At 45.7% G+C, this 144,179-nt stretch overlaps 1 long non-coding RNA gene across 1 annotated transcript; it reads right to left on the bottom strand.

Annotated features, from left to right (window-relative positions):
• Nucleotides 1-60,443: 60,443 nt before the first annotated feature.
• LOC146338400 (uncharacterized) lies at nucleotides 60,444-130,702 on the bottom strand. The gene is made up of 4 exons (XR_014784748.1): nucleotides 130,648-130,702; nucleotides 72,760-72,900; nucleotides 68,935-69,055; nucleotides 60,444-61,493 (listed from the first exon to the last, which is right to left on the bottom strand). It is a non-coding gene; the product is annotated as an uncharacterized LOC146338400 (long non-coding RNA).
• Nucleotides 130,703-144,179: the final 13,477 nt, after the last annotated feature.

Below are 144,179 nucleotides of genomic sequence, written 5' to 3'. Positions count from 1 at the left end.
GCAGCCGGTCTTTCGACCGGCTGCCGCCCCCGCCATTGCAATGAAAGAAAAAAAAAAAACCATCCCCTGATAGGCTACGTGACGATTCACGTAGCCTATCACGGCAAGATTTGCAAAGTCAGCTGTGATAGGCTACATGAATCGTCACGTAGCCTATCACGGGTGACTTTAAAAAAAAAAAAAAAAAGCGCGTACGCGAATGGCGGCCCCCATAGGGAGCCACCATTCGGTGTACGGATAATGGCGGCCCCCATAGGGAGCCGCCATTCCCCTTCCTTATTTGGTCGCTGTAGTCTACGTCAATGTTTACATAGACTACGGCGAAAGTAAGGGCAATGCTATTTGCGTTGCCCTTATTTTCGCCGTAGTCTACGTAAACATTGACGTAGACTACAGCAACTAAATAAGGAACGCGAATGGCGGCTCCCTATGGGGGCCGCCATTCGCGTACGCGCTTTTTTTTTTTTTTTAAGTCACCCGTGATAGGCTACGTGACGATTCACGTAGCCTATCACGGCTGACTTTCCAGATCTAGCCGTGATAGGCTACGTGAATCGTCACGTAGCCTATCAGGGGACGTTTTTTTTTTTACTTTCGTGTTCGCGGCCGGGCGAGGCGGGAAGCCACCTCCCCGGCCTGAATTTCGGCCGGGCGAGGCGGGAAGCCTCCCCCCCCGGCCTGAATTTCGGCCGGGCGAGGCGGGAAGCCTCCCCCCCCCGGCCTGAACTTTGCGGGGGGAGCAGCGAAGCGGTCCCCCCCACCGCGAAAAAGCTGCAAGAAAAGGTAAGTGACTTTCGTTCACCCCTAGGAAAAACTCCTGCCTGAAACCCTGGCAAGCCACTGCCAGTCAGTGTCGACAATAATGGGCTTAGATGGGCTATTGCTCTGATTCAGTATACAGCAGCTTCCTATGTTCTATGTAGCATTCTAGGGGAAGGGAAAATGGTGGGCAGAACTCTGAACCAGTCAATAGCTGGGTTCACGTGATCGCCAAGAGGGAAACAAGTTGTGGTGGCATATTTCCCCTCCCTGTGTGTGTCAGTCCCATGCTGGGAGGATTTGCATAATTACCCCCCCCCCCCGTAGTGCAGCTTTTCATGTTGTGTGTGAACCCAGCAAGGGTGGCTTGATGCAATGGGGAAATGCTGCTCAGAACCCATGGACTGTTATAGGGGTGGCTTGTTACCATTCCAAGTCATGCAAGATGACAAACACTGCTGGAGATAATTATGTGATTTCCTCCAGCACATGACGGAACATGCAGGGTGGTTAACAAGCCACCATGGCTTATTTCTCCTCCGTCATCACTCAAATCTGGCCAATGTAGCCTTGCAGATGACTTTTGAACACTGTGTGTGTGTGTGTGTGTGTGTGTGTGTGTGTGTGTAGGTTTGAGGCCTACAGAGGCAAGGAAAAAGGTCAGGCCTAGGCACCCAGAGGTTTTTGTTGGGAAGGGGCATCCCTGAGAGGAGTTTCATTTCCAAAGTTAAGTTTTATTTCTTCAGGTTTGAAGCAGCACTTTTGGTTTTGGGGGAGTAGGGTACAAAAAGAGAGTGTCAGAAAGATCACAGCTGTAAGTGCATAGTTGGAAAGACAAGAGCCTGAAGAGGGAGCAGGAAGAAGCAGCCTGGAGAAATCTAAGTACAGCTAGGGTAAAGAAACGTGCATTTTGCAACTTTTATTTTATATTAATGCCTTTTGTATCACTCAGCTCTATTGTATAAATATCTTTAGTTGTGATTTGCTTGCTTTCATGTATGTACCAGTAAACTGTTGTGGTTAACACCCAAGTGTCTGAAGTACCAATCACCCCACTTCTTCAGCCTAGAGTCTGAAATGACAGTCACCCCACATCTACATCGCTGGGAAGGGGGACATTAAAAGAATGAAGGTGGGACTCTTAAGGAGGCAAGAAATCTTTAAGGCATTGCTCAGGGGTCCAGGCCATAAGAGGAACCCTGGTGTCAAGGGCTCCTTGGAGGCCTCTCTTAGTCTAATCCAGTAGCCAAGTCCAGACACAGACAAAGGGATTCTTTTCAAAGCTTTATTCCTCTTTTACAACTTAACAACTCTACTGTTAGCAACTAGATATGAGCAGCAGAGTACCTATGCCCTAAGTTGGAACAGTTGGTCCCCGTTTGAAGGAGAATCACTGGCAGACCCTGAACTTATGGGATAGGGAGAGTCCCTCCCCTTTTCCCTTGGATCCTCTGGGCGCAACCATTGTTTGCGCGCCAACCAGGCACTACACCTCCTTTCCGTGCCCTCCATTTGGCGCCGCTCCCTGTGTCAGCGTCGCGCGTCCAGCAAGTCTGCTTCCTGCGCTCTCTCACTCCCGGGACTGCTATCTATGCCAGGAATGCCGGTGGGAGGAATCTCTGTCAGCTGTTGGCCCTGGGAAGGATGAGCGCATTCATCTCCCAGGAGCGGATCCTCTTCCTCAGAATCAGAACTACTCTGGGATTCTATGGGCTCAGTGTCCACCCTGACACTCGGTGTGTGTGTGGGGGAGGGCGACTTTGCTTCTGCTTCCACAATAAGATATCCCCATTATTCCCACATCACAGAATCATTCAGGGATGAAGAGTGGGCAGCATGGCCTCCCCCAGCCCCAAATCACCACCTAACAATTGAGCGGCAAATTGTGTGTATGTGTCTGGAGGTGGGGGCATTCAATCTCAGCCTTAATTGAAATTGTTGATGTTCTTGTAAAGGTCTCATTTACTCTGCACATATTTGTCTCAGTGAAAGATCAAATTATGGCTGCTCATATGTAGCTGTAGAGTGGGGGTGAGGAGGGACCAGTTTCTTACTTTTATGGGTGGTTTCCATTTCTAGCCTGTCATTACTGATCCAATTGTGTGTATTTGAGCCAAGCAGAAAGACTGCATTTGTGTGGGCACTCAGCAGTGTATAGCTTTTTAAAAGCTCTGTTCATATTTTCGTATTTGTCTCTATCTCCCAGTTCCTCACAATCAAATTATTAGGGAATCAATTTGAAATCATGTTTAAATGTTTTTTATTAGATGTACAGAAAGAGAAGGAAAAAGAAATGAAAGAACGTTCTGCTCAGGCAGAACCCTCATAAGAAAAACATGTCATGTTATCTCCATTGACAGAGAAATACTTTTTAAACACCATTAAAAATAGAAGTTTGATGTTTATTTAGGAGAGAGCAGCTACTTCACCATTGGTATTTCTAACCTGTCATGCACTTTATATGGGAATCACGTCAGCCATTACTACAGCGTTGATGGATCCTGCAGTAAACAGGTGATTTGTATATTAGCTATTGTGCTGGTGGGTACTGTGTTTTTATGCTGGATCTTAGGGTCTTCAAAAATATGTACAGGTTGGATTTTTATTCTATTATGCTTTGTTTGATCTTATAATATGTATGATACCGAGACAATCAGTTTTATACAGCAGCGAATAAATCTAAATCATACACAGACACATAAAGTGTGAGTGTGCCAGGAGTTTTCAGGACCAACTGGCACCACAAGGGGTGAGCTACTGAAACTAGAGGCTGCAGAATTCCCCTGGGCATTAATGGGTTTGGGGATACTCAAGTGACTCTGCCCATCCAGGTTAGTAATTGGCTGTCTTCTCAGGAAGGGATATAAAGGCAGGGATGGCAGAGAATTTCTCCACGAATTTTCGGGAGGCCGAGTGCCGACGCATTCGGCCCCCCGAAATTGGTGGGGAAATTCTCCGCTGGCCCCCCACCCCCCCGGGATGGGACTTACCTTCAGCGAATGTCCCTCTCGGCGGCGGGTCCTGGCGGCGTTTCGGCAGCATTTCGGCGGGGGTGGGGGTGGCGGCCGGTCTCCTGACTGGCTGCCACCACTGCCATTACAAGAAAAAAAGTACAGTAAAAAAAACAACAACACACACCCGTGATAGGCTACGTGACAATTTACGTAGCCTATCACGGCTAGATTTCCGAAGTCAGCCATGATAGGCTACGTAAATCGTCACGTAGCCTATCGCGGGTGACTTTGAAAAGAAAAAAAAAAGCACGTACGCAAATGGCGGCGCAAATGGGCTATTTGCGTTGCTCTTATTTTCGCCGTAGTCTACGTAAATCTTTACATAGACTACCCCTGTCCAAATAAGGAATGCAAATTGCGGCGCACATGGGGCGCTGCCATTTGCATACGCGCTTTTTTTTTTCAAAGTCACCCGTGATAGGCTACGTGACGATTTACGTAGCCTACCACAGCTGACTTTGGAAATCTAGCCATGATAGGCTACGTAAATCGTCACGTAGCCTATCACGGGTGTTTTTTTTATTGTACTTTTTTTTTCGCGGCCGGGGAGACGGAGCGCTCCTCCCCGGCCTGAATTTCGCCAGCGAGGGATGGGGCGCCTCCCCCCCCAGCCTGAATTTCGGCTGGGTGAGGCGGGGCGCCTCCCCCCCTCGCCTGAACTTCGGGGGGAGAACCGAAGCACCTCCCCCCCACCGCGAAGCAAGCTGCGGGACAAGGTAAGTCCCTTTCATCCATCCCTATAAAGGAAGTGCAAATGCATTCATCACAGGGGAATAAGCACATCCTTCTTCTTCTCCTTCTTCTTTTGAAGCCTTCAAAAGTGTAAAGGCTGCTCTTGCACAAAATTCCTCCCACTTATTGATCTAAAACTTGGCGGGCTTGATCCCCCAGAAGAGGTAATGATCTCTGCGAATTTCATCCAATTCTGCCAATAAAAAATAAATGCTAGCAGCAGTTCCTATATCTCTCTCCCCGCTCTCTGTGTTTCTGAAATTTGGCTGAAATTTGTAATCATTTCTGAAGGGGCTACCAGGCCTGAGAATTTCAACAACTTCTGAAATACATTGAACATGTTATAGGCTTGATGGCCATTGTTTCATTTCCCACGATAGTCAAGGGGAAGCATGGAGCTTTGGATTTCAGAATCTTGACTCGGGTTTGGTAGATCAGTCAGAGTGGACAGTCTCTGAATCAGTCCAAGCAGAATTGGGCCATTTTGTGAAGCATCTAATCGGGCTCTGTGTTGAATCTTGTGTTCAGTGCACACCCCTATCCATTACACTGTCCCTTGATAGATTGCTTTAATTTATCAAGATCTGAGGCAAGAAAAAGACCAGGAGAAAGAAAAATGCACCATGCTATCAATGTGTGGAAAACAAGGATTTGGAAAGATAAAATAAATAGCCCTGGGGAGGAAGATTTGACTATTAAAAATGGTTTCTACTATTACAAAGATAAAATTAGCAAAGCTCTGTGTAGAGGCTTCTGGTATAACATTTCTACTGATGGGCTTTTTATTTTATTTTATTTTATTTTATTTATTTTTAATTTAGAAGAAGGAATGGGGGGATGTAATTATTTTTGTGCATGATAATGCAAACCAGTTACATAAACATATATGCATTGCTCTATCATGATCTGTGTATTTATTTTCAGGGATGAACTGATCCCCCCACCCCATTCCACTCTTTTCTTGTAGCATGAATCCATTCTTCCCTGCATCCCATCCCTCCTGAATGCCAGTTGATGCATCCCACAGTTTGTTCACATTATTTGTATACCCCCCCATTCCTGATTTCCCCATTTGCAGCCCCAAATATGAGTGCATTTCCCCCTCCCCAAAGCTTGCACATTTCTGAACTTGCAATTGTATTCAAAAATGCATATCTGTTTTGAAAAATGTACACTTTAAAATGCACATTTTTCAAAACACGACACATTTTCACACATTAGTCAACAGGGGGAAAGTGTGTGCTTCTGAAAAATGTGCATGGAATCACGCAATTTTCCCATTTGAAATGTGTACTTTTCCCATTTGAACTGAACAAAAACACAGATCACAAATGAGAGCAGGAGCAAGGTGACCCAAGCTTTGAAGTGGAGTTTGGAGAATCTCTGTAAGCTCCAGTATCCCTGGTTCTCTCATCATTTTGCAGAAACTAAAACCCCAAACCAAACATAAAACAATATCAATGTGAGTGTCCCTATGATGGCATCAAGTTGTGCGTGCGCGTGTGTGATGTTTTACTTTTGTGCAGAAGGACACATAGAAATCGGCAAAGCATCACACACAGAGAAAGCTGGTTCAATCAAAAAAATACAATTGGATCAGGATGAGTTTGTTGTTGTTACTATTGTTGAGGGATGTACAAAAATCACTTACCTTTCGGGGATTACGCTGATGGTGGGGGGGGAGGCGTTCCGTCCCTCCCCCCGGAATCCTCGCCAGGGGGGAGGTGCTCCGTTCCTCCCCCCCCGGAATAGTGGCCGGCCGGCTGTGCTCCGCAGCAATTCTGCGGAGCTGCTAGACGGCTCCACCAGCAGCCAGACATCCGGCCGCTTGCTAGCAGGGACACAAATGGCAGTGGCCGTAGCTGCCGCCATTTGCATCCCTGCAGTCAGCCGTGACAGGCTACGTAAATGTTTACGTAACCTATCATTGCTGATTTAAAACAAAAAACAAAAAACGTGCAAAAAACAAAGAACGTGCCGCCGCCATTTGTGTTCCTTATTTTGGCATGTCTTAGTCTATGTAAACATTTACGTAGACTAAGACGTCGAAAATAAGGGGAACGGAAATAGCATAGCATCTACGCTATTTGCGTTCCCCTTATTTCTGCTGTCGTAGTCTATGTAAATGTTTACATAGACTAAGACATGCCGAAATAAGGAACAGCCGCCGCCATTTGCGTACGCGCGTTTTGTTTTTGTTTTTAATCAGCCGTGATAGGCTACGTAAAGATTTACATAGCCTATCACAGTGTTTTTTAAAAATCTAGCCGTGATAGGCTACGTAAATCTTTACGTAGCCTATCACTTTTTTTGTTTTTGTTTTTGTTTTAACCTGGAAATGGCGGCGGCGGCAGCCAGTCGGAAGACCGGCCGCCGCAGCCGAACCGGAGCCGCCGCCAGAGCCGCCACTGCCAGGAAGATCCGCCTAAGGTAAGTCCCGTCCCGGGGTGGCGGGGGGTGGCGGGGGGGCCGTTCTGCCACCGATTTCGGGGGCCGAATGCACTGGCATTCGGCCTCCCTGAGATCCGTGGCAGAACTTTCGTACATCCCTACTATTGTTGCAGTGTTTTGTTAGGAGGCAGTATCCAGCAGGACTGCTCCACCTCCATTGGTACTATTGCACTTGTGGGAGTGACTGCTTGTACAACAGGTCTTTTGAACTTCTAAAAAAAATAGCCCTGGAAATGAGTGGAAAGGCTTGTTTCTGGATTGTGAAGGGTCAGACAGGTTCTGTTCAGTGAGCTCCGCTGACCTGCCCAGTTCCAGAAAGGAGTGTTTCCATTTGTTTCAGTTATTTTTAGAAGCGCAAAGGCACTGTTGCACACGCAGTCACATAGGATACTACCCAATGTGTGCACTTTCACTGGTAAGTAATGGGAGGGGAGGAGGGGTCATGGAAATTAACTGAATGAGTTGAATGCTGCAGCAAACCACTCACAGTAAATTCCTGCATAATTTGAAGAATAAGAAAAAAAAAAGAACAAGAGATTTTCCTAATGTCACAGTGACAATTTGCAATCAAAACCAGGTAATTTGCAACTGCACAATCTGGGAAGAAATTGATGAGGGCCACCAATTTGGATGGCTTTAAAGGGGGGTTGGACATATTCCTGGAGGACAAGGCTGTCAGTGGCTACTAGTCTTGATGGCTATTTGCTACTTCAAGAACCAGAGGCAGTGAGCCTAAGTACACCAGTTGCTGGGGAACATGGGTGGAGGGTGCTGATGTGCTCATGATCTGCTTGGCTCGCAGATTTCCTCTAGGTGGCTGGTTGGCCACTGTGTGAACAGAATGCTGGACTACGTGACCCTTGGTCTGAACCAGCAGGGCTGTTCTTATGACCGATGAGTTGGGGGTGGGAAAGGCAATGAAATGGAGTATCCTGGAAAAGGCCACGGCTGCCTGGAACCTTGAACAGGAACACACACCACTACAAATTTCATTGTAGTTCCCACTTCTTCTTCCTAGTGCTGAGCTAACAATGTCTCTTCCTCTTTGAGGCCCCATCCACGGACAATTAAAGTGGGGTTCATTTTGGCTTTCTTTTTTCTTTTCAGGGGAAGCAGGATACATTCTAATGGGGGGGGGAAGGGCAGACGGAACTTTCTGAGAAATGCCGCAGTGGCTACAGCTCCCTCCATCTGTGTTCCTTTTCGGTATGTAGATTTGCTGCCACAAGAAGCAGTGGTGATGCTCAGTGGTTATTGCTCCTCTTGGGCAATAAATAAATAAATCCAATTTAATTATCTACTTTTTTAAAGGGGAAGAGGATTTATTTATGCATTTATTTCATCCATTTATACACTGCTTGCCAAATCTAAAGTATATATCACTGTGTGGTTTACAAAATAATAATAATTAAAAAAAATGAACTACACCAGAATAAATTCAATAAAAACAAAAGCTCATCAGTGGGCAAGGCAATCTTATGATCCACAGAGAGCATCCCAGGACCCATATACTGTATCTTTTGGATTCCCCTCTTGAAGCCACAGATGCTGCTATGGAAGCTGTAGACCCTGCTATGGGAGATCCTATCCCTCCCCACATAAATGTGACACCTGTTTGCTGAGGTTGCAAAAGCAGCATAGGATGACCTCATAGAAGTCAAAGGGTGGGTGTGTTCCAGTGGGAGGGAAGGGGAGAGGAGAAGCCTGGATATGTACATCCTGTGGTGTGGTCCCTCCAATCCTGGCCCCATCCCTGGCTGCACAACTCCTCTAGGCAGGCTCAGAGGTCCATACAGGGAGGGGGGGGGATAAAATAAGGAGGATGAAGACAAGGAAATTGCCTCTATCACTCCTCCTGCCCTGGTAGCAGTAGCATAGCACTGCACAGGAATCTTGGAATCCTCTGAGATGGGAACTTTCTAGTGGGGATCAGCAGAGTAAGGTTGTGTCCTTAAATGCTTAAAGTATTGACACCCCCCCCCAAATCAATAAATACTAGTTTTTCAACCAATCTACATTTTTTTTAAAGGGAAGACAGGTTTGTGAGGGAGCAGCTGCCATCATGTTTCCCAGTAAGACCTCCCCCCCACCAAATGTATTATATTTTCTCCTGTCTCAAAAATGATGCAAGGGGACTGTTCTATTCACCCTTCACCAAGGTCTGGCCTGCTATTTTCACTGGAAAAGTTCATGCCAAACTTTCAGCTCAGTGCTTTGAAACTTTGCAATTCCATTGCCAAGGAAAAGCTTAGCAGTGGCATGATTCCTCTAAATTTTTCCATTTATGCAAAACAGCACTCACATGAAAGGCAAAACGAAGAAACATTTCAACTTATGCAGTTGGTTAGCATAAATATTAAATAGTAGGTAACAGACAGATGGGCTTATCCAACTCTGAAAAGCAGCCAAGTTGTTCAAATATTCAAATTTTAATTAAGCAAACCTTTTCTAATGCTTATCTTTCATTCTGTTTACATTTTAGTTCTGATTAAAATGGAAAAGGTCTTTAAAGTATAAATAATCTGGTGGAATTGCCAGTCTCATTGCCTGAACAATACTACAACCTCTAGGTTGTAGGGATGTACGAAACACCTACCTGGCTCCGCACCGGGCAATCCATGGTGGGGGGGAAGTTCCTTCGTCCCTCCCCCCAGAATCCTCAACAGCGGGGGAGGCACTCCATCCCTCCCACCAGAATCCTGCCCGGCCGGCTCTGCTCCGCAATCAAGCCATTCGCAAGTCAGCACGGACGGCAGCAGGTAAGTGCTCCGTTTTACGCACCTTTCGTGGGTTGGGGGGGCGGGGGCTTCATTTCACCACGGATTTCGGGGGGCCGAATGCACTGCCATTCGGCCTCACCAAGATCCGTGGTGGAATTCTCTGACATCCCTATTACGGATGCAAATTTAGTAGTGGATGCCATTTGCATCCGCAGTCAATCCACCCATGGAACCAACCAATCCACCCGGGGAATCGCCACGGAGCAGATCTGGCTGAGTAGGATTCCAGGGGGGGGGAGAGGGATGGATCACCTCCCCCCATGCAGACACCACCCCTGGACCAGGAGGTAAGCCTTCTGTCCATCCCTAGGCTAGGTGCCAAAGAATCTGACCTCTAGAGTCTGCAGTGGAGTGGCTGCATTTACCTCCGTGTCTGGAGAAGTTCCTGCAGGGTAGCTCTCTGGCTCTAGGGATGGCGGAGAATTCTGCCATGGATTTCAGTGAGGCCAAATGCACTGGCAGTTGGCCCCCCAAAACCCATGGCAAAACGGCCTCCCACCCACTGCCATCCCATGGAATCCCCCCAGGACGAAGCTCACCTGGGGCGGAGGCGGCAGTGGCTCTGGCGGTGGCTGGTCTTTCAGCCAGCTGCTGCGGCTGCAAATGGTTGCCGTCATAGCAGCCACCATTTGCATCCTTCCAGGCTACTGTGATAGGCTATGTAAGTATTTACGTATCCTATCACAGCAAAGAGCAGGGGCTCAAATGGCGGCCGCTACACCATTTGCGTCCCTGCCCTTTGCTGTAATAGGCTACGTAAATACTTACATAGCCTATCATGGCAGCCTGGAAGGACACAAATGGCGCCCACCTCGACGGCCGTCATTTGTGGCTGCAGCAGCCCAGCCACGGCCAGAACTCCGGCTGTGGCTGGCCCCGGCTGGAGGCTCTGCAGACCTGCCACGGAGCGGAGCCAACTGGGGAGGATTCCGGGGGGAGGGATGGAGTGCCTACCCCCCACCGCGGATGCCCCAGTGTGGAACCAGGTGAGTGTTTTGTACATCCCTATCCAGCTCCCTAAGATCAGTAAGATGTAATATGCTAATAGCAGCAGCCATTAGCTTATCGCAGGAAAGTTACAGCCATAAATGGCATATTTTACACCATTTGCAACGGTAAAGAACTTACATTGACTGAAATACAGCTGTAAATAGCTGCAATTTAGGTCAAAGTCAGTGCTTTGTTGCTGCAAATGGCATACGGCACACCATTTATGGCTGCATTTTTTCTGGCGATAGGCTAATGGCAGCCGCCATTAGCATACTGCATCTTATAGGGTGCTGGAGAGCCGCTCCACCAAATCCAGCAGACGCGGCTGGTCTCCAGAAGACTCTGCAGGGCCCTGAGTGACTTGAATTGCCCCTCCACAGACCCCTCTCCCTGGACTGGACAGTGGAGGGTTCAAACATCCCTACCTGGATCTCCAATCTGGATCTCCAATCTGGATCTCCAGGGTCCCCCCTTTGCAGACCACACCCCTTCTTGTGGCCACACCCACTCCCCATGGCCACACCCACTTTTCCCAACACTGGCTACTCTTCTCTCCTGCTGATGCTGCCTGTTCACTTGTCCCATTTCAGCAAGGAAGTGAGAGGATCAAGGGAAAGCAGAAGTAACCTCTGCTTACTTTGTCCCTTCAGAGATGGTGCCAGTTGGGGTGAAAAGGCTTTCCCCACTTTCATGCCCCCATTCTAAAAGGTTGAAATGCTTCTCCTAAGGCTTAGTTACGGGCAGTAAGAGCTTTATGCTAGTAGGTTTGTCTCTACCCCTTTCCCATTTCCTGTTTCAGTGCAGGCAAGGGCCTTGGGCAAGGCACAGATAGTCCCAGGAGCAGCAGCGAGAGAGCAACCAGTTCAGTCCAAGATCGTATGCAGGAGTTCCAAGGAGGTTTTGCAGGCACAGGCAGAGGTGAGGTCAAGGCCGTCCAGAGGTCAGTTCTCCAGTGTCTATTTTATCACACATCAAAGCCAGTCAAGAGGGGGGGCAAAAGTAGGGATGTACGAAACCCCTACCTGGCTCCCTTGAGGGGCATCTACATTGGGGGGGAGGCACTCCATCCCTCCGCCCAGAATCCTCGACGGGGGGGGGGAGGTGATCTATTCCTCTCCCCCGGAATCTTGCCTGGCCAGCTCTGCTCCACGGCCAGTCTGCGGAGCCACCGGCCAGACAGATCCGCAGCGGGGCCTCCAGCCACTGCCGGGCTGCTGCGGACACAAATGGCGTCCTGCGTAGGGGATGCCATTTGCGTCCCCACTTTAGCCATGATAGGCTACATAAATATTTATGTAGCCTATCACGAGCTAGAGTAGGGACACGAATGGCGGCCACTACGATGGCTGCCATTTGCGGCTGCAGCAGCCCGGCAGTGGCCGGAGCTGCCACCATCGCTTCAGCCACCGCTGCCGCCGCATCCACCACCAGGTAGGTCCGTCCTGGGGGGATTCCGTGGAGTGGCAGGGGGGGCCGTTCTGCCAAGGACTCCAGGGGGCCAGATTCCAAAGAATCCAGCCTCACTGGAGTCCGTGGTGGAATTCTCTGACATCCCTATCCAAAAGCATTGTCCAGATGGGTAGCTGAAGGCCTAAGAGCCTCTCAGATCTGGTACCTTGGAATGCAAAGCAGAGGTTAAGGCATTGTTGTTTGCAGCAGAGAGCTGGCATCAGTGGGACTGAACTTATAGCTGGTCGTTAATCAGCACAACTGGCTAATTAGGTCTCATCATGTTGCTTCTAAGGGAGGCCCCAGACGGTGACTTCCTTCTGTTCTTTTGCTGCTTGTGTCTGATTCTACACTGTTCAGAGGGATGGATCAACTCTGGTTCTGCTTCCAGTATTTAGGGAAATTCAGGAACTGCTCAAGAGGGGCCAGGTTGCTCCTGTAATGTTTCCAGGGGAGGGCTGTCAGCCATGGACTCCTGTTCCTCACCTAGCTCTGGCTGGGGCCCATTGTGCTGGCTCTCCCCCTCCTCTTCTTCCTCAGATGAATTGTCCTCCAGATAGAGCATGACACTCACACTGGAATGTGGCTCCTGTCAGCTTCTCTAAAACTTAATTTGGTCCTTGTGCTGAAAGGGATCCAACCCTTCCTTTACAGAATAGAAGAGGCTAGGTCCCTACCCTGAGGAACATTCAGTCTAAAATTCAGTGCTGGGCAGACAGCAGAAGAAGGGGAGAGAATAGGAGACAGGGGTGAACAGGGGACAGTATGTGATTATTTTAATGACATATATACCTAAGTTTAATTACAGGCTTAATTATAGTACGACATGCAAATGTAAGTGTTGTGTCAATGACTTGATGGAAAAGGTGGGCTGGGGAGGGATTTGAAGAGACAAAAGAAGTTGGCATCATGCAGGTGTTGCCAGGGGTTTTAAGAACACCACTTTCCTGATTCCCCAAGGGTGTTCTGCACATGGAAAAGAAGTGTCCGCACCCAGATCTTCTCCCTGATAAAGCCTTTTAGGTGAAAAACACCTAAGTTACAGTATCTGCACTTGGCATCTGGGAGCTCATATGCCTGCTGCAGAGAGTTGAGAATTTTCTAGCTGAAGTTATTTATTTATTTATTTATTTATTTAAATTTCTTAATTGCCCATCACACTCTGGGCGATGTACAATGGTACAATTTAAAACCATAAAATTATTCATAAAACATTATTTAAAAATACCCTAACCCACCCCAAATGAACCGCCCCCGCTCCCTCCTCTCTGAAGTCGCTTTTATGAGCTCAGGGTGGCAGCTTACACTGTTCTCTCCACACTGGCTTGGAGGGGTAGGTGGAAGGGGAGGGAAGCTCAGTCTCCTGGGTCCAAGGTTGGAGTGCCAGATGGAACTATGGTTTCCATTCAAGTGGTCAATTGCTCCCAGTGAGGAGGGAGCGGCCAGAATCTGATTCCATTTATAGGACCTGGTAGAAACCCCCCCCACACACACACACACACCCTTCAGTCACTTGACAGCTACTGAATTCAAAGTTGCAGTACAACACCCTGGCCAGCAGCAATAGAGGCACCAAAGCACAGCAGATATCTGACTACTCTTCATGACAATTTGTTCAAGAGTGCCTTATGCACAATAGCTGTGCCACTACAACAAAAGCTGGTTTGTTTTCTCTCTCTTTCTCTCTCTCTCTCTCTCTCTCCCCCCCTCTCTCTCTCTCTCACACACACACACACACACACACACACGCACACACAGAGAGAGAGCGCAGATGGGTTACCAAACCAAAGAGCATCAGAGATGCCTGCTACCACTGCTGAATTCCAAGCAGCTCACCCTATGACGAGCCTAGGGATCCTTGCAGAATTTGGTCTCTGTGAATTCTGATACAGTCAGATGCGATGCACAGTTCTCATGCTAAGGTGCGGATCAGAACTTAGCTGTCCACCAAATGCTGCACTTCTCTGAAAGATGGGATAGAGTTCTTGTCCATTTAAACAGATCAACATACACATTTAAATATGTACTTTAAGAGAAAACATACAATCAGATTATATCCAGATCTAGTCATACTTAAAGTGGACCCACGGAAATTCACGCAACACACATTAGTTAATTTGATTCCCATTGGTTGCAACAGGTCTACTCTACGAATGTCTAAATTTGGATCCAAGCCATTTAAATATATATCAAAGACCCTGATGCTGGAAAAGATTGAAGGCAAAAGGAGAAGAGGATGGCAGAGGATGAGATGGCTAGGTAGCATCACCAATGCAATGAATATGGACTTGTCTTGAGCACACTCTGGGAGAAAGCAGAGGACAGGAAGGCCTGGCGTGCTATGGTCCATGGGGTCACAAAGAGTTGGACACGACGTAATGACTGAATAACAACAACAAACAAATTACATTATTATCCCCCCCCCAAAAAATGAATAAACATAATGTTGGAAGGAAGGAAGGAAGGAAGGAAGGAAGGAAGGAAGGAAGGAAGGATTATCAGTTTAAAAATGAAAAAAAAATGGCAGACTCAAAATAGAGAGATTTGACTATCCCAAAATAAATAATTTGCTGGCAAAATGGATCACAGAATCCAGCCATGCTAAGACACAGGCAGCAAAGGTTAGAATGGCCCTTCTTGCATATAATAAAATTTAATGAAGCAAAGCATGGGTTGCTATAAGAACAATTATGCTAGGTTAATGGCATTCCACTACAAAAGCCAATTATTCCAGAGACAATTATGCCTGATTCTAATAGTTGTAAGTCAGGCTAGCACAATGGTTTCTTTCTCTTTGTAATTGCTATCCAAGGACTGGATGAGGGGGTAATAAGAAAACTGCTACAGATGAGAGTGGAGTTGATGCAACTGGTCAAGTGAGAGAATCATTGGTTTCAGTAGGCATATCATCAAAATTCCTGTCTTCTCAGAGTCAGCAAGGTTAGGCCTTTTCTAAAACCTCACCCCTCCTGTATGCTATTTTTTCCACTAATTGTTCTGAAAAAGTAGAACAATCCTTTATTTTCCCCGTTAGGTTTTTTTTTTTTTTTTCTTTTCTTTTCTGCTTTAGTTATGAGAAATTACTCTTTGTCAATGTGTTCCTTTGGTTTAAGCACAAGGGAACTGACTCAAAATGTCAAGTGTACTACTTGCACATGGACTGTCAACAAGTTGGAATTGCTGAAATCATGATTATTACTCGATATACGAAGATAATGTTTGCTGGATGGATGTACAGAAACAACAGTTCACAAATGAAACATTTTATAAGATCTGAACTATCTAGCAAAACAGGGGAATGCGTTTTTATTTTATTACACATCCTTGCCTCTCTATCTGGGAATACACTATCTGATGCCATATCAACCTATTTTTTCACGTATCCTACTGACTTTCCAGGGTTTCAGGCAGAGGTATTTCCCACCTCCTCCTCCCAGATACTTATAATTGCACATTAGGGATATGTAAGAATTTCATTTCAGTTATTTTCCTGTAAATTTGCAAAATTCTTCATATCCAGGTTGGATAGAATTTGCGGGGTTTTGTTTTGTTTTCAGTTGAAAGTGGGAGAAAGCAAAACTGACTTTTTAATGTATTTAATTCATTTCTATTCCGTCCAATAGCGGAAGCTCTCTGCGTGATTCACAATCCCCCCCCCAAAAAAACCCCAAGGTACAGCATAAAATAATACAAAATATGAAAGCACAAGCAGAACTAACAGCAATCCAGAGATTTAAAAGACAGATTTTAAACAGCAGAACAAAAAGACTAGAATGCTAAAATGGGGGGTGGGGAGAGTCTTCACCTGGCGCCAAAAGGAGTACAACCTAGGTGCCAAGCAAACCTCTCTAGGGTGCTCATTCCACAGCCAGGGTACCACAGCAGAAAAGGCCCTCTTCCTGTTCCTGGTAGCCACCCGCTTCACTTCCTTTGGCAGGGGCTCCTGTAGAATGACCCCTAAAGATGATCTTAGGGTCCAGGCAGACACATACAGGAGGAGGCGATCCTTCAGATAACCTGGCCCCGAGCTGTTTAGGGCTTTGAATGTTAATACCAGCATTTTGAATTGGGCCCAGGCCCAATTTCAAGCTGCACTGGCAGCCAGTGCAGCTTGAAAAGTACTGGCATAATGTGATCTTGTTAGCCTGTTAACAATCTTGCTGCCCTGTTTTGGACCAGCTGAAATTTCCAGACCATTTTCAAAGGCAGCCCCATGTATAACGCATTGCAGTAATCCAGAAGAGAGCTTATCAAAGCATGGGTAACTGTGTCTAGGCTATCTCTGTCCAGATAAGGCCATAGTTGGTATATCAGCCTAAGCTGACAGATTCACTGGAGAAGCCATGGATTAAACCTTGGTCCTTATGCAAACGTGTTCTTCTCTCCCACACTGAGCCCTAGACTCTTACTGTCCGATATCAACAATACTTAACCAATGGCAGTCAGAGATGCTTTGGGATCAGAGCAGAACAGCCAAAGGAAGGCTAAAACTTTATGTGGCTAGGGATGGCACGGGTGCCCAGTTGGCTCTGGGAGTCCAGCCGACTCCGCACTGCCTGCACCCCTGAGCCATGCCTGCTGAGCCCCTTCCCCCGCTCAACACCCCCCATGCTCACCAAGCTGCTGGCACTCACCCAGGATCCATCAAGTGCCACGATTGCCATTTTGCAAAAGAAAAAAGAAAAAAAGGCAATCACAAATATGCACACATAGTTGAACGCAAAATGGCACCGTGGATCGCCTATGTATGCAAGATTGAAGCCGTAAATGGCCCATGTATGCTCGTAATCTCGAGTATATAGGTGATTCACGGCACCATTTTGCATACAAGTAGGTGTGTCTATATTCGCAATCACCATGTTTTTGCAAAATGGAGATTGCAGAGCTCGAGGACAGGTCCCGGGTGAGTGTGGGTGGCTTGGCGAGCAGCAGGGAGCTTGAGTGCTGGCCTGAGAGCATGCAAGAGGGGGCAGGGGCTGGGCAGGTTCCCAGAGAACCTGGACAGGTGGGCACCCATCCATTCATATCTGTGATATGTGGACAACTCAGCCAATCAGTGCTGGAGGCTTAATCCTTTGATATCACTATTGCCCAGATCCGCTAGTGTATTGCAATATATAGATTGCCAAGGGTCACTTGTGTCATGTTTGCTAAAAGCTCACAACTTGGAAAGGTATCCCCCATTTTGCAGTCTATAATCCAGGGGTGCAGAACTTCCAGTCTGGGGTTTCAATTTGGACCTCAAGGATTCTCCAGATGACCACACCCCTTCCTCTGGCCCCACCCCCTTCTCCCCAACCACATAATGGTTTAAATTAGTGCTGTGCCAAAAAAGTCCCCCACAACACCCCCCCTTCAATTTGAAAGAAAATAAATAACTGTGGAAGAGATTGAAAGGAGGCAAAAAAAATTCAGACAACTTATCATTGTTTTGGTTCGATTTTCTTGTGCTTACCCTACTCAGGTGGCTGAGAACTGTGTGAGGGTCCTATCTTTCATTGCACAATCATCTCTCTGGCAGCTGGCAGCCTCCTCTGCTTCCTGTACTTCATTAAAGCCCAGGGGAAGACATCATGAGGTAATTCCTTCCATAATTTATTTATATATATATATATATATATATATATATATATCAATCAATCACGAAGCAGCCTGGGAGGCTTCAAAGCAATGGGGAGATGTGTAATAGAAAGAAAAAGGAAGGCAGGAAGGAAGGCAGGAAGGAAGGAAGGAAGGAAGGAAGGAAGGAAGGAAGGAAGACACAGCAGTCAGCAGCACCCTCAGTCACCACGCAGTGATCACAGATGAGTGCAAAAATACCACAAAAAAACACTTTATAAAACACCTTGAGAAAGATGCAGAGCAATGGAAGCCTCTCACAGTAGAAGAAAACTTTCAGGAAATTAGAAGACAGATGTTGGCACAACACTGGTTCCATCTCTTCCCTGGAGCAAGACAAAGCCCTGTCCCTCCCACACCTGCAGTTTGGCATAGCACGGGTGCCTGATTCCATCCGGGAATCCGGTGGAACCCCCCTGCCTGCGCCCCCGAGCCCTGATTGCTGAGCCCCTGCCCCTGCCCGCGCTCGCCCCTTGCCCATATACATCAATATGCACATTTCCATACATACACACATCTGCACATTTTTGCACATATGCAAATATGTGTATTTTGGTGCATATGCAGATTTTTGTGATCACCATTTTGCTTTTCCAAAAAAGGGTGACCGTGGAGCTCGATGAGGCCACCAGGGTGAATGTGGGCTGGTCACCAAGCACGGGAGGGTCTCAAGCACAGATCGGGGACCAGCAAGTGGGGGCAGGGGTTGGGCAGGCACCTGGAGAACCCAGATGGATTCACACATCCCTACCTGCAGTGCAGAGGATGCAAAAGGGGGACCACAGTTGGCAGTGCAAAAAGAAAAAGAAAGAAAGAAATCCCAATCCAAAAAAGAAGAAGCTGTACTATAACCCCTACAAATGGTGAGCCCTACCTGTGAGAAGCTGTTGGAGAATTTCTCTTCTCCCTTCAGAAATTTGGCAAAATTGTCCTCCCAGGTTCCCTGCCCACAAATAGGGTGGCAAATTTCAAGAAATACCATCTGCACAGCGCTCTAGTGGAGATGCCTCTCTCAAGGTTTAGTTACTGGCAGTAACTTTAGGCTTTATATGCTAGTATAAAGCTTTAGGCTAAAATATGCTAGTAGTTTTGACCCTGAGCCTTTTCTTTCCTCTCCTATCATGTGGCCAAGAACTTCTCTGAAATAGAATTCAGGCCTCGGGCTGAAAGCAGTGCAACGCTCCTGCTATAATCATATCAGCAGCCCTTGGATTATTCAGGCAAAGGAATTCATACACATCATTTTCTGACTCCCTGCAGTTTTTAGCCAAATGTGTAGTCTTCTAAAAGCAGAAGCTAAGGGTGCTGTCTGTCGCAAACAGTGAAGAAACTTGTCCCCTTCTCCCTGCTGTAATTCAAGCACTGATCATAAGAGAGCAAAGCATTTCAAGTACAGCTCTTGGAAATTCAAAGCTACTCTGTACCAGAGCTTCTGACTAGGTGGATTTTTGCAGAAGCAGCAGTTCTTTAAAAATAAATGAGCACCCCTTTTGCCAGAAAGCCCCCGACTCTTAATAAATACAATGCAAATATTAAATGCACAGAAATGTCATTAAATCAGGAAGAAAGCTAGAAGGAGACGGAAAGAAGTGCTCTGTAGTGTTATCACAGCTGCAGAAGCTTATCGGAAATTTTTCTTCTTTTTTTTACACAAACGTTATCACAACCATGCAAGGGTTGTGGGCGGGGGGCGGGGGAGGTGGCTTCATATTTTATAGCCAGCTAGGAGGCAAATATAACTGCAGAAGCAATGAGATCATAACACATGTATCAACCTGCAGTCTAACAAGTAAAGGTGATATTATGCTACACAATTACTCTACCAAACATCATTTATTAGTGACTCTGCAGGCATCAATTTAGAGTATGCATATAGATGAGAAGAATAATTTTTGTTTCTGTTTTTTTTTTTTTTCTTCCCTAAGCCTTTTGGCCACTAGCACTGAAGGGAACAAACCAAGAAGAAGAAAGTTCAAGTTGAATTCTGCCTCTACCCAGGGAAAGTTAGTTAACCATTGGCAACTTCCATAGTTGCTTTTCTTTTTGGTCAGCAATCTCTGCTCTGAGCATACTATAATGGGCCATGAAAGACAGTGTTCATAATCCTAGGTAACATCCATCCTGCAAAACGTACTGTTGTTTAAAATGGATGGGTACTGAAGCATCTACTCTTCACATTTTTCTAAAGCAGACACACACACACACACACACACTGTTTTCCAGTAATGCATTCAACCAAAATTTGATTACAAAACAAATCTATCTCAGCTCATGCAAAGGCCAGCTTACTGGTTACAAGTAAAAGAAGATACACTGCAAACCTCTGCAGGTCTGCCCTGAAGCCTCTACAGGTCTACCCAGAAGCAAGCTCTATCATGTTCAATGGGACTTGCTGCCAGGGAACTGTGTACAAGGTGACAGAGACTTAAAAACAAAAAGAAAAACAATGCATATTTAATTCTGAGACGTAGGATTGCTGGTTTGCAACCTGTCCTGAATGTACTTCCTGGGCCAGCCATGCCATGTATGAAAGGGAAGCAACCTGCTTCAGTCAGCACTGGGGGCAGGGGGGTAGAGGAAGGCCAGAATTGTTGTCTGAGTGGTGCAGTGGAGATTCTTAAATTGTTTTCTCAAGTAGGGGTGTGGCACCATTTTGGCTCCAGGCCCAGCCCAGGGAGCAAAATGTCTTGAGACAACACTGCCTTCTGGTGGTGTGACTAGCTAATTTTTGACCCAGGAATTAATGATCTTATGCCACGGGGCGGGGCGGAGCAGGGGGGGCCTTTTAGATGGCCAAGTTGTATCACTTGTGAAGCACACACCATTTGTTTCTTCACCTCCACCCTAGTAGAGCTGTCTTCACAGATCCTGCACATCGGCACTATATAAATGGAGGTGGTGGGGCCAGATGGGCTGAGTGACCAGCCAGATGGGCGATTAATAAATTTAATAATAAATAATAAATAAATCTCATCCTCACCCCATCCCTCATGCTGCTTCACTGGCCCCACTCCACAATGCCCATATGTTGATCAGTGAACACCTTATGTTGATGTGTGACAAAGGGGTCATGATTACGTGGAGCACCTACACACATGTAACGGTATGTGCCTAGGCCCTCTGTTTTGCACCTCCCAGTCAACAGGCAGACAATGAGGGGAGGGGCCAGCAAGGCCAGGCCCACCCACCCCATTTAGTGTAGACGTGGAACACACATCAAGTAGTCTTAGCTTTTAAACAAAATGGTCTTTGTTAAGAACTTTTAACAACAGTCGCTCTCTCTTCTACTGCCCGTGTTTATGTAAGGCCATCTGCTTCAGGCCTTGGGACTGGCTTCCTAAAACCTAAAAGGGAGGTCCGTTAAAGGCATAGTCACACATTCAACCAAAAAGCTTACTCTCATTTTAAAAACACTCAAGAAGCTTACCTTTTATGGAAGGACTTCATGCTTCTTTGGGTTTGTGTTTTTTACTTGTTTCTTTGTTTAACCAATGGATAGACTGTCTTCTGTTTAAAAATAATGCTTGCCCTAATCATATTGATCCAGTAATTTCAGTTCATTGTGATGATAATCATCTTATTTTCGTCTGCCATTGTGAAGTGTTGGAGTATGGTTCTATGCATCCTTTATCTGATATGTACAATCCACTCACTCTTTTGGAATCTGAGATAAACATCAAGTTATACGTTGTTGAAGACCAATTACCAACCCCAGAGAATTGTGTAATTAGCATGTACAATATCTTTGCTCAACCTACGGTATTAATTTATGAGACTTTTATAAGATCTTTCTTACTCTTATTCTTATTTATACATTTTCTTAAAGTTTGGGTTTTTGTTTTGTTGTGTGTTTTGAAAAGATTAGCTGTTGAGGTGAGGCATATATCACAAATAAATAGGGAAATCAGTACTTGAGTCTTCCATCCAAGTACTTCTGGTCAAAACAACTTAATTCCCATCGAGCCAGAATCAATAAATTACAGCTCTAGTGTCCTTGGTGTTACGAATCAAAGCAGCATGGCTTGCACAGCCCCTGGCTGCCTGGCATGAATCAGAACTCTCAGCAAAGAGGTTGACACCCCTTGGAGTCCTTCAGAATGTCTCTGTGTGAGCTGAACAGACTTAACCTTTGCTACTGTACCCACTCATTACGGCGGCAGGCTGGCCTCAGTTGGCGCCTGAGTAGAACAGAGGAAGTGGTAGTGTATGTTCCAGATGTAGCTGAATAATAATTCTGTTGCCCTATCCCAAGCGAAGACCATAAGGTGTTTACTTACCAAAGAGCAAACTGCCCTGATTTAACCTTGGGGGAGATGAGGAGGAGGAAGAGGAGGAGCACAGATTTCTCTAGCTCTGTTCGTTTAAACATATTTTTGTCTTTAAAAAAGCAAGAAAAAAGGAGTCATGCACATAAATACAGAAAATCCCTGGCTCTTTAACATACAAAGTCAGCCCAAGAGGACCAGAAGTGTGTGTGGGGTGGGGGTGGGGGGTGAAGTGGCTGATGGTTGGCAGTGGGAAGAGCCACACCTAACTGTTTAAATCCCCAGTAAGAATTATTATGATGATAATGCTGATAGGAGGGAGCATCCTTATGCCAAGTCTAGGCTAGTGTAGGTGAGGGTCCTGATCCCTGGGCTAATGGCAGGGCTACCTCTGTGTTGGGGCCTACCATAGGTGGCAAAACTGCCAGCAGCAGAGTACACCCGCAGAACTTTCACAGTTGAAATGGGAGCCCCCTTGGCAAATGGTTCCATGATGGCAGAAGGTTTTGCCCACCCGATCTTTCTTTCTTTCTTTCTTTCTTTCTTTCTTTCTTTCTTGGGCCATTTCAGTGACATAAAGATGTCACATCTTCCCTGAAATATCAAGAGCCACCATTTTATTTTTAGTAAGAGAAGCCCTTCTCCTCCCTGCAACCACCTGCTCCCAAATCCCTGTCATCTCATCAGGCTCTCTTCTCTTATACGAGCCCAGTTGCGGGAGAAGGATAAAAGAGTTGTGGCCAGCCACGGGCTGCAGAGAGGTAAACCCTCACCTGTGTGCCTCTTTTGCTCTTAAAGTTGCCCCACCACTCTATATTTACCAAAGGGGTTTGCTACCGTCATATGTAGTTTGAGCCTCTCAACTGAAATGATGCCCTTAAGAAGCTCTGAGAATTCACCAGTGCGCTCTCTATACCCTTATTTCCTTAAATCCATTAGTTACTGACCTATAGTAAATCAATTGGAGGCACTCTTAAAGCTACCAAAGCAGGTCTGTGTTGGGGTGCTGCTAGAAAATGATTTAAGTGAATCTGCTTGGAATCAATTGAGTAAGTCTTTGGGGAAATCATTTGCAGACAAGTTCTTAGTAGACCTCACGAAAGGGAGCGGGGATGGCACAGTTCGGCATACAATACCATTTGAAGATCAGTGTGGGAATTTTGAGTGTTACCAAGCACCCGCACCCCACCCCACCCCAACTGCCAGAGCAAATGGCTTCACATGAATATGGGGCGTGGGAGAAAGCAGCAGAACCAGCTTTGTAGGAAGCTGTCTTAGATTGTGTCAGATTGTTGGACCATCTAGCTTAGTATTGTGCCCTTCGTATGTTTTGGGCTGAAACTCCCAGTCTCCCTGACCATTGATTATGCCAGCTAGGGCTGATGGGTATTGAACCCCAAAACATTTTGAGGGCACCAGGTTGGGGGAAGCTGATCTACACACTGATTGGAAGCAGTTACTCAGGGACATGAGTATTGCACCTAGGACCTTCTGTGTGCAAAGCACGTGCTCCACCCAACACTGACTTATGAGACTTACTCCATTGCCTTCCTCCCACCCAAGCTTATACTCACAGCCTGAAGTTAGGGTGGCCGCTTACGCACAGACAAAAACAGAGCAAACACATCAACAAAAAGAGGACACTGATTTGCATAACATTTGCATACGCTGATTGGCATATATCAATGCATGTCAAGAATGATGGCCTGTTTTCCACCTTAAGACTAGGTCAGGCTGTCATGTCGGATGTAACCACCTGGGATTGTTTGTTATCTAGAGGCTCCTTGGCCCTTTGCTCAAGGCCAGGGGCAGTCCCTGAAAATTGGGAAGTGCTAACAGCTGGAGTTGGTGGGGAGTTCCAGCCTCTTGGAGGCCAGAGCAGTCCACCCAGGGGCTGAGCAATTGGCTGAAGGAAAATCTGCCCTGGATTTCCAGGGCTGGGCTTTAAAAGAGGGCTGAGGTAGAGGCATGGGGTCTCCCTTCATCCTGGTGGTTCTAGACCTGCAGATAGCTGGGTACTATCTGGGGAGATCCAAGCTTAGGTATGTAAAGTAGGTTTATTATTTTGACTTGGATGTGTGTTCATAAAGCTCTTGGTATATAGGTAAGTAATTTGGCTTTGTACTCTCTTGTGTAACTTGCTATTTCCATTCTTCCCTATCCCTCTATCCCTTTTTTTTTTTTATCTTAATGAACCTTTATCCAGCCTTTAGTTGGTGTGATTCTTCTGCATAATTTCAGTGCTAATTTCAGCGCATCTTGGTTTAGGAGGCTGGCTACTGGGTATTTCAGGGGACTGGAAGGCCAGGTTTGGTCATTCCTATTTTTGGAAGGACAGCTGTCACTGTTGTTGACAGAGCTTGTCATCAACAGTGCCCATCTTTAATAATTTTTTCATGATTCCTACTTCCATTGATAGTTCCTCAAACTGTAAATATTGATAATGAATTTCATTCTCTCTCTCCCTCTCTCTCAATCCATTCTATCCCTGTGGGATGAGATAAACTAGAAATGAGTTATGGAAACTGCCCCCCTACACACACACACACACACACACACTTTAAGTTTTCCTCTATATGTTTCAACTTGAAATATAACTTTGCACCGGCAAACAACTGTTAATTTAGACAGAGGGCTGTGGTGTAGAGGCCTAAGCAAAGTCATTACTTTTTCTGTGTCTCCTCACCCACCAATTACGGATCGCACTGACATCTCAAGCCTGGAGTTTCTTGTCGGGTACAAGGGAATAAGCGAGTTGTGAACTGGCCACTGGCTATTGTTCTCAAAAAAGACATATATAAGAAACTAATGAAGTTAGGAGAGGAAAGAAAGTCATTAAACTAACTTCCAAATATTACAATGAAAGCACAGTCTATTAATTATATCCATATTATACCTATGCCTCAAAAGTTATGATGATGGGGATGAATTTGAATTTTGGGGAGTTCGGAATACATTTTTAAAAGATTTCATTTGGTATTTATCCCCTGCTTTTTTAAGAGAAAAAAAAAAGCCTTCACAAAGTAGGTTATGCAATGCAACTAAAATGGCATAAATGCAGTCTGAAAACAAATGAAACAACAGTACATTAAAAAAGCGGCTGTGTGGGTGTGGGCACACACACAAAGTCCAGGAAAAACACAGAAATTAATTATAAAGAGCCTTCCAGATCAGGAAGATCTTTAGAGTAGAGCTGTGGAGGGACACCCCAATCTGACTCAGAAGCCACTTCATGGCTTCCAAGGAGGGCCCGATTCAGCTCGGGTGATTTGCAGTGGCCCCGACCCAACTCGGCCCTGACCCCTTCGTAGGATTGGGATGGCCGAATCCTGCTTTGCTCTGCCTGCCCCCCAACACCACTATGCAAACCCCCAGCTTCTTACCTGGGCAGCCGCCACCACCGTCTCTTCCTTCTCCAGTCGGCCACATTTTGTCAGAACTCTCTGCCATGACCTGTCCGTCTTGGGTGGCCCTGCACAGCATAGCTTATGGCTTTCCTGAGTTACGCAAGCCCCTTCGCCACAACAAGGCAGTGATCCATGAAGGGGGTTCATCAACTACAAAATATCAATTGAGCATGGCGATTTTTTTTGCCAGTCAAGGTTGTGTATGGCATGTCAAACAGTCTAACGTGCTATGGAAATAGGAGATGCTTGAGAATTTCATTTCAGTTCATTTTTTATAAGAATGCATTCTTCATATTTGGGAGAGAAAACTTGAGACAAAATATGAATGCGGGAGTAAGTGAAACTGGTAGATTTACCCAACCCTATTTACAAGGACAAGTATTATAAATATTCATTTTGGTACCTTTGTGAGGTTTTGCTGTTGTGTGTGTGTATGTGTATGTGTGTGTTGTGTGTGTGTGCTGCCCTCTTTTCCCACCTGACCCAGTATAAGACAGCTTCTTGTGTCCTTGGGACCCAGATCCCCTCTGCTCCCAAATCTCATGCCATATTACTAGGCCATACTGGTTCATCTATTTCTTTAGACAGCTGACTTAATCTCCTACCTGCTTTCTACTTGCCCTCAGTTCCAATATACAGCACCTGTGGGTGCAAATAGCAGTATGTGTGGGGCAGGGTCATGGTGTGATTTTTCAAGGGAACTGCTGCAGGAGTCCAATCTGGATCAAGAGAATTGGGGCCCCACAGCTGCTTTTTCTTCAAAATAGATGTGGCCTGATTACACACGTTTTCTTTTCTTAAGCATCAATAGTGCAACATGTAGCTTGGAACATAATAGCCACCAAAGAGGCTGCAGGAAAAGCTACGCAGACTGCTAGTACAGGGACGGCAGCTTGCCATGAGCTTGCAAATTTACTTATTGCCATTTTTATCTCTGTCTTGTTTCTTATTTTCAGGAAATCCTCTGGGTCACTGTGGCTCTTTGGTTCTTCATGTTGGGTTAAGCTATGCATTTAAACTGGAAAAGAAATGAGGACAGCTAATTTGTTTTAGCCCCTCTTTTAAATGATACAAGTTTATAAAAAGCAATTCCATACACCACATTATCTTTAATAAGAAGTGTGTTAAGAGAGATGGCTTCTCTATGCTTCACAACATTATCCTTCAGAAAAGGGTGATAGTCTGTCTGAATTTCCATGAATTACACTGTCTGTGAAGGATGTCTTGAGCGAGGGATGTAGATCTTAATAAATGAAACAAGGGCAGTCATTAACAGAATGTTTTTTTCCCCAATGTGAGAGAAATATGCAATGAGAGTATCTAACTAATGTGAAATTATTCAGCGGTTGGGGCGGGGGGGGGGGAAGCTTTAATGGGACCTTGTGCCTGTTAGCAAGAAATTACTGTTTCATGCATCACATTTTCCCTGTTAAAATTCTTCCATCTGATATGGAAATACTTCCTAATTGTCTATGGGTTTAACTTTAAGCTTTAATACCACTATTGTTCATTAAGTTGGACAAAAGTTTTACCAAATTATAATTGCCATAGAAATCCCCCCCTTCCCACCGCACCTCATCCCCCCACCCCAAATACAGTCCAAAAACGAGTCAAATATTTTGGTTCCATTGATTCTGAATCCAGATCCAACAAGATTGGTGACCATGTTCAGATTTGCTATACACAATTAGATTACCACCTCACAATAGCAATCGACAGCCCAGCCCAGGGGACACCTTTATTCAGCTTCCAAAGTAGTTTAAAGGAGCTATTTGACCTTGTGGTTTGTATGTGTTTCCCATGGCTGTTGCTTCTTTCAAAAGAAGGCATTAAATGAGTCCATGAAGGACTGGTTCAATAAGAGCTGTCAAGCCCCCCAACTTTCTGATTAATTATAATGAACAGCTAAACTGGTATTAAAGCTTTGTTATCACAGGGCATCACAGCATGACACCTCAAACTATGTAATGTTCCTTCCTGGTTCTTTAAAGACTCTGTGTTCCTGCAAGAACTCACTAAGATACAACATCTTTCACTAATCTCCCTACAGCATCTCAAGTCAATCATCTCTCTTGTTTGAACAACCAGATAGTTGCTGGTTAATTTATTATGCTTTAAAAAAACAAAACAACAACAACAAAAAAACATATGCAATAAGGGACGGTAGCGTTAAAAAGCCTCTCATGACTAGACAATATCCTGTCTGTTTAGGGAAGCCTAACTAATAGTTTGAATCTATATAATTTTCATAAAAGTCCAGGCACTTGTGGGCTGGTCTCTGGATAAACCCCTTCATGGATCACTGCCTTATTGTGGCAAAGGGCCTTGCGTAACTCAGTGAAGCCATAAGCTATGCCATGCAGGGACACCCAAGATGGACAGGTCATGGCAGAGAGTTCTGACAAAATGTGGTTCACTGGAGAAGGAAATTGCAACCCACTCCAGTATTCTTGCCAAGAAAACCCTATGGAACATATCACAAGGCTAAAAGATATGACGCTGGAAGATGAGTCACTCAGGTCAGAAGTAGGGGTGCACGAAAGTCACTTACCTGGTCTCGCAGCTTTTCGCGGTGGGGGGGAGGCACTTCGCTGCTCCCCCTGCGAAGTTCAGGCCAGGGGGGGGAGGCTTCCCGCCTCGCCTGGCCGAAATTCAGGCCGGGGAGGAGGCGCCTCGCCTGGCGCGAAATTAAAAGTAAAAAAAAAAAAAATGCCCCCGTGATAGGCTATGTGACGATTAACGTAGCCTATCACGGCTAGATTTGCAAAGTCAGCCGTGATAGGCTACGTAAATCGTTACGTAGCCTATCAAGGGTGACTTAAAAAAAAAAAAGCACATACGCAAATCTTTACGTAGTCTACGGCGAAAATAAGGGCAACGCAAATAGCGTTGCCCTTATTTTCGCCGTAGTCTATGTAACCTTTACGTAGACTACAGCGACCAAATAAGGAACGGGAATGGCGGCTCCCTATGGGGGCCGCAATTATCCGTATGCGCTTTTTTTTTTTAAGTCATCCGTGATAGGCTACGTGACGATTTATGTAACCTATCACGGCTGACTTTGCAAATCTAGCTGTGATAGGCTACGTTAATCATCACGTAGCCTATCACGGGTGACTTTGAAAAAAAAAAAAAGCACGTACACAAATGGCGGCCACCATAGGGTGCCGTCATTTGTGTTCCTTATTTGGTCCCTGTAGTCTACGTAAAGACTTACGTAGAATACGGCGAAAATAAGGGCAACGCTGACTTTGGAGATCTAGCCGTGATAGGCCACGTTAATCGTTACGTAGCCTATCACGTTTTTTTTTTTTTTTTTTACTTCACTTGCAATGGCGGCGGCAGCAGCCGGTCAAAAGACCGGCTGCCACCCCTGCCCCTGACGAAAACCCGCCAAACTGCCACCGGGACCCGCCGCCAGGACCCACCTCCGGGAGGGACATTCGTCAAAGGTAAGTCCCATCCCGGGGGGGGTGGGGGGGGCGGAGAATTTCACCGCCGATTTCGGGGGGCCGAGTGCGTTGGCACTCGGCCCCCCGAAGTTTCACGGAGAGATTCTCCCCTGTCCCTAATACAGTGGAGATGACGAATAGAGTTAAGGGATTAGACCTAATAGACAGAGTGCCTGAGGAACTATGGATGGAGGACTGTAACATTGTTCAGGAGGCAGCAACCCAATCCATCCCAAAGAAAAAGAAATGCAAGAAAGCCAAGTGGCTGTCTGATGAGGCTTTACAAGTAGCTGAGGAAAGAAGGGAAGCGAAAAGCAAGGGAGAAAGGGGGAGATATATCCAACTGAATGCAGAGTTCCAGAGAATAGCAAGGAGAGACAAGATGAGATTAAGAAGAGGTGGAAAGAGTACACAGAACTATACAGGAAAGATCTGAATGTCCCTGATAGCCGTGATAGTGCGGTCACTGAACTTGAGCCAGACATCCTTGAGAGTGAATTCAAGTGGGCCTTAAGAATCATTACTAACAACAAAGCTAGCGGAGATGACAGTAATCCAGCTGAGCTATTTAACATCCTAAAAGATGCTGCTGCTAAAGTGCTGCACTCAATATGCCAACAAATCTGGAACACTCAACAGTGGCCACAAGACTGGAAAAGGTCAATTTATATTCCAGTTCCAAAAAGTGTTCAAACGAGGGATGGCAGAGAATTTCTCCCCAAATCTCTGGGAGGCCGAATGCCAATGCATCCGGCCCCCCGAAATTGGTGGTGAAATTCTCCACCACCCCCCTGGGATGGGACTTACCTTTGGCGAATGTTCCTCCTGGCAGCAGGTCTCGGCGGCGCTTGGGCGGCATTTCGTCAGGGGCAGGGGTGGCAGCCAGTCTTCCAACCGGCTGCCCCCTCCGCCATTACAAAATCAAGTAAAAACAAAAAAAACAAACCTGTGATAGGCTACGTAACGATTAACGTAGCCTATCACGGCTAGATTTCCAAAGTCAGCCGTGATAGGCTATGTAAATCGTTACGTAGCCTGTCATGGCTGACTTTGAAAAAAAAAATGCGCGTACGCAAATGGCGGTGCCCCATGGGCACCGCCATTTGCGTTCCTTATTTGGTCCTGGTAGTCTACGTAAAGATTTAAATAGTAAATAGCATTGCCCTTATTTTTGCCGTAGTCTACATAAATCTTTACGTAGACTACCGGGACCAAATAAGGAACGCAAACTCCCCATGGGCGCCGCCATTTGCGTACACACTTTTTTTTTTTCAAAGTCACCCATGATCGGCTACGTAATGATTTACGTAGCCTATCATGGCTGACTTTGGAAATCTAGCCGTGATAGGCTGTGTAAATCGTAACGTAGCCTATCACGTTTTTTTTCCCACTTTTTCTTTCGTGGCCGGGCGAGGTGGGGCGCCTCCCCCCCTGGCCTAAATTTCGGCCGGGCGAGGCGGGGCGCCTCCCCCCCCAGCCTGAATTTTGGGGGGAGAAGCGAAGCACGTCCCCCCCACCGCGAAGCAAGCTGCAGGACAAGGTAAGTCCCTTTCGTACATCCCTAGTTCAAACTACCGTACAATTGCGCTCAGTTCTCATGCCAGCAAGGTGATGCTCAAAATCCTACAAGCTAGGCTTCAGCAGTATGTGAACCGAGAACTACCGGAAGTACAAGCTGGGTTTCGAAGAGGCAGAGGAACTAGAGATCAAATCGCCAGCATTCGCTGGATCATGGAGAATGCAAGAGAATTCCAGAAGAACGTCTATTTCTGCTTCATTGACTATGCTAAAGCCTTTGATTGTGTGGATCACAACAAACTGTGGCAAACATCCAGCCCCTGTTGTAGCCGCTGCCATTTGCATCCCTGTATTGAGCTGTGATAGGCTACGTAAATATTTACATAGCCTATCATGGCAGGGGGAAAATCCCCAGCATACGCCATTGGCGGTAGCCACTGCCATTTGAGTATGACATGATATTCTACATAAGTATTTACTTAGCCTATCATGGCCTCTGCAGGGATGCAAATGGCGTCCCTGCATTAGCCGTGATAGGCTACGTAAGTATTTACGTAGCCTATCATGACTATGAAGAGGAGGAAGTGAATGGCGGCCGCAGGATGGCCACCATTCACAAAGCGGCGCGGATGGCAGCAGGTAAGTGCTCCGTCTTGCATGCCTTTCGTGAGTTGGGGGGGGCTTCATTCCACGACAGATTTTGGGGGGTCGAATGCACTGGCATTCGGCTTCACCAAGATCCATCGCAGAATTCTCTGACATCCCTAGCAGATACATCACTTTGCCGACAAAGGTCCGTATAATCAAAGCTATGGTTTTCCCAGTAGTAATGTATGGCTGTGAGAGCTGAACTACAAGGAAGGCTGAGCGCTGAAGAATTGATGCTTTCGACCTGTGGTGCTGGAGAAGACTCTTACGAGTCCCCTGGACTGCAAGGAGGTCAAATCAGTCCATCCTAAAGGAAATCAACCCTGAGTGCTCATTGGAAGGACAGATACTGAAGCTGAAGCTGAAATTTTTTGGCCATCTAATGTGAAGAGAAGACACTGGAAAAGACTCTGATCCTGGGAAAGATTAAAGGCAAAAGGAGAAGGGGACGGCAGAGGATGAGATGGCTAGATAGCATCACGGATGCAATGAATATGAACTTGAGCTCACTCCAGGAGAGAGTGGAGGACAGGAAGGCCTGGCGTTCTATAGTCCATGGGGTCACGAAGAGTTGGACATGACTTAACGACTGAACAACAACAACTCTGGATAAAAAGTTATCAGAGGAACCTTAATTATATTTCCCTCACTAATTAAAGTCACTGTAGTGAAGTATACTGTACAATGTAAAAGCTGGTTCACCCAGATATCGGCACCCATACAGTGGGCTCTGGGATGCAGGACTGCTTGGAGGCTGCAATTGTATATGAACCACTGCCTCTCCATATAAAGGTAAAGGTGTCCCCAACCAGTCGTGTCCGACTCTAGGGTGCGGTGCTCATCCCCGTTTCTAAGCTGAAGAGCCAGCGCTGTCCAAAGATGCTTCCGTGGTCATTTGGCCGGCATGACTGAACACCGAGGTGCACGGAACGCTGTTACCTTTCCTGCCGAGGCGGTACCTATTTATCTGCTTGCAATTTCTTGCTTTCGAACTGCTAGGTTGGCAGAACCTGGGACTGAAGGTGGGAGCTCACTCCGTCACGCAGCACTCGGGTCTCGAACTGCTGACCTGCTGACCTTCCAGTCTGCAAATGACTGTAACAATTTGTATCGTCGTGCACCCTTTTTTGAACAGCAGCATTGCACAGCTCCTGTTATCTACAAGCTCTTTCCTGATTTGATACATTTGGTGCATCCCCATACTCGTAGTTAGGTTGTGAATCAGCTGGGTGATCTTCTGTCCTGGATGCCACTGCTACCCCAAGAGACAGTTGGAAACTTACATTAGCTCCAGTTAAATAAATGGGGAATGGAAGGGGGGGGGGGATTGCCTTCTTTCCTGATTGCTCTTCAGTGGAGAAAGGTAGGGGTGGATAAGAATTTCATTTTTGCTCACCCAACATGTCAGCATGCCCCATTCAAAGCACTGAACATGGTTATGTGTTCACAGAAAATATTTGGAAATGGTCGGACACGTGCTCACATTTATCTCGCTCCTGATTCTCCGTTCAATTTGTCCAAATTTTCTCAGTAGACTGAATCAGCCCTGCTTTAATCTATGGAGGAAATGTGTACAAATTAGGGAATTTGTGCACATTTTGGCAAGATTTGTACAAATGTGGGGAGATTCAAGATGAATGGTGAGAGAATCCTGGGAATCTTGAACAGCATTCGTTGCCCATCCTTAGAGAAAGGACATGAGAAGAGCATTCAAGTTTTGGAAGAACTCATTTGGGAGCTTCTACAGTAGGGGTGGGAAACTTGTAGTATTCTAGATGATTTGGCCTGCAACTTACATGATCCTTCACCATTGACTATACTGGCAAGAGCTGATGGAAGTTGTCAGCCAACACATCTGGAGGGCCACAAATTGCCCACCCCTGTTCTAAAATATAATGTTTTTAAGAACCTTTTTGCTGTCCTAACTAAATGTGATAATAACCACTTTATACACATCAGCTCCGGTGTCCCTGTCTTTCTCTGGCATGAGCACTCATCCATCTTTATATTAATTATTGTGGTATATTTGCATATTTTGACATATATTTAAACAAATAGACAATGGAAAAGGTTTCTGCAGTAATTGTAACATTGCCAAACTCAAGCAAATGCATGAGCAAAGTTCTAAATTCCTACTGGGTGACACACTGAAAACTGAGAGATCATTAATAAGATTGCTCCATCTGAAACAAACAGTCTGTCTTAATTAGCAACAGCCCATCTGTTTTGAGCACAACAGCCTTTAACATCACACACAAGGTCAGGAGATTTTGGAGAGCTCAATTCTGGGGAGCAGCAAACATCAAGCTTAACAAGATAATTACAGAGGTGGGCTCTTGCCAATGTAATTAATTAAGGTGTTACAGTCCCATTAGAATGAAATTCAGGTACAGTCCTTTATTACTGTTCACAATTTAACCGATTTTGATTTTGTTTTTAAGATGACACTAAAGGCTAGCATGACAGGGAGGAGAGAGGTTGTAGCCTAGTCAACTCCCTGACGTGTTCATGTTTTAATTGGAGAGCCAGGGAGAATCTGTATGCATGTATGCCTTCTGCAGATTTTCTGTACCTAATATTCCACTTCACCATATATCTATATTTATAAAATGTGTGAATTTATTTTGGCTTGTGCACACCTTATGACAGCTTTCTGTTCCTGCTATGTTTGCAGGACCCCCTCCCCCATCTGCGATGTGTATATATCCACACCTGCATTTCAAATCTCACCCCCCTCTCTCTGTGCATGTGCATGTGCGTGCGTGCATGTGTGTTTATATATTTCACTCATGCACACACACAGATCTTCTTCTTCTTCTTCAAAAACAAGAAGAAAAGAACTGAGAGGGAACAGGGCTCTTTAAGTAAACCACTGAAAGGAACTAGGATGTCCTGAAACTGATTAAAGATGAAATCCTATGTATACACGTACCTTGAAGGATCTCAGATGCAGCTGACCAACCTAAAACAGATGACTTTAGAGTTTCAGTGATGAGCGTGCACACACACACACACACACACGTCCCACCAGCTAGCCAAGAAGGAATGCACACAAGAACACTTTCATTATATAAATACACACTCAGCAAGAGTTCAGGAAAAATACCAACATACTTCTTAGATTTTCATACTGGCACCCTGGTGGGGGGCAATGCACCACCACCAAAGATTTGTTCTGCAGCCCTACCTTGGACTGACACTTGGTGATGATTCAGTGTCATTCTGGTGGAACTTATGGGAGGTGAAAAATGGCAGCTGACAGCCACCGAGAAGTGCCACCGCTGCCATCGGAAAGTATTCCAACTTTGCTCCCATTCCATAAATTGCTGAAGTCCCGCTCCCCTGCTTTGTTGTTTGTGAAAGGGGGTGTGAAAATGTGAAGGGGGGGAATCTTAGCTCAGCCTTAAACTTGACAGATAGATTCGCTAAGCCTGCAAGTTTAAAATGGGTTGTTTGCATGTGTGCATAAAACGAACAATATCATTTTAGTGCTTTGCACAAATGACCTCTTGAAATTCCCCACCCTATCTGTGGGCAGAGAAATTGTGGGTGGGTGGGTGGGGGGATTTTCCTGAATTTCTCCAGTGGGAGACGAAATTCTCCAGCAATTTCTCACAGGTAGTGCTCACCATTGGCAGGGGTTGTAACACAGCTTCTTTCTTTTATTTTTTTCCCCCTCAGGGGTTTGGTTTGTGTGTTTTGTTTTGTTTTTTGCTCTGCCACTGCAAGTAGGGACAGGGACGCAAATGGCGGACGCTGCAGCAAAAGGCAGGGGCGCAAGTGGTGTTGTTGTTGTTGTTCAGTCGTGTCCGACTCTTCGTGACCCCATGGACCATAGCACGCCAGGCCTTCCTGTCCTGCGCTCTCTCCCGGAGCGTGCTCAAGTTCATATTCATTGCATCCGTGATGCTATCTAGCCATCTCATCCTCTGCCGTCCCCTTCTCCTTTTGCCTTCAGTCTTTCCCAGCATCAGGGTCTTTTCCAGAGAATTTTCTCTTCGCATTAGGTGGCCAAAATATTGGAGCTTCAGTTTCAGTATCTGTCCTTCCAATGAGCAGTCAGGGTTGATTTCCTTTAGGATGGACTGATTTGACCTCCTTGCAGTCCATGGGACTCGTAAGAGTCTTCTCCAGCACCACAGTTCGAAAGCATCAATTCTTCGGCGCTCAGCCTTCCTTATAGTCCAGCTCTCACAGCCATACATTACTACTGGGAAAACCATAGCTTTGATTAGACGGACCTTTGTCGGCAAGGTGATGTCTCTGCTTCTTACTATGCTGTCTAGGTTGGCCATAGCTTTCCTCCCCAGGAGCAAGCGTCTTTTAATTTCATGGCTACAGTCACCGTCTGCGGTGATCTTGGAGCCCAAGAAAGTAAAATCTGTCACTGCTTCCATTTCTTCCCTTTCTATATGCCAGGAAGTGATGGGGCCAGATGCCATGATCTTAGTTTTTTTAATGTTGAGTTTCAAACCAGCTTTTGCACTCTCCTCTTTCACCCTCAACAAGAGGCTCTTGAGATCCTCTTCGCTTTCTGCCATTAGGGTGGTATCGTCTGCATATCGGAGGTTGTTGATAATTCTCCCGGCAATCTTAATTCCGATCTCTGATTCATCCAACCCGGCATTTCTCATGATGTACTCTGCATATAAGTTAAATAAGCAGGGTGACAATATGCAGCCTTGTCGTACTCCTTTCCCAATTTTGAACCAATCGGTTGTTCCATGTCTGGTTCTTACTGTTGCTTCTTGACCCTCGTACAGGTTTCTCAGGAGACAGGTAAGGTGGTCTGGTACTCCCATCACTTTAAGAATTTGCCAAAGTTTGTTGTGATCCACACAATCAAAGGCTTTAGCGTAGTCAATGAAGCAGAAATAGACGTTTTTCTGGAATTCTCTTGCTTTCTCCATGATGCAGCGAATATTGGCGATTTGATCTCTAGTTCCTCTGCCTCTTCGAAACCCAGCTTGTACTTCCGGTAGTTCTCGGTTCGCATACTGCTGAAGCCTAGCTTGTAGGATTTTGAGCATCACCTTGCTGGCATGTGAAATGAGCGCAATTGTGCGGTAGTTTGAACACTCTTTGGCGTTGCCCTTCTTTGGAATTGGAATGTAAACTGACCTTTTCCAGTCTTGTGGCCACTGTTGAGTGTTCCAGATTTGTCGGCATATTGAATGCAGCACTTTAACAGCATCATCTTTTAGGATTTTAAACAGCTCGGCTGGAATACTGTCATCTCCGCTAGCTTTGTTGTTACTAATGCTTCCTAAGGCCCACTTGACTTCACTCTCGAGGATGTCCGGCTCAAGTTCAGTGACCACACTATCATGGCTATCGGGGTCATTCAGATCTTCCCTGTATAGTTCTTCTGTGTATTCTTGCCACCTCTTCTTAATCTCATCTGCTTCTGTTAGGTCCCTGCCTTCTTTGTCCTTTATCATGCCCGTCTTTGCACAAAACGTTCCCTTGAGATCTCCAATTTTCTTGAAGAGATCTCAAGTCTTTCCCATTCTGTTGTTTTCCTCGATTTCTTTGCATTGTTCATTTAAGAAGGCCTTCTTGTCTCTCCTTGCTATTCTCTGGAACTCTGTGTTCAGTTGGGTATATCTTCCCCTTTCTCCCTTGCTTTTCGCTTCCCTTCTTTCCTCAGCTACTTGTAAAGCCTCATCAGACAGCCACTTAGCTTTCTTGCATTTCTTTTTCTTTGGGATGGATTTCGTTGCTGCCTCCTGAACAATGTTACAGATCTCCGTCCATAGTTCCTCAGGCACTCTATCAGGTCTAATCCCTGAAATCTATTCCTCACCTCCACTGTATATTCATAAGGGATATGATTTAGGTCATACCTGAACGGTTTAGTGGTTTTCCCGACGTTCTTCAATTTCAGCCGAAATTTTGCAAGAAGCAGCTCATGATCTGAGCCACAGTCAGCTCCAGGTCTTGTTTTTACTGACTGTATGGAGCTTCTCCATCTTTGGCTGCAAAGGACATAATCAATCTGATTTCGAAATTGACCATCTGGTGATGTCCATGTGTAGAGTCGCCTCTTGTGCTGTTGGAAAAGAGTGTTTGCTATGATCAGCATGTTCTCTTGGCAAAACTCTATTAGCTTTTGTCCTGCTTCATTTTGTACACCAAGGCCATGCTTGCCTGTTATCCCGGTGATTTCTTGACTTCCTACTTTAGCATTCCAATCCCCTATGATGAAGAGGACATCTTTTTTTGGTGTTAGTTCTAGAAGGTGTTGTAGGTCTTCATAGAACCGATCAACCTCAGCTTCTTCGGCCTCAGTGGTTGGGGCATAGACTTGAATTACTGTGATGTTGAATGGTTTGCCTTGGATTCGTACTGAGATCATTCTATCATTTTTAAGATTGTACCCCAGTACTGCTTTTCCCACCCTTTTGTTGACTATGAGTGCTACTCCATTTCTTCTAAGGGATTCTTGCCCACAATAGTAGATATGATGGTCACCTGAATTAAATTCGCCCATGCCTGTCCATTTTAGTTCGCTGATTCCCAAGATGTCGATGTTCAATCTTGCCATCTCATGTTTGACCACCTCCAGCTTACCTTGATTCATTGATCTGACATTCCAGGTTCCTAAACAATATTGTTCTTTACAGCATCGGATTTTCTTTTCACCACCAGACACATCCACAGCTGAGTGTCCTTTCGGGTTTGGCCCAGCCGCTTCACTCTTTCTGGCGCTACTTGGAAATACCCTCTGCTCTTCCCCAGTAGCATATTGGACACCTTCCGACCTGAGGGGCTCATCTTCCGGCGTCATCTCTTTTAGCCTTGTGATACGTTCCATGGGGTTTTCTTGGCAAGAATACTGGAGTGGGTTGCCATTTCCTTCTCCAGTGGACCACATTTTGTCAGAACTCTCTGCCATGACCTGTCCGTCTTGGGTGGCCCTGCATGGCATAGCTTATGGCTTCACTGAGTTACGCAAGCCCCTTCGCCACAACAAGGCAGTGATCCATGAAGGGGATCGCGGCTGCCATTTGTGCCCCTGCTCTTCGCTGTGATAGGCTACGCAAGTATTTACGTAGCCTATCACAGCCTAATGCAGGGACTGCAAGTGGCAACAGCAGCAACTGTGTTGGTAGCCTGGCCCCCATTTTGTATACTCCACAATACCCCATACTTAGCATTGTTCCTGGGCATTGTCACGGGGAAGACAAGGGAGGCAAACTGACCAAAACTGGGGAATAAAATTTGGGGAAATCCTGCAAAGTGGCTTTTTATTTCTACTGGGGTAAGAAAAAGAAACCCTCAGGACATTTCTGAGATAAATGCCATCTGAGAAATGTTGTCTCACCTCTAGTTGTCATTCTTTATGTTCAGCACCTTTCTTAGGATCTTCTAAATGTTAAATTTCTGAGGGATGATTGTGGATACATCTTGTCTCTAATGCAGGTGCAGAGAGATGATTGTACAATGAAGGACAGGACACTTGTACACACTCCTTGGCCACTTCATAAGTAAGCTAAGCACAAACCCCCCAAACCCAACCCATGATAATTCCTCTGAAATTTCTTCTCATTTGAATGTATTTTTGAAAGCATTTTATTTTCTATGAAATTGAATGAAAATGGTCAAAAACAATGCGGAATAAATTTTTGGCACAGTGTGCTACCTCATTTCTAGGGATGTATGGATCCCTTACCTGGTTCCGGTCCAAGGCTTTGGGGGTGGCGGAGAGGCAATTCAGTCCGCCATTTGCATCCTTGCATTAAGCCATGATAGGCTACGTAAGTATTTATGTAGCCTATCATGGCAAAAGGCAGGGATGCAAATGGCGGACGCTACAGCAAAAGGCAGGGGTGCCAATGGTGTAGCGGCTGCCATTTGTGCCCCTGCCCTTTGCCGTGATAGGCTACGTAAGTATTTACATAGCCTATCACAGCCTAATGCAGGCACACAAATGGTGGCCACTACGACGGCCGCCATTTGCGGCCGCAGCAGCCTGGCAGTGGCCAGAAGACGAGCTGGAGCTGCCGCATCCACCGCTGAATCCCCTGCCACCGCTGCCGCATCTGCCGCCACTGCAGCCGGCACCAGGTAAGTCCATTCCGGGGGGCATTTTGGGGGGTGGCGGGGGGAGGCTGTTCCGCCACGGACTCCAGGGGGGTGGATTCTAAAGAATCCAGCCTCACTGGAGTCCGTGGCAGAGTTCTTCAACATCCCTACTGATTTCCATGTTCTGATTTGAATGTGGAAGTATAGAAGAAGATAGACATAGCAGGCCATGCAGATAAATGCACAGATTCCAATTAGCATGTTCATAAACTCATGATGATATTGTTATTTTTGTTACTTAGATTTATAGTCATCCAATACATTATCAGAGCAGCTTTCAATAAAATTAGGACCGTGTGTGGACCCCCCCCCCATCTGCTTTGGATGCTGCTTAGGATCCTCAAAAGCAACCCCTATCTGCCTTGGATCAATTCAGACCCCCTTCACTTTGACTCGGATCCAAATTGCAATTGCCCCATTTTGGTGTTTTCCCATTGATTTGCATGGTAAAACATAAATGGTCCTAACTTTTTTTTAGTTTTTTAATGATACAGGCAACAACCTGGAGACCTCTCCACCCACGTGGAGAGGGGGCCACTTGCAAAATTTCTGACAGTTTGGCCAAGTGGTTTTTGTGCTAGACAGGGTTAAAATCTTATGTTTTCCATAGAAGCTCCCAAAGCAAGAGCCATAACTTCTCCCTGTTTCCATGGATGTGCATGACACATGGTACTCTCCCAGCCCCTCTCAAGGGCATCCCACCTGCCAAAGTCCAGACAGTTCGGCCCACTGGCTTGTGTGCTAGGCGCAGGTTGAATTTGATATCCCCAAAAACTCAGAGCAAACTCAGAAGGGAAAGTGTGTTGAAGCAGAGGTCACTATCCCTAATCTCTGCTGCAGGTTTCTTTGAAGTGCAAAACAACCCTTATTCAGAAGACTCACTGGATACACACATTACCTGGCAGACAGGCTGGAAGAGGTTAGTTTTTATCTGCTTTTGTTCATTTCTAGCACACACTAAATGAGTATTTTGAATGTACCTTGAATGAACATGGATAGTCCCTATCCCAGAAGGTTAACTGATTTTTGAATGCTGGAAATCTCCACTTGGTGGACCCATATTTCCCCTACCCCATCTCCTCTATGGTGGCCTGCCTAAGTCCCTTGTGGGTGAGAGATGGAGAGCTTGCAGGAGTTCCAGAGCCACTACCAGCCTTCTGCTTGCCCCTGCTGCTGGCCTGCTGGGATGTGGGGGCATCCCCCCCCCAAGTAAGACCGATTGGTGCTGCCTCCTTAAGAGCAGGAGCAGGCTGCTGGTGCTGTAGTGGCCTGGCTGTTTCTCCCTGCTCAGAGACGCCTTGCAGTGGCGGCACACGGCAGCACTGGGATCCACTCCCAACTCAAAGTGGCCCCACACAATGCTGCCCTGACATTTCAGGGAAGGAGGAGACACAGACTGCCTGCCTTGACCCTGGTGGGGGGCACCACACGAGTTGGGGGGAACAATGGAAGAGGGGTCGGGTCAACACAAGGATCAACACAAAGAAGACACAGATGGTTCACTTCAGCACAGGGACGGGGCGGGGGGGGACACCAAACCCTACATACATAGCCTGCTATAATATGCCTTTCTTTAAGAATTTAGAAAGGAAGAAAAAAACTAAATGCTTGAATGTGTCTTAAAAAGGCGGCGGGGGGGGGGGCATGCCCAGAAGTCAATGTTTGCTTTTAAATATCAAAATAAGACTGGGTTTTTAAAAATCTAAAAGAGTCAGAGTTGACTAACAAAAACGACAGGGAAACAGAATGGAGAAAACAGAAGTGAGTTTCAGCCTTAAACAACATACACAGCCCTTGCTGGAGTCCACAAACAACATAAACAAACAAACACAGGAATGGCAGGGAAGGGGGAGCATAGCAGCAACAAGTGAGGAAAAGCTATTTTTTTAAAGTGAGGAAAAGCTATTTTTTTTTCAAACTAACAAGTTAGTTTGAAAAAAAAATATAGAAAGGAGAGATGGATATATCTAATACAAATAACAAATGAGTTGGAGCTAGAAAGTAATAGGAAAAAGCAGCTGGAATGGGTGCTGCTAAGACACTGTCCCAAAGTGGACAGTTGAGCAAGGAGTGAGGGAATGATCCCACTACAACCAAGCTGTTTCCTTTTAATATAAATATTGAGGAAAGCCTAATGGCAATGAGGCAATCGGAAAAAAAAGGAATAGAAGGAAGAACTCCAAATAATGCACGCGCGCACACATGATCATCTACCCATACACGAGCCCTCTCCCAAAGACACAGCTAGTGCAATAACTGAATGCAGCCTTTTGCCGAAGTATATATACCCCCTTCCTCCACCACTCTCTCTGATTGGAGACTGCTGGCATCGGTTCTGGCCAAGAGTTCCTATTCACCAAAGCACACTCCCTCCTCTTCCTGCGCTCGCCTTCCTGCCTCCTGCTGCCTTCCCGCATCGACTCGCCTTTCCCCTCCCTCCTCCTAGCCCTCTGTGTGAGCTTTCAGAAGCTGATACATTTTGGAGACAGCCTGTCTGGACTGCTCAGGCATTAAGCAGAGCTCAAATATACGAGGCGGAGGAGGCGCTTCATTGGGGGGGGAGCTTCGTCCTGGATTGCCTCAGTATTGTTCTGACCCACTTCATATCATGAGGATTTTGCTCCGAATAAACACTCTTTGCCTCGTTATTCAGTCTTCATGACGAGGCAGTGCACAGCCCTAAATAAAATCTTAAGTATACTATAAACTCACACATAAATAAGCTAAACAACCAAACCAATAAACCACAGCAATTCTATATTTGCAACACCCAAACAAAACAGATCTATAAAACTTTAAAAGATAAAATGCATGGGATGCATCATCACCATCATCATCATCATCATCATCAGATTTAACCTGGCTCCAGAAAGCCATGAGAGTGGGTGCCATGTCACCCTTGGTTTCTGAAAACAGACTCAGATTATTTTTATGTGCTGCAGCCTGGAAAGTTACACAGTTGCATGAAAGTTACAAATTTGCATGAAATATCTCACAAATCCTGATGAGACAGAAGACAGACAAGAAAAGTCATATCTATGCCCAAAGTCAAAGCCTGACTCTTGATACTGATGGATGTTCACCAGCTAATTGGCTCAGTAGTTCAAAGATCTTGTTCAGGTCAAAGAAGAGGATGAGGTGCTTTCTCTGACTCTGAACATGATCAGTGTTCACTGAATGTCTCTTCTATCATTCGGAACATCAACAGATAAAATGTCAGCATGCAATTTGGAAGCTGCATAGGAAGCTACAATGGATGGAAGGATCATATTCATCACTACACATCCACAGTATTTATTTCAAGTTCTACTCTGTGGATCAAGTCCCCAGTCTGCTATTATCTACACAAAATGAATCATATAAGCACAAATTGTGCTGCTAACAGCATCTTCATGGCATGGCTACTAGTGCTCCATGGCACCGGGGCAAACAATTAGATCCCCCACCTCCATCCCATAGCTGCTTTTAAAGAAATATAAAGAAAAAAAATTGTGGGAAGCTGCAATTCAGGATAGGGGAGACATTTGTTTTGTTCACATTTTAATGTGAAACCACCTAGTGTTGCACTTCTGAACTAATATGTGAACTGAAACTCAGTTATCCTTCAAAGTTCACACTTCTCTAAATTTTGCAATAGCCTTCTACAATAATAATAATAATAATAATAATAATAAAAATGCATACAACATGTGTATATTAAGAACCATAAAGTTCAATATGAGAGGGTTCTACCCTTAAAGGTGACCTAGAGATAATAACAGATGATAGATAGATGATAGGAAAATTGGTTGCAAAAATGTGTAGACAAAGTTTTCCACAAGCGTATTTGTATTAGGAAAAACGCACACAAAAATGCATGCAAATTTTCATGCAAACTTTCTTTTAAATATTCTCAGTGATAGGAATGAACCAGACTCGAGAAACTGTATCTGACAGATTCATCCATCTCTAGTTGCAATTACATGTGACAATCTACTGTGAGCCCTCTACAGATACAGCTGGGTGATTTGATTCATTCATTCATTCATTCATTCATTCATTTATGAATGAACGAACTGCTTAAGTCCCCTGACGGCAACACAAACATACTCTCTGGCCATGGCCATTCTGTTTATGGATGGAGGGGAGAGGAAGGCATTGCACTTAATCCTTTTTACTGTTGGTGCCCTTCTGGCCATACAGTTTAAGGAGGATGATGATTTACATTTCTATACTGCCCCATAGCTGAAGCCCTCTGGGCAGTTTACAACAGTTAAAACTTTAAAATGGAATATACAGAGTTTAAAAGAAACTTTACATAAAAGCATACAGACAATATATACAAACAACATAGAACTAAAACAAATTTGAACTAAAAACAAGTTTAAAAAATCCAACAATAAAGCAACACAGCTTAAAATGACACAGCTTAAAAACAGTATACAGAAGTCAGCAAAAGGAACAAGAGTTCTCAAAAGGGAAGGCCTGCCGGAATTACAGCATCTTTAATGCCTGCTTAAAAACCTTCAGTGAGGTCAGCAGGTGCATTTCAACTGGCAGGTCATTCCACAACTGAGGGGCAGCAAAGGAGAAGGTCCTCTTGCATGTGGCTTCAGTCTCACATTAGGCAGCCGCAGCAGAGAGCCCTCAGAGGACCTTAGGTGGTGGACTGGGACAGAGGGGAGAAAGCACCCCCTAAGGTACCTTGGACCTAGACCATGTAAGGCTTTAAAGGTAAGAACCAGCACTTTATATTTTGCTCAGAAGCAAATTGTATGTATGTGTGGCTGAGATAAGTCTGGTCTTCCCAGACTCATCTCAGGAGGGTAATAAAGCTACTAATGGCTATTCAGTGGTTACTACTAGGGACTTTTGTAAAATCCATTCCATCTATGTTTCATGGATTGTCAGGTGTCTTTCATTCCATCGTCCACTCATTGATGGAATTGGATTTTTTTCCTATTTCCCAGACTTGTGCAAATTCACATTTGTGGAAATCTGCACTTGAGAGAATGTGCGCACACACACACACACACACACACACACACACATTTTCTTGCTTTCGCCTATGGGGAAAATGTGCATTTCTGGCAGTTTTTAAAATTATTATTCCATGCATATGACTAAATTTGCATAAAATTCCAGAAGGTAAAAACAAAACAAACAGTCTGCAAGTTCACAGAATCTGTGTGACTTGGGAAAAGCAGGTCTGCTATGGAATCCGGAGGTTGGATTCATAGAAATCCAAACTCATTTGATTCCACTGCAGATTTCTCAGACATCCCTAGATACTACTAGATGCTACCTCCAGTGCCAGAAGCAGTATGCCTCTGTCCACCAGTTGCTGGGGACCATGGGTGGGTGGGTCCTATTGCACTCATGTCCTGGGTTTCTCGTGGGCAGCTGGCTGACCACAGTCAGTGTGAACAGAATGCTGGGTGAGATAGACCCTTGGCTCGATCCAGCATGGCTCTTATATTCTTATGGCAGATAGGATTAACCTGCCAGTTCTTGTTGCCACTTTATGTCATGAGTACAGAATAGATGATTTATTCATTTCATCAGGCTATGCAAATAAATTATTTTGATCACTGCTTACTCTAGTATTTAACATCTGCAAAAACCTGTATTTTGATTCCCAGATTATGAATCTTTCTGTGTTTGCCCCTGATCAGTAATGAGTTTTCAAACAAGATTTCTTTGCATGATTCTCATAGGCGAAGGGATGTTAAATTTGTGTTCCTAGTAGAGAATCTGAGTAATAGAGTGCCTCCGGCTAAGCAAACAATATCTTGGATCAAGGAAACGGCATGATCATCTGAGCATTTTTGTGATATGTCAATGAACTTTATGTCCTGGTTGCCTGAAGTATACCCGATAATATCTTTTGCTACCTTTTAACCTTGATCTGAACTCTTGGCCATATTTATTATGCCCTCTCTAACCACCAGAGTAGTAAATATTGTCACACAATTCACTTATGCCTTATTCGTTTTGCTCTAAGGAACCATCTTACACAGTCAGTAGTTCTGCTGCGTGCCTGTCCCTAAATCTCTGTCTAACCTTTGATAGATATTTAAAGCATACTGGGAGGTTAAAAGTATGGAACAGTAAAAGTCATGATTAATATTTGTTTGAATCTGAGGTCCACTTCATATCATACACTGGCTTGTCAGACTCAAGTACTCAGTCTTGGATTATAGATAGTCAATATGGTGTGCTGGACTGTTTGTGAAGGAGTTGAACTCTGTTTACCAGAGTTCAAATTCACACTCAGCTTATTGGGAAGTCACTGTCTTTCAGCCCAGCCCAACTCACAAGGTTGTTGTGAGGATAAGGCTGCAATCCTATGCACATAAAATTGAGAATAAGTCCCATTGCACTCAATGGAATGCTTCTGAGTATACATGCATAGGATCACACTGTAAGACTGGCATGATTTACTCCATCTTGAGCTACTTGAAGTAATAGCGGATAGATAGATAGATAGATAGGCCATATAAAAGGGAGCTATACAAGCCAGGAAAACTAGAAGATAAGCCCAGCAAAAACCAAATACTGCGATGAAAAGAGATGGTTGTATCATGGGAAGTAGTCCTACGATTGGTCTGTCCCATGTGACTTCCTGTATAGGGGAGTGTGTGTGTGTGTGTGTGTATGTGTGTGTGTGTGTGAAGTAACTCTTAGAATTGACCTGCTGGGAATAAAGAAGGAGAGAAACTAAAGCTCTCTGTCTTTCAAAGACATATCATATTATCCCAATGCTACAGACAATTCTCTTAATGGGAAAATGATGTTCTTAACTGCTTCATAGACAAAAATCAATTTAAATAGGGAAACAATGGAAAATGTTAAAGCTTTCAAAACTTAATAATGACATTTCTAAATATGATTATGACTTCAATCCAGCTACTGTCCAGTAGAAATGTCAAAGATAATGCCATGGGTTTAGATGAGCTCTGGGCTATGAATTGGATATAATACTTTGTATTAGAAACAGATTATACTGTGCAGTCCATTCAGATTAAAAAGACCTTCTCTCCAAGTGCTAGGGATATCGAGCATATCCATGATTCTCATTCTCTGTCTCTGTCTCTGTCTGTCTCTCTCTGCAAAAACTAAATATTTGTGTTGGTGGATAAGTGTCCCTAGAAAGCAGCATGTTTGAGAATACTGTTGGATCCATACGACAAAGCAACCATTTGATGTAGATGGCAAGGTCAACAATGACCAGCAAAGGTCAGGTCTGCACCTGACTGCTTTGGCAAATGTCTTTGCTTTTGAGTGTGAAACATGATGACAATTAACCCAACTGATTCACAATATTATTCTGTTGCTGATGCATCACACACATCAATTGTGTTCATTTTTTGAAAATTATTATTTTTCTCCCATTAATTAAACCATTTATGTGCACATTTTTTTTCAAAAGTATGCACCTTTTCATGAGTATTTTTCAAATGTATGCATTTCTGAATGCATCTTTCTTTCATCTCTGAATCACATCACAAGTTCGGAAATGTATGGATGTTGACTGAAGATTACATTTAGGTCTGTGTCTGGGTCTGGGAGGTGTGAAATGGGTAAATTGTAGTCTAAAAATCCCAGAAAGGAAGTTACTGTATATCCCTGTGTACCATGTTAGCATATGGCAAAGTGAAAAATACCTGCAGAAATAGAAGGCCAGGTTATATCACTCCAGATTTTAAGCTCCATAGAAATCCATTAAATGTATCTTCCAAAAATGGAGACTTCCCAGCAGTTACTGTCAGTCTGCTAAATGCTAATTATGATTTGGTGCATGTCAACGTTAACAGGAACTTCAGTACTATACATTTTTAAACACAACATCAACAACAGTGTCATATATAAATTAAACAAGCTACAACACTTCTGTATTATTAAAACATGGAGCTTGCTGGAGGGAGGGCCTGTTTGACCAGTTGACACACTGGCTGAGGCCATCTGCATCCTTCTCCCCTTCCCTTGCAGGTGTTTAAAGGCAGAGGCATGAGCCTGTGGCTAGATCTGAAGGGCAAGAGCCAAAGGGCTCTTGGCCTTTGTTTCTGAGCCTGTGGCATCACTGGGGAGAGCAGGCTGGGCAACACGAACATTGCTGGTGGAGATGAGGGGTTTGTTTATTTGTTTGTTTGTTTCATATTTTGCCTCCAGTCCAGAGCCTTGTCTGTCTGCTTAAGAAGAAGATACAACTACCAGCAGAGGTGGACATTTCACAACTCTTTATCCCAATACACCCAAGCAACCACCAGCAGCACATGGTGGCAGCTTGGAGAACAGAGGAACAATTGCAGACATTCTCCTGCATCTTGTTAGCTGTTGTACCGAGGGCCAGGTCTCTCTATTTTATACTGTTATTTTAACATGTGCCTGGGAAAATCATTGGATAATGGGTGTGTGTGTGTGCTATCACTATCAGTGTGGTCATAGATAGGGGGTATGGCATTGGAGGATGAACAGACCAGTTGAAGAAAACTGAGGCCTGGGTTTGGGGACTGGGAGGGGTTAATCTCTCTCAGCTGTGCCCTCCTAGGTACTCAGTGCAGCACCAACTTCGATCTGAGGTTCACAGAAGGGTGGGTACTAAATAATGGTTCTGGGGGATTTCGAGTTCCATGTAGAGGCTCCTGGATCTGGGGTGCTTTAGGACTTAATGGCTGCCTTGACAATCATGGGGCTGTCCCAACATGTTATTAGCCCAACACATAGAGATGTCAGAGAATTCCGCCACGGATCTCGGGGAGGCCGAATGCCAGTGCATTTGGCCCCCTGAAATCGGTGGCGGAACGGTCTGCCCCCCCCCCCCGGGACGAGACTTACCTGGGGCGGATCTTCCTGGCAGCGGCGGCTCCGGCGGCAGCTCTGGCGGCGGTGCGGCGGCGGCGGCTGGTCTTCCGACTGGCTGCCACCACCGCCATTTCCAGTTAAAAACAAAAACAAAACAAAAAAACGTGATAGGCTACATAAAGATTTACGTAGCCTATCACGGCTAGATTAAAAAAAAACACACCGTGATAGGCTACATAAATGTTTACGTAGCCTATCATGGCTGAGTAAAAAACAAACAAATGCGCGTACGCAAATGGCGGCGCCCATGGGCGCCACCATTTGCATTCCTTATTTTGGCACATCTTAGTCGACATAAACATTTATGTAGACTAAGACTGCAAAAATAAGGGGAACGCAAATAGCATAGATGCTACGCTATTTGCGCTCCCCTTATTTTCGCCGTCTTAGTCTAAGTAAATGTTTACATAGACTAAGACGTGCCAAAATAAGGAACGCAAATGGCGGCGCCCATGGGCGCCGCCATTTGCGTACGTGCGTTTTTTGTTTTTTGTTTGTTTTACTCAGCCATGATAGGCTACGTAAACGTTTACGTAGCCTATCTCAGCTGACTGCAGGAACGCAAACGGCGGTGGCTACCGTCGCCGCCATTTGCCTCCCTGCTAGCCAGCGGCTGGATGTCTGGCTGCTGGCGGAGCCAGACGGCAGCTCCGCAGAATTGCTGCGGAGCACAGCCGGCCGGCCAGGATTCCGGGGGGGGAGGAACGGAGTGCCTCCCCCCCCGGCGAGTATTCTGGGGGAGGGACGGAACACCTCACCCCGCACCATCAGCATAATCCCTGAAAGGTAAGTGATTTTCGTACATCCCTATCAACACATGTAAGAGGACAAGACTTGATCTGTTTTTCTCAACTGGGCAGGAGGATGGAGAATTAAAAGTGGAAAAATTGGGACTACGATATTTGAGGGAGCACCTCTCCCTATATATGCCTGCCCGAGGATTGAGATCTGTTGGAGGGGCCCTCCTCTGAATCCCAGCAGTGTGAGACATATACTATGATGGAATGTGGGAGAGGGCCTTCTCTGCTGTGGCACCCCAGTTGTGGAATGCGCTCCCTTTGGAGGCCCAATTGGTGCAGACATCCGTTTCATTTTGGCTCCAAGTTAAAACATGGCTTTTCACCAAAGCCTTTGAGGTCTTATTGAATTCTCTAATGTTTCACACTGTTTTAACTGTTTTATTGTATTAGATTTTCTAACTGGTATTAGCTTGTTTAATAGTATAATATGCTTTTAGCTGTTTAAATTATGTATCATTTTATACTGTTTAAATTGATTGATTTTATCTGTATGCTGCCCTGAGATCTTAATGATATAGGACAGGATACAAATGTTTTAAACAAACAGACAAAGAAATAAATATTGTATCTATCTTATGTTCTATTTTATGGATTTAATTGTTGTGAACTGGCCAGAGAGCTTTGACTAGTGGGGATATAGAAATGTAATAAATAAACTTTTTTTCCCTTTTTTAAAAAAATAAATGTATAAAACTAATTCTGTTCAGCAGCATATATTTAACTCCACTCCTTTTCATTAAAAAAAAAAAAGCACTTACTGGGATGTTTTAGCAACCACTCTGCAAATCATTTAATTCAAAGCATTTGGACTAAACTTGATCTAAAAAGGCTCTTCTAAGGATTCACAGTAATTACTTGTGAATGTTGATCCTTGAAATATATTTTCTCAGTTGTTGTTGTGTTGGGTTTTGTTTTGCTTTTTAACTTAGAAGCCATTAAAGAGGGAGGGACAAGCCAAAGATTACTCCCCCCACCCAATCCCTCTACCACCAACTGCCCTGTAGGATGGAACAGGAGAATGAGGGAAGAAGGCAAAGCACACCCCGAAGACTGCTCCAGGTGGACTGACCTGTCTTCACCCTGCCCTTGGTCAATTGACACCAAATGGCCTGTGGGATGGATCCTGGTCACTTGCTATGTGATGTTGTTTCATGTGACTGCATTAATGTTGTTGACTTTACTTGTTAGCCGCCTTGGAAATATATGGATCCTTAAAGGCAGGGAAGTCTGGTGTGGGGTAATCACTGGTACTCTTGGGGCTTGATGGATTTCTCCTGAGCCCCTGGCTCAGCTTGCATTAGAAAGCTAAGACACAGGCTCCATACTGGAACTCACAGATGCCCAGCCATGGTGGGCTGCTGTGCACAAGACTTTCCTTCTCCCTCCTGATGTCTGGTAGGAAGGAGGAAATATTTGCACACAGTGGCGGGGTCGCTGTGTGCGAACTACTCCTCTCCCTCCTGGGCCCCAGGAGGGAGAAGGAGAGACTCACTCACAGTGACCCCGCTGTGTGTAAATGTCTTCCGGGGTCTGGAAGGGAGAAGGAAGGGTTTGTGCACAGTGGTGGGATCTCTGTGCACAAGTCTCTCCTTCTCCCTCCCAGGGCCTCCTGCCGCCACCGCCCACCACTGCTGCTGTGCATCGCCAAGGAAAGTGCAAGGGGGTTGTGAATGGCAGTGCTGCAGTGGAAGTCCATGAACTGGCCCGACTCACACAGGTTGGTTCGGGCCAGCTCAGGAACAGCAACCTGAACTCCAGTCCAGGGGACTGAGCCACCAAAAGCTTGGTGGACTTGACCCTTGGACAGATTCTTCCACCATAGCAACTTAAAGTCAAGATATAAATAATTAGAGCAAATGAAAACTAGTAAATGCACTGTTGCTGCTAGCTGATTCCTGCAAAATACTATATTCTGTGATATTTTGAACACATGGGGCAGTATCCAACTGTGTCATTCCATTAGAGCAAATGATGTTGTGCTGGCAGCAACTAGGTTCTGAACTATGCACAAGTGAAGAATCCAGCTAAAGTTATGTTTGCACAAGCATGGTTATGCATTATGTTTGTGAAATATGTTGTGCAACCCTTTGTGTGTGACCCACTGCATATAACTCTTTGTGCAACCATTGTGAAACCCATTGTGAGACACAGTAAGCAATGTGTTGTACAGCCAGCTGTGCAACTGCTTACACAACTAGCATAATGGGCAGCCATTTGCACAATGGAAAGATTCAGTGGAGCTCTGCTAGTGCTGTTTGAGTTTGAGGAATGACATCAATGGATACTGCCCTAGGGTCCTAACAAATGGCACATGGCAATTTCCAGGGATGGGCTCCAAACAAAGCTCATTCTTCAAGAGCCACTTAGGTTCAATTAAACGTATGGTTTCTGTTTAATCTGGCATACCACATTTCAGACAATGGCTCCTTGAGTTCCTCCTCTGCCCATTGGATAGTTGCCAAGTGCATTTTACTCTGCAAATGCAATGGCCCACTCATCTATGACTGGTTGAACTGCTGTTTGCAGAACTTTTATGACAAAATAGCTTGTGAAGAGAACAAACTCTAAGCATTGAGACTAAGGGAAGGGTAGATTTGAATGGACAGCCACAGTGGTGAATGAATGAGCTGTCAAAGCCACCATGGTAGAAACAAACTGCTAGAGAGTGAGGGAGAGAGGGAGGGGGCATACTGACTGTTTACTTTATTTTTTACATCCAAGTGGTAAAATGGCAGCTCATTGCCTCCTGGCCTAGAAGATGGCTCAATACCCAAGGAAACAACTTTGGCCTTCAAATACTGGTCCAGATCCTGGTTCACCAGTTCAGATCTCAGGATCCATCATCTTATGTCAGAGGCTTCTATCAACCTTAACACTCTAACTACTGAACACCCCCTCATTTTGCCTGGTGACACTGGTTCAGATAATTTGTTTCCATTCAGTTTTGATGAGGATTTACCCACTCCACACCTTCCAGATTGAACATGGACTTGTTTGCAATCCATGGTCAAAGTCCCTACATGTCTGATCTCGCAACATGATTTGCAGACCAAAAGACATGCATTCAACAGCTTGCATACATTTTAAAAAATGCGTATGAAAAACAGGTACTTTTGAAAAATCCCCACAAGTACATTTTAATCAATGGGAGAAGAATGTGTATATTTCAAAGATGTGCAAAATTGAGGCCTATATGTGGAAAAATATGCACCATCATACAACACATTTTTTCATGTGAAAATAACATTTTAAAAGCTCACAATCTGATATGGACTTCAGTCAGGATGAGCTTGGAGATGGAATTTGGAGCTCACTTCGGTGAGCTCAAGTTTTGCTAATTTGCACATCCCTAGTCCAGGTACTAAACACCCAATGCAGACCTCAGATCCACCAGATGAAGTATGAGCTGTCAAGGTTAATAGCAGTCTAAAAGATTGTAAGGCAGTAATCTGATGCAAACCTACCTGAGAGTAAGCCCTATTGAAAATAGTAGGATTTATCTTTGAGAAAACATGCATAGGATGATCCCACTTTAGCTTGGGTTTAATTGTCCAGGTACCATAGCTATATAGCTATAGGAGAGAAAAAGGGTGTGAGTGCATTTGTGTGGGTGGTGGTGGTGGTGGTGGTGGTCCTCAAACATATTTGATGCACCCTCCCTAAATTCCCAAATTGTCATTGAAGAACTAAGACTCTGTCGCCCTTATGTTCAATCTGTTCAGCAGTGTTCCAAATCCCCTAACTTGTTTAGGCCCCACATGAGTGCAACATCTGTAGTTATGGGCTTGCCAGCAAGTAGACCTCTATTATAGATGTGAAACAATTCCTGAACTAACTATCCTAGTGTTTCCCCAAATTATTAGTACGCTTTTAAAAATAAAAATAAATAAATAAGAGATTAAAGCTTTAATGAGTTCCTCATGTAGATGAATCAATTCATGAGTGTAGTTCTAAAGTTCATATATTTAGAATATTGCTAATATTCATCTGCATGCACATCTTTATTCCATACTTTAAGCTGCATAAGCCAATGCAAGGTTTTGGCATAGGGTGGCTTATATATGTGAAGCATTAAAATAAATAGTTTACTAATAATAACTATATTGCACATAAGCGAAGGCAGGTAGCAAGTTAATATCCATTTACTTTATTTCATGTTCTTATTACAAAGAAAGCAACCCATAGGTCATTCTCTCCCCCTGCCCCCCCCCCGAAGCAATGGCCTGACAATTTGGTTGTATATATAAACGTTGCAATATAGTATCTTCCTTGTCAACTTATGGAGCTTTGGATGGAAAAGATTGTCTATCCCAGCTTTACCTTATAAGCTCCAAGTCACTTCGTCCTGCTGCCAGTCAACCTGTCACATCCTGCTAGACCTTCTCTACCCTAACCTTTGCCATAAGTAATTTCCACTTCGCTTCATGCCGTAATGAGTTTCCTTCAGATCACACTCCATCAAATCCAGTCTTTGCTTCCCCCACCCCTCAAATCATGGAGTGACTCTTTGCTTTTTGCATAAGAATATGACCTTTTGCAGTATGCTGTAAGTTCACCTTCACACAATAGCCTTGTGTACCCACTTTCCTTCTCCTGCCTTCCCTTCAGATTCTTCCTTTACCCCCATATTTATAAAGATAAGTTCATACTAATATATCATTCACAATTTCAGAGTTCTACTGTTGATGCTGTAGTTTGTTTTGCTCCTCCCCCCAATTCCATTTCTGAAATTAGTTTAACAGATTGTTAATTTGACTGTTACATTAAGGAAAATGCAGTATTAAATGGGAGAAAGAATAATCACCAACTCTCTCTTTCTTTGGATACTTCATTATGGCACTAGAACGCCCTTACCTGTTCATGAGAATTAAAATTGAGATTAAAATCAAAGAACCCAAGAATGTTGAGAAAATCCCATGTCTTGTGTTGAAAACTCTTCTCATTAAAATAAATAATGAACAAAAAATGGAATGTGTAGATTTTCAGAAACTGATAAAACTCAGCAAGTATCTTAATAATAAGGCTAATTCCTACCCTTCAGCGGTTTAACCGGTAATAGAGTATGGTCTATAGAGTATACTATTGCCAAATATGTCCTTAGGGAACTGGTTCAATTCCATCTTGAAGGAGCAGGCCTCCTATATCTGAAAGCCAGTTGGGTTTGCTGTAACATGGGGATGGGAGATTCAGGCTCAGGCCAGATCTACACCTTGTGTCATATCATTACAATCCCATGATAGTAACGCTATATCCCTCTTGTGCATTTATACCTCATAGGACACACAGTGACATTTGTTGTGTTATTTTGGATAAAGTGGAATACAAAGCAGGGATGGACGAAAGTCACTTACCTGATCCCGAAGCTTGCTTCGCGGTGGGGGGGAGGCGCTCCGTCCCTCCCCCTGAAATTCTGGGTGGGGGGGAGGTGCCCCATCCCTCCCCACTGAAATTCTGGCCAGGGGGGAGTGCCCCGCCTCTCCAGCCACGAAAGTTCTGCTCCTGCCGGGAGGCCCGGGACACAAATGGTGGTGGCCATAGCCACTGCCGTTTGCGTCCCTGGCCTGCAGTCAGCCATGATAGGCTATGTAAAAGTTTATGTAGCCTATCACGGCTGACTTTGGAAAAAAAAAAAAAGCGTATGCAAATGGCGGCGCCCATGGGCGCTGCCATTTGCGTACGCGCTTTCCCCCCCAAAGTCAGCCGTGATAGGCTACATAAACTTTTACGTAGCCTATCACGGTGTTTTTTGAAAATCTAGCCATGATAGGCTATGTAAATCTTTACGTAGCCTGTCACGTTTTTTTTTTTTCACTTGGAAATGACGGCGGCGGCTGAACCGCTGCTGAACTGCCACTGAACCACCGCTGAACCACCGCTGGGAGCCGCCGCCGCGAGGGACATTCGCCAAAGGTAAGTCCCATCCCAGGGGGGTTGGCGGGGGGGTGGCGGACTGTTTCTCCACCAATTTCGGTGGAGATTCTCCCAGAGATTCATGGAGAAATTCTCTGACATCCCTAATACAAAGCAGGAAATAACACTACAAAAGCAGTATATCAAATGTGTAATGTGCCCCAACAGTTATCAGTGCAGTGCTATAAAGCAGCTAGATCTAGCCTCAGTCTCCACTTCCCCCTGGCTTCATAATATGGCTCTGGACTGGACAGTTCTCTATGCCCAGGAGTAACAGTGAACTACTTTGCTGGTCTGTTGAGAAAGATGCAAAATTGATACACACATTCCATGTGAAAATCACTTTAAAAGATCTTAATTTTTAATTATCTTAACAATAACAAGTTATGTCCTACAGTCAGTAGCCTTACTCATTTTTGCTAAAGGCTGAACTAGTTCAACTACCTTTAATTATGTATTTACTGCATTTCTGTACTGCCCAATAGGCAAAGGTCTCAACAAAACCCTCAACAGCATGCCTATCAGATGGCTTACAATTGTGGTGGAGACATGCAGCTCATCATAGTTCCTCAAACTCATGTTGCAATTGGCATGTTTAAACGTAAAATAGGCTGTAAATTAAAGATCCTTATGCCAAAAGTTTGCACTATAATGCTTTCATCTCATATTGCTGTGATTATTATATCATCATCTACAACTATTAATGGAAAGTGGTTCAATTTATCCATGTGCCAACAGTCTGTCTTCTGTGGTTATACAGTGTGCCTGAAAAGAATGCTCAATTTCTTTCTTGTGCTACTGGAGATGTAGACTAGGCTACCAGTTTGGAGGTAGATAGATAGGTAGACAGACAGACAGACAGACAGATGATAGCATGTTCTTCACTAGTGCACTATAATTCAAATGTGCAAGCCACTTATTCTGGGCTAAGCTTATTTAAGGCTGAACTGAAACCTTCTGCTGCTTCTGCTTCTGCTTCTTTCCTTCCAGAACTGTATTTCTCTAAAGTGTAAGGGGAAGGGGGATGTAATGAAACAATCACCTCTTTTGCTCCCACCACCTACTTTATCATCCAGGTAGGGATGTATGAAAGTGACTTGCCTTTCATGGATTATGTTGATGGTGGGGGGGGGGCGTTCCATCCCTCCCCCCGGAATCCTGGCCGGGGGGGAGGTGCTCCGTTCCTCCCCCCGGCATCCTCCAACAGCCAGCTGTGCTCCGCGGCAGCTCCGCGGAGCAGCTGGCCAGGCCCGGCCAGGCCAGAGCTGTCCCCAGCCGGATTTCTGGCTGCGGAGGGCTCTGGGTAAAAAACAACAACAACAACAACAACAACCAACCGCGTACGCAAATGGCGGCAGCTACGGCCGCCACCATTTGCGTTCCTTCTTTTTGGCCGTCTTAATCTACGTAAATATTTACGTAGACTATGACGGCGAAAATAAAGGGGAACGCAAATAGCGTAGCGGGCGCTATTTGCGTCCCTTTTTCATTCACCGTTTTAGCTTATGTAAATCTTTACATAGGCTAAATATTTAAATAGATTAAGATGGTAAAAAGAACGAACGCAAATGGTGGCAGCCGTAGCCGCTGCCATTTGCGTATGCAGTTGTTGTTGTTTTTTAACCCACCCAGCCATGATAGGCTACATAAAGATTTACGTAGCCTATCACGTCATTTTTTCTTAAAAAAAAAACCTAGCCATGATAGGCTACGTAAATCTTTACATAGCCTATCACGTCTTTTTTTTTTTTTTTACAAGAGTGGAAATGGCGGCAGCGGCGACCGGTCGGAAGGCCAGCCGCCGCAGCTGCCACTGCCGGAGCTGCCGCCGGAGCCACCGCCACCCGGAAGATCCGCCCCAGGTGAGTCTCATCCTGGAAGGGATCGGTGGGGGGGTGGCAGGACATTCCGCCACGGAGTTCTGGGGGCTGAATACACTGGCATTCAGCCTCACCGAGACCTGTGGCGGAATTCTCTGACATCCCTACATCCAGGTGGTGCAGGGATGTGTGAATCAGCAAAACCTGAGTTCACCAAAGTTCTCTTAATTCTATCTCAAAGCTTGTTCCAACTCAAGCCTATATCAGATTGCAAGCTTCATTGTTGTTGTTGTTGTTGTCGTCATCATTGTTGTTGTTTGCACAAAAATCTATGTATTTTTTGTGCATTTTTCCAAATGTACACATCCAATGTGTGCATCTTTGAAATGTATGTGTTATTTTCACATGGATTAAAGTGTATCTGTGCACATTTGCCAAAAGTACACATGCTGTCAAACAGATGTTTTTTTGGTCCATGAGTCACACTGCAAGCTCAGAAATGTATGAAACTAGGGCATGGACACCTCCCTGCTTATGCAACAGATAATGGATATAACAAGTAAAGACTCTGTAGCTAGCTCCCCCTGCCCAAGGTCCCACAATGCAAACATAGTGCAAGCATAACAATCTTTATTAAGCCAGTTCCAATGCCCTTTCAAACTCAGCACCTTTTTATACATTAATGCTGCAATGGGGCCATTATCTAAGAGTAAGTCCCATTGAGCATGCCAGGCTTTACTTTTGAGAAGACATGGATAAGGGCTTACCTCTGATTATAAATGGATAGCAGTGTTAGCTCCCTACATGGAGCATAACAATCTTACAGAACAGTCCTATTCATGTCTACTCAGAAGCAAGACTCATTATTTTCAATGGGGATTACTTCCAGGAAAGTGTATATAGGATTTCAGCCTTAAGGATAGAGTGGATCAAATAAATAAAATAAATACATAAATAACTCCACTTTCCTTTCAACACACTATCAATTGGGACATGCTTTCTCTTATTTCATAAGCCATAGAAATTTCTTTCTGGGTTTGAACAAACACTTGTCTTCTTTTACGACATTAATTAACATTACAACGCACGCACACAAAGTAGCATGAAATGTAAATCTGGTGGCATTAAAATGTCTGTAATACTTAAAAGCTGGTTCTTCAAGGTGGAAAAATAATAATTCCTTATCTTCTAGACTTTTGTGAACTAAACAAAAGACCATAAAGTGGGAACTCATTCTGACCCATATATCACTGATGTTTATTGTAAGAGTTCTTGTTTGGGTAAAGCTTGAAGAGAACCATAAAACATATACCATTCTACCACCTCAGTATGTATCCATCTCATTCTGCTGTGTGTCTAGACCAGGCCTTGATCTCAGGAAGGATGCACCTGGGCTGGGGATGGTACCAGTGCCTGGGTGTTGGCTTGGATAGGGCCAATGAACTGAAGCTGAATCCCAATAAGACAGACACCCTATGGGTTGGCAGTTGGCAGGTGGAGGAATTGGGGTGTTTGCATGTTGTGGATGGGGTTTCACTCCCTGTGAAGGAGCAGATCCATTCTTTGGGTGTGCTCCTATGTCCATCTTTGTCACTAGAGGCCCATATAGCCTCAGCTAGGGATGACACGGGAGTTTGAACAGGGGGTGGAGTCCAATGGACTCCCCCATGCCCTGCCACTTGGACCCCACTCACCAGGCTGTGGGGGCTCACTTGCCTGCTCAGCAACTGGCGGGAAGGGCTGTGAGGCTGTCCGTCCCCTTACCAAGCTACAACTGTGCGCACAATCATGGCCCAGTTACATCATCCACATATCTAAAACTGTGTCTATGGCTGTTTGAAAGGGACAATGACTCAAGGCGACAGGTGTAAAGAGGGCCCTTTCTCGGGTGGTTGCCAAGCCACCCTTTAGCTCCTGAAGCATGGCTCACATGGGCAGGCAGCAACAGCAGCTCAGCAATTGCCCGAAGGGACTTGACAGAGGTGACTCCATCCATCCCTAGCCTCAGTGGCCAGAGTGTCCATTGCCACTCTGGTTAGTACACCAACTACACCCATTCCTGGATAGGGACAGCCTAGTCACAGTGATCCATGCACTGGTAACCTCAAGATTAGACTACTGCAATGCACCCTATGCAGGGCTGCCCTTGTGCCTGTGCCACATAATGCTTGTATTAAAACAACTGCACTGGCTGCCTATTACCAAGCCAGTTGTTTTCCAGGCCAAATTCAAGGTGTTGGTTTTGACCTTTAAAACCCTATATGGTTCAGGCCCAGCCTATCTTGAGGAGCACCTCCAGCAACACCAGGCCACTCAACGAGATCAGCCTCAGATGGCCTTCTGTCTGTCCCATCAGCCAGGACAGCTAGGCTGGTGAGGACGAGCAAGAGGGCCTTCTTTGCGGTGCCCCCCCACTCTGTGGAACTCCCTCCCTAGGGAACTCTGCCATGCCCTCTCTTTAATGAGCTTCCGCCACACATTGAAAACTTGGTTGTTCAGGCAGGCATTTGAGGTGGGCTAAGGAAATTTTAGAAAATGATGTTTTAATGTGTAATTTTATTGTTTTAAAACTGTTTGTATTATTGTACATCGGCCAGAGTGGCCAGGTGACTGGCCAGATGGGTGATTGATTAATTAATTAAATACATGTAAGAGGTTATGTTCTTATTATATAAACCCCTAAACAACTTGCAACCAGGATACCTAGCAGACTGCCTTCCTTTATATATATCCAGAACTTATATATATCTAAGTTCATCAGAGGAGGCTTTGCTGGTCATTCCAAAATTAATGGAATGTCATCATGAAGAGCCCTGACATCAGGCCTTCTATGTAGAGGCACCAACCCTCTGGAAAACCCTCCCCCCTGCAGTTCAGGAGGCGGAAGATGATGAGGCATCTTTCAAGCACTTCCTGAAAACACACCTTTTCACCCAAGCTTTCCCTGGGTTGGAACTGCTGTTGGGTTTTACTTTGGGTTTACATGCTACTTTTAAACTTTTAAAGTCTTTTATTATGTTTTATCATGTTTTATTTTATGGTTTTAATTGTTTCCCACAGCTGTTGGGCAGTATATACATGTAATAAATAAATGAATAAACGATAAAATAGTTACAGTTTGGTTTTCACTATAATTTACCTAATTTGCACCTTCCAGAACTGAATGTGGACCTGAACACAAGCTGTGGTCCAAGTCTATACATCCCTGAGCTTGCGTTTGCCCCAGAAAAACAAAACCGACCCCCCCAAATGTATTCCAAAAGTGTGTACATTAGAAAATTTTTCATGAAAAAACAGAACAAAAACAAACATATTTATTTTATTTATTAAATTTATTAATCGCCCATCTGACTGGTCACCCATATATTTCAAAATGAGCACAAACACACTTGAGAGGAGAATGGGAGGGGGGAAATGTGCATTTTGAAAATACTCAGTATTGCTGCAAATGTTGCGGGGGGGAAGCCCATGAAAATATGCCCATTTTTTGTGCAAAAAGAAAACACAAAGCTTTCAGTTGTGTTGATTCGTACATCCCTAGATGTCCCTCCACTTCCCAACCTTTTGTTTTATATGGAGAAATAAGGTCAATTCTTTGTCTCTGATAGATGTGAAAATACAGGAAGTCCCCTCCCCCCCTACACACACACACACACACACACACACACTTCTTATCACAGTATACCCCTGATACTCATTGACATATATTGGAAGTCAGAGCAATTCCATCCTCACTCTACAATTGAGGTGTTCCTTTTCCACACTAGCTGCTGTTCTGCTATGGCTGTGTGTTTGTTGCCATGGTAATTAGTTGAAACACAGCCCCCCCCCCTTTTCCCCCCAAAGTGGCTGCAAGTTCTGAATCAAACTGCTGTTGTTTTTTCTTTCTTTTTTTTAAATGACTTGCAACAGGATATCCAGGATTTTGAAACAGTGCCTGTACAGTTGGCACCTGACAGCAACCTTTCAATGTTTATTGAAAGCAGATATAAACTCACTCACCAAAAATTTTACTCTTGTCCACAGTACGTAACCTTATTTTGGAGCTGGTCACCTCCCTCACCCTGCACAATCAGAAGAGCATGTTTCTTTCGAGTTTACCCCATTCCACATAGTGGATTTACTTTGGTGGCTCCATGGTTTGCGTTGGATGAGTGTTGTAACAAACTGGCACAAACAGGCTTTTATTGCCTCTCTGAATCTCAACAAAGACAAGCACGCCACTTAGGAGTCATGACTTCAGTTCTTTGACATCGTTTTCCCCTTACAGTTATGAACAAATTATAAACGACAGAGTAGGGCCTTTACAACAAGGATATCTCGATGTTTTGTTCCATTAGGTTTCAGTTGGCAAAAGTTCAAGCAGTCATTGCAGAGCAATGGGGGCCTTGCAAAGCTTGCCTCTTATCAAAGGCATGCCAGGAATTTTCAGAGAGTGAAATGTCTCTTGTTTGTGTTTGCTCCACCTTTTGAAGACTTTGCTTTCACATTTTGAAGTTGATGTTCAAGGGCAATTAATGGATTGGCAGATGAGGAAAGCAAGAGGAAGATCATCTCTGAGATTGTTATTGGAGGCCCTTCTCTGGATAACCCCATTATTACTAAGCACAATGTTGTATAGGTAGAAGGTATGACTGCAAGAATCAGCGGGCCTCAAACACAACTGTTCTTTATTCAGCACAAACAGAAGTTGCTCAAGTTCTTAAGGGGGTCTAGCTGACTGCTTACCAGTTAGCTGTGCAAATGGATTCACCTGTATAGGTCTCAGAATCCCAACTTCCTCACCACAAAATGTTATGCTGGAGGTTCTAATTTCACATTTCTCCTTTTTTACACGAATGCCAGATGTGTCAAAATGATGTAGGACTTCTTGCAAGTCTTGCAATTCGGCAAGCTCTTCCTCTGTTGATCACATGAGCAGGACATCATCAAAATATAGGACAAAACCTGGAATTCCAGAAAGTAGGGTTTCCATGAATTGTTGGAACAGTCCAGGGGTGGGTGGCAACCCAAGAAATGGCCTTTGTGGCAGTGATGCACTGGCTTTGGTCCATCCTGCCTAAGGCTGCTTGCCTGTTGCTGCTCTGTTAAATTTGTAGATATCAATTTTACTAGGGGTGAATGAATCAGTCTGTTTCTACCCTGACTCAGTTTCACATGTGTTCGTTCATACAACCATCTCCTCCCTTTTCCACATTAATGTGCTTAAATACACACACACACACACACAAAACTGTATATTTAAAGACATATTGAAATATGCATTAGTGAATGTTCACCTGGCACATACATTGTGTTCTTTTCGGTGCCATGTGAAAACCTTCTAATTTTCCCAGGCATTTTTAGCATTTTAGCATCCCAGTTTTTTAAGTCTGCTGTCTTGAATCTGCTATTGAATTTTAAGTATCTGCACTGCTGCTACATTTTACTCTGGTTGTATTTTTATTCTGTAGTTTTAATCTGTTCTATTACATATTGTGTTTTCTGTTGTATTTTTGTGGTTTTAATTTTGCGAACCACCCAGAGAGCTTTGGCTACTGGGTGGCATAAAAAATTTAAAATGCAATGAATAAATGAATGCAGTTTGTTTGTTTGTTTGTTTAACAAAATATGCATTTTACTCTAAAAGACACTTTTGAATACATATGTTGGTAGTTTTTAAGGATGCACACTATAATCACAAAATTAATCTGCAAGTTGTTCAGAATGATCAGATCAGAATGGTTCACTTTAAGATGTGAACTGAACAAAATCCTCAAGCATCCATAGCTAAGATTTTTCTACATGAAGAGTAACTAGTATGTTGTTGCTATTTTTAAAAAAAAAGCTGCTTTCATTTTAAGGTTCTGTTGGGTTTGATTTGCTGCTTTATTCTACTGTTATATGGATTTATTTATTTGTACGCGCGTGTGTGTATCATAGAAGTCATAGAATCATAGGGTTGGAAGGGGCCTACATGACCATCGAGTCCAGCCTCCTGCTCAGTGCAGGAAGCCTGATTCCCAGGCAATCTCCCATCCAAGTACTCACCAGGGCTGACCCTGCATACAGTCAGGGCCAGAGAAATATTGGAACAAGGATAACTGTTTTGGCAGTTGGCCCCTGTACACCACCACATTGAAGTTGAAAGGAAACACACCCAGATGGGAGCGAAGTCAGGACTCTCAGCTGTAATTCAAGGGGTTTGACAAACAGGGGGCACTAACCATTCAGGAAGTACAGCCAGTGGCATACATGCACCCCCATCGTTGGTGGCTCATAAGTAATGGAACAAACATCATTTCAAACTTAGGGATCACCTTTAATACCTGGATGAAAATCCTTTGGAGTCAATGACTGCCTGAAGTCTGGAACCCATGGACATGACCAAATGCTGAGTTTCCTCCCTCGAGATGCTTTGCCAGGCCTTTACTGCAGCTGCCTTCAGCTGCTGCTTGTTTGTGGGTAGGGATGGACGAAAGTCACTTACCTGTCCTTGAAGCTTTTCGCTGTGGGGGGGAGGTGCTTCGCTGCTCCCCCCGCGAAGTTCAGGCCGGGGGGGGGAGTCTTCCTGCCTTGCCCGGCCGAAATTCAGGCCAGGGAGGAGGCGCCTCGCCTCGCCCGGCCGCGAACTAAAAAGTAAAAAAAAAAACAACGCCCCCGTGATAGGCTATGTGACGATTAACGTAGCCTATCACGGCTAGATCTGCAAAGTCAGCTGTGATAGGCTACGTAAATCATCACGTAGCCTTTCACGGGTGACTTTTTTTTTAAAAAAAAAGCGCGTACGCTAATGGCGGCCCCCATAGGGAGCCGCCATTCGCGTTCCTTATTTAGTCGCTGCAGTCTACATAAATTTGTAGTCTACAAATAGCGTTGCCCTTATTTTCGCCGTAGTCTACAGTGACCAAATAAGGAACGGGAATGGCGGCTCCCTAGGGGGGCCGCCATTATCCGTACGCGCTTTTTAAAAAAAATTTTTAAAGTCACCCGTGATAGGCTACGTGATGATTTACGTAGCCTATCACGGCTGACTTTGCAAATCTAGCCATGATAGGCTATGTTAATCGTCACGTAGCCTATCACGGGGGCATTTTTTTTTCTTTTATTGGAATGGCGGTGGCGGCAGCCGGTCGAAAGACCAGCTGCCTCTCCCGCCCCGGACGAAGACCCGCTGAACCGCCGGCCGGACCCGCCGCCGGGAGGGACATTCGCCAAAGGTAAGTCCCGTCCCGGGGGTGTGTGCGGGGGGTGGGGGGGTGCAGAGAATTTCTCCCCGAAACTTGTTCGGGGGGCCGAACACATTGGCGCTTGGCCCCCCGAAGTTTCGGGGAGAAATTCTCCGCCAACCCTATTTGTGGGTCTTTCTGCCTTCAGTCTTGTCTTCAGGAAGTGAGAAGCATGCTCTATTGGGTTGAGGTCAGGAGACTGACTTGGCCATTGAAGAACATCCCACTTCTTTGCCTTGAGAAACTCTTGAGGAGCTTTTGCTGTATGTTTTGGGTCATTGTCCATCTGCAAGATGAAGCAGCATCCTATCTGTTTGGCAGCATTCGGCTGAATCCGAGCAGAAAGTATAGCCCTATACACTTCAGAATTCATCCTGCTGCTTTTATCAGCAGTCAGGTCATCAATAAACACCAGTGACCCGGTTCCATTGGCAACCATACATGCCCATGCCATAACACTGCCTCCACCATATTAGGCAGATGATGTGGTATGCTTTGGATAATGAGCTGTTCCTTTCCTTCTCCGTTCTTTTGTCTTCCGATCATTCTGGTACAAGTTAATCTTGGTTTCATCAGTCCAAAGAATCTTATTCCAGAACTTAGGAATAGCGAGGGATGCTAAAAACAACAAAAAGGCTTTCTTCAGCTACGTGCATAGTAAAAGGCAGAGGAAAGAAATGGTTGTTCAGCTATTAAATAAGGATGGCAAAATGATAACAGATGACAAAGAAAAGGCAGAGGTGCTCAATTCCTACTTTGGCTCAGTCTTCTCCCAAAAGAGGGTCTATGACCCCCCTGGCAAAGGCGAAGTACAGGCTGAAGGGGCAGGATTGCAGCTTGAGATCGACAGGCATATGGTCAAGGAACACCTCATTACTTTGAATGAGTTCAAATCTCCAGGGCCAGATGAACTGCATCCGAGAGTAATAAAGGAACTGGCAGAAGAACTCTCAGAACCGCTGTCTATTCTCTTTGAGAAATCATGGAGGACCGGGGAAGTGCCAGATGACTGGAGGAGGGCTAACGTTGTCCCTATCTTCAAAAAGGGTAAAAAGGAGGAACCTGGGAACTACAGACCAGTCAGTCTGACATCAATCCCTGGGAAAATTCTGGAGCAGATCATAAAGCAATCCATCTGGAAGCACCTTGACAACAATGCCGTGATTACTCGAAGCCAACATGGATTTGTCAAAAACAAGTCCTGCCAGACAAATCTGATCTCATTTTTTGATCAAGTCACCTCCCTTGTAGACCGTGGGAATGCTGTAGACATCATATACCTCGACTTCAGCAAAGCTTTCGACAAAGTGCCCCATGATATCCTGATGAGCAAACTAGCTCGAAGTGGGCTAGATGAAACAACGATCATGTGGATCCACAGTTGGCTACAGAATCGGACTCAAAGAGTGCTTATCAATGGGACCTTCTCAAGCTGGAGAGAGGTAACGAGTGGGGTACCGCAGGGCTCAGTCCTGGGCCCAGTGCTCTTCAACATTTTTATTAATGACTTGGAGGAGGAGGTGCAGGGAATGCTGATCAAATTTGCAGATGACACAAAATTGGGAGGGATAGCTAATACTTTGGAAGACAGAAACAAAATTCAAAGTGATCTGGATAGACTGGAGCGCTGGGCAGAAAACAACAGAATGGCATTTAATAGGGACAAATGCCAAGTTCTGCACCTAGGAAAAAGAAACCAAATGCACAGTTACAAGATGGGGGATACGTGGCTCAACCACACTACGAGCGAGAAGGATCTTGGAATTGTCGTCGATCACAAGCTGAATATGAGCCAACAATGTGATGTGGCTGCAAAAAAGGCAAATGCTCTTTTGGGCTGCATTCATAGAAGCATCGCTTCCAAATCCCGGGAAGTACTAGTTCCCCTCTACTCAGCACTGGTTAGGCCTCATCTGGAGTACTGTGTCCAGTTCTGGGCACCACACTTTAAGAAGGATGCAGACAAGCTGGAGAGGGTTCAAAGGAGGGCAACAAAGATGATCAGGGGACTGGAAACAAAGCCCTATGAAGAGAGACTGAAAGAACTGGGCATGTTTAGCCTTGAGAAGAGAAGACTGAGGGGAGATATGATAGCACTCTTCAAGTACTTGAAAGGTTGTCACAGAGAAGAAGGCCAGGATCTCTTCTTGATCATCCCAGAGTGCAGGACACGGAATAATGGGCTCAAGTTACAGGAAGCCAGATTCCGGATGAACATCAGGAAAAACTTCCTGAGTGTCAGAGCAATACGGCAATGGAACCAATTACCTGGGGAGGTGGTGGGCTCTCCCACACTGGAGGCCTTTAAGACGAGGCTGGACAGCCATTTGTCAGGGATGCTCTGACTTGGATTCCTGCATTGAGCAGGGGGTTGGACTCGATGGCCTTGTAGGCCCCTTCCAACCCTACTATTCTATGATTCTATGATTCTATGAACTGGTGTTTGCTGGCAAAGGCTAATCTGGCCTTTTGGTTCTTGAGCATTACGAGTGGTTTGCACCTTGTTGTGAAGCCTCTGTATTTACATTCATAAAGCCTTCTCTTGACTGTAGATGTTGACAATGACATGCCTACCTTCTCAAGGGTGTTCTTGACCTGGCTAGATGTTGTGAAAGGGTTCCTCTTCACCATGAGCAGAATCTGCAGTCATCCACTTTAGTTGTCTTCCATGGTCTTTCAGGCCTTTTGCTGTTGCTGAGCTTGCCAGTTAAGTTAATTCCTTCTTTTTAGGGATGGACCAAAGTCCCTTACCTGATCCCGATGTTTGCCTGTCCCTCCCCCCGAAATTCTGGCTGGCGGGGGGAGGCACCCCGTCCCTCTCCGCCAAAATTCTGGCCAGGGGGGAAGCGCCCCATCCCTCTGTCCGCGAAACCTTGTGTCCTGCCGGGACGCAAATGGCGGCGGCCATAGCCGCCGCCATTTGCGTCCCTGCAGTCAGCCATGATAGGCTACGTAAATGTTTACGTAGCCTATCATGGCTGACTTAAAAAAAAAAAAAGCTTGTACGCAAATGGTGGCGCCCATGGGTGCCACCATTTGTGTTCCTTATTTTGGCACATGTAGTCTACGTAAACATTTACGTAGACTACGGCGAAAATAAGGGCAACGCTATTTTTAAGGGCAACGTACGCACTTCCCCCCCCCCCGAAGTCAGCCATGATAGGCTTAGGGATGGCGGAGAATTTCTCCCCGAAACTTCGGGGGGCCGAGCGCCAACGTGTTCGGCCCCCCGAACAAGTTTCGGGGAGAAATCCTCCGCCCCCCCGCCCCCCGCCCCCCCCCGGGACGGGACTTACCTTCCCTGAATGTCCCTCCCGGCGGCGGGTCTGGCTGGCGGTTCGTCCGGTGTTCAAGCGGGGCGGGAGCGGCAGCCGGTCTTTCGACCGGCTGCCGCCCCCGCCATTGCAATGAAAGAAAAAAAAAAACACGTCCCCTGATAGGCTACGTGACGATTCACGTAGCCTATCACGGCAAGATTTGCAAAGTCAGCTGTGATAGGCTACGTGAATCGTCACGTAGCCTATCACGGGTGACTTAAAAAAAAAAAAAAAGTGTGTACGGATAATGGCGGCCCCCAGAGGGAGCCGCCATTCCCCTTCCTTATTTGGTCACTGTAGTCTACGTCAATGTTTACATAGACTACGGCGAAAATAAGGGCAACGCTATTTGCGTTGCCCTTATTTTCGCCGTAGTCTACGTAAACATTGACGTAGACTACAGCAACTAAATAAGGAACGCGAATGGCGGCTCCCTATGGGGCCGCCATTCGCGTACGCGCTTTTTTTTTTTTTAAAGTCACCCGTGATAGGCTACATGACGATTCACGTAGCCTATCATGGCTGACTTTCCAGATCTAGCCGTGATAGGCTACATGAATCGTCACGTAGCCTATCAGGGGACGTGTTTTTTTTTTTTTTTTTTACTTTCGAGTTCGCGGCCGGGAGAGGCGGGAAGCCTTCTCCCCGGCCTGAATTTCGGCCGGGCGAGGCGGGAAGCCTCCCCCCCCGGCCTGAATTTCGGCCGGGCGAGGCGGGAAGCCTCCCCCCCCGGCCTGAACTTCGCGGGGGGAGCAGCGAAGCGCTCCCCCCCACCGCGAAAAAGCTTCGGAGAAAGGTAAGGGACTTTCGTCCACCCCTAGATAGGCTACATAAACATTTACGTAGCCTATCATGGTGTTTTTTAAAAATCTAGCCGTGGTAGGCTACGTAAATCTTTACGTAGCCTATCACATTTGTTTGTTTGTTTTACTTGGAAATGGCAGTGGCGGCAGTCGGTCGGAAGCCCGGCCGCCACCGCCACTGCCGCTGAACCGCTGCCAAACCGCCGCCGGAGCCGCCTCTGCCAGGGACATTCGAGCAAGGTAAGTCCCGTCCTGAGGGGGGCCGGGGGGGCAGACTGTTTCTCCACCAATTTCAGGGGGCCGAATGCGCTGGCATTCGGCCTCCCCGAGATTCGTGGAGAAATTCTCTGACATCCCTACTTCTTTTCAGGATGTTCCAGACTGTTGTATTGGCCACTCCCACTCTTTTTGCTATCTCTCTGATGGGTTTATGTTGTTTTCTCAGCCTAATGATGGCCTCCTTCACTCGCGGGGACACCTCTTTGGACCTCACATTGGGAGTTCCAGTGAACAGCTACCAAATGCAAATGTAACACTCAGAACCACCTCCAGGCCTCTTATTTGCTTGATTGGTCATGGGGTACCCAGGAAACAGGCCACACCTGGCCATGCAGCTGCTTGTCAGCCATTAGTTCCATTACTTATGAGCCATCAATGATGGGTGTGTGTGTATGCCACTGGCTGTCCTTCCTGAATGGTTAGTGCCCCACTTTTGTCAAACCCCTTGAATTACAGCTGAAAGTCCTGACTTCGCTCCCATCTGGGTGTGTTTCCTTTCAACTTCAATGTGGTGGTGTACAGGGGCCAACTGCCAAAACAGTTATCCTTGTTCCAATATTTCTGTCCCTGACTGTAGCTTCCAAGATCAGACGAGATCCAGCATATCCTGCCCTTTGCTCATGAGAACAAAATAAAGGTGATAAAGCCTTTTGCAGGCTCTAGGGATGGCGGAGAATTTCTCCCTGAATCTTCGGGAGGCCTAGCGCCGACGCATTCGCCCCCCCGAAGTTGGTTGGGAAATTCTCCGCTGGCCCCCCGCCCCCGCTGGGATGGGACTTACCTTCAGCGACTGTCCCTCTCGGCGGCGGGTCCCGGTGGCGGTTCAGCGGCGTCTTGTCATGGGCGGGGGCGGTGGCCAGTCTCCCGACCGGCTGCCACCGCCGCCATTGCAAAAAACCCCCCTAAAGTAAAAAAAAACACCTGTGATAGGCTACGTAATGATTTACGTAGCCTATCACGGCTAGATTTCCAAAGTCAGTGTGATAGGCTACGTAAATCGTCACGTAGCCTATCATGGCTGACTTTGAAAAAAAAAATGTAGGGATGGACGAAAGTCCCTTACCTGTCCTCGAAGCTTGCTTCGCGGTGGGGGGGAGGCGCTTTGCTTCTCCCCCCGAAGTTCATGCAAGGGGGGGGAGGCGCCCCGCCTCGCCCGTCCAAAATTCAGGCCGGGCGGGAGGCGCCCCATCCCTCACCGGCGAAATTCAGGCAGGGTAGAAGCGCCCCATCTACCCAGCCGCGAAAAAAAAAAATCACCCTCGTAATAGGCTACGTAACAATTAACGTAGCCTATCATGGCTAGATTTCCAAAGTCAGCTGTGATAGGCTACGTAAATCGTTACGTAGCCTATCATGGGTGACTTTGGAAAAAAAAAAAGCGCATACGCAAATGGCGGCCCCCATAGGGAGCCGCCATTTATGTTCCTTATTTGGTCCCTGTAGTCTACGTAAAGATTTACGTAGACTACGGCGAAAATAAGGGCAACGCAAATAGCGTTGCCCTTATTTTCGCCGTAGTCTACGTAAATCTTTACGTAGACTAGACATGCCAAAATAAGGAACGCAAATGGCGGCGCCCCATGGGCGCCGCCATTTGCGTACGCGCTTTTTTTTCCCAAGTCACCCGTGATAGGCTATGTGACGATTTACGTAGCCTATCACAGCTGACTTTGGAAATCTAGCCGTGATAGGCTATGGAAATCGTCATGTAGCCTATCACAGGGTCTTTTTTTTTTTTTTACTTTTTGTTTTGCGGCCGGGGAGACGGGGTGCTTCTCCCCGGCCTGAATTTCGGCCGGGCGAGGCGGGACGCCTCCCCCCCCTTGCCTGAACTTCAGGGGGAGAAGCGAAGCGCCTCCCCCCCACCGCGAAGCCAAGCTGCGAAGAGGTAAGTGGCTTTCGTACATCCCTATTTGCAGCAGTGGTAGCTATATACAGTTTACCTGGAAGATCTCCTGAAAAGCCCAGTAAGCCCTTGCAAGCCCTGTTCCAGGTTTTGGGTGAACCAGGGCAAGCTGCTTCTGATGGCCACCCAGATGCTCAATGGGCCATTCCCCTCCCACCCCAAAAAAGTGACTGTCCCTTGTTTAGCAGTCCGTGGGCAAGCTTAATTGAGATGGAGGGCATGCTGGCTCTGGACTCTGCTCAGATCCACTGTAAGGTGTCTCTCTGTGTGTGTTTATGCACATGCATGAGTGTGTCAATTTGAATTTGGTTGATTTTTATTGCAAGCTGCCTTGGAAATGGAGTATCCAGATCAACCAACCAACCAACCAATCAAATATTCTTATTGGGGACCCCCCCACACACACACACACACTTAGGAAGAGCTATACATGTGGCATTGTTTGGGAACTGTCGCTGCACAGTGCAATTCTACATATCTACTCAGAAGTAAGTCCCACTGGGTTCAGTGACAACAACTCCTAGAGAAGAGGGTATAGGACTGCAGACTCACAGGGCAACTCTATGAATTTTTACTCAAAAGTCAGTCAGTCCCACTGGGTTCAGTGGGACATACTTAGGTATAGACTTGCAGCTTTAGGGTATAACCTATGCACAATTACTTGGGAATAAGACCCATAATAGCAAATGCTCTATAGATAGAGAGGACTTACATCTGAGTAATCATACATAGAATAGCACTGTTGAACTTTGTTTAACATAAGCAATTAATTTAACATTCATTTTGGAGCATAGAGTATTAAAATTGCTGACTTTGGGTAGTAGACAATTGTGTCAACATCTGTTAGCACAAATATTGTTGTGCTAGCCTAAACTACGCACAAGAGGAGAATCCAACTAAAGCTATGTTTGCACAAATGTGGTTGTACAAGCAGTTGCACAAGCAGTTGTGCTTAATGCTTCCACAATCTGTTGTGCAACGAGTTGTGCATACCTGTTGCGCAACCTGTTGTTCAAGTGGTTGCACAACTCCTTGCACAACTGATTGCACAACTGTAATGGGCAACCTCTTGTGAAATGGAAAGATTCAGTGGAGCTCCATTAGCATTATTTGAGTTTGTGGAATAACACCGTTGGATACTCCCCACAGCTCATGAATAGAGTTGTAATATCTTCATAACACCTCAGGGATACAACTCAAAACATTTTTAAAAAAACATATTTGCATTAATCATGCAAATATCTGTCTGTCTGTCTGTCTGTCTTATCCTGCAAAACTGTAGCAGTCACTCATCAAATGTAAATAAGCCGTTCTGATGACATTGGGCACCTGATACCTTGTGTGAATGGATTGTGGAAGGCTCATAGTGGAGAAGGGCAAAAACCGAAAAGGAACAATAAAAACAGAAGAAGGCAATTCTGGAATGTAAATTAAGAACCAACGCTACGCATTGCAGTACAATAGCCTGTTAAAGAAACTGCCAGGAACAAAAAGTAGAGGATTTTAAGCCCATAAATGCTTTGCTTTCTGAAATAACATCAGATTAGTCTCATGGATGGAGCTGAATGAATTCATGAAATGAATTGCACCATGAATTCTTTTCATTTCAAACAACCACAAATGTGCTGATTTTGCTCAAACAAACTGAAAATAGCCAATTGCATCAATGTCCTCTGGGCTGTAATATTAAAAAGGCACTCATCTAACTAGTGATTTTTCCACGTTAGCATCATACACCCCTCTGTACATGAGTGAGAATGGATGTAATTGTGAGCTATTCATGTATCCCATCCAGGAGTATTTTTAAACCTTTATATTTTTATCAATGGTGCCAAAGGAAGCGACAGTTACGACATGCTCAATTCCAACTGAATTCACATATTTGTGTCAGTGGTTTGATTCAAGCCAGTTAGACCACATAGTTATCTGTGAAAAACATATGGAAGGTTGATGATGATGATCCCATTGCTCCATTTAAAACCCATTGCTACAGGATTTCATTTCCATTGTGGAAAAAAGGAAAGAAAGATATGTGGGAAAAAGAGTTTGTCCCTAAAGGAGTAGGCAAACTGATGTAAGATGAGTTCCTTGAAGCGGATCCTCAGCTGTGTGTATCATAGTGTGGTGGATTAGCCTAAAATATTAGGGTATCAGGGCTCTAATAGGCATTTCTTCTTTTTTTTTCAGATCAGTGTCTATAGATTGGTGACAATATTTTTCCCATCTTGTATTCTGCCCTGCCTTGAGAAAGAACTGGTGTGTAGGATAAAGGGCTTCACATTCTGGATGACCATTGATTTTCTCCCAGGACTGTACAAAAGTTCTGCAGGATTTTGCAGGAATTTCTGTGAGAATTTTGTTGGCAATTGTTTTTGAGAAGAGTTTGCCCAAATTCACAAAGGTCTTCATATTTGGGAGAGAAAGGTGTTGAGATTCACAACATCTGAATGTGGGAGAAAGCGAAAATAATGGATTCAACCATCCATAGCCCACATATTTATTTGGGTACTCAGACCTTGCAAGAAAGTTTGAGAGGTGTGAATTAGGTCACTTCACATTAAAATGTGAAGAAGATTAATTTCTTCCCCATCATCTCTGCTTTTTCCTACCATTTACCTCATACCATGTATTACCTCACACACCACATGTTAGAACTCAGACTACAGTACTCTAGTTTAGGGATGTACAAAACTCACTTACCTTTTCGACGGGATGATTCGTGGGGGGGAGGTGCTCCACACCTCCCCCCAAAATCCTAATCCAGCCAGTTCCGCTCTGCGGAGATTCAGCGGAGCCGCCAGCCAGGGCTTCCAGCAGCCAGACATCCGGCCGCTGGGCAGCCTGCAGGAAAAAAAAAATAAACAGCATATGCAAATGGTGGTGGCTACGGCGGCCGCCATTTGCATTCCCTTTTTTTTTTTTGCTGTTTTACGTAAATATTTACGTAAGCTATTAGGGCGGGGGGAAAAAGGAACACAAATGGCGTCCACTACACAGGGTGGCTGCCATTCACAAGTCAGCGCAGACAACAGCAGGTAAGTGCTCCATTTCGCGCGCCATTTGTGGGGGGGAGGGGCTTCGTTCCGCCATGGATTTCAGGGGACCGAATGCACTGGCATTCAGCCTCACCGAGATCTGTGGTGGAATTCTCTGACATCCCTACTCTAGTTCTTTTTCTTTGAAGGGAGATTTCAGGGACTCCCGATATACCTGTCAACAGGATGGTTACCCTTGAAATGTTGTATATTTTCCCCCTTCAATATTCATTGTTCACATCACTAATTTGAAAGGAAAAGCAGCCCCAGGAAAAATGAGTCACTCTCATGCCGTCACCCTTGTTCCATATGTGATGTCAGCAAACGTATTTTTATTCCAAGTCTTTCTGTCGCCTTGGTACAATGTTTTCTTTCATCCTTGTTGCAGCACAGACCTTTTTTTAACACTCTGAATGAAGCAGTCACACAATTTAAAGGGTGACATCATTTATAAACAATGACATTAATTGCAGGCCCAAATTTATATCAATCAATCAAAGAATGTGTGCCTCATCACCCACTTGAAATCCAAGTTCAGCACTGGGTAAAACCCACACAATGTGCTAATCTTTTTCTCTTTCCTTCCTACACATTCCTCTGTGGGTAAGTCATTTCTCAGCAGAGAAATTATTCCAAAATTATTGAATCATCGACAGTTACAGGACCTGACCATGGGTCAAAACAATACAGTGTTTCTTTTTTCCATTAAAAAATGAAGCAAAAAAAAAAATGCTCTTCAGCATATCAAAATTATCCACATCTTGTCAGAGTCACAGTTCAAGAGGGAGAATGAGATGGAGTTCTCTCATTGGTATGCAAGACGGAACATTGAACATTGTCCTGTCGGTGAACCCTGAAATAGTTCCTCTTCCTCCTGGAACTTTGTATAAAGTTTGTATAAATTAAATTCCATGCCAAAAGAGCTGCAAAACTAACTTTTAAGCATTTTTTTTTAAAACCAAACCTTAAAGCTAGGCAGCTGTTTGAAAAGTCAGAGAACTTTTAGTTTATCAAATGAAACTTATTAGCAGTCAATTCTGGACAGACAAAAGAGAGTCTTTCTTCACACATCGCTCAATTAATTTATGCAGGCACAGGACGAATAAATTAGACCATGTAGTGTGGCCACTAAATGGTCTAATTTCACAAATTAGACCATTTATGGCTGTGATTTTGCACAAACTGCACTATTTATGGCTGTGATTTTGTGCAAAAAAAGCCTGGTAACGTTTCTGGGTTTCAGGAACTATCACATAGCTCACTTCACACAAATGCAAGCCAGGCCGGGTCCCTCATGGGGATCTGACAGGCCCCCAAATGGCCAGATTTTCCAAGAACAGACAATCCTCCTTAGGGCACAATTGCCCCTTCCAGGTAGTGTACAAGATTTCATTAATATAACAATGCAAAAAAACATTTATCCAATTAAAGCTCCTTCCTTAAAACTGAGCAGTAGCAATTAAAACATGAACATCAATTAGTTAAAAGCAGACTGGAATAATAATAAAACATGCTGTTCTTTATATTAAGGATGTATGAACTTACCCCTGTCTGGGTTCCCCAGATGCTCGCCCAGCCCCTGCCCCTGCTCGCCGGTCCCTGGACTGCTCTTGAGCCCCTGCCACACTTGGCGAGCAGCCTGCACTCACCCCAGCAGCCTCGTTGAGCTCTATGGTCACCATTTTTATTGGAAAAACAAAATGGCAATAGCAAAAATGTGCATGTCTTCAACGTACATTCGGAGGCCATCCTTACAGGAGCACCTTGGGACTTCATGGAGACCATGGCCTCCTGGGAGCTGCACCATATTCTAACTGGGCCCACCCATGTAGCCGGTCATGCACTAGACCTTGTGTTTGTTTCTGGAGAAGTGGGGAGTGATCTGGAAGTCAGGGGTATATCCACCACCCCCTTGTCATGGTCAGATCACTATCTGGTGATGTTGGACTTCTCAGGTCCACAACCCCTCCGCGGGGGTGGAGGACCCATTAAAATGGTCCACCCCAGGCGTCTTATGGATCCAAATGGAATCCTGAACGTGCTTGGGGATTCTCTGGGGCATGCCAACGGCCACTCGGTCGAGACCCTGGTGGGTGGCTGGAATGCCGCAATCACTGGGGCATTAGATCAGGTGGCTCCGAAATGCCCTCTCCCCCTGAACAGGGCTCGGACTGCACCATGGTTCAATCCGCGGTTACGAGCTCTGAAACAGGAGGTGAGACGGCTAGAGCGCCGGTGGTGGAAGTGTCGCTCCAAAGATGATCAGACACGGGCTAGAGCTGTATCTTCAGCCTATCACGTGGCGGTGAAGGCAGCAAAAAAGGAATATTATGCTGCATCCATCGCGTCTGCAGAGTGCTGTCCCAGGAGGCTGTTCCAAGTGGTCTGGAGCCTGGTCGGTCCTGTGGCTCCGGAACCACTGGAGCATTCTAAGGCCTCCTGTGAGGCCTTGGCAAGGCACTTTGCAGATAAAATTGATCAGATTAGGTGTGTTACTCTGCACGCTGTGGATACAGTTAGTGAGCAAGAGGCAGCCTGTGGCAAACCGGTTTTGTGGGATCAGTTCCAGCTTCTTCCTCCTGATGAAGTGGACAAGGTGCTTTCATCGGTATGGCTGACCACCTGCTTATTTGATCCTTGCCCATCTTGGCTCATTATGAGCTGCAGAGAGAGACTGGGTGAGGGGATCAAGGCAGTGGTGAACGCCTCCCTTTTAGGAGGGAGTGATGCCATCAGCCCTCAAGGAGGCAGTGATAAGACCGCTCTTACAGAAGCCCTCCTTGGATCCTCAAGTTTTGAACAACTTTCGCCCAGTCTCAAATCTGCCATTTTTGGGCAAGGTGATTGAGCGGGTGGTGGCGGTGCAGTTGAAGGCACACTTGGAAGAAACTGATTATCTAGACCCATTTCAGTCGGGCTTCAGGCCTGGGCATGGGACAGAAACGGCCTTGGTCGCCTTGGTAGATGATATGAGGAGGGCTCTGGATAGGGGTGAATGCTCCTTCCTTGTTCTCCTTGACCTCTCAGCAGCTTTCGATACCGTTGACCACGGTATCCTCCTGGACCGCCTGGAGGGGTTGGGCATTGGGGACACCGTATTGCGGTGGTTCCGGTCCTTCCTCTCCGACAGGTACCAGAGGGTAGCACTGGGAGAGGAGGTTTCGGACCCGTGGCCACTTACTTGTGGGGTGCCACAGGGTTCCATCCTCTCCCCGATGCTATTTAACATCTATGTGAAGCCGCTGAGGGCTATCATCAGGAGGTTTGGGGTGCAGTGTCATCAATATGCGGATGACACACAGCTCTACCTCTCGTTTAAATCTTCACCAAGGTTGGCCGTAGAATCCCTGTCGAAATGTCTGGAGACGGTGAGTGGCTGGATGGGGAGGAATAGGCTGAAGCTGAACCCTGACAAGACTGAGGTACTTTTGGTGGGAGAAAAGAGGAGGCTGGGGGATGTTGACCTGGTGTTGAATGGGGTATGGCTACCCTTGAAAGACCAGGTCCACAGCCTGGGGGTCATTTTGGACTCCCAGCTGTCCATGGAGGCTCAGGTGTCAGCTGTGAGCTTGACAGCGCTGTATCAACTCCATCTGATACGGTGGCTGCGCCCATTCCTTCCCGACCATCTGCTCCCATCGGTAGTACATGCCCTGGTCTCCTCTCGTTTAGACTACTGTAATGTGCTCTACGTGGGGGTACCTTTGAAGACGGTTCAGAAACTGCAGCTGGTACAGAACGCGGCGGCTCGCCTGATTAAAGGCAGCCGCCGGCGAGATCACATCACTCCAGTGCTGAAGGAGTTGCACTGGTTACCAGTTGTTTTCCGGGCCAAATTCAAGGTGTTGGTTTTGACCTTTAAAACCCTATATGGTTCCGGCCCAGCCTATCTTAAGGAGCGCCTCCAGCAACACCAGACAGGCCGCTTAACAAGATCAGCCTCGGATGGCCTTCTCTCTGTCCCATGAGCCAGGACAGCTAGACTGGTGGGGACGAGGGAGAGGGCCTTTTCTGTGGTGGCCCCCACTCTGTGGAACTCCCTCCCTAGGGAACTCCATCATGCCCCCTCTTTAATGAGCTTCCATCGTGCATTAAAAACGCTGTTGTTCAGGCAGGCGTTTGGGGTGGGTTAGGGTATTTTAGAAAGTGTCCTTATTGTAGAATTTTATTGTTTTAAACTGTTTTTATTGTGTGTTGTACATTGCCCAGAGTGGCTGGGTGACCAGCCAGATGGGCGATTAATAAATTGAATAATAAATAAATAAATAAATAAATGTCTTTGTATGTGTGAAAATGCGCATTTCTGTGAATGTGCATCTTCTCATCTGCGGAATGTGCATTTTTGTGAAGGCTCACATTTGTGTGTGTGCAAAATGCACATGTTTTAAAATGCACATTTTCAAGCATATGCAAATATACACATTTGCAGAAACATGCATTTTCGCATACACGAATATGCACATTCACAAACATGCACATTTGTGTGTGTGCAGATATGGGCATTTTTGCGATGGCCATTTTATTTCTCAAAAAAGGGCGACTGTGAAGGTCGACAAGGCTGCTTGGGTGAGTACAAGGCATTTGCCAAGTGCGGGCAGGGGGCATGCAGGCACAGGGGCTCAGTGAGTGGGCTTGGTGGTGCGGGCAGTGGTGGTTCCCCAGATTCCCAGACTGAATCGGGAGCCCGCACCCTCCTTACTGTTGCCGAAATCAGAGTCAGAGAGACCACAGAGTGAAGGAAAAAGAGTTTTTCTTTATTAACACGTGGGCTTTATGGCTGGAATCACTTCCAAAGAGCCAAAAGCCCCGATTTCCATCAGCAGATTGTTTTTATAGATATTGTGTCACATAGGAAATGGCTCCTCCTCTCCCTCCCATGTGGGCTTGCAGTCCTCAACATTTCCTGTCCTAGCACCATTGTTTATATCCTAGGAAATGGGTTATAGGGCATTATAAGCAGAGAACAGCAGAGAACAGCAGAGAACATGATATACAACTCTATGCTGACCTTAGCCTTGTTGACAAGATAAGAAATTCCTGTGTCTCGTCAGCTTACAAACATATATCTCAGAGAGCAAGAGCTCAGCAAGAACATGAGGCATGAGGCTACTTAGTCTGACCCTCTACATAGCTACTACATTTCCCCCCTTAAATGCATAATTTCATTACAATTATAGCATTTCTGATAAGCGAATGCTTATAATAGTCTGCAAAGCACAATACAAAACTTTTTATAACAGACATATCACTTAATTCTCTGTAGGGCTATTCGAGCGTAGAGGGCGGCAGTTTTACTAGCCGAGACATAAAACAGATTGGTTAAACAGCGCATAAAACAAGGAATGCAAAGGCATAACAGTATCTCTATGAACAACACTGGTAGAATTAGGATGAACAATGCTTTAAGCCAGCTAAAATTTGGGAGCCAAGGGGTTAACCAATTTAGCCAATTGTTTTGTCCCATTGTTGTGTTAGCCACTATGTTATGCAGATTATTGATTTGAACATCTACAGCATTACTGTTATCAGTCAAATTAAAACAACAAAGCGTCTCGTGTACTTCATAGCCTAAATGATGGAGGAGAAAAAGATAAAAAAAGCCTGTTTGCAGGTATATCTCTTGGCAAACAAAAATGTTCTACTCTCATGATGTTAGCCAGGAGAAGCCAGTAATTATCAGTGAATCGCTGGGACAGACTTCCCCCTTCAGGGGCAGACCCCCTTTAGTACACGTTATTAAAAAAACACAACACAACACTACTACTACTACTACTACTACTACTCGCATGTTTTGTTTTCTTTGGGATCTGACCGTACGCCGGGCAGCTATCACCTGGCTAGCTGCAGTAGGGTCTAGTCCCCTTCTTCAATTCTCTCCAGTTGCAGGTCTGACCGTACGCTGGGTGGGCAGTCTCCAGGTGCGCCCACAGTAGGGTCTAGCCTGAGTTTTCTTACTGTTTCTTTAGAATGACATTTAAAGGATTTTCAGCTACAGTCCACCTCCCCTTTGCTTTCTTGACTCGAGTCTAATGTATCCAGGGTTTAATTCCAGCTACTTGCATGGCTGTGAGGGTGGAAAGTATGACAGTTTGGTCCTCTCCACTTAGGAGTCAAAGGGTCATTTTTCCACTCTTTAACCCATACTTCATCCCTTGGTTGGAAAGACTGAACTTCTGTGATGGGAACTGGGGCTTATTTTCTAAGACGAATAGGGATGGCTGTGAATTTCTCCATGAATCTCGGGGAGGCCGAATGACAATGCATTCGGCCCCCCGAAAATGTTGGTGAAATTCTCCGCCCCCCGCCCCCCCCGGGATGGGACTTACCTCATGCGAATGTCCCTCTCGGCGGCGGGTCCTGGCGGCGTTTTGGCGGCGTTTTGGCGGGGGCAGGGGCGGTGGCCGGTCTTCCGACCGGCTGCCACCGCTGCCGTTACAAAATAAAGTAAAAAAAACACAAAACACCCATGATAGGCTACATAACGATTAACGTAGCCTATCACGGCTAGATTTCCAAAGTCAGCCGTGATAGGCTACGTTAATCTTTACGTAGCCTATCACAGCTGACTTTGGAAATCTAGCCGTGATAGGCTACGTTAATCGTTACGTAGCCTATCACGGGTGTTTCCCCCCCCCCCATTCACTTTATCTTTCGCGGCCGGAGAGATGGGGTGCTTCTCCCCGGCCTGAATTTCGGCCAGGCGAGGCGGGGCGCCTCCTCCCCCAGCCTGAATTTCGGCCAGGCGAGGCGGGGCGCCTCCTCCCCTGGCCTGAACTTCAGGGGGAGAAGCGAAGCACCTCCCCCCCACCGCGAAGCAAGCTGCGGGAAAGTAAGTGACTTTCGTACATCACTAAAGACGAAACGACACTGGGCTTGAAGAACTTTGCTTAATGTTTGGACTTCTTTTTTAAGGCTAATGTTTGCTTGCTCTTGATGCCGCTCTAGTGTCAATCATGAAGTCAATGTCGTGGCCCCTCACAGTCAATGTCATGGCCCCTCACAAGCTGTCCCCTCTCTCGCCCGTTTTGGCCTCTTTGGTTTTCTCCTTTGTGTATTTGATTCATTTTATTTGGGCATTCATGCCACCAGTGTCCATCTTGTCCACACTGGGCACACTGGTTCTTTCTTAAGAATCCTCTGCTTCTGTCGGGTCTTCTATTTCCTTATTCACATCTTCTTGGGCCTCTGGGTCGAGGGGGGTATACTGGCGATAGGCATTTAAAAGACGCTCCAAGTATGCTCTGGGGCCTCGGTGGCACCTTGCAGCACTTTAGACACCTTGGTCATATTAACTGACTTCTTCATACCTGCCCTCATGGCTTTTAACAGCAGGGTTTGATACTGGGTGAGGCGCTCTAGCCCCGCTTGTGTGTTGGGAGAAAGAAATCTCTCTCTCCCTCTCTTGCTTTTTTTCTCTTGCTTTCTTTCTCTTGCTGATCTGCCTGTATTGCAGATCATGTTTCAAACTTTTTACATAAAACTTTCCGCTCCATGCACCAGCCTTTTCTCTTTACTTGTCTTTTTTGCAAGTTAAACTCACTTACTTAAACCTTTCTGCCCTACACTAGTCCCAATGACACACATTTGGGATAGGCTCTTTTTCCCCTTCTAGTCACATTTTCTCATCTTAAAGAACTATTACATTATTGTGGTTACTTTACCCCCAGGTAATAAGCTCCAGGCATAATCAGCTGCTTCTAATTTACCCTGGGGGCAACTATGGCCATGCTTCTTCTCTACAAATGTTCTTTCTTTTTGCTTCTTGCCTCCTCTTTCTTCTTTTTTTCCCCTTCTCTGTCTGCCACTTTCTCTATTTCTCTGTCTTTTTCTACTTGTCTCTGTCTTTCTGTACTTGTCTCTGTCTTTTCTCCTGTCAACCATTGGGAACCACACTCAGTATCATTTGGAGTTGCAACTAACAGTGAAAACATGCAAACATCACATATATTTTATGATATCTAAGAAATCATAAAATACACACAACAAACTTTTTTGCAATTTAACACAATGAATGGAAAACACTTTTTGCATGGTAAGGCATGGTGGAGCAGATCCAGCAATTAGGGGGGAAAAGCTCTCGGGGCTATCACTAGACAAGCTAGCCAGGGATTTACAATATCACACACACACACACACACTCCCCTCTTTTCTTCTCTTCTCCTTCAACTTGGTACACAAAAGCAAAGTGCCAAAACTCAGGACGCTGGGGGGGGGGGGGATGGGCATCGCCTTATACTTGCATTTTTCAGGCAGCCATTAATCTTCTTCGGGGAGGCGGTGGGGTGATTTGCAGGACTTCAAAGGCAAGCTTCCCAGTTTGTTTGTATTTGTAAATCCCAAGCTTAAAACAGGTCACGATGAGGTACACGGCAGCCAAATCTTTGCTTTGGCACGGGCAACAAATAACTCAGGTCAGCTTTCTTTGCTGGGGTCTCAAACAGGAAAACAGTCTTAATTTAAAGTTGTAACATTACTGACAGTGTCGGCCAGCCAGCTACACAGATTTCACTGGTTTTTTTTTTAAGACAGTTACTCCAATATCTTCTTTTCTTCTTAATCAGGTTGGGTCTCTTAGCTTACACAGTTTATTGCAGCTTCCAGGAGCATGTTAGTAGCGTGATTTTGGCTTGGCCAGGAACATGCTGTCTGGTTTCTCGGTCTCTTCAGCACACACACTCAGGCAGTCCAACACTGGACACTTAAATCAGTGAGATTTCTTCATTGCAGGGAATCCCACGGCAAAAGCTTAATGGTTACGCTCCTCAGAAATCATATAGCTGATGGTCTACAGGCTCTATGAAATTCTAGGACAGTTCAAAGCTAAACATGGTTACCTTGACAGAGATCTTCAACATGGTCTCTCCACTTCATTCTGCCTTGGGACCGTCCTATGGCACACTTTCCACTCAAAGAGGGGTCTAGCCTGTGCTCTGGGGGCTGATTCTTCACCTTTATTCTATTTTGCACCTTTATCTTCTGGGTCTTCATTTTCAGTTTCCATTTCTTAGGGATTTTATCTCAATTAGGCGAGGTGATGATGTTGCACAACTCAGAACGTTGTGGGCAATTCTCCTGCCCCCCCTCCCGGCGCACTAGGCTAACGGCTACTTCTTCAGCCTCACACTCCCACACTTCGTTAAAAGCCAGGCTGTCCTGCAACATTTCCCTAATTAACAGCCTCAGATCTTGTTCTTTTTCCAGCTCGGCCTTGAGCTTTTTGCTGTTTCCTCTCTATTCTGAATCCTTTTTTTAAAAAAAAAAATTAAACATACATCTCAAGGGGGTGCAAGTCTTGCTTCCCCCACCTCCCATCACCTCCCCTTTTAATATAAAGACAGACACAAAGAGGGAAGGGGATTGGTCAGTGAGTAAGGGGTCTCACTGACCGACACAAGAGGACTTTTCACACCACGCACTTTGCTACTGGCCTGGGCACCCGGACGGTCAACGGTATGCAACAGGAACTGCAGTAGCCACTCACACAATCTTTTATCACTTCATTTACTTCATTTATATGTTCCTGCCTCCCACCATCCCACTTTTTCCACTAGAGCGAAGCACTTTCCTCAGCGCCTTGCTGAGTACTAGTGCCTGCTTGGGGAGTGATCAGGTCCCCCTTCCACCCCAACTGGGTGGGTTCCCCTTATATACGTATACTTACACTGGCCTTTCTCCTAAAGGCGGGGCCCACTTTTAACTCCATATACTTGCCTTTCTCCTAAAGGGCTTCAATGTGGGTTTCAACTCAATTGCAGCTGCAATATGGGCAGGGCTCAACTTCCTTCCTCCGCTTCCTGAGGTTCTCTTGACACGCACAGCCGTTCGGGCAGTCCCGGCGCAGGCTTTCTCCCGTTTACCCAACAAGAAGGTCGGTGGTGCCAAGAAAGGGAGGCATGCGCCGAGCTCTCCCTCCCGCTGCGGTGATTAAGAGCAGGCAACTGCCACCTCTCTGTCTCAGTGCCTGCCACAATCCGAGTCACGGCACCATTTATGTTGCAGAAATCAGAGTCAGAGAGACCACAGAGTGAAGGAAAAAGAGTTTTTTCTTTATTTAACGCACGGGGCTTTTGGCACTTTGGGAGTTATCCCAGCCATAAAGCCTGCACGTTAAATAAAGAAAAACTCTTTTTCCTTCACTCCATGGTCTCTCTGACTCTGATTTCTGCAACACTACTTTAAATGTTCCTAAAGATGGGGCCACTCGATTTCCAGTGGGGGAGAGTTCCATAAGTGTGGGCCATTGCCAAGCAGTTCCTGACCTTGGTAACTGACTGTAACATTGATGGGACAGAGAGCAGGATCTCAGTGGCTGATTGTAGCCTGGACAGTCTTGCAGGTGGCCCTTTAGACAATCCAATCCCAAACTGTTAATGGCTTTAATGGCCAGAGGTAGCACTTTAAATTCAGCCTGGAAACTATCAGGCACCTTGTGTAACAGGTACAGAATTGGTGTGGTATGTTCTGAAATAGGGTGGTTACTTAATCACCACCAAAAAACCCAAGAACACCCATCACTAAAACAAAGAACAAAAGAGGACACAGATTTTCATCAAACTGTATCCATATATGAATTGATGCAAAATTAGAAATAATCACTATAATTTAAGTAGAATTAGGAATCCTAGAGATAGAGGAGGACGGTCCTGTGGAAACCCTTTGTGTAGAAAATGGTCATGTCTTCAGGTAGAAAACCCTTCAGGTAGAAAACTCATGTTAACCACTCTCCAAGTGGTTTGCACAAAATACATTTAAATTCACTAAAACAGAGTATTTATAGAACATGAAAACTAAGTACTTGTTGGGATGTCCATCACTGGGAAATCTGACCCTCTGGTGGCTTGCTGGATTTCCACGGTGCCCCCAAGTCAGCATGCACTCGCAAGCCAAGCAGCAGGTTTCTTCCCAAAATCTGGGATTCTTTAAAGATTTTTTTTTTAAGTATAAATATTGATGTGTGTAATTTGCACAAATTTCAGTTGCAATTTGTGCAAATCATGCAAATCACAGCCAAAATGCACAAATCATGGCCATACTTTGCACCAGTTACACAAATCATGGCCACAATTTGTGCAAATTATGCAAATCGTGGCCACAGTTTGTGAAAATTGCTATTTACAAATACAAACCTCCCCAACCCACAAACTGGTCCAACTCGATGCAGATCGAAGCAGGCCATCTTGTGAGAAAGCAAGCTGAAGTCCAGGGGCACTGAGCTGATGAAAGCACAGAGAGCTCCACCCCTGCCCCGGGATGGATTGATGCAACATCCCAAAGCACAGTGCCTTAATTATGTGTGGTATTAGGCCTGTGAAGGGCAAACATGTTGAGGGGGATGTGGGTCTGCACGTAAACCCCACCTCCAATATCCCCATATGCCCAGCTCCCAGTTAGACCTTTGTTCATTGAGTGCAAAGGTCAAGTTTACAGAGATTCTGTGATTATGAACCCTGCTTTATCAGGGTTTTCAGTCATGGCATCTTTGTAAGTGCATTCAACTGAACACACTAATGGAGCCCTTTACAGATCTTCGTGCTCAACACACGAAGTCTAAGTAGGGATGTATGCATAATTCATTTCAGTTGTGTTTTGATCAAGATTTATCTGGTTTGCACCTTCTGGATCAAACACAAACCTGAATGCAACATGTAACTGATTGACAGACCCCCCCCCCCAAAAAAAAAACCACACATACCCCACTCAACAGCATGTATGCATTTGAAAAACCTGCATGAAAAAAAATGTGTACTTTGGAAAATAAAATGCACACACACATGCTTTAATTATTGGGAGAAGACTGTGTATATTTCAAAGATCTGCACAATTGAGGCACACACTGGAAAAATATTCATGAAAATACACACAGATTTTCTTGGGAAAAGGTAAAACAACAGCAACAACAACAACAACAACAACAACAAAGCTTACAATCTGATATGGTCATAAGTCAGAATGAGCTTCAAGATGGAATTCGGAGAACTCCAGTGAACTCAGGTTTTGCTTCCAGCCTTCCCCACCAGATAGTGGCCCACTTACCAGGCCCGCTTCTCCATTTGCTAAACTTATATACCCCCCCCCATGTGCACCCGTTAGATGCTCTGGGAAGGGGCAGGGGAGCACAGGCTCTTGCGTCTTTCCCCTGGTAGGGATACACGCAGTCGTGCGCGTGTGCACGGGGGGGGGGCAATTTCCCCTCCGAGGTCCTGCAAGCGCCCCGTCCTTGGCGCGCACCAAGCAGCAGGCAGGGGCAGGCCCAGCCCAAGCCAGCAATCCCCGCAGCCAAGAGAGGCCGGGCGGCACAGCGCGCACGGGGACTGGTGCAGGGGAGCGACAGGGAAGCCTCCTCACACACCGGCAGGCGCCTGGCTGCTCCCGCCTCCGCCCCGGCCTCTGCCCACGCAGGGCAGGTCTTTCATGCACACCCAAATTCCCTTCTTTCTCACCTTTGTGCTACATATGAGCAGGCAAACAACTCATGTCAGGCTCAAAATGATATTAGGGAGCTATCCTATCAGGATAGGCAGCTGCCTCTGAACTCTGAGGTGACCACCTATCCAATGCAAGCTGGGCGGAGTATGGAGGGGATCATCTCCTCTGCACTCTGCCCACCCTTCATTCATGGCTAAACAATTGATTTCAGCTGTTCAGCTGCAGGACCTTGGAGCTGGGTGGGAGGGGGGAGACTGGATGATCATACCGGCATTTCCACCCTCCCCACCCCGCTCTTGGGAATGCCCCCTTTTGCCCCACTCCATGCTGCTGTTATGAGCACAGAGCCTCAGGATGTTCCGTACCACCTACAAGGCGGCGGGGGGGGGGGTGCAGGGAGGCAGTTCTCTGGGAACTGACCTCAGAGCATGGGCTCCAAGGTTGGCTCTTGGAAACCAATCAATCCTATGGCTGTCTAGCTACTGTCTAGCAGCCATAGGATTGTGCCCTAAATTCTGGGAAATCGTGCATAAGAAGGGCAGAGAGGGATCCACAATTGTTTAGAATGGACCTGAACCAAAATGCTTGAACAACAACAACAACCATGGAACTTGTGGGGGATTGCACTCCTCCACCCCAAATTACAACATTCACAACAAAAATGTGAGCATTCAAAAATGCGAGCCTGTAAAACATATGACAACCTGCACAATGTTCTTATTAACCAATTCTGAAAGTATAATTAAAGTCTTCACTCTTCTTATTTGGAATTGCTGTATATATTCCAACCAATTAACTAAATTGGTTCTTCTCTTAGTCAGTGTTATTGCATCCATATTTAACAATTATTTTGTGTATAAATTATATGGCTTGATTAAATATTTATCATCATTATTAAGTTGTTCATTACACAGCCTCCATTGAACTAACAAAGCTCTTGCTTTGCACGATGCGTGGGTGTGTGGGAGGCAGGGGGGTGGAAATAGGAAACTACCCTGGGTCTATAGTAACCTCAGTTCTGTAAATACATGGTCATGGTGGAAATTTATGGCATGAGAAACAACTACAGTATTTTACTAGGTAAGCAAACAAGTGTATGTACATATGTATTTGGAGAGGAATTTAAAATCTGTTATTATTATGTATTTTTATTTAAGCTCCTCTCCTTATATATTTATATATATACTTCATTGTTCATCCTGGCAGAATACTGGAGTTACTTCTCATGAGAAAACAAATCAAATTGTTGAAATTGTGAAATTGACTGGAAAGAGACAGTGTTGCTGGCCTATATGCTAGGAACCCTGCTGGATCAGAACAAGGGTCCATCTTGTCCAGCATTCTGTTCACACAGTGGCCAGCCAGCTGCCTGTGGGAAGCCCACAAGTAAGACATGAGTGCAACAGCACTCTCCCAGTCATGTTCCAAATCCCCAGCAACTGGTGTACATAGACATACTGGTGGTATCATAGAGCCATCAAGACTAGTAGCCATTGATAGCAATTGATATGGTTGGCACCTGCATGGGAGACCACCTGAGAACCCCATGTACACCATCTTAAGTTATGGAAATAAGATGGGAAATAAATGTAATAATCAGTAAGATAGATCTGGTTTTGCCAAAATCTCCTTTCCCCTTATCTCAAAATTAATTGTTTTTCAGCATGCTTGGCACACCATCTTTGTAGATCCTGCCTCCTCTCTTCACCAGCCATGCACAAAATCTGCAATCAGACTTATTCCTTATGCATTTGGAATTTCATACTAGGAACTCTGCCCTCCTTCTCCCCCCTCCTGCAGCATACACATGTGCGCCTGAGTGCCACACTGCAGAGCCAGCCCTACCATTTGGCAGAGCGAGGCTGTTGTCTCAGGTGGCAGGTGCTGGGAGGTGGCAGCAAGGTGCTGGAAATAGGGATAGGCGAACTCACTGTAGCTCAGCTGAGCACTGCTCGCCAGAACCCTGCTGGCTGCCTGACCATGCTCGCCAGATGTGGCTGCCCGTTCCCTCACCAAGCCACCATTTTGTGTACAAATGGCTGCTCAGACGTTTTGTAAATAACCATTTATGCAAATGGCAGCTGTAAATATTGTGCAATATTGCAGGTGTAAACCGTCTATGTATGCCTGTAATGTTGCATAAATAGCCCCTTGATGGACACTACTTGCATAAATGGTCATTTATGAAAAAGGCCGAGCCACCATTTTTATGCAAAATGGCAGCTCAGTGAAGGAGTGGGCAGCTGCGTGCTTGCCAGACTCTGCACAGTCTTAGTTGGCAAAGTGCAATGATCCGTGGACTGGTGTCTGGGGGGCTGAGCTGGTGAGAAATCTCCAAGCTTCAGGTCCCAACTGGATGCCTGCTCCATCCCTAGTTGGAAGAGAGAGCTGTATGCCAAGTGGCCTGCCATATGCTTCCTGCACTAACATGCTGCCTTCAGATTCAGTGGAGGATGCTCTCCATTGCCAGTACTGAAGAAAGATTCAACTGCCTGTCCAGTCCACTTTCATACATGGAACGGGAGGGATCACCATCTTAGTATTTACCTCAGGTAGTAAAATGTCTTGGGCTAGCCTTGCCAGTTTGCCAATTGATGGTAACAAGCTTGGAAGTGTGTTGCCATCTGGCTATCACTGTGTACATCCTATATATTTTTCATGTATGTACACAAGTGCAAAGTAAGGATACCTCAGGATTCTCAAATTCCCTGGAACAAAAATGATTGAGTGCATGGAGCCAAGCTGACATTTTCCTCTTAGCGTTATGTTTCTCCTTGAAATATACCTAAATTAATTTATTTCTTGTCACTACAATGTAGAGAAGTATTGAATTGAAATTCAAAACCTCCTTCTACAAAGTCCCTAGGGAGCCACTGTCCTGCAGGTGAAGTAGCTTTGTATTTAATCTGCTAATTATCCACTGGAAAATTCAGGTAGCTGGGTGTCATTTCAAGGGTGTTGGGGGCTCCTTCAGCATTCATCAGATCTGTTGGACACATTCTCTACATTTCTGTCATAAGCTAATATGGCATAGCCAAATATGACAAATAATGATGTTGAGTGACAACAGGAGAGAGCAGAAAAGGAGATTTTAACTTTTGTCATTTCTGAAATTCACCAATCCTCAGATAGGTTTTTGATAGATGAGGAATGTGTGGAACACTTGCCCTCCCTATCTTGAGCCTCAATGGAATCAAATATACAAATACAGAGAGAGCAATCATATGGTCCCTGGGATGATCTCCCAGGGACCATAGGATTGCTGGGGGGGGGGCATCTGAGGTTGGAGACAGAAGGGAAAGTCAGAGATCTGCCCCCTCCCATGCTCCCTTGTAGCCAGCACAGAAAGAACTGCACCAGCTGCCTTCGAAGGTCAGAAAAGCAACCTCGGAAGACAACGAAAGGGGGAGTTCCAGTGGGCAGGAAATGGAGGAGACTGAAGAGGCCAGGATGTGACATATGTTCAGCTTCCTCCAGCATCTTTCTCTCCCCCTGTAAAGCACCCTCACTAGACAGGCTGAGAAGACTCTCTAGAGAAACTCACTGAAGATGCAGGACGGGGAGGAGAAGATCCTCCTCCACTCCTCCCACCCTGCCGGATTCAGCCCAGAAGGGCATAGGAATCTCAGAAATCTCCAATTTTGGAGGCTTCCTAGTAGAGATGCATATTATGCCTGCAATTTTGTGTAAATGGCCCCTTTACAGCCGTCCTTTGCATAAAAGACCCTTTATGTAAAAAGAATGAGCCACCATTTTGCGCAAAATGCCAGCTTGGCGAGGGAACGGGCAGCTGTGTGCTGCTTGCTGGCCACCCACGGACCATCTGGTGGCTCATGCAGCATGACGAATAAGACCAGGTGGCCAGTGGGGGTCTATTAAGTGGTCTGCAAGATGGACCAGGGTGAGTTTGCTCATCCTTGATATAGATATAGATATATTCATTCAGTCTGATGGGGGGCGGGGGAGAGGAGAATTTTAGTGAAAAAGATGAGTCAATACAACCTCTGCTCTTTTATACTTTTGGGGTTGAGGGTGTTATGGGAAGACTTATTGGACTCTTTCAATGTTCCTATTGGCTGGTCACCACTATTTTAGATACCCTGGTATAGCCTATTCCAAAGGGAATTTAGGAGAAAGTGGCAGTCACCAGTGAAGATCCCCATCCCCCCCCCCCGGCCTTCAAAATTTGGTATTCTGGGAAATCCAGATTGGTGGCCATCAGCCTGATCATCCAGGAACAGTGCACCAGTGAAGAGCTCCAGTAAGTTTTGTTTACTGAATCAGTGAATGACCTTTAATTTTGTGGTAAATGGGGCCATTAAATTTGGTGTGGGGTAGCCATGTCCAGCCATGGCTTTACAGAATGGGTCCGGATTCAGATTTAGTCATATTTCACATAGACCCATTGAAATCAATGGGACTTACATTAGGAATAACTGAAATAACTCAAGAATAACTAACATCTGGATCCAACCCATGATCTGCCATTTATTTAGACAGTGCCTAAAAAATAGGAATGGGACCAAAGGGGGGAAGAATATTTGGTCCACACTAGACACTGTAGCTGCTAGAAACGAAGGATGTTTTTGATTTCCCATCACAGGGAATAATTTTATACAGTGACCTCAGAAGTACAAATTGTTGACTGGCTACAGGAAACTGGCCTCTAAAGTATACTATTCAGTCTTCTCTAATGAGTACAGTGGGCTTCTATTTACCAGGAGTTGTGGAATTAAATTGATAAGAGCACTTTGGTTTCTCTCTCCGGATAATTGATCTGGTACTTAAAGTGGATTACTCTGCATAGAAAAAAATAATGCATTGCACTAGACATATTTTGCATTTGGCCACTGTACTACTTTCACACTTCTTCAGTGATAAGTGTGTACCTGTTGTCAAGCTGCCTGGTTGACTGTGCCTTGCCTGGAGATGAACACTTTTTGATAGCCATTGGAGAATCACATTTGCCAGTAGGATTACCACACTTAGGAAGAAGGAGTGCTTATAATTATAAATACTAAAGAGGATATCACACAGCTACAGTTTGAATTGTTCTAATAACGGCATCCTGGAGGCACATCCCATTGTTACTAATAATAAGACTTCATCTTCTGAAATTTGAATATCAACTCTTTAGGTGCTAACAAGCTTTGGGAATCTGCTGCCCTCACAGGTAACTCTTACCACCACCACCCAGGAGGGATGCAAAACCCTGAGCAGGAGGCCTCAGGCACCACCTGACACCAAAACAGTGCCTCAGATGCTCACCATCCCTGTTCGCAGCAGCAGTGCCCATCCCTGGCAGCCAACCTGGAAGGGAATGTGACCAAATTAACCTAACCATCAGAACATAAATCCAAATTCACCTAATGGACACCCCCGCCCAAACTTACACACAGCCCTAGTCAATCAGACTATGCACCAAAAATTCCTACTCAGCCCCCCCCCAAAAGGCAGCTAGCAGAACCCACACTACATACAGGGTGGGCTGGAGGGAGCCATGCTTGGAAGAGGTGTTGAGGAGAGGCCCAGAGAGCTAAAACACTTCTCAGGACCCTCCCCCACCGGTGACACTATACAACCATCACCAATGGTGATCGCCCATATCTCTCCTCCCCCCTCCACACCCACAACTCACACACCCCATGGCCAGGCAAGCTGGACACAGGGTAGGGCACAGGTGTTGAACAGAGAAAAACCCATGCAACCTAGTGTGCCTTTTCATATGAGGATCTAAATTTAGGTAGGACATGTGAGGGTTACCTTCCAGCCATAATAATCTACAAGTGCATTTTTTATTACATTATAGAGGAAGGAGTGACTTTCTTATCTGCCATTCACAGAAAAAAGTGAGTTACCCATGAATATTTAAGAAAAATATTCAGCAAGAATATGGGTTATTTCCTCTGACTCTCACTCTGCATTAACAAGTGGAATAGCAAACCTGTCAGTTTGCACGTATAATAGAATGAGGTATTATTTTTAGTCTTTAAAAAGGAATTATGGAGGATTCTGAAGGGGGAAAAAGATCTGTGAAGAGCTTTAAGTTAAAATGAAGAGAGACTGAACCTTCCGATGATGCTTTGTTGAGAGAGAGAGAGAGAAAGTGACAATCATTTTGAAAAGATTAAGTCCAGATTAACAGAAGAGCCTGTGATAATTATGAAGTTCAGATTAATCGCTAAAAACCCCAAGCAGAATTCAATGTCACTTCCAGTAAAGCCCTTTTGGTTCCCTTTTATTAATTAGTTCATCCATACAATTTTAATAGGAAACATCAAAAGAAATCATTGGATCAGACAGTATGTGAGAATATAGAGGCTGGAACCAGGCCTTGAAAATATCACATTGGAGTTTTAAGATGTGGGACTTTCAAAGGTGCAAAGTTAATCGATGGGTTTATAAGGTCATTGCTAAAAGTGCATAAGCAAGTGCCCTCTGTCCTTGATGAGCAAAAACATTATGTATCAAGTAGTTAGCACCTTTAAAAGTCATAGAATCATAGAGTTGGAGGACGTTGTTGGAAATCCAGACCTAGAATGCCCCAGTCAGATGGTTGTCCAGCCTCTGATTGAATTTATTTATTTATTTATTTATTTATTAAATTTATTAATCGCCGATCTGACTGGTCACCCAGCCACTCTGGGCGATGTACAACCCACCATAAAACAATTTAAAACAATAAAATTTTACCATAATTTTTTTTTTTAAATACCCTAACCCACCCCAAATGCCTGCCTGAACAACCACGTTTGTAATGCACGACGGAAGCTCATTAAAGAGGGGGCATGACAGAGTTCCCTAGGGAGGGAGTTCCACAGAGTGGGGGCCACCACAGAGAAGGCCCTCTCCCTCGTCCCCACCAGTCTAGCTGTCCTGGCTGATGGGACAGAGAGAAGGCCATCTGAGGCTGATCTTGTTAAGCGGCCTGTCTGGTGTTGCTGGAGGCGCTCCTTAAGATAGGCTGGGCCGGAACCATATAGGGTTTTAAAGGTCAAAACCAACACCTTGAATTTGGCCCGGAAAACAACTGGTAACCAGTGCAACTCCTTCAGCACTGGAGTGATGTGATCTCGCCGGCGGCTGCCTTTAATCAGGCGAGCCGCCGCGTTCTGTACCAGCTGCAGCTTCCGAACCATCTTCAAGGGTAACCCCACGTAGAGCGCATTACAGTAGTCTAAATGAAAGGAGACCAGGGCATGTACTACAGATGGGATCAGATGGTCGGGAAGGAAGGGGCGCAGCTGCCGTGTCAGATGGAGTTGATACAGCGCTGTCCGGCTCACAGCTGACACCTGAGCCTCCATGGACAGTTGGGAGTCCAAAATGACCCCCAGGCTGCGGACCTGGTCTTTCAAGGGTAGCCGTACCCCATTCAACACCAGGTCAACATTCCCCAGCCTCCTCTTGTCTCCCACCAAAAGTACCTCGGTCTTGTCAGGGTTCAGCTTCAGCTTATTCCTCCCCATCCAGCCACTCACCGTCTCCAGACATTTGGACAGGGATTCTACAGCCAACCTTGGTGAAGATTTGAATGAGAGGTAGAGCTGCGTGTCATCCGCATATTGATGACACTGCACCCCAAACCTCCTGATGATAGCCCCCAGTGGCTTCACATAGATATTAAATAGCATCGGGGAGAGGATGGAACCCTGTGGCACCCCACAAGTAAGTGGCCACGGGTCCGAAACCTCCTCTCCCAGTGCTACCCTCTGGTACCTGTCGGAGAGGAAGGACCGGAACCACCGCAATACAGTGCCTCCAATGCCCAACCCCTCCAGGCGGTCCAGAAGGATACTGTGTTCAACGGTATCAAAAGCCGCTGAGAGGTCGAGGAGAACAAGGAAGGAGCATTCACCCCTATCCAGAGCCCTCCTCATATCATCTACCAAGGCGACCAAGGCCATTTCTGTCCCATGCCCAGGTCTGAAACCTGACTGAAATGGGTCTAGATAATCAGTTTCTTCCAAGTGTGCCTTCAACTGCACTGCCACCACCCGCTCAATCACCTTGCCCCAAAATGGCAGATTTGAGACTGGGCGAAAGTTGTTCAGAACTTGAGGATCCAAGGAGGGTTTCTTTAAGAGCGGTCTTATCACTGCCTCCTTGAGGGCTGATGGCATCACTCCCTCCTCAAGGGAGGCGTTCACCACCGCCTTGATCCCCTCACCCAGTCTCTCTCTGCAGCTCATAATGAGCCAAGATGGGCAAGGATCAAGTAAGCAGGTGGTCGGCCTTACAGATGAAAGCACCTTGTCCACTTCATCAGGAGGAAGAAACTGGAACCGATCCCACAAAACTGGTTTGCCACAGGCCGCCTCTTGCTCACTAACTGTGAACTTAATGAGGGAGAGCTCAATCACTTGCTTCTATTGTTTTACTGCTTTTACCATTAAAACGTTTTTTCCTGGGGTTGGATCCTGATTTCAGCTAGACTGACTGCACTGGTGGAAGTGGATTTCACTGTCGCCTCTTTCCCATGGAAGCCCCTCCAACCCCCTGTAAATGCCACACAGAAAGAGTCAGGAGACCATATTGAATAGGGTGAGCTGTGGGGAGGGGGATCCCCAGAATCTGATGGAGGGACCTTCAGGGAGTAGAGCTGTTCCTCTTGAGGAAGGTCCTTTGCTCTTGAATAGGGAAGGATGGGCACCCCCCCCGGTCTGGGTTCTCCGTGTGCCCGCCAAACCCCTTGCCCTCCTCGTGTGCCCCCAGACACATGCCTGACCCCTCCCTGCTCGCTGAGCCACCCACACTCACTCCAGGCCTGTCTGGCAATCTCTGTGGCCACCATGTTGTGAAAACATGCACACATTTGCTCTTACTCAAAATGTGCCATTTTTGCCTGTAACCTTGTGTATATTGGCCATCCACAGGCACCATTTTGCATAAGATCAAATGTGTGCATATCTGCAGCCACCATTTTTTTTTGCAAAATGGTGGCTGCAGAGATCACCAGATGGGCCTGGGATGATTGTGGGCATCTTGGGAAGTGGGGGGAGTCAGGGGGCAGGGGCCTCAGTGGATGTGGCTCAGGGTGGCGGGTGCGGGGGAGTCTTCTGGACTCCAGGACTGGATCAGGCACCTGCACCACCTCTACTCTTGAAGAAGGCAGATCCTGGATGCACCCCCTCCCAGACTTTGATTGAATTCTACACTCCTCTAAATTAAGTCAATTCAATATAGCCCCAACCTTTGCAAGAGATAACAAGCCTTTGCCCTCTTTTCTGCATGGAAATTTGTTCATTTATTATTTTTATGTGAATATACCAATTTATCACTACATGAACTGGTACATGAACTGGAATGCAGTTAAATTTTGATATCTACACTTCTCTGAGGTTTGTGATCAAAGTTTACACATAAAAATGCATATAAACACGTGTATAGTACAGGGAAGAGCACACCAAAATGCTTATATTACAGGGAAGTGTGCACAATAATATTATATCTTGGGGATTCCTGCCAATAATTTGCAAAATGCATGCAATATTTTGAGAAATGCATACAAAGCTACATATATTTTTGTGTGTGTGCACACTAAAAGAAATTGCAAACTGATGTTGAAATGGGATGAATAAGATTAACTTTGGAAAAATGAGACAATGACTGAAACCGAACTTGTCAGATTTGTCCATCCCATCTTTGCTGTGACAGCCCATCAAGTATTTGAAGAATTCTCTCATGTCCTCTTTTCAGTTTTCTCTTCTCCAGGCATATAAATACATACATACATACATACATACATACATACACACATACATACATATATCCAGTTCCTTCAGCTTTTCCTCATGAGACTCATTTTCCATACTGCTGACCAGCTTTGTTGCCCTCCTTTGAACATATGATAGTCCAGAGCATCTCATGAATGAGACAGTATCATCTAGCTGAGAGATAAAGTTGTAGAACTCAACTACTTCAGAAACTAAACCCAAAATTCCCTGTCTGTGAAAAGGTAGCACGTGATGGAGAAGGAGTAATGCATAGCTGGAGATGCTACTTTTCTCTGTGCATAGAATTTATGATGCACAGGGATGATATTTAGGCATGATGGTAGATTCCAGCAAGACTTGCATGGATTCTGTAATGTGATGATTAATCTACAGCAGTTGCCTAGATTTGTAGAACTCCCTTTCCATGGAGAGGCAACTTAGCCTAAGTTTGAGGCTGAAAGCAAATCTACACTTACAGAAGGAAAAACAAAACAAAAACCCAACTACACATGGTATAACCCTTTTTGGGAGGGACCATTTCAAAATGCAGGTGAGGAAAATTACCAAAGCCCTGGTAGGGAATCCATTGACAAGAGACCTCTAGCCACCCCCTTCCTCCTCTTCCTTCTCCTCCTCTTCCCCTTCCTCCTCAGTCTTTCTGCCTATTTTCTGAAACAATGCCAGTGAGAGGGATGAAGATGCACTGAGGGAGGATAGCCTCTACTGAGGATATATTCCACTCACAGACACACACGCACACACCACCACTGTCACCACCACCACCACCACCAATCCTGCAGGCAGTACAAAACAGACAGGTTGCAAGAGCAGCAAACCCTTTCTATTTTGTTTGGCTTTTTGACAACTAGAATCAAGCTATTATAGGTTTTGGATTACAGCATGTATGCTTTTGCCCCCTGAAAATAATTATAATAATAATACATTATTATTGCATTGTTGAAATAATAATAATAATAATAATAATAATAATAATAATAATAATAATATCTGGATACATGTTACATTTTAATTGTAACTTGCTGTAGGCTCTAGAGTTGCAGGAGAATAGACATTTTAAGAAATGCCAAGTTCATTCAACTTGGTTGTCATTGTTCTGTGTCTGTATGTGTTTTAAATAAGAACATAAGAACAGCCCTGTTATCCAGTGTTCTATTCCCATAGTGGTCAACTAGATGCCCATGGGAAGCCCACAGACAGGACATGAGCTTAACAGGTCACATTCCCAACCAGCTGATATCCGGAGGTATCCAGAAGCAAATATCTAGAGATGGATGAGAAATTCATTTCAGTTTGGTTCTGACCAGGAATTTACCTGATCAAAGTTCACACCTTCCGAACCAAACATGGACTCAGATGCAATCACCATAAAAGTCAGTACATTTCTGAGCTTTCAATGTGATCTGCAGACCAAAAAGAGAAAAAGTGTTTGACAGCATACTTTTTTTTTAAGCTTGCATTTCAGAAATGTGCACAATCGATGCATACATTTGTGTGTGGGGGGGAGGCATGGATATATGCATGGATTTTCATGTGGAAAAACAAAACAAAAACTTGCAACCTGAAATGGACATGAATTTTGTTGATTTGCACATCCCTAAAAATATCTCAGATTAAATAAGTGAAATCTCCCTCCGTTTGACAGGCTGTCACCAGCAACATCCCCTCCACCCCCACCCCCCAGTTGCTCAGACAAAAGTAGGAAACAACCTTTTTGAACCTTGGGCAGATTTGACAATTTGAGAAACTGTATTGGGCACCACCACAAAATGCCTGCCATGGGAGACCTGGCAAAGTAGCCTGTCCAAAAGACTCTTCCTCTACAAGGCAAAAAATGGAGTCTGAGCCCCAACACCCTAAGCAACTACGGATGTACGAAAGTCACTCACCTTTTATGAAAGTTGATTCGTGGTAGGGGGGAGGCGCCCTGTCCCTCCCCCCTGAAATTTTGGCTGGGGGGGAGGTGCCCGGTCCCTCCCACAACGAATCCTGTTCTGCCGGGACTGCAAATGGCAGCGGCTGTAGCCGCCGCCGTTTGCGTCCCTGCAGTCAGCCGTGATAGGCTACGTAAATGTTTACATAGTCTATCATGGCTGAGTGAAACCCCCCCCAAAAAACTGCGCGTATGCAAATGGCGACGCCCATGGGCGCCACCATTTGCATTCCTTATTTTGGCACATCTAGTCTACGTAAACATTTACGTAGACTACGGCGAAAATAAGGGGAATGCAAATCGCGTAGCGTCTACGCTATTTGTGTTCCCCTTATTTTTGCTGTAGTCTACGTAAATGTTTACGTAGACTAGACATGCCAAAATAAGGAACACAAATGGCGGTGCCCATGGGCGCCGCCATTTGCGTACGGGCGGGTTTTTTTTCTTTTCACTCAGCTGTGATAGGCTACGTAAATATTTACGTAGCCTATCATGGTATTTTTTAAAAATGTAGTCATGATAGGCTATGTAAATCTTTACGTTGCCTATCACTTTTTTTTTTTTAATTTGGAAATGGCAGCAGCGGCAGCTGGTCAGAAGACCGGCCGCTGCAGCCGCCGCCGCCACTGAACCGCCGCCAAAGAGATTCGCCCAAGGTAAGTCCCATCCCGGGGGTGCGGGGGGGCAGGCTGTTTCGCCACCGATTTCAGGGGGCCGAATGTGCTGGCATTCGGCCTCCCCGAGATTCATGGCGAAAATCTCTGTCATCCCTATAAGCAACTCATTTTCAGTATCAGCATAAAGCTATTTCATAGCAATCTCAGTTGCTGGCAAGAAAAATAAATAAATAAAATTACTTAATTAAAAATCATTATGAAAAATAATAATTACAAATCATGGGTAGTAGGGCACTTTGGTCAGCCCAGGAGGAAAGGTGTCCAGGGGCACACTGGTGCCTGCAGGCAACATGTTGTCTACCCCTGTCTTGGAATGTCTTCTAAGCTACTCTGGCCTATTGTTGCAAAGAAACTTCTTTTCTGGGTGTGGCTGATCTCCCCACAGATAGAGCTGTGTGGTGGCAATGGCATGCAATCTGTCTTACATCCTGTAAGCTACCAGTTCAAGACCTGCTATGGCCTTGGGTCCCAACAATCAAAGGCTATGATATCATGCAAAGCCACTCTTCCAGCAAGCAAGTTCTTTTGAGAGTTGCTAGCTTCTTCGATTCATTAAAAGCAAATGCATGCAGCAATCTTCCTCTCTCTGATCTAGTTCCTAGATGCAATTTCTATTTGTGTACCATTATGTTAAATAATATGTGCCAATGGCTATGAGGTAACAAGGGTTGGAATTACTCTTTGAAATGTTTTTAAAGCCAGAATACTTCTCTCTCTCACTCTCTCTCTCATCACTAGGAGGAAAATGACAATAAATGGATTAGCAGCCTGGATATCACACAGCAGGGTTTTTTTTGGTGGGGGGGGCTCTTAATTTCTATTATAACCTAACTATCAGGGGCATGGGGGGATGCATCATGCCCCCCAACTCCAAGGGAGAGAATAAAAGATACTGCAGGTTCATATTATTATCATCTAATTATTGTCCTAAATAAGAGAAAATAGCATAAAATATCTGTGGTCTGGTTTCAGTTCTTCTTCTGTCAGCACTTGTTACTAACACCCTGAGCCATAAGCCACTGCTGTTCTTTACTCAGTCAGTTGCTGAATGAACAATATTTTCCATTTAGTGTATAATGTGTATGTGTGTGTGTGAGAGAGAGAGCGGGGGGGGGGGACGACTCAGAAACTTCCTGCAAACTGCTTTATCCACCAGTGAGCCATCAAAGGAGGCTGAGTGAATCAAGTTGATGGCTTGCTGTGTTTGCCCCAACTATGATGGATGGAAAGGAAATGTGTTTGTCTGCTAGCAGTTGCTCTGAATTTGTAGAAATCCATGGGTTCTGGTCAATGTGGAATGCCCAGACTTCACATGTCAATGTCAATGATGGGGCTATCCAGAAGTGCACACATCCCCAGATATGTACAGGGAATTCCCATGAACAAAAATGGAGCTAGAAAGCCTCATCAGATGTTAATAGCCTAGTAAAACAACAACAACAACAACAACAATCTTTGGTACCCAAAGACAACAGCACAGGTGCCAAGTGAACATCCAAAAGTAGAGTTTCAAAGGTGCCAGAACTAGGGAGGTGTGAATCATCAAAACCTGAGCTCATCAAAAGGTCTCTGAATTCCCTCTTGAAGCTCATTCTGACTAAAGACCATATCAGATTGCAAACTTCCTTGTGTGTGTGCATGTGTGGCTGGATGTGCCTGATCCCATCTGATCTCGGAAGCTAAGGAGGGTCAGCCCTGGTTAGTACTTGGATGGGAGACTGCCTGGGTATAAGGCTTCCTGCACTGAGCAGGGGGTTGGACTCGATGGTCTTGTAGGCCCCTTCCAACCCTACTATTCTATGATTCTATGAAATAAATGGGGATATTTTCATGTGTGTTTTTTCCCCAAATGTACACATTGTGTGTGCATCTTTGAAATGTATGCATTCTTCTCCATTGATTAAAGTGTGAGCATTGTTCAAAAGTACACATTTTTTCATGGACATTTTTCAAATGTACGCATGGTGTCAAACACTTTTCTTTTCTCCACAAATCACACTGCTTCAGATATTGAGTATCATAGAAATGTTATAATTAAATACACACTGCAATCTCAGAAATGTATGGACTTTGACTGATTGTGTCTGAGTCTGTGTTCCGTCAGAAGGTGCGAACTGGGAAATCCTGATGAAAAAGGAGCTGAGATGAATTCTTCACACATCCCGAGTCACAACAGAGAAGGCCTTGATTCACATTCCCACCCAGCTTACCTTATTTGAAGGGATATCCTGATGATAGGGATGTTTGAGGAATTCAGAATTGATAAATTCCTATATGGAATGCCCCAACTGAATGCCCAATGCTTTTACAGTTGGCACAGTTTCCACAGGTTAAATGTAATGTAGTAAACCACAGATTGGCATCTATATTTTGAGGGGTGCACAGATAAATACAAAAAAACCACGTGTATATGTATTGGATTTTGATAGGATTTTAAATTTTTAAAAAAGCAAATTAATGCAGAAACCCAAGGGAATTATGGGCAAAAATGTGTAAGTGACACAGGACAGAAATTCACCCATCCCTGCTTGAGGATGAATAAATGAATAACAGAGCAATCCTAAGTCAGTAGAAAAGTAGGGATGTACAAAAGTCACTTCCCTTTTTGGAGGGTGACATTTGCAGTGGGGGGGAGGCGCTCTTTCCCTCCCCCCAAAATTCTCTGTGTCCGGCTCTGCTCCACAGAGATTCAGAAGAGCCTCCAGCTGGGGCTGCCCGCAGCCAGACATCCGGCCGCTGGGCAGACAGCCTGCAGGGACGCAAATGGCAGCGGCTGTAGCCGCCGCCATTTGCGTCCCTGTATTTTGCCATGATAGGCTACGTAAATATTTACCTAGCCTATCATGGGGAAAAAAAACAACCTGTGGATGCAAATGGCGGTGGCTACGGTGGCCGCCATTTGCATTTCTTTTTTTCTTTTTTTTGCCGTAATAGCCTACGTAAATATTTACGAAGGCTAAAATGGCCAAAAAAAGGGAACGCAAATGGCAGCCACCATAGCTGCCGCCATTTGCATTCCCTGCATTAGCCGTGATAGGCTACGTAAGTATTTACGTAGCCTATCACGGCTACATGGAAGAAGCGAATGGCGGCCGTAGATGCAGCCACCATTCGCAAGTCAGCACGGACGGCAGTAGGTAGGTGCTCCATTCCAGGCCCATTTTGCGGGGTGGGGGGTGGGAGGGCTTCATTCCGCCACGGATTTCGGGGGGCCGAATGCACTGGCATTTGGCCTCACCAAAATCCATGGCGGAATTCTCTGACATCCCTATGAAGAAGGGGGTGACGTGCTGGACAATCCACCACTTCCACATCCTGATGATTTGTGTTGGTCTGGGTAGGAGGTAGGGAGCACTTTTTTTTTTTCCTGGAGAGTCTCTGATGGTTCTCCACCCCACATTTCCCCATTGGTTTTAATGGGGAGGAAATGAATGACCCTGGTTCTGGGTCCCCTCAGGTAACCAGGGGGGTTCGGGATCCATTGAATCCAAGGCTGCCTCCAACCAACCTTAAAATGCCCCCAGAATGTCCCCTTCCAGTGCCTCTCACCAATGGAAACACCAGCAGCAGTAGATTTAATCCTATGGGGTAGTATCCAACAGTGTCATTCTGCAAACTGAAATAGCGCTAGCAGAGCACCACTGAGTCTTGATGTTGCTCAAGGAGGTGCCTGTTATTCTTGCACAACTGTGTGCAACCAGGTGCCTGTGTGCTTGCACAAGTGGAATGTTGAATGGGTTGCCCAATGGGTTGCACAAGCATAATGCACAACCTCTTGCACAAACGCACTTGGTAACTTTAGCTGGATTCTTCTGTTGCACATAGTTCAGAACCTAGTTTCCACTAATGCGTCATTTGCGCTAGCAGGATGACACAGCTGGATACTGCCCCATTGAGTTTTCTGAGGGCATACCATGGGGTGACAGGGCAGTTCTGCTCTCCCTGTGATCAGAACTTTATGGGCAGAATGTCAAGCGCAGGGTGCAGACTAAGGAGAAGCAAGACAGCATGAGTGACAAGCTGCTGTATGCCAACTTCGGGCCCAGGGAGTGGACCATGCAGGCCAGATGCTACTTCCCCTTGGGGCCCTCCATCAATACCCTGGATGCCAAGCACCATGGCAGGTTGTTCTGGGTGCCCTGATGACCCAATCAAAGGGTGCCTCCAGCAAGGTCAACCTCTGCCAGAGCTTGCTCTTTGGCGAGATTGAGGTCTTCCCTGGCTTTCCCATGCAGAATTACTCCAAGGACCGCTTCTATCTGAGCAAGACCATCATCATCGATCCTGAACAAAACTGTGCTAGGAGAGGACTCTGGGCCAGCCATTTGCCACCTCAACAGCATGGCCATTGGGGCAGGTCACTCATTGCCCTCAGGCCACTTTCACCTGATCCCAACTCCCTCAAGCCAGCAGTTTTTATGGTAGGATTTCTCAATTTCTCACAGTAATATATTATCACAGGTCTTACATGAATCAGTGAGAGGAAGGACTAACAGACAAAGCAGGTGGGGGTGGGGGCTTTCCGCCATGCTTTAATTTAGAGGATTAAATTACATCTTCCATTATATCATTCACACCTCTGGTTTCTTCATAGAAACAACAGTATGAAAGCACTTTCATCTCCAATTATCTAGCAACTGGAAAAAAAATGGTTCAGAACAAGATGCCCATGAGCTTCAGCCAGTGTGGCCAATGGCAATGGGAACTGTAGCCCAGCAACATATTGTGAACAGTAGATTCCACACCCCTGCTCTAAGCAATGGGGAGCACAAACCTAAAAGGACAGTATTTCCCGTTAGAAACAGAAAACCATTTTAAGGCAGCATTTCATCTCAGGTAGCGTTCTGCTTCAGGAGAATTCTGGTTTAATTTTTTTTTTTTTTTTAATAGAGGTTCCCAAGCAGACAGCCTCATGAAACAACAGACTGAATCTCTCTGCAAATATGTATTCAATATATGTCATAACACTGACCTGTTGAGGAACTCAAGGCTTTACATCTTAACTTCACCATTTGCTATTATCTGCTGTTTCCAGACCTCAACCTTTGCAGCTCATTTTGAAATGTTTCTCCTGACCAAAAAAAAAAAAAGGGAGCCAAAGAAATCCAAATGGTGATGGAGAATCCCTCTTCCAAATGTCAGTTGAGTGAATATCCAGCAAAGAGAGAGAAAGAGAGAGTGAGAGGGAGGGAGGGAGGGAGGGAAGGAGGGGGGCTGGAAATGAAAAGAAATGCAGAATATCCAGCAAAAAAAAGTTACTTCAGGGAGGACAAAATATGGATTGGCAGATCTGCCAAGTCCAATTCTATCAAGTCTCTCTTTGTTCCCCTTCCAGTCCATTGTATGCTCCTTCTGTGCAGACCTTTTTTTTTTCTTTTTCTTTTTTTTTACTTACAGAATTACCTTCCCCAAAATTGTACACATTTTTGTATGCATCCCCCAAATCACTAAAACATGTTCGTATGATTTTAAAAAGTACAATTTTTGCACACTTTTAAAATGTACACTTTTGATGAGACACATTTTACCTATTCTGAAAAATGCATTGCAAGCATCTCTAGAAGTGTTGGATCCTAATCCAAATGGATACTAAAGTAGCAAGGAGTTCATATAAATGCAAAGGGGAAGTGAAATCCAAGCAATATAGAAATTTCTTGGCCAAGTGCACGAATATCTGAATAAATCCTGTTCACTTATTGATTTGAATTGTACCATTTTTATAGCAGCAGCAGCAGCTGCAACAACAACAACAACAGAACTAAGCCTAGTTTGTGGCTTCCAAATCCCTCACAAGTGGTCTTTTTCTACCTCACTGAGGAATGAGGTAGAAAAATGAGTTTACAGTGGAGATTAATTTTCCCTTTTCTGAGGCAGTGAATATTGTATAGAATCAGCACAATGGATCTGCAGTTAAAATGACATGCCAAGTGGTTATTCCAATATTAGTTTTCAGAAAGTAGAATCCTTTGATATACAAAAGGAGGCTTACTTTGAAGTCCCATCAAAGCACTTGCATTCCCAACAAATGCATTTCAAATGTTTAATTATGAATGGAATGACAGTCACTCAAAATCTTCCAGCTCTGGTAGTTTAAGAAGGTATAACTTGGCAAGGGAACATGTAATCATCATATATCCCTTCCCTTCCCTTCCCTTCCCTTCCCTTCCCTTCCCTTCCCTTCCCTTCCCTTCCCTTCCCTTCCCTTCCCTTCCCTTCCTCTTTCTTTCTTTCTTTCTTTCTTTCTTTCTTTCTTTCTTTCTTTTTTGGCAATGCTTGCTTTACCTAAAGGAAGATAATTGAGATGTACAAACAGAACCATGCTACAAAACATGGCATTTTCATTGTGAGGGTGCACAGCAGTGACCCTGGTGCTTTTTGAGCAGAAGGCAATTAGAATGAATGACAGTGAGCCTCATTTATCACTTTGCCCATTTCATTGGCTACAGCACACATAAGACAAATTTAGAAGATAATATGTGACAAAGACATGGAAAAGCTGACACCAATTGCAAGCTATCAAAGCAAAAGTCGCACATAAGCTTCTCTTTATTTTCAGGGCGGGGGTGGCATTCCTGGAGACTTCATTATGTGGGGAAACCCTGATACACTGTAACAGAATCCTACTGTCATTTTACATAAGCAAGCAATTAAAACAGACATATCAAGCATATGCTGCTCTATAGCCCTAGATGGCAACACATTTTTAATGTGGTCCACATTGAGCAAAGGCTGTAGATCCAATCCACAGGAAGCTGTCCACAGGAAAAGGCTGTGTATCAGCCTATTCTTCTAGCCCAGTAGTAGGGATGGACGAATCCCTTATGTCCAGGTCCGGCTGGGGGGTCCACAGGGAGCAGGTAATCCCTCCCTCCCCCCAGAATCCATCTGAGCTGGCTCCACTCTGTGGCAATCCTGCACAGCCAGCCACCAGCTCCGCTCCACTGGTGATAAGGCCGGCCGTCATTGCCGTGCCATATTGCTGGGGTAGGGTAAGTGAGTCTCCAGACGCAAATGTTGTAGTGGCTGCTCCATTTATGGCTACATTTATGCTAATCTACCAGCTTTACAGCTGCAAATGGCACCCACTACACCATTTGCATCTGGAGACTCACTTACCCTATCCCAGCGATATGGCATGGCAATGGCAGCCGGCCGGCCATATCACCAGTGGAGCAGAGCGGAGCTGGCCGCCGGCTCCGCAGGATCAATACAACAAGGGAGCCTACCTGCACGGATTCTGGGGGGAGGCAGAGGTGAGTGCTCCATTCTGCCACAGGCCCTAATGGGGCCAGATTCTTGGAATCTGGCCTCATTGGGATCCGTGGCGGAATTCTCCCCCATCACTACCCCGTAGAGACTACTTTGAATGGCAGGGTCTCAGGAAGAGGTATTTTATATAGGGAAGGCCCTGAGATGGTGAAGCAACCTGCTTCCTTCAGACCTCATCATGAAGTGTGTTGGTGGTGTTGGTGAGATAAATGAAGATAAGAATTGGTATCAGCTTAGTGCGACAGGACTTTTTATGCCGTTGGACCTAGCAGGGCAGGGGGTGCTATTTGGGCTCCTCTGCAGGCACCAAATGTCTTGGGCTGACACAACTTTTATATCCCTGCCACCTAGCTAATGTAAGTGGTATTGGGCCTGGCACTTTCTGCCTGCAAAGCTGTGCTCTACCACTGAGTTATGCCCCCTCCTCAGTCCTCACTGACCACTTATGCCCACTTATAAATTACCAAAAAAGAAAAGAAAAAGAAAAGAAAAGAAAGAGGAAATGCATCACCAAAAAAAGAGAACCAGAGAGGACACTGATTTGCATAACAATGAATATGCCAATTTCTATGTATGGATGCAAATTTAGGAATTGTTGTTATGTCAATAGAAATACAGTGCATATCCCCATAGTGTAGAAGACTGTGGCCAAGGGGCCAGTGTGCCTTTCTGTCAGGAGCACCCTAGCGGCCTCTTTCAGTAGGCTCTAATAGCCAACTCAAGACACAGACGAAAGGATTCTTTTCAAGGCTTTGATCCTTTTACAACTTAATGACTCTTTCAGATGCTAATCACCAGAGACTAAGCAAGGAACAGCAGAGTAGCCTATGCTCCGGGTAGGCAGTTGGTTCCCTGTTTGAAGGAGAGTCACTTGAAGGCCCTGAACTTATGGGCTAGGGAGAGATCCTCCCTCTTTCCCTTGGGTCTACAGGAGGCAGCCATTGCTTGCGTGCCAAATGGGCACTACACCTCCTTTCTGCGCCCTCCATCGCTCGTCGCTCCTTGTGTCTGCATCGAGTATCTAGCAAGCCTCGTTCCCGCACTTTCTCACTGCTAGGATCACTATCTATCTCAGCAATGCCGGCAGGAGGAATCTCTGCCAGCTGCTGTGCCTGTGAGGGAGCTGGCTCCTCTGTCATGGATTGCTGATCCTCCTCAGAATCAGAACTGCTCTATCAGCTCAGTTTCCACCCTGACACTTGCTTTGTCTGCTGTCCAGGTGCTGTTGAAGGGCAACCAAGGCCCAGCTCTTCCTTCTGGTGGTTATTTACCTTTATAGTGGACTTGGTCTGGACAGCCATTCAAACAGAGGATGTCTTCAAAACAGAGGAGTTTCCTACATTGACTTCACCCACTGACGCATTTCCACATGCCGTTAGACACCTATCAAGGGCTCTTTAACCCTTCTTCCATAGCATAAATAGCAACAGAGAATTCAGCAGAACTGCCCATATAGCTATTTCAACTATTTGATATCATTCCCCCACACCTTGTGCATATCAGTGAGCAGCTGAGAAAAAGTAGTTGAGTTGTGTGTATGTGGTATGTGTGTGTGTGTGTGTGTGTGTGTGTGAGGGGAGGCTGGAGGTCTTTGGGATCAGAGCCTATGTTAGGAGCTAGACAGGAAGACTTTGGAGACTAGATATGGCTCTGGGAGCTTCCACTTGCCATTGTCTACTCTATAGAAAGAGGGGAAATGGGTCATTAGAAAAAAACAAAGACTAACTGGAACACAAGGACATAAGAAGAGCCATGCTGGATCAGACCAAGGTCCATTGAGTTCACTTTCTGTTCACCCAGGGGCCAACCAGCTGCCCACAGGAAACCCACAAGCAGGACATGAGTGCAACAGCACCCTCCGACCCATATTCCCCAGGAACTGGTGTACATAGGCTCACTGCCTCTGGTACCAGAGGTAGCACACAGCCATCAAGACTACTAGCCCTTGATAGCCTTCTCCTCCAGGAATTTGTTCAAATCCCCCTTTAAAGCCATCCAAATTAATGGCCATCACTACATCTTGTGGAAGTGAATTCCATAGTTTATGCGCTGTGGAAGACTCATTAATTCTGAAGACTGCTTTATCCTTTGACTCTCTCTTTTGATGGAATGCAACTGCAGGCAAGAATTTGCCTGTTAGCTGTTTGGAAATAGATATTTAGAGTCTCTTATTAAATGATAAAGAAAATCCCCCTCTTCTACACACATTTTAAAAATTAAAGCTTCATGGTTTGCAGGAAGTATATTATTCTGTCAGCTGGCATGTTGGTGTTTGTTTGGCATTTTCTCTTCCCCATGCCCTGTGGGGTTTTCATTTCCTTGTAACCAACAACATAACATAATGAAAAATTTAAGATGTGGTTCAAACCTAACACTAATGTTAGCAAAATGGACTAGATGTAAATGAAAGAAAATGTCTATTTGCTTAATGGGTTACCACAGCTAAAGAATCAAATGGTACAAGAGATAATCTAATATTTGCTTTTCTACAGCCTTTTGCCTTTTTCCCACCATACTAGGGATGTCAGAGAATTTCGCCATGAATCTCGGGGAGGCCGAGTGCCAGCACATTCGGCCCCCCAACATCGGTGGTGAAACAGTCTGCCCCCCTCCCCCCCTGGGACGGGACTTACCTTGGGTGAATCTTCCTGGCGGCGGCGGCGGCTCCGGCAGCGGTTCGGCGGCGGCGGTGGCCAGTCTTCCGACCGGCTGCCACCACCGCCATTTCCAGTAAAACAACAACAACAACAAACATGATAGGCTACGTAAAAAGATTTACGTAGCCTATCACGGCTAGATTTTTTAAAAATACCGTGATAGGCTATGTAAATGATTACGTAGCCTATCACGGCTGATTTAAAAGGAAAAAAAAACACGCGCGTATTGAAATGGCGGCACCCATGGGTGCCGCCATTTGCGTTCCTTATTTTGACACGTCTTAGTCTACGTAAACATTTACGTAGACTAGGACGGCGAAAATAAGGGGAACGCAAATAGCGTAGTGTCTACGCTATTTGCGTTCCCCTTATTTTTGCCGTAGTCTACGTAAATGTTTACGTAGACCAAGACGTGTCAAAATAAGGAACGCAAATGGCGGCACCCATGGGTGCCGCCATTTGCGTATGCGCGTTTTTTTACATTTAAATCAGCTGTGATAGGCTACGTAAACATTTATGTAGCCTGTCACGGCTGACTGCAGGGACGCAAATGGCGGCAGCTACGGCTGCCGCCATTTGCGCATCTGGCCAGCCAGGATTCGGGGGGAGTGCCTCCCCCCTGGCCAGAATTTCAGGGGGAGCGATGGAGCGCCTCCCCCTACCTCGAATCAAATTTCGTTAAAGGTAAGTCACTTCCGTACATCCCTACACCATACAGAAACATTCCACATTCTCCCATTGACCTTAAAGTAGGGCTGTACGGACTGTGTAAAATCTGCTCCATCTGTGTTTTGCGGATTGTCAGGCACCTTCCATTCCATCATCCACCCACAAATGGATGCGAATATTTTTTTTTTGTCATGCGAAAAAATACGGAAATAATTACGTAAGTATTTATGTAAGTATTTACATAATTTACTTCAGTACATAACGTTTAGTGTATTGTCCCCTATTCCATTCTACGTTTCCTCAGCAGAAGCTTACATATTTTTCTATGGATTTATATGCATAAATTTCGAGAAAGAAAAAAAAAATCAACCGGAAGTCCACGGACTCCAGACGGCCTGAGGGGGGTGCTCCGCAGTAGATTCCTCAGGTCAGATTCTTAGAAATCCAAGCTCATTTTAATCCATCTCGAATTTCTCCAGCATCCCTCCCTTAAAGATAAGTATAGATGGTATTCATATAGAATAACATATAAAACTACTGAGTCAGACTAAAGGACCATTGAGCCCAGCATTGTTTTTATCCTGATAAGCACTGGTTCCCAAAGATCTCAACAGAGGACTTCCATGAGAACATAAGATAAGCCCTGCTGGATCAGACCAAGGGTTCATCCAGTCCATCATCCATTTTCCCACAGTGGTCAACCAGCTACCTGTGTGAAGCCCAGATGGAGGGCAATGTCTCTGTTCCACTACTGTTCCCCAGCAACTGGTATTTCAGAGTCATGAATGGGGAGGCTCAAACCTCCCTTCCCAAGGTGTGGTAGTCCCAATCTGAACTAGGGATGGACAAAAGTCCCTTACCTGGTCCCGCAGCTTTTTTCGGGGGGGGGGAGGCACCCCGTCCCTCCCCGCTGAAATTCTGGCCAGGGGGAAGGCGCCCCATCCCTCCCCGCCAAAATTCTGGCCGGGGGGGAGCGCCCTGCCTCTTCGGCCGCAAAAGAAGAAAGTAAAGTAAAAAAATCCCCAAAAACGTGATAGGCTACGTAAAGATTTATGTAGCTTATCATGGCTAGATTTTCAAAGTCATTTGGGTATGGGTAGTCTACGTAAAGATTTGGGTATGGGTAGTCTACGTAAAGATAGCATTGCCCTTATTTTTGCCGTAGTCTATGTAAATCTTTACGTAGACTACCTGTGCCCAAATAAGGAATGCAAATGGCGGCCCCCATGGGCGCTGCCATTTGCGTACGCGCTTTTTTATTTTTTTTCAAAGTCAGCCGTGATAGGCTACGTAAATCTTTATGTAGCCTAACACGGCTGACTTTGAAAATCTAGCCGTGATAGGATACGTAAATCTTTACGTAGCCTATAACGTTTGTTTTTGTTTTTTACTTTGAAATGGCGGTGTCGGCAGCCGGTCAGAAGACTGGCCGCCGCCGCAGCACCGCCGCCGGGACCCACCGCCACGAGGCACATTTGCACGAGTTAAGTCCCATCCCGGGGGGGGCGGGGGGGCGGAGAATTTCCCCACCAATTTCGGGGGGCCGAATGTGTTGGCATTCGGCCTCCCGGAGATTCGTGGAGAAATTCTCCAACATCCCTATTCTGAACTGATGCCATGTGTGCTTATACGAGAGTAAAAGACTAAGGATGGATGGATTCACTGGTGCCCGCTGGACATAGGTGTTGCGAGTTACCGCCCACCCCCACAAGCTGGGCTACATGAGCTCTGCGGGGCTTGGTCTGGGACATTTCCTCTCTCATCCCTGCTACAAGGGTGGAGGTGGGGTCAGGCTGGTCATTTTACATACATCTCTTCCACTTATGTAAGATGACTGGCCTGTCCCCACCACCAGCACTGCTGTAGCAGGGGGAGGGGGAGGAGGAGATGAGAGGTCTCTCTTCTTCCCCTCACCTCCTTGCTACAGCTGCGGTGGTGACAGGTGGCTCTCTGAGGGACTGGGTGCCCGGGCACTTCCCGGACTCAGCACGCACTGAGTCAGGCAAGTGCTGGGTTCCAGGGACTGGCATCTGGGGGACCAAGCTGGTCATTTCTCACTGGGCTTTGAGCCCCAATCAGATGCCTGCACCATCCCTATAAAAGACAGGGCCCAGGGATAGAATTAGCAGCATTATGCATGGGTTGGCTCAATGGCACTCCCCCATGGAGGAAATCAACTGTTCTCAAGGGCCTATAGTCTGTTCTTGAGGCATGCACTATGTGGCTAAAATATATTCTGCTACCTCTGGGACTGGCATACTGGTGAAGGTGGGATCAGTGGGGGCTGGCAGCTCCAATTTCTCTGAGGCTGTGAATTCTGGGTTGCAGTCAACCCGCAAAATAGGTTCAGCACCTTGGATATCCTTCAGAGTTCTGGCTGGTTCTGACTGAAAGCCAGAGTGGATTCACAGACCATGGAAATTGGAGCCACCAGCCTCCACTGGATGAGGTAGTCATATAGTCAGCCTTCCATGCAAGCTGAAGTTGCAGTGGTAACTACCACTGTACCCCACCAAAGTGTATTCCAAAAGGCTGCTTGCACTTTGGGTGAGAATGGATCCATCTGTTTCTGGTTCATGCCAGTTTTACATGGCTGCAATCATAAGTTCATTTCATCCCATTTCCATTTCAGTCTGCAATATTTTTTAAAGCGTGAACATTCACATTTTATTCCATAAGCTTTCCCCCCTACTATAAGCATTTTTGTACACAACTGTTCCTACTAAATGGACTCCTGTATGCAACCTTTCCTATCACACCCACACACACATACACACACACACAAAAAAAATATTCAACTTTCATTAATATACACAGTTTGGTACACAATGTTTGAGCTGAGAACTGCATTGCAAAATTTGGAGAAGTGCAGAATTGGAAGGATAACTGTGTTCCAATCTGCTTATTAGTCCAGGAAATGCAAATCAGTTTACTTAAAACCATGCAGAACAAACAAAACTCTTCCTCATCCCTAGTTTTGGGTAAAACAAGCAAGACCCCATTCTTTTTCTTGTATATATTAAAAGTTTACTCTTTAATGGATGCAGTCCAGCTGTTACCTACTAGACAAAAAATTAGCAAGGGGGAAATGGGAAACTCTGAAGGCACCTTTTTCTTCTTCTTTTCTTTTTCCCAGGAGGCAAAATCATAATAATTAATTGGAAAATGGCCATCAATTTCTGGTCACATTGAGGTCACTCTTCCTTCCTGCATTGAGTATGTATGTCAACCATGAAAAGGGCATCCGTTTATTCCAAGACAAAGCTGGTGTTTGTCTTCTGAATCGCACACCATATGCCTGGGCTGCTGAACCTACTGACAATTTGATTTGTAGGGTATGAGTTTTATTGGTAGGAAATAGTTTTTGAGTTGCTGTAGGGAGGCCTGTGTGATTCTTTCTCATGTCTGTATGAGACAGACACACACACAGACAGATCATGTGAGAGAAATGAATGTACTTTGTTTATTTGTTGTCTATAATCCTCCCAACCCACAGCCCAACCTTCAAAATACCATGATCTGTTTCATTGCGTTGGTTTCAAGTCATTGGCCTTTACTCCAGAGGCATCCAATCCACTGCACATGCATTCCTTCCACAGCTGCCCTCTTATTAGAGCAGAAATAAATTTGACACGACACAACAGTCCTGAAATGAAGGGAGATTTCAATGTCTTCTTCCACAGTTTTAGGGCAAGGCATTGAAATTGCATATCTGGAGACAACCTAACATAAGAACAGAAGAAAATCTAAAGTCGGATTAGCTCAATAGGGATCGCGGCACTGTGAGAGCTTCTAAATGGCCCAGTGAGCACCAGAGGAAGCCGCGGGGTTACCTGCCCTCCTAGTGTGCCACCATTGCGCGCAGCAATGGCACCTCCAGAACTTCCGTACATTTAATGCTACGTGATTAGTAGCCCTAAAGGTGCCATTTCCCCCACATTAAAAATATAAAAGTTCCAGAGCTGCTGTTGTTGCACACAATGGCGGCCACCAGAGTCCCCGTCACTGCCTGTTACCCCGGTGTTCTCCCCTCCTTGCAAGGAGTGGAGAACAAGGGGTTAATGGCAACTCCTGCCTCCACCTGTTTGACAGGTGGCATTAACCCCTTGCTCTCCCCTCCTTGCAAGGAAGGGAGAACTTGCTGGACCCGCTCACCGATGATGTGTGGCTGCTCCGCAAGCGGGTCTTGGTGAGCATGGAGGTTCAGAGAGCGGGTCTGGGGGGAGTGAACAAGGTGGAGTCTGCCAGACTGCATCCCCTTCCCAGACTCTTGCAATATCACTACAGATCAGATAAGTGGCTGCAATTAGGTTAAACTAAGGGCTTTACATCCACAAATGGCGTCCACTACACCATTTGTGTCCCTGTTTTTTCATGCTATAGGCTAGCCAGCAGCTGGCCTGGGGCTCCGCAGAATCCCTGCTGAGAGGAGCTGGCTCACAAGGATTCCAGAGGGAAGAATGGATTGCCTCCCCGCCCCCCCCCCCGTGGGCAGATTCCCCATGGACCGGCAGGTATGGAATCCACCCATCCCTACTGTCCGGACCCTAAGATCATTCTCAGGGGTCCTTCCCCAGGAGCCCCTGCCAAAGGAAGTGAGGTGGGTGGCTACCAAGAGGAGGGCCTTTTCTGCTGTGCCCCCCTCCCCACAGCTGTGGAAGGAACTTCCTAGGGAGGTTCGCCTTGTGCCTACATTTTTCTCCTTCTGGCTCCAGGTGAAGACCTTTTTATTCGATGGCCTTGTAGTAGGCCCCTTCCAACCCTACTATTTTATGATATTCTCCCAGTATTTTAGCATTTTAGCATCTTAATCTTTTAGCTCTGGTATTTTAATTCTGTATTTTAAATCTCTGCATTGCTTAATGCTCGTAGGGTAGTGTGTGTGTGTGTGTGTGTTGTGGTGGTGGTGGTGGTAGCTTTTTAAAGACAGGGTCAAAAGGATAAGGAATGTTATTTAGACAACTGTCACATAAGCTGCGATAAGGGGAAAGGCTTAAAAAGCAAAAGTGTACTCTCTAGTTCTGCCACAGAGGTTAATATGGATGGGACTTTTTTTAAAAAAAAGTTCCCTCCTATACTAGCTAATAAAGGCCAAGTTGATGTAATGCCCTAAAGCTCTGAAGCCTTCTGCATCTGTGCTTTACAGATGCCCAAGGATCTTTCTTTCACTACCATCCCCCTATCAGATAGCCTGGTGCAGGTGGGTGTTTGTCAGATTTAAAAGCCTCCCTCCCTACATGCCAAAATTCAGTGATAGAACATTATGGGTGGAGGGAGAAGACATAATATTTTAGAGCGATGGTGACAAACTGTCAGAAGTCCAGTCATCCTTTGGAAAAAAGATGGCAGTCACTGTTCCAGCTCATCCCTTTTAGAGCCATTGCAAAGTAGAGGGTAAGGATGCCCACATAATAATAGAACACAGAATGAAAAACACACCTACTGAATTTCATAGTGACAGTGCACCAACAGATAATCTGTTTCCCCAGACAGAAGGATGCTGAATGTGTGTGTCTCTGTGTGTGAGAGAGTGCACCAGAATATGTGTGTGCTGTGTGTGTATTATAGTGTCACCTGATTAAAACAAAACAAAACGTAAATGAATAAATTGCATTTTAGTTAATTAATTAATTGATTAATCAATTACATTTGCATACATGTTCATATGTGAATAAATAATAGTTCTAAACAACAACAAAATGTGTGTTTTTTCCCTCCCCTTCCCTTCCCTTCCCTTCCCTCCCTCCCCTCCCTCTTTCTTTCTTTCTTTCTTTCTGATGATGATGATGATGATGATGATGATGGATATCATGACCCCTGTGTCCAGCAGTGACCTGGACATGGACTTAGAAGAACTAATGGTGGCAACAGAAGGGGCTCTGGGCATATGCACCACTGTGGAACCAGAGAACCCTGAGCCTGAGATGCCAGGGACCCTTGAGGCTGGGCCAACATCTGCAGACCCCAAGCTTGCAAGTTTTCCAGCTTGCATTGGCTCAATAGATTGTGAAGCTCTTGAAGAAGGGCTTGCTGTCCCAGTGCTGTCCCACTCAAGGGACTCTGGCATCTCAGGTTTAGGGTTCTCTGGTTTCATAGTGGTGCTTACGCCTAGAAACCCCTCCATTGGCCACACTGGTTCTTCACTCTCTGAGTCCATCTCCAGACTCCAGGTCATTGTTGGACACAGAGGTTATCATCTAAAATCAAACTATTTTTGTGCGTTTCAACTTCCATCAGCCCCAGCCAGCATGCTCAAGGGTCAGAGATGTTGCGTGCTGTAGTCCAAAACACCTGGAGGGCAGTAGGTTGGGGAAGGCTGCTCTAAGAACTCCGGGGGGGGGGGAGACTAGCTATTGAGAATTCAGGGAGTGCAATTGCCCCTCAGTGTCAATTGTAGCTTCTTCAAAAGCCCCCTGAAAAGCACCAACATGATAGCCAAGAGTTGCAGCCTGCAAATGCGGAGGGGAAGAATGGGGACCATTCATCTCAGGGTCAAGCCCTAATTCCCAGCTCTCACCTTAGACATAATTTCTTTGGTGAAGTGAGGTGATTGAACAATATTCTACTCCAGATCATATAAGAAATGCCCCTTATATAAAACTATAGCTTCTACCTCATTTTGGGGAGTGGTGATGTGTATGATGAAAAATACTTACAGATAAAGCTTAATGGAAAAACAAAAACAAAAATATTTTGGACTAGCACATTCACTTCAAAATAGCAGTACAGCTCTTGCACACCTTTCTGGGACATAGTAAGCTAGCATTTTCAAGCACACATTATGGGGTGGATGTTAATCAGAGCTTAGATTAAACTGAAATTCCCCTGAAATTGGGCAGCAGAGCTATATTAATACTGACGGAATTTGTCATGGTTAAAGATTTACTAATGAAATCCAAATTAATAATGATTTGCCCATATGTATTGTGTAATCATGCCTGTCAGCTCAAGAGATTCAATTCCACAGTGCCCTTTTCATAAATGTAAGTTAACTACGGATTCATTAGCCATGTGCTTGGAAAGCACCCCAGATATATGCAACAACAAAAAGCAATTACAAATTCTGATTTCAATCATGTATATGCAGACTGAGATATATAAAGGAGTTATGGTATTCTGGTTCATCCTGAAGGGTCTAACAAATAAGGATGCTTGTGATAATGCCTGGTTAAACACTGACATTCTTTAAACAACTCAGACAACAAGGACCACTCCATGGGCCCTGCTGCGACTAGGGATGGACAAATGAGCAATGTTGGACATCACCAGGATTCTCCAAACAATGTCTCACCACTTGTCTCATTCTGTATTCCCATTTGCATTTGTGATTTCTGCTTACTGTGCACGGATGGGGAACTTGCGCAAATCAAGCAACGATCGAATGGGAGATTTGTGCAAGTTTTCCCAAATTTGCACGTTTCCCCAAATTTGCACAGATTTCCTAATTTGAACAACTTTCTTCCATAGACTAAAGCAGGGCTGATTCAGTCCTTGGAGGGAATTTGCACAAATTGGACAGGGAATTGGGAATGAGACTAATCGAGCATGTGTTTGACAAGCCACCAATATTTTCAGTGGACACATGCTCGTGTTCATATTCAAAGCTTCAGGCAGGGCAGGCTCACATATTTTGCAAGCAAAACCCAAATCCTCACACACAGAGTAGTACTTCCATCCATGGCCATTCCACCTGGCTGTATCTTAGGATACATTAGATGGCATAGCCCTCTCCATTAAGTTGGTTTAGAAACTGGCTCTTTATGATGCAAATCTAACCCCACTTACCTGGAAGCAAGTCCCACTGAACTCGGTGGCACTGACTTCTGAGTAGGGATGGACAGACTCACCCACTTCTGCAGTTGCCATGGCTTGAGGAGCCACTGCTGCTACCTGCCCATATGAGCTGGGCCATGTCAGTCCCTGGAGGGCTTGGTGAATGGTCTAGAAGCACCCCGCAGCCGTCTGCTCCTCCATGAGAACTGCCATTTTAACACAAGTTGTGGGCTCTAGTTTTGCATACAGCTAATAGTATGCACAACAGTGGCCATAAAGGGCAATTTTTGCAACATTAGAGGCCTCTAATGTTGCAGAAATGGCCCTTCATGACCACCGTTGTGTGTAATATTAGATATATGAAAAACTAGAGACCCATCTTGCATTAAAATGGTGGCTTGCATGGAAGTTGGGTGGCTCTCAGGTGCAAATGGACATGCCGGGTAAGCCTTGGGGCTTGCCGAGTTGGGTTTGGGGGGCGAGCGGTGTGTGTGGGGGAGTCCGATGGACTCCTGGACCCGCTCAGGTGCCTGCAGCATTCCTACTTCTGAGAAAATGAACAAAGGATTTGTACTGCCTGTCGCTATACCCCCTCTTATATGAACTATATAACTTTATGCAAGAATTGGTTTGGTTTCAGAGCCTGCATTCCCCCCTGCCCCTCTCTTCCCTCCCTGTTACGTGTGTGTGTGTGTGTGTGTGTGTGTGTGTGTGTAATCTACTAGACTGCATGCTTTGGGGAAGGAAATTGGTTGTTGCTCTTTTAATTTCTATAGCACATAGAGAGCTTTAGCTATCGCAGCAGTATATAAATTTATTTTTTTTAAAAAAATCAATGAATCCACAAATCAACAAATAAATAGGAATGGCTGTCACATGGAAATCCTGTTCACTTTGGCCATAATGGCTCCCTGCAGCTCCCCAGACTCGGCATGCATTTGCAAGCTGAGTGGCAGGTAACTTCCCAAAATTCAGGAATGTTGCCACTTAAAAATAATAATAATAATAATAATAATAATAATAATAATCTGGGATTCATGATTAGTGCAAAATTGCAGCTATAAATATTTATGGAAATTGTGATTTGCACAAAATCATGGCTGTAAATAGGGCAAGTTGTGCAACATTGTGCTATTATTTATGGCCGTGATTTTGTGCAAATCACAATTTCTGTAAATATATCTGCAGTTTTGTGCAAAGCACGATTCGTACAAATAAAAAAGACCCCCCCCCCATGAGCTGGTCCAACTCAACACACGGCGAGTCAGGCCAGCTCAGGGATGAACAGGTCTAGTATTTTATTGAAATTGGTTTAAGCTGTTCAAATCGTTTTTTGTTTGTTTGTTTTGTATTATTCTTTTTTCCCCCCTTTTAAAAAACGTTTTGTATTTTTAAATTTCCATAATGCATTTTATCTTGCAAATTCTTGTGAACTTCCCAGAAAGCTTTGACTATTGGGCAGTATAGCAATGAAATGGAATGAAATGAATGAATGAATGAATGAATAAATAAATAAAAACCATGGCCAGCTGTTGCCAGTCAGTGTCAACAATACTGTGCTAGATGGACCAACTGCCCGAGCAGTAGGGTTGGCAGAGAATTTCTCCCCGAAACTTCGGGGGGCCAAGCATCAACGTGTTCGGCCCCCTGAACAAGTTTCGGGGAGAAATCCTCTGAACCCCCCCCCCGCTCCCTGCACCCCCCCCCCCGGGACGGGACTTACCTTCACCGAATGTCCCTCCCGGTGGCTGGTCCGGCCGGCGGTTTGGCGGGTGTTCGAGCGAGGCGGGAGCGGCAGCCGGTCTTTCGACTGGCTGCCGCCGCCGCCATTGCAATGAAAGAAAAAAAAAAACGCCCCCTGATAGGCTACGTGACGATTCACGTAGCCTATCACGGCTAGATTTGCAAAGTCAGCCGTGATAGGCTACGTCAATCGTCACGTAGCCTATCACGGGTGACTTAAAAAAAAAAAAAGTGTGTACAGATAATGGCGGCCCCCATAGGGAGCCGCCATTCCCATTCCTTATTTGGTCGCTGTAGTCTACATAAAGATTTACATAGACTACAGCGAAATAAAGGGCAACGCTATTTGCGTTGCCCTTATTTTCGCCGTAGTCTACGTAAACATTTACGTAGACTACAGCAACTAAATAAGGAATGCGAATGGCGGCTCCCTATGGGGGCCGCCATTCGCGCATGCGCTTTTCTTTTCTTTTTTTTTAAGTCACCCGTGATAGGCTATGTGACGATTGACGTAGCCTATTACGGCTGACTTTCCAGATCTAGCCGTGATAGGCTACGTGAATCGTCACGTGGCCTATCAGGGGGCGTTTTTTTTTTTAACTTCCGTGTTCGCGGCTGGGCGAGGCGGGAAGCCTCCTCCCCGACCTGAATTTCGGCCGGGGCGAGGCGGGAAGCCTCCCCCCCGGCCTGAATTTTGGCCGGGCCGAGGTGGGAAGCCTCCCCCCCCGGACGGAACTTCGCGGGGGGACCAGCAAAGCGCCTCCCCCCCCACCGCGAACATCCTTCGAGGACAGGTAAGTGAATTTCGTCCATCCCTACTGAGCAGTGTAAGGCAGCTTCCCATCTTCCTAAGTAAGCTACATCCATCTCCATCACTTGGCAGATTGTGTGCACGTGTGGGTTAATGATGTACATGGGTTTAGACAAAATAAGGGGTGGTGGTATTATTACAGTTTGTTGGTTCTTAGGATGCTACGGGATACTGTAGCTACTCCTTTGGATCCCCGTCTGGCAAGATCCCGCCCCATACTTTACATGCAGAAGGTCATTGTTTTAATCGCTGGCACCTCAAAGTATGGCTGGGAAAATTGTTCTGAAAATCCTGGAGAGCCACTGCCGGAAAGTATTGATACAAGTGGGCTAGATGGACCAATGGTCTGACTCAGTATAAGGCAACTAGGGATGTCGTGAGGGTCTGGGGGGGGGGGTTCGACAGACTCCCTCTCACCCGCCCACCTGGACCCCGCTCGCTGAAATGTGGGATGCTCGTGGACCCACTCAGTGAGCACCGCATGGCTCGGTAAGCGTCCTGGATGCTGCTCATCCTCTCTAGCTAGCCACCATTGTGCACAACAATGGTGGCTGGGAAAAGTCTGGGTAGATAAAGTTGCATACTTGGTGGCTGTAAAGGTGCCATTTATGCAACATTACAGGCGTGAATGAAGCATTCGCACCTATATGGTTGCATAAAAGAGGCCTTTATGGCCACCAAGTATGCAACATTACCTACTCAGAAGTGCCCAAACTCAAACTGCCACTGTTGTGCACCCGATGAAGCTGGGTGCGGGTGAATACATCCATCCCTAAAGGCAAGTTCTCATGTTCCACTGTAACAAGCATCTGAATACAGCACGGAATTGGTAGGATCATCATAATTGGTAGGATCATCATAAATGGGCAGGAAGGATCCATGTGACTGGCTCAGCCCATGTGGTTTCCATATTCAGATGTCTAGTGCAGCAGTGTGGAAAACTCATCAATGTGACTAGGGATTAGGGATGGCCGAGAATTCTGCCACAGACTCCAGTGAGGCTGGATTCTTTAGAATTCGGCCCCCTGGAGTCCGTGGCAGAACGGACCCCTTACCTCCACCACCCCACGAAGTTTGACGCAGACAGACCCTACCTGCTGTCGGCTGGGTCTGTGTGTCCGTCCACTGAGTCCGTAGCTGTGTCCGCTGCCGGTGTATGGATGCAAATGGTGTCCAGTGAAGCAGACACCATTTGTGTCCCTGCTCTGTTCGTGATAGGCTACGTAAATATTTATGTAGCCTATCACAGCAAAGAGCAGGGACTAGGGATGGGGGAGAATTTCTCCCCGAAACTTCGGGGGGCCGAGTGCCAACGTGTTTGGCCCCCCGAAGTAGTTTCGGGGAGAAATTCTCTGCACCCCCCCACCCCCCGCACCCCTCCCCAGGACGGGACTTACCTTTCCCGAATGTCCCTCCCGGTGGCGGGTCCCAGTGGCGGTTCGTCAGGTCTTCGACAGAGGCAGAGGCGGCAGCCGGTCTTTTGCCCGGCTGCCGCCGCCGCCATTCTGATAAAAGTTAAAAAAAAAACGCCCCCATGATAGGCTGTGTGACGATTAACATAGCCTCTCACAGCTAGATTTGCAAAGTCAACGCAAAGCTATTTGCGTTGCCCTTATTTTCGCCGTAGTCTACGTAAAGATTTACGTAGACTACAGTGACCAAATAAGGAACGCGAATGGCCACTCCCTATGGGGGCCGCCATTTGCGTACGCGCTTTTTTTTTTTTTTAAGTCACCCGTGATAGGCTACGTGACGATTTACATAGCCTATCATGGCTGACTTTGCAGATCTAGCCGTGATAGGCTACGTTAATCGTCACGTAGCTTATCACGGGGGCGTTTTTTTTTTTAACTTTTTATTTCGCAGCCGGGTGAGGCGAGGCGCCTCCTCCCCGGCCTGAATTTCGGGGGGAGCAGCAAAGCACCTCCTCCCCACCGCGAAGCAAGCTGCGAGACCAGGTAAGTGGCTTTCATGCACTCCTAGCAGGGACACAAATGGCATCCGCTATGTCATTTGAGTCCCTGCTTTTTGTCATGATAGGCTACACAAATATTTATGTAGCCTATCACGAACAGAGCAGGGACACAAATGGCATCCGCTATGCTGGACGCCATTTGCGTCTGCAGACCAGCAATGGACGGAAGTCCGGCTGTGGACAGGCCCAGCCAGTGGCTCTGCAGACTCACTGTGGAGCGGAGCCAGCTGGGGAGGATTCCGGGGGGAGGGACGGATCGCCTCCCCCCCCCGCGGACCCCTGGGCAGAATGGTGAGTGGGGTTTGTACACCCCTACTAGAGATAGGAGAAAGAGTGATGTTTGAGCTTTCCAAGGTTCTCCATTTTTCATCTCGATGCTCGTGATCTTGTTCTCACTCCCAAATGTGACCACCTGAGCTTTTATTTTTCCAAACAGGAAAATTTTCAAACATGAAAAAAGTGAATTTTTCCAAGCATGCATCAATGCACACTTTCTCCCCATGGGCAAAGGTGTGAAAATGCAACAGTGTTTTGGGAAATGCACATTTTCAGAGGTGCACGCTTGTGCAAATGTGCAGTGTTGAATGCGGACACAAGTTCAGGAAATGGTGAAAAACGAGCAAGAATTGCAGCCCCCTGGCCTGTTCACATTTGCGGTTGTGAACAGGACATGTTCACATCAGGTGTGCACAGGAATAACATTCTTGTACAGCCCTGGGTGAAGTGGTTCCCGTGCCACTGGTGGCCGGTGTGCATCTTGCCATTTGAAGGGGTTAAAAGAGGGCAAGGGGCAACTATTCTAAGTTAAGCAAATTGGTCATGTGCTCAAAGATGGAGGGGGAGAGAGCAATTACTGAAAAACTATACATGGTTTGGAAGCCTTTCATGCAGATTAGCATTACTATCAAAATAATATCAACTGGATACTGCAAAATTGTTATGACAAAGTTGTGCAGCTATGCTGACTTGTATCAACAGAGCTGCCTCAAGCCAGATAATCTGATGTCTACAATTTGTTCAGCATCTTTGACGTTGATAATATTTTTTAGCTTAAGGTTTCTTCACAATCCTTGTAGATGCTGTTTATGAACAATATTCATCTTCTTGTACATAATTTTTTTGGGGGGAAGAACAGAAACCGCAGCAAGAGAGCTTGTTGCTGTCCAACCTGCCCCTCTCATCTTAATTCAATTTATACTTGATAGATGGCATATTTCCTATGGTTGTATATTAAACATTTGTACTAAATAGATCACTGGAACCAATCTATGTTGCTACTTTATCAGAAAGCAAGTATGGACATTGTACATTTAACCAGGTGGCATTTCCGTAAATGAAAGAAGTCATTTCCCGTAAGTCATCATATTATGGTAGATTAAATTATAAACTGCTTAGGATAATTGAGGGAAGAGTCTATTCCTCTTAGTTCCTTATAGACTACCAACCTTCTGCAACAATTTTATCTTCCTATTAAAATTGATTTCTTAGCTTCAGTCTAGGGTTCTTAGATGGATTACTTCTTTCAGAGACAAAACATGAAGTATCTTTCCCCCTCGATGTTATAGAGGAAAATCAGGCAAACACGTCAACCCATGAAATATTTACTTTAAAACAGGGGTGTTCAACCTCTTTCAGCCTAAGGGCTGAATTTCTTTCCAGAGAATCTCTCAGGGTTTGCATTCCAGTGGTGGTTGTGACCAAAGGGGGAAAAAAAAGATGTAGGATCTAAAATACCCAAAACACCAGGATGTTCAAGCATAAAGCTCTTACTTTCAGTAGCTAAGCCTTTCAGTAACTAACTAAGCATGTCAACCAAGGGATGTGTGAACCCACCCCTGTCCAGGTTCTCTGGGCACTGTCAGGGTGGAAACTGAGCCCACAGAGCCCCAAAGCAGTTCTGATTCTGAGGAAGAGCAACAACCTGTGGGAGAGGAGCTTGCTCATCTCTTACAGGCACAGCAGCAGGGAGAGATTCCTCCTGCCTGCATTCCTGAGAGAGATAGTGACCCTGGCAGCAAGAGAGCGGGAGATGGGGCCTTGCTGGATGCTCAGCACAGACGCAGGGAGCGACAACAGCTGGAGGGCGCTGAGAGGAGGCGCTGTGCCCGCTTGGTGCTATGACAACGGTCATGTCCTGAGGACCCACGGGTAAGAGGGAGGACCTCTCCATAGCCCATAAGTTCAGAGTCTTCCCGCCCTCCTCCTTCAAACGGGGACCAACTGCCTTACCTGGAGCTTGGGCTACTCTGCTGGCTACCCCAGTGCAGTTCCTTGCTTAGTCACTGGAAATTAGCATCTGAAAGAGTCATTAAGTTGTAAAAGGAATAAAGCCTTGGAAAGAATCCCTTTCATCTGTGTCTTGAGTTGGCTATTGGAGGGGACTGTAAGAGGCAGCTAGGGCACTCCTGACAGGCACCCGCCCAGCCACTGCTCTGGTTTGCCAGTCCCCAGACCACCCTCAAGCCCCTCCTGTGCTCAGTGAATGCACACATTTGCTTGTGTGTGAAAATGTGTATTTTTGCAAAAAAATGCATTTTTGTCCATATGCAAATATGACCATTCGCAAAATGCACATTTTCGCACATTTGCAAATATGTTCATTTTTGTGATCACCATTTTATTTTTCAAAAAATACTGACCACAAAGCTTGATGAAGCCAGCATGGTGAGTGCAGACCACTCACTGAGTATGGCCAGGGAGCAAGTGGGGACAGGGCCTCAGCTAGCGGGGCTCAGGGGTTTGGGGGGGGGGTTCTGACAGATTACCGGATGGAATCAGGTGCCTGCACCATCCTTATTTCAACCTCTTAACATGGGGAAAGAACTGCAAAAACCCTAGGAAACCATCAAATAATCAGTGGGGGGGTGAGGCCAGGGGAAGGAGGCATGGCTATCTAGGGAACCCTTAAGGGCTGGATTGAATCCTAGTTGTGCCAGATTGGGACCCCAGGCCTGATGTTCTGTAGCCCTACTTTAGAATTAAGATTCAGGGCTGGGCCAGAGGTGTCAATATGAGGTGAGCCAGGAATCTGGGGCTGTGAGACCAGCCAGAAGTCAGAAGACCCAGGTGATAAACCAAGAATTAGGATCAAGAACCAAGCCAGAGGTTAGGACTTAAGGACCAACCAAAGGATACAGGAACAAACCAGAAGTCAGGAAGGCTTTGCTGATAACCAAGGTTTAAGTGGAACAGGAAACTCTCTTATACTCCTTCCTGTCCAGAGGAACCAATCACCAGCTTGGATGGGTGTGGTCAACCCAGGCCCAATACTACTAAATTGCCTAGGTTGGAACTATAATGTACGGTTTAGTGGCTCACCTCATGGGGCACCCACACACAAACCCAAATGCACCTACTTTGAGGTATGGCATATCCTGAAATAAGAACAGCATCAGGGCCAGCCCTGCCATACAGTGGAGTAAAATGACTTGCTTCAGGAGGAAGCATGGATAGATGAAGGCAGGAATTGGTGTTTAGATGCTGTTAGCCCTAGTGGAGAAGGGCACCATTTGGGCTCCACTTCAGGCAACAAAATATCTTGGGCCAGCACTGAAGAGACTGCATGTGGATTTTTGCCCCTCTTTCCATTGACAAGGAGCCATTTCCTCTCAGGGAGCAGTGTGGGATGGTTTTGAGGAGGCCAACCATAACTGATGATCAGAGAGCTCAGTTCTCAAGATCATTTGAAAATGTAGATGACTAGCACATCTATCCCAAGATTATGGAAGCCATTCTTGAGAACTGAATCCTGTAACTCACACTGGAACATTGTTCTTGCCACAACTTTGTCCTTGCTATGGTCATCTCTGGATACTATCGTCATCTCTGGATATAAACTCTATAGGAAGGACAGGGAAGGGCGTACTGGGGGAGGTGTTGCCCTGTACATCAAAGAGGCCATAGTGTTGAGCAGACTAGAACACCTTAGTAGGGTAGACTCTTCCACAGAAGCACTGTGGGTGACAACACCAGGCTCTAAAACTAATTTAGTGCTACAAATATTCTATCATCCCCCAGACCAGAATGCTCAGAGTGATCTTGAGATGGAAAATGAAATGGGGGGGGGTACAAACAAGGAAGCATTGTAACAAAGGGCGACTTCAATTACCCCCATATAGATTGGATAAATGCATGTTCCAGCCATGACAAAGAGGTTAAATTTCTTGATGCCCTAGAATAGTTGGTCATGGAACAGGGAGGATACTTTGGATTTACTCCTAAGTGGTGTCGCCCATAGGGATGTTGGAGAATTCTGCCACGGATTCCAGGGAGGCCGAATGCCAGCACATTCGGCCCCCCAGAATCCATGGCGGAACAAAGCCACCCACCCCACCACCCCGCGAAATGGGCCTGGAACAAAGCCTACCTTTGTCGGCCGTTCCGGTGCTCCTCGTCTGCGGCTGCCATTCACCTCTTTCAAAAGGCCGTGATAGGCTACGTAAGTATTTGCGTCCTGCAGAGGCCATGATAGGCTACAATAAATATATATGTAGCCTATCACGGCAATAAGAAGGAACGCAAATGGTGGCTGCCATAGCTGCTGCCATTTGCGCCCCTGTCTTTTGCCGTGATAGGCTATGTAAATATATACATAGCCTATCACGGCAATAGGAAAGAACACGAATGGCGGCTACTGTAGCCACCGCCATTTGCATCCGTGTCTTTTGCCATGCTAAAAGACATGGATGCAAATGGTGGTGGCTATGGCAGCTGCCATTTGCATCCCTGTGCAGCCCAGCAGCTGGATGTCCAGCTGTGGGAGGCCCTGGCCAGCTGCTCTGCAGAGTCGTCGCGGAGCGGAGCAGGCCGGGGAGGATTCTGGGGGGAGGAATGGAGCACCTCCCCCCCAACATGGATTGCCCAGTGCGGAGCCAGGTAAGAGTTTCGTACATCCCTAGTCACCCAGAACCTAGTACAAGATGTAAATGTTGTTGAACCAAATGAAAATAGTGATCACAGTGTGATCAGATTTAATATATATTTAAGTGGAAAACAGCCCATGAGGCGGCACGAAGTGACTCAAAGCAGGTTGGGGGCTCTCCAAAGTGCTTTGATGTAGGGTAAGGGAAGACATGATACAGCTGTACAAAATGATGCATGGTGTGGAGAATGTGGAGATGAAGGCATTTTTCTCCTTCTCTCAAAATACTAGAACCCGGGGTCATTCTATGAATCTGATTGGTGGGAGATTTAAGACAGATAAAAGGAATATGGCACAGAGTTAAACTATGGAACTCGTTACCACAGGGTGTAGTGATGGCCACTGGTTTGGATGGCTTTAAAAGGGGGTTAGACAAATTCATGGAGGAGAAGGCTATCAATGGCTACTACTCCTGATGGCTATGTGCTACCTCCAGTACCAGAGGCAGTGAGCCTTATGTACACCAGTTACTGGGGAACATGGGTGGAAGGGTGCTGTTGTGCTCATGTCCTGCTTGTGGGTTCCTGGTCGACAGCTGGTTGGCCACTGTGTGAACAGAATGCTGGACTAGATGGACCCTTGGCCTGATCCAGCAGGGCTCTTCTTATGTTCTTAAGTTATGTTCTGAACATTGTCTGTTGACTGTGCAGAAAAAGAGGGAAAAAAATGATCGAGACTATATAAGCCACCAAAAATAGCTTTGTTGTTGTAGAATTGTTTGCTTTCTCACCCAATCTTTTCCTTCACCTTCTTCTCTCTCTCCCTCTGCCTCCCTTAACCTTATGCAGAGATGAAATTTAAAATCACTGGAAGATAACATATGAAAGCAAATAAAATGCTTTAAGAAAAAGAATAAGCCGTTATACATTAAGAATCATGCACCCTCAAATATGTGCACAAGGAACAATGGGTGGGGCTACTGCTGCATCCTAATGAAAACAATGATATATGCTATCTTATCTTTACTGCTTAGGTTCTCCACCCCTCCCTCCCTTTTCTAGCAGCACCTTCTTATTTTGTTTAAATATCCTCTTATTTTTTTTCCTATTCATTGCTTTGATCTCCACCTGGCAGACATGCTCAAATATCCTTCGCCCCTTCCTTTCTGCTACTTTTTTTTTTTTTAATCATGTATTGGTGACCATCTCTCAGCTGCTCTGTTAGATGCAATGGTCGCAAATTAATCTGGTCATCTTTAACTTGAATTATTGGGTGATGTAGCAGGACTGATTATTTGTCCAGAGTCAAAGAGGATCCCTTGAGCACACCTGTACCTATGTCCCTGAACTTGCTGGTCAACTGCAGAACTGCAGACTGTAGATGGGAGGTGTCATGGTAGAACTGGTGCTGTGCCAAAAAATTCTCTCTCTCTCTCTCTCTCTCTCTCTCTCTCTCTCTCTCACACACACACACACACACACACACATTACCATTCTCATTCAATTTTATAGAAAACAAATTATTCTCAACAAAAAATTCAAATGTATGGATGTACGGATTTTGTAAAATCAATTTGGTTTGCATTTAATGGATCGTCAGTCGCCTTTCATTCCATCATCTCCTCATCGATGAAACTGGATTTCCCCCCCTCAACTTCCCTAATTTGCATAAATGTGTACTTCCACAAAGTTGCAACCCCACCCCCATGTGCATTGCCATGCTTTGCCCTATGGGTGAAATGTAGATTTTTGGACTTTTCTTTCTTTTTTCTTTCATGTATTTTTGTACAACAAATTTGCATAAAATTCTGGGAATTTAAAAACAAAAACAAAAAACTGCTCCACAAGTCCATGGAATCCATGCAACTTGGGAGATGCTGGTTTGCTGCAGAAACAGGTCAGGTTCATAGAAATCCAAACTCATTAGATTTTGTTGTGGATTTCTCCTCCATCCCTATTCAAATGAGATGAGAAATTACCATGGGTTGGGTTCGGAGTTCCTGTGCTTACCTTACTTATGAGGTGGCTGAAAAGTGCGTGCCTGTTAGGGATGTTGCGGGTGCCCGACTGGGTCTGGGAATTCATCGGGCAACCCCCGCCCGGCCGCGACCCCCGAATTGCGCACGCCGAGATGCTGTCCTTGCTCACCCCCCGCTAGTGCCTGCTCATGCTCTCCAGGACTCACTGCAATCCCATTCAATGAGTGCCCGCCATTTTCGCGCCTTTGATTTCTATGTAAACGGGAAGTTAAAAAAATGTGCATATTTAAATATGCGCTGTTTGGAGCCAGGAAAGCTAAATAAGCGCAATATTAGAGGTAGGGGCCACGGTGGCTTAGTGGTTAAGATGCTGAACTGCAGACTGGAAGGTTGGCAGGTCGGCAGTTCAAGACCCGAGTGCTGCGTGATGGAGTGAGCTCCTGTCTTCAGTCCCAGCTCCTGCCAACCTAGCAGTTCGAAAGCAAGAAATTGCAAGTAGATAAATAGGTCCCGCCTCGGCAGGAAAGGTAGCAGCATTCCGTGCACCTCGGTGCTCAGTCATGCCGGCCACATGACCACGGAAGCGTCTTCGGACAGCGCTGGCTCTTCGGCTTAGAAACGGGGATGAGCACCGCACCCTAGAGTCGGACACGACTGGTTGGGGACACCTTTACCTTTTTTAACCAGGTGATACGGTAATGATGGCTGCCATTACCCTATTGCTGGCTGTTGCCATCCCTCCTCTGCTCACCGGCTGTCAAAGCCTGGCGTGGGGAAGAAAAGCCTCGGCGCAGCCACCCCCCCAGTGCTCTCGCCCTGTCCTTCTCAGGGCGTGAGCGCTGGGGTGCTACTGCTGTCCCTCTTCCGAGCGCCACTGTGAGTTGCCCATAGACTCTAGTTTACAGAGCTATTTTGTGTATAGCTCTATGGGTAAGTGCTTCTGATTGCCTTAAAAAACACACACAAAAAACATGGCAATAGGCACAGAGATGAACAGGACCAGGTAAGTTGCGGGCTGCTCATGGAGCATGAAAGGGGTGCTTGACTGCAGCCCGGAGGGCCAGTGAGGAGGGGGAAAGCTCGGGGGTGCCCGGAGGACCCAAACTGGGATGTGTTCTCACATCCCTAGTGCCAGTGTCCTGCCCTACATTGTGCTTTCATCTCTCATGCAGCCTGTAGCTTCCTTGGCTTCCCAAACCTTAATTAAAGTCCAGGGGTAATTTCTCCCACAGTGACTTGTCAGATCAGGAAGCACAGGCAGCCTGGGAGGCTGCAGAGCAATGAAGAGATGTGTAATAAAAAGAACTGTGTAACACACAGCACCCTCCACCATATCACTGGGATTAACCTCACTCCCCCCATCAAAATAAAACACCCTGATAATGAGGCAGAACAATGGAAGCCTCTTTAATGAGGGAAGACAGCATTCAGAAAATTCGAGGACAGATTTTGGCACACGCTAGCTTCACCTTTTCCCTGGAACTGGGCCCAACACTGCTGCCCTCACATTTACTTTGTGGAGGAAGCAAAATGTGGGCTTCACTGGCATGATCATTGATGCTTTGCCACTAGCAGTGTCAGCACAAAAACCGAAAACCAACACCCTTTAGGAAAAGAAAGAAAGAAAGAAAGAAAGAAAGAAATTGTGCTACAAGCCCTGCCAATGGTGAGCCCTACCTGGGAGAAACTGCTGGAGAATTTCACCTCTCCCTGGAGAAATTTGGACCCCCCACCTTCCCACATTTCTCTGCCCAGAAATTAGGGGGAGAGTTTTGAGAGGCCATTTGGACACAGATCTAAGTTGAATGCTCTACCAACTAAAATAAATAAGAAACAAATAAACAAATCCGTGCCCATAGAAAGCTAGCATATCAACGTGTGTGTGTGTGTGTGTGTGTTCTTGTTTAGTTCAGTTTTCCCCCCCTGACATAATCAGTTCCTATGTATAGGGATCTTTTCTTTTCTTTTTCTTTTTTCCCTCATGGGGTGTTATTCCATCATATGAGCCCCTACCTGTAGTCTGAAATGTGGCACAACCCACCACATTTGCTGTTTGTGTGAACATAGGTCCAGACTGATTTTAAACAATTCCACTGCTCACTTGATAATTCAAGGGAAGAAAAGGATCTGAAGCAATTATATCTCAAATTTAGGATGTAATATGGTACATCAAAATGAGAATCTATTTGTAGAAATGTTATATATACTGTGAGAACACCCCCCCCCCAAAATCAACAACAACAACCTTTAGTTCTTTTGAGCTACAAAAGCAACCCTGTGAACTCCACCCTCCAAAATCATAAAATACAAAAGGAACAAAGCATAGCCCAGTGCTTTAAATAAAGAACTAATTATTCTGAAGCAGTGCCGGTGGAAAAGTGATTTGGGGAAAGGAAAAAGAAGATGTACAGTGTAAGCAACAGAGGCGTAGACTCCCAATTGCCATATGAGTCACCGAGGCATATTATTGTGACACGAGGAGCTGATGTTTAATTTTAAGTAAGCAGAGGAACAATGGGTGTTCAAGTCATTTTCCCAGATGGAAACCCTGATCAGATGGCAAAGGGGAAAAGAATGGGAAGAAGAGGCAAAGAACCTCGATTGAAGAAAGCTTTAGGGAGGTTTACACAACCCACCCCTTGTGCACTGAAAGAATACATAAGTGGGTCACAGAGCCAAATGTGATAGCCCCACTCACTATGGCCATGTCCTCTCCTGCCACCACTGTCACAACCACCACCAACAAGTGGTGGAAACACTTCCCTGCCATCCACATCTTTGCTGTGGGAAAGGGCTTTCTATCTGTACCAATGTACACTTATGCATCTCTGTGTGTTCTGAACTGATGCCCTTCCACGAGAGGAGCTATACACAGATACATCAGTATTTGTGGTGAGGAATAGGGGTGTACGGATTCCCCACTGTCTGTTCCGGGGGGGGAATCCGTGGGGGGGAGGTGATCTGTTCCTCCCTCCCAGAATCCTCCATAGTGATTCCGCTCCGTGAGGATTCCGTGGGGGGGGGGAACTGGCTTGGGGGCTGCTTACCTTCCCTCCTGACAGCCAGAGCCGTTCACCTCCTCCTGTCCCTGCCAATTGCCATGTCTTTTCTTTAAAAAAATAAAATAAAAAATGGCGATTGGTAGGATGTGCCCATAGACTTATATGCAAAATAGAGCCATTAATCTTGTGCATAAGCCTATGGACACATAGACACAAGAGTCATGGCTCTATTTGTGGCTAAGTCTATGGGCACATCCTGCTGATCACCATTTTTTTTTTTAAAAAAAGAAAAGACGTGGCAATCGGCAGGGACAGGGGGAGGAGGCGAACGGCTCTGGCTGGCAAGAAGCAGACAAGTGCCGTTCCAACTCCAGTCCTCCTGGAGCGGAGGTAAGTGGTCCTGATCTGCTGCGGATTCCTGAGGCCAGATTCCAAAGAATCTGTCCTCATTTGAATCCGCAGCGAATTTCTCTGACATCCCTAGTAGGGATGTACGAAAGTCACTTACCTTTTCTCAGGTGTGATTCGCGGTGGGGGGAGGCGCTCTGTCCCTCCCCCCGGAATCCTCCCTGGCTGGCTCTGCCCCACAGCGGCTGCATGGAGCCACCAGCCAGGGCCGTCCGTAGCCGGAGTTCCGGCCGTGGCCAGGCTGCTGCGGACACAAATGGCGGCCGCTGTAGTGGCTGCCATTTGCGTCCTGCCAGGCTGCTGTGATAGTCTATGTAAGTATTTACATAGCCTATCACGGCAAAGAGCAGGAACACAAATGGCAGCCGCTATGCCGTTTGTGCCGCTGCTCTTTTCGTGATAGGCTACGTAAGTATTTAAGTAAAGGCAGCCACACAAACGGCATAGTGGCAGCCGTTTGCGTCCCTGCTCTTTGCCATAATAGGCTACATAAATACTTAACGTAGACTATCACGGCAGCCTGGCAGGACGCAAATGGCAGCTGTTACGGCGGCCGCAGCAGCCGGCCAAAAGACCAGCTTCTGCCGCCGGAGCTGCTGCTGCTGCCGCCGCCGCCACAGTTAAGTTTCATTCTGGGGAAAATTCCGCGGGGTGGCGGGGGGTGGGAGGCTGTTCCATCACGGGTTTTGGGGGGGCCGAATGCCAGTGCATTCAGCCTCACTGAAATCCGTGGTGGAATTCTCTTCCATCCCTAATCCCTAGTGAGGAACCCTTTCCCATGCTGTCTCATCATGTGCATGGTGAGAAAGTGTTTCTACGAAATGAATCAATGGACCCACAATTGTAGCAAAAAAAGCAGATGGAACTCAGGATGAAAATATATGCTCACATATTCTTATCCTGAGTTTCATCTAGGGATGGATGAAGCTTCCCCTACCCACCTCGCACGCTGCTTTCTGAATCCCTGCTACTTACCTGATCTAGCGAGCAGCGGGGGGCAAGCTGCCGGGCCATCCAGAGGCACTCTTTTTTTGACAAGCCTTCATTTTTGTGCAAGATGGGGCTCAGAATTTTCATAGATCTACTGTTTGTGCAGTAGATCTACACAACAGTGGCCATAACGGTTCATTTACTATGGTGACTCCTCCTCCTGATGGCTGTCAGCACAAATCCCGAGGGCCCAGGTAAGGAGCTGGGGTCTTGCGCAGCACAGCATTAAAAGAAAATAAAAGTTGCAAGATGCAAGTTCCTTTACCCTAGCTATTCTTCTACATTTCTAGGCTGCTGCTTCCTGCTCACTCACACACTTGGCTCTCACTTCACGTTCCCACTGTTTTTGCTTGTACTGGTGGTCTCCCTCTCTTTATATACCCTCCACCCTCAAAATTGAAAGTACTGCTTCAAATCTGAAGAAATGAAACTTCACTGGAGAAATGAAACTGACACTTAAATGGATAAATGAAACTATTCCTCTCAGGGTGACCCTCTCTCAACAGAAATTCCAGGCCTCTAACCCTGACCTCCCCCTCGCTTTGCTTTAGTAGGCCTAAAACTTCACACCTCTGACCATGTGACTGTGGTGAATCCCAGCCTCACACATGGGATGGGGGGAGGGTTCACTGAGCTGAGTTTGGGGGCATGGGTGTGTGTGTGGGGGATTCAGTGGGTTCCCAGACCAAGTTGGGTGCCCACACCATCCCTAGTTTCATCTGCTTTTTGCTATAATTGTGGGTCCATTGAATTATTTGGTGGTTCTTATTGAGGGTTCCTCTCCTTGTTTCAGAGGAAGTATTTCTGCCATGAGTGATGGTGGAAAACAGGATTGGCAACACACAGACTGCAGGCCATATGCAACCCTGGCCATCATGATCTGTCCCCTGCCATACCCCGAAGTATAAATGGGGTGTGGCATGCTTGGGTGGGGGGTAGGGAGTAAAAGTGTTCCTTGAATCTCCTGCAGTTTCCCATTCCTGTTTTAATGTGTGTGTGTGTGTGGGGGGGGTCCTCATGTGGGCCATACTATGGAGTTACACAGGTAATTCTGGATACGGATGGGTGAACAAGTGATGTTTGGTATTGCCAGGACTCCCCAAACATCATCTCCCTGCTTGTCTCATTCCCGATTCCCATTTGCATTTGCAGCCACTGCTTGCTCTGCGTGAATGGGAAATTTGCACAAATCAAGCAGCAATCAAAAGGGAGATTTGCACAAATTTCTCCAAATTTGTGCACATTCCCTAATTCACACATGTGAAGTTTTAAGACCTACAGAGGCAAGGGGGGGGGGCAGATCAGAGGCCTGGTGTTTTCTGTTGGGAGGGGGTAACCCTGAGAGGACTAGTTTCATTTATCCATATGACTGTCAGTTTCATTTCTCCACTTAAGTTTCATTTCCTCAGGTTTGAAGCAGTACTTTCAGTTTTGGGGGAGGAGGGCATATAAAGAGAGGAATACAGTCAGGAAGAACAGAGCCAGCCAGAGCCAGAAGTGAAAGCAAAGTCTGAAGAGTGAGCAGGAAGAAGCAGCCTAGAAAAGTCTAAGAATAGCTAGGTAAAGGAACTTACATTTTGCAACTTTTCTTTTCTTTGAATGCCTTTTCTATGACTCAGCTCTATTGTGTACATACCTTTAGTTGTAATTTCCTTGCTTTAAATCTACTAGTAAACTGTTGTGGTTAAACCCTGCATCTAGAGTGTCAGTCACCTGTATCTGCAGCCTGAACCCCATGTTACTGGGAAAGAGAAGATTAAAAGAAGGAAGGAGGGACTTTTAAGGAGGCAAAAGATCCTTAAGGAGTTGCTCAGGGGGTCCAGGTCATAAGGGGAACTTCAACAGTGCAACTATACTCCATAGAGAAAAGTGGGGCAGATTCAGTCTATGAGTGTAAATTAGGAAATTTCCACAAATCGAACTGGGAATCAGGAACAAGACAAGTGTCAGGACATGTTCAACAATTTATGAATATTTTTGGTGAATATGTGCTCACACTCATGTTCAGAGTTTTGAACTGGGCATGCAAACATGTTTTGTGAGCAAAAACAAACTTCTTGTATGTCCTGAGTCTGCATGAACACCAAAATCCAAATCAGCAGTTTTGCTTGGCTCCTTCAACTTGAAAGGTCAGGGAAGGGTTGTAGCTCAGTGATAAGCCATATGCTTTACATGCAGGTTTAATTCTTAGCATCTCCAGATATGGCTGGAAAATAGTTTTCCCTCAAACTTTGAAAGCTGCTGCCAGGCATCATAGAATAGGGATGGGGAACCTAATGTTGACCATGGAGGTTCCCCATCCAGCCAATGTTGCCTCCCTAGATTCTTCCAAAGGTTGGGGCTTGTACCATGGAGACAATCCTCATGGCTGTCTCCAGTTTGGAGGGGGAACTGCATGCAAGAGAGTCTCTGCTCTTATTATACTGATCTGAGATTGCAGATAACAGCAAGGGTGTGGCCATAGAAAGTTGCCTAGCAACAGTCACTTCCTGGGCAGCAGACTGAGCTGTAGGCACACAGGTCACCTGGCCACCATCCCCCCCTCCCCTCATGGTGAGACATATTGCATTTCTATCCAAATTATAGTTATTATTTCTAAGTTTGCTTTTCTACATAGATATATTAGCATATGCAAATGTTATGCAAATCAATATTCTCTTTTTAAGTGATGCATTTCCTCTTTTCTGGCATTGATCTGTATCAGTGTTATGCAGCCAACATCGGAAAGTCTCAGGTTAGCTTTATTTTATTTTAGAGCAGGGCTGGAAATGTTGATTCTTCCATTTTTGGCATTATGTGTCTGGTGGGGAGGGGGGAGGGGGGAGGAGGAGAAGGGGGACAAAGCAAAAACTGTGGTGAAAGAGGCTGGGAGAGGTGAGAATTTTGGAGAATTTTCTCTTTGAGGAGGGAGATGGGGTTTCCACATACCTTTTTAACTGTAGGCAATTCTTGAGGTGTCTTCTTTCTATTTTTATTTGAAAAACAAACAAACAAATACCTGGATTTGCAGGAGCCCAGGGCTCTTCTCCAGCCCAGCAGTTCTTTCTGAACTCTCAGGAGACCATGTGACCTTGCCCTCTCAAATAGGCATTCAGGAAGAACTCCTGGTGGGAGAAGAGTTCTGGGCTCCTGCCAGTGCAGAGGGTGCTTTAAAAAAAGAAAACCAATGAAAGAAAGAAAGAAAGAAAGAAAGAAAACCCCTCAACAATTGCCTACACTTTAAAAAAAAAGTATGTGGAAACCCTGTCCTCCCTCCCCAAGGAGAAAATTCTCTGAAACTTCCCTCCTCACTGTGAAAGAAGCAGAAAAAAACTAGGGCTGTGCATGGACCCTCCCCAAAGAACTGACTTGGAAGCTGCTTCAGGGATTTCAAGGTGGGCCCAATTTGCTTCAGGCTGATTCGGGGGGCCACCAATCCTCCTCGGCCCCAAACCCAAAGTGGACTTCAGATGGCTAAATGGCTTCACCCACCCTGATGCCTCCACTGTACTATGCAAGCCCCCAGATCCTTACCTGGGCCCTCAGGACATGCACTGGCAGCCATCATGAGGAAGAGTCCCCATTGTCATTGCCACCACAGTCATTGTGCCACCACCTCTGCAGTTGCTGTTGCCACCCCTGCTATCGCCACCGCTATTATCGCCACCGCTGCCCTCTGCCACCCGCTCCTGAGCCCTGGCTGCATGCCGACTCTTGTTGCAGGGAGTCGCCATTGTTCAAAATGGTAACTTATAGGAAGCTGCCATTTTAAAAATGGTGACTCCCTGCAACAAGAGTCGGCATGCAGCCAGGGCTCAGGGCATGGTGGGGGCGATGGCACTGGCAGTGACAGCAGAGGTGACAGCAGTGACAGTGGAGGTAGAAGTGGTGGAAGTGGAGGCCACAGCAACAGTTGCAATGGTAGTGGTGGAGGTGGAGATGTGATGGCACCAACGATGATGGTGACTCCTCCTCTTGATGGCTCAGGTAAGGAGCTGGAGGTGCCAGTGCAGCTGGAACAGGGTGCCCAAGCTCCAAAGCACACCAACGTGCTTCGAAGAGTCCCTGACCCACAACAGGTCACTTCATGCACCCTCTGCTTAACCTTGGAAGGGGCCCGAAGGGGCCTGCTTTGACTTGGGCTTTGGGGCTTGGGCTGAAGCAGTGCACATCCCTGGGGAAAAATGCCTCTTTCTCAGGGAGAGAAAAAAGTTCCAGAAGATTGGGGTGGGGTGAGGCAGGATTCGGCACAAGCCTATTTTATTTATTTGCCCTTTGGGAAGGATTCCAGAAGAGAGAGGGAGAGAGGCAAGTGAAGAAGACCCAGACCATAGGGTCTGCTGCAGCGAGACCTTTTATCTCCTCCCCTTCCCCTCCCTGGACAATCAACCATCAACTTAGTGGGAATTATTTCAAGGGAGAGATGGAGGTAGATGAGGACGACACAAGACACCTGCTCCTGTTCCACCGGGACTTCCCTCCCTCCAAGCCCATCTTCCACTGCCGTTAGAGAAGGACCCCATGTCTTTGTTTTGTTTTGTTTTAAGTTAATAGTGTTTATTGTGATGGTATTACTTTTATGTTACTTGTATACCACCTTGTTGGATTTGTATCTTGAAAGCCAGCATGGAAGCCGTGATGATTATAAATAGATACATACATATACACAATAAGAAAACAGTAGAATGGGGGAGCACATAAAAACAAGGCAGGACTAGAACTTTCTGCAAGTTATGGGATATAGACAATGCTTACATCACAGGCTAAACAGCCAGGAAGTTGTTGACCAAATAAATATATAAAATAGTTCCATACGCTGGACATGTAGATATGTCCTGGTATAGGGAACTGCATTCACCAAATATTATTGGCTGGTTCTGAAGTAACCAACCAATCTTTTCATCATCAAAGCATTCACCTGATATTATTGGCTGATAACTAGGGAAGCTGGAAAAATCATCAATGGATTCAAATGATTTTGGAGTTTGTATCAATCTGACCTACAGGTTCCACCATGGACCATTTTTTTCTGGGTCTCGTGGATTCCGCAAACTTCTGAACCAGTGGTTTTTGTTTGTTTGTTTTACATTTTGGGGGGATTTGCACACATGTGCACTTGTGTTAATGCACAGAAGTGCACATGGATAATAGTGCTAATGTGCACTTGTACAATGAGTAATCGTGCAAATGCACTTTTGCAAACAGGAACAAAATTCTGCTACATTCCAAATAAATAAATAAATCTGATCCCATCAATGAGTGGACGATGGAACGAAAGATGCCTGACAATCTGCGAAATAAAATCCGTACATCCCTACTGGTTACTAATGTACTAATCAAGATTCCATCTCGTAATGAAGCTTTATTTTTGGCTATCCCTCCTCTATCCAACTGAATTTGATTTGAACATCATAAGGCAATTAATCATGCACTTCAGTGCCTCATTTTCAGTCATGTATTCTGGTCCCAGGAAGCAAATTACACAGAAGTGACTGCATTATGTATAAGGAACGCAAACTTCATAATTAAAAATTAAATAAATTAAAGAGTGCACCGCATCTATTCATTACCATCAAATTAATATCCCCGCATCACCTTCTTATTTTAGCTTTGCAGTTGCATCCTTCACTTTTAAAAACATGAACACTGGGGGTGAGGTGAGGTGGGGTGGGGGGATCCACCAGTGATTTATGTGCATTCTGCACCCAACACAAGGGCATACCCTACAGTCTTTCATAGATTAAATTAAGGAAACTCATAGAACACCATTGGTCTCATACCAAGGATTGCTGTGTCAACCCCTTGACTTCCAATGTGACATAAAGCTGATGTCTCTATTCTGCTTCTCAGTGGGGGGTAATTTCAAAGCAAAGGGGGCATTTGATTCTTTCACTGAATATTAGGGATATCATGGGAGGCTGAGGGGGCGGCAGAGTCCAGCAGACTCCCTCCCACTCAGCCTCCCAGACACCAGTCCACAGATCGCCGCCACTTACCCACCCCTGTTCAGCTCCCTGGAATCTTGCATAAACGGCTGCTTTATGGCCACTGTTTGTGTAAAAGGACTTTTACATGAAATAATGAGCCAAAATATGCAAAATATGGCTTGCTGAGGGGTCAGACAGCCACATGTCGCTTGATGGGTGCCTGTGGACTTCCCGGCGGCTTGTCCAGGGAACTGAGAAGGGGAGAGTAAGTGGCAATGGTCCAGCGAGCAGTGCACGGGGCAGGCATGGGGTGGTTCATCCATCAGGATTACTTACAAATTATTAATTACAATTAATTACGAAGTATTAATTACATATCCATTATAAAGATGTAATTTTCCTACAACAGAACCTCTTTTAGCCCAAGGGCTGCATTCAGTGTTAGAGAAGCTCTCAGGGGGAAACATTCCAGCAGTGGGTGGGGCTTAAGGAAAAAAGGGGTGGGTCAAAGGCAAAAGGGGTGGAGCAACATGCAACAGTGTGGTGTAGGCAGTGTTGTATAGTGGTTAGAGTGTTGGAAAGGAACTTGGCAGATCTAGGTTCTAGTCCCCACTCAGCCATGAAGCACAGTGGGTGACATTGGGCCAGGCATTAATGTACATCGGAGGGATGGTGCGAGCACAAAATGTAGAGGAAGAGGACCATGTACACTGCCTTGGGGTCCTTGCAAGAGGGGGAAAAAGGTGGAATTATATATATACATACATATAGTGCCCAACGAGCCTCGACTATGGGGTGGTATCAAAATATAATTAAATAAATGATTAATAAGAACACAAGAACATAGAAAGAGCCATGCTGGATCAGACCAAGGGTCCATGTAGTCCAGCATTCTGTTCACACAGTGGCGAAGTAGCTGTCGACCGGGAACCCACAAGCAGGGCATGAGTGCAACAGCACCCTCCCATCCATGTTCCCCAGCAAATGGTGTACATAGGATCACCGCCTCTGGTACTGGAGGTAGCACACAGCCATCAGGACTAGTAGCCATTAATAGCCTTCTCCTCCAGGAATTTGACTTTTAAAGCCATCCAAATTGGTGGCCATCACTATATAACAACAACCACAACAACAACACCCACCCCCAACAAATTGTACCATAAAGACCCAATCCCATGCATGTTTAGACAGAAAAAAGTCCTACAACTCCCAGCATGTCTAGGAGTTGCCAGCATTTACGTATATACATTCATAGGACTGTGATGGGGGGGTGCATAATAGCCAGGAAACCACCAAATGATAGGTGTTTGGGGGGAAGGGGTGGGCATAGACATCTATCTAGAGAATCCTGGAAAGCTCAACTGGGACCTAAGAGGGCCAGCACTGGGCTTGAGTTTCCCCACTCCTGTCTTACAGTGTTGTATGACTTGATTCCCAAGAACTCAAGCATTCAGAAGGTGCCAGAGAGAACACTGGAGACTTGCAAGTGCAACACAATCCTATATGTGTCTGCTCATAAGTATGCCCCACTTGAACTAAGTGGCCAGGAAGGTGGGTACAGAGTTCTGTCTGCTTTATTTATTACATACAGAGCCCACCTGAACCAGTTCAGAAGAAGGCAACAAAGATGGTCGATGGTATGGAGAACAAGTTATGTGAAGATAAGATTTCAAGAAGATAAGACATACAAAGATTTCAGACACTTTTGTGTACTATATTTGTTACAACGATACAAATGAAAGGGTAGAGAAACTGCATATAAGGAACGTCACACAGAAGAGGGCAGAGGGAGATGAATACTAGCAATGTTTATATAAGAAAATCCCAGGAAACATAACACTGTGATAATCACTTACCAGGAACAAGTACCAGGAAAATGGCTCTGTCTCTGGTAAAATATGGACACTTGGAACACATGCATGCAGCACAGTGCACAGACACACAGACAGGTTAACAGAGTAGGTTGACCATTTGGAGCCTAACAGAAGAAGACTAGATTTTACAGATAAAAATGTTTGCTTTCTTTTTTTTTTTTTTTGCATTTTGACCACTAGATAGCATCAGTGTAGCAGAGTAATATATATAACAGCCAGTACCATACAAAGATTTCAGACACTTTTGTGTACTATATTTGTTACAACAATACAAATGATTAAGTAAACTTGCTTACCACAAAGTAACAGTGATACAAAAATGATATTAATAGTAAACTTTATATTTAGACAGTGATGCCAGCACAGATGATGCTTGTTGTTGTTGTTTATTAGTTCAGTAGCTTCCAACTCTTCGTGACTTCATGGACCAGCCCACGCCAGAGCTTCCTGTCGGCTGTCGCCACCCCCAGCTCCCCCATGGTCAAGTCCATCACCTCCAGAATATCATCCATCCATCTTGCCCTTGGTTGGCCCCTCTTCCTTTTGCCTTCTACTTTCCCTAGCATCAGCATCTTCTCCAAGGTATCTTGCCTTCTCTAGGGGTGGACGAAAGTCACTTGCCTGTCCTCGAAGCTTGTTCGCGGTGGGGTGGAGGCGCTTCGCTGCTCCCCCTGCGAAGTTCAGGCCGGGGGGGAGGCTTCCCGCCTCGCCCGGCTGAAATTCAGGCCGGGGAGGAGGCGTCTTGCCTCGCCCGGCCGCGAACTCAAAAGTTTTTTTTTTTTAATGCCCCCGTGATAGGCTACGTGACGATTAACGTAGCCTATCATGGCTAGATCTGCAAAGTCAGCCGTGATAGGCTACGTTAATCGTCACGTAGCCTATCATGGGTGACTTAAAAAAAAAAAGCGTGTACGCAAATGGTGGCCCCCATAGGGAGCCGCCATTCGCGTTCCTTATTTGGTCGCTGTAGTCTACGTAAATCTTTACGTAGACTACAGCAACCAAATAAGGAACAGGAATGGCAGCTCCCTATGGGGGCCGCCATTATCCGTACGCGCTTTTTTTTTTTTTTTAAAGACACCCGTGATAGGCTATGTGACGATTTACGTAGCCTATCACGGCTGACTTTGCAAATCTAGCCGTGATAGGCTATGTTAATCGTCACGTAGCCTATCACGGGGGCATTTTTTTCTTTTTCTTTTATTGGAATGGCGGGGGCGGCAGCCGGTCAAAAGACCGGCTGCCGCTCCCGCCCCGGACGAACACCCACCGAACCGCCGGCCGGACCCGCCGCCGGGAGGGACATTCGGCAAAGGTAAGTCCCGTCCCGGGGAGGGGGTGGGGGGCAGGGGGGTGCAGAGAATTTCTCCCCAAAACTTGTTTGGGGGGCCGAACACATTGGTGCTCGACCCCCCGAAGTTTCGGGGAGAAATTCTCCGCCATCCCTAGTCTTCTCATTATGTGGCCAAAGTACTTCAGTTTTGCCTTTAATATCCTTCCCTCAAGAGCAGTCTGGCTTTATTTCCTGGAGTATGGACTGGTTTGATCTTCTTGCAGTCCAAGGCACTCTCAGAATTTTCCTCCAGCACCACAGTTCAAAAGCATCTATCTTCCTTCGCTCAGCCGTCCTTATGGTCCACCTCTCACAGCCATAGGTTATTACGGGGAATACCATTGCTTGAACTATGCAGACCTTTGTTGTCAGTGTGATGTCTCTGCTCTTCACTATTTTATCAAGGTTTGTCATTGCTGTCCTCCCAAGAAGTACATGTCTTCTGATTTCCTGGCTGCAGTCAGCGTCCGCAGCAATCTTTGCGCCCAGAAAGACAAAGTCTGTCACTGCCTCCACGTTTTCTCCCTCTATTTGCCAGTTCTCAAACAAGCTGGTTGCCATAATCTTGGTTTTTTTGAGGTTTAACTGCAACCCAGCTTTTTCACTTTCTTCTTTCACCTTCATCATGAGGTTCCTCAGCTCCTCCTTGTTTTCAGCCATCAAAGTGGTATCATCTGCATATCTGAGATTCTTAATGTTTCTTCCCGCGATTTTAACTCCAGCCTTGGATTCATCAAGCCCAGCACGTTGCATGATGTGTTCTGCATACAAGTTGAATAGGTAGGGTGAGAGTATACAACCCTGCCATACTCCTTCCCCAATCTTAAACCAGTCCATTTTTCCGTGGTCTGTTCTTACCGTTGCTACTTGGTCATTATACAGATTCCTCAGGAGGCAGACAAGATGACTTGGTATCCCCATCCCACCAAGAACTTGCCACAATTTGTTATGATGCACACAGTCAAAGGCTTTAGAATAGTCAATAAAACAGAAATAGATGTTTTTCTGAAACTCCCTGGCTTTCTCCATTATCCAGCGCCGGATATTGGCAATTTGGTCTCTAGCTCCTCAGCCTTTTCTAAACCCAGCGTGTATACACTTGGCAATTCTCGTTCCAATTCCATGAATTGCTGGAGTCTACCTTGCAAGATCTTGAGCATTACCTTACTGGCATGTGAAAGAAGTGCCACTGTTCGATAGTTGGAACATTCTTTGGTGCTTCCCTTTTTTGGTATGGGGATATAAGTTGATCTTTTCCAATCTGTTGGCCATTCTTGTGTTTTCCAAATTTGCTGGCATATGGCATGCATCACCTTGACAGCATCATCTTGCAAGATTTTAAACAGTTCAGCTGGGATACCGCCATCTCCTGCTGCCTTGTTATTAGCAATGCTTCTTAAGGCCCATTCAACCTCACTCTTCAGGATGTCTGGCTCTAGCTCACTGACCACACCGTCAAATCTATCCCCGCTATTATTATCCTTCCTCTACAGATCTTCCATATATTCTTGCCACCTTTTCTTGATCTCTTCTACTTCTGTTAGATCCTTGCCATCTTGGTTTTTGATCATACCCATTTTTGCCTGGAATTTACCTCCAATGTTTTTAATTTTCTGGAAGAGGTCTCTTGTCCTTCCTATTCTATTATCTTCTTCTGCTTCCGCGCATTGCTTGTTTAAAAATAATTCCTTATCTCTTCTGGATAACCTCTGGAATTTTGCATTGAATGGGGCATATCTCCCCCTATCACTGTTGCCTTTTGCTTTCTTCCTTTCTTGGGCTGCTTCCAGTGTCTCAGCAGACAGCCATCTTGCTTTCTTGGTTTTCTTTTTCTTTGGGATATTGTTTGTTGCCGCCTCCTGAACAATGTTGCGAGCTTCTGTCCATAGTTCTTCCAGGACCCTATCTACTAAATCTAGTCCCTTACATCTATTCTTCACCTCCACTGCATATTCATGAGGAATATTCATGAGCTCATATCTAACTGATCTGTGGGTCTTCCCTATTCTTTTTAGTCTGATTCTAAATTGTGCAATAAGAAGTTCGTGATCTGAACTATGATCAGCTCCAGGTCTTGTTTTTACCAACTGCATAGATGTCCGCCACCTTTGGCTACAAAAGATGTAGTCAATCTGATTTCGGTGTCGACCGTCTGGTGAAGTCCATGTATAAAGTTGTCTCTTAGGTTGTTGGAAGAGAGTGTTTGTTATGCACAGTGAGTTGTCTTGGCAAAATTCTATCAGCCTATGTCCTGCTTCATTTTATTCTCCCAGACCATGCTTGCCTGTAATTCCAGGTGTCGTTTGACTACCCACCTTAGCATTCCAGTCCCCTGTAATGAAAATAACATCTTTTTTTGGCATACTATCCAGTAGGTGCTGCAGATCCTCACAGAACTAATCTACCTCTGCCTCTTCAGCATCTGTGGTTGGGGCATATATTTGGATCACTGTGATGTTAAATGGCTTACCCTGAATTTGAATTGAGATCATTCTGTCATTTTTGGATTGTATCCAAGCACTGCTTTAGCCACTTTATTATTAATTATGAAGGCTACTCCATTTCTTCTGTGGTCCTCTTGTCCACAGTAGTAGATCTGGTGGTCATTTGATGTGAAGTGGCCCATTCCAGTCCATTTCAGTTCATTGACACCCAAAATGTCTATATTGAATCTTGACATCTCCCCAATAACCACATCCAATTTGCCCTGGCTCATAGATCTTACATTCCAGGTTCCAATGGTGTGTTGATCTTTAGAACATCGGTTTCGTCACTCACCACCAGCACCATCGGCTACTCGCCATCCTTTCGGCTTTGAGCTAGCTGCATCATCACATCTGGGGCTAGTTGAACTTATCCTCTGTTCCTCCCCAGTAGCATTTTGACCATCTTCTGACCTGGGAGTCCCATCTTCCGATGGTATACCAACATATCTCTGGTTGTACTGATCCGTTTAGTTTTCATGGCAAGAATACTGGGGTGGGTTGCCATTTCCTTCCCCAGGAATCGTATTTAGTCTGACCTCTCTGCCATGACCTTCCTGTCTTGGGTGTCCCTTCACAACCA

Source organism: Heloderma suspectum, chromosome 9 (genome assembly GCF_057233095.1).
Source record: "Heloderma suspectum isolate Gila_16-S chromosome 9, 16-S_ref, whole genome shotgun sequence".
Lineage (NCBI taxonomy): Eukaryota > Metazoa > Chordata > Lepidosauria > Squamata > Helodermatidae > Heloderma > Heloderma suspectum.
The sequence above is the reverse complement of the archived record's forward strand: the minus strand, read 5'-3'. Positions and strand labels throughout refer to the sequence as shown.